At 36.6% G+C, this 144,179-nt stretch overlaps 3 long non-coding RNA genes across 5 annotated transcripts in view; 2 read left to right on the top strand and 1 right to left on the bottom strand.

The window, feature by feature from the left end:
* LOC140604559 (uncharacterized) overlaps window positions 1–4,035 on the top strand; it is a 40,336-nt gene extending 36,301 nt beyond the window's left edge. Inside the window, exons 2-3 of the long non-coding RNA XR_012007370.1 lie at window positions 3,389–3,482; window positions 3,892–4,035. This is a non-coding gene — a long non-coding RNA (uncharacterized lncRNA). The remainder of the gene's footprint in view (window positions 1–3,388; window positions 3,483–3,891) is intronic.
* Window positions 4,036–40,317: 36,282 nt separating this feature from the next.
* LOC140604558 (uncharacterized) lies at window positions 40,318–94,367 on the bottom strand. Its single transcript, XR_012007369.1, has 5 exons — window positions 94,067–94,367; window positions 59,382–59,567; window positions 57,938–58,836; window positions 41,837–41,979; window positions 40,318–41,073 (listed from the first exon to the last, which is right to left on the bottom strand). It is a non-coding gene; the product is annotated as an uncharacterized lncRNA (long non-coding RNA).
* On the top strand, window positions 94,330–143,009 carry LOC140604557 (uncharacterized). Of its 3 annotated transcripts, none has more exons than XR_012007368.1 (4): window positions 94,330–94,488; window positions 115,897–115,936; window positions 127,843–127,959; window positions 142,452–143,009. It is a non-coding gene; the product is annotated as an uncharacterized lncRNA (long non-coding RNA). The 3 variants fall into 3 exon arrangements; XR_012007366.1 differs by having other exon boundaries at window positions 94,484–94,695; window positions 142,452–143,008; XR_012007367.1 differs by lacking the exon at window positions 115,897–115,936 and having other exon boundaries at window positions 94,484–94,695; window positions 142,452–142,799.
* Window positions 143,010–144,179: the final 1,170 nt, after the last annotated feature.

The following is a 144,179-nucleotide window of genomic DNA, read 5'->3' as shown; positions in this document are numbered from 1 at the left end:
TTACCCTCATGTTTTACAGTTTCAATTCTTATATTCAAACTATTAATCCTTTTTGAATTTTTGTGTATAAACCAATATCATGGTCTAGTTTTATTCTTTTGTATGTGGCTATTCAGTTTTCCCAGCACCACTTATTGAAGAGATTATTTCCGCATTTATATTTTTGGCTCCTTTGTTGTAAGTTAATTGACTGCACATGTGTGAATTTATTTCTTGGCTCTCAATTCTGTTTCATTGATCTTTGTGTGTTTTCTTATGCCAACACCATACTGTTTTGATTACTATAGCTTTGTAATAGTGTCTGAAATCAGGGCATATAATGCCTCCAGCTTTGTTCTTTCTCAAGATTGTTTTGGCTGTTTGGGGTCGTTTGTTGTTTCATAGAGATTTTAGGATTTTTTTTTCTATTTATGTGGAAATTGCCTTTGGAATTCTGATAGCAATTATATAGACCTATATCTGTTGATTGTTAATTCCTCCAATTTGTAAGTAAGAAATATCTTTAAATTTATTTGTCTTCAATTTCTTTCATTAATATAGTAATCAATGTACAGGTCTTTCAGTCCCTTGATTAAATTTATTCTTAGATATTCTTTATGCAATTAAAAGTGGGATTGTTTTCTCAGTTTCTTTCTGATACTTCGTTATTAGTGCATATAAATGCAAGGGGGTGTTGTTTATTGATTTAGTATCCTGCAACTCAACTGAATTCGTTTATTAATTTAAGCAGTTAATTTTTTTAAGATTTATTATTTTTTTTCATGAGAGACACACACAGAGGCAGAAAAACAGGCAGAGGGAGAAGCAGGCTTCCTGCAGGGAGCCTGATGTGGGACTTGATCCCAGATCCCAGGATCCCAGCCTGAGCCAAAGGCAGGCGCCCAACCACTGAGCTGCACAGGTGTCCCTCAAACAGTTATTTGGTGGAGTACTTAGTTTTTTATTTATAATATGTCATCTGAAAATGTTAACTACTTTTTCCATTCTAATTTGAGTGTGATCTATCTATATATATTTTAGTTATTTATTTTATTTTATTTTATTTTATTTTATTTTATTTTATTTTTTTGCCTAATTGCTCTGGCTGTGACTTCTAGTACTATATTGAATAAAAATGACAAGAGATGGTCCTGATTTGTAACTGCTCTTGGGAAAGCTTTCTTCACCATCCAGTATAATGTTAGCCATGCACTTGTCATATATGGCTTTTCTATTATGTTGAAGTATGTTCCCTCTATACTCAGTTGGCTGAGAGTTTTTATTGTGAATGAGTGTTAAATTGTTCAAGTTTTTTTCTGCAGATATTAAGGTGATTATGATATTTTTATTGAAGTATGGCTGACATGAAACATTAATTTAAGGTGTACAACATGCTGGTTTGACATGTATGTACTTTATGAAGTGATCACAATGTCTGGTTCCCATCTGTCACACATCACTATTACAATCCTCTTGACTATATTCCCCATGCTGTACTGTACATCCCTGGGGCTTATTTTATAACTAAAAGTTTGTACCCCTCAATCCCCTTGAAAGATTTTGACCAAGCTCCTGTCACCACCCACTTTGGAAGCCACAAGTTTATTCTCTGTATTTATGAGTCTGTTTCTGTTTTTGTTTGATTCACTTGTTTTGTTGTCTTGATTCCACGTATGTGAAATCACAAGGTATTTCTCTGACTTACTTCAGATAGTAACATGTTATACCTTCTAGGTTCATCCCTATTGCTGCAAATAACAAGATTACAATATTTTTATGGCTGGGTAAAAATTCAATTGTGTGTATATAGACCACATCTTTATCCATTCATCTATTGGTGGATACTTAGTTTGCTTTCATATTGTGGTGATTGTAAAAAAAAAAAAAAAAAAGATTCAATGAACATAGGGTCCTGTACATCTTCAATTAGTGTTTTCATTTTCTTTAAATATATACCTGAAAGGTAGAACTTTTAGATAGTATAATATTTCTATTTTTAATTTTTTTGAGAAAGAGTGATTCCTCAATAGTGACTGCACCAATTTGCAATCCCACCAACAGTGCATGGCAGTTTTCTTTTCTCCATATCCTGGCCAACACTTGTTAATTCTTTTCACTTTGATACTAGCCATTCTGGCAGGTGTGAGGTGATATCTTACTGCGGTTTTGATCTATATTTCCTTGATGATTAGTGATGTTAAGCATCTTTTCCTGTGTCTCTTTGGAGAATTATCTATTCATGTTTTCTGCCCATTTTTAAATCGGATTGTTTGCTTTTTTAGTGTTGAGTTGTATGAATTCTTTGAATATTTTTCATATTAACCTTTTATCACATATATAATTTGCAAATACATTCTTCCATTCAGTAGATTGCCTTTTCATTTGGTTAATGGTTTCCTATCCACAAAAGCTTTTTCTTTGTTATAGGACAAATTGTGTGTTTTTTGTCTTTGTTGTCCTTGCCTCAAAAGATATAAAAAAATCGCTAAGACAGAAGTCCATGAATTTACTGCCTTTGTTTTCTTTTGGGAGTTTTATGGTTTCAAGTCTTATGTTTAGGTCTTCAATTCATTATGACTTCATTTTTGCATTTGATCTAAGAAAGTGGTCCAACTTTATTCTTTCACATGTAGCTGTCCAGTTGTCCCTGCACCATTTAATGAGGAGAATGAGGAGTCTGTCTTTCCCCATTGTATGTTATTATCTTCTTCATCGTAGACTGACTATACAAGTGTGGGGTATTGCTTAGTTCTCTATTCTGTTCAGTTAATTAAGGTTCCTGTTTTTGTGCCAGTATACACTATTTTGATTACTATAGTTTGTTAATATAGTTTGAAATCTGGACCACAATATCTCTAGCTTTGTTATTCTTAAGATTGCATTAGCTATATTCAGGGTCTCTTGTGGATCCATCCAAATTTTAGAATTGTTCCACTTTTGTAAAAAAAAAAATGCTGTTGGTATTTTGTAGAGATTGTGTTCAATCTGTAGATGGCTTTGGGTAACATGGACATTTTAGCATTAATTCTTCCAACCCATGAGCATTGTATATTTTCCATTTATTTGCATCATCTTTAGTTTCTTTCATCAATGCATAGTAGTTTTTGGAGTACAGGTCTTTTATTCCATTGATTAAATATATTTCTAGGTATTTTATTCTTATGCAATTGTAAATGGAATAGTGTTCATAGTTCTTCTTTCAGATACTTGGTCATTAGCATATAAAAATACAACTGATTTTTGTATATTAATTTTTATTCTGCAATTTTATTGAATTTATTCTAATAGTTGTCGGTGGAGTCTTTAGGGTGTCTAAATATAGTATCATATCAACTGCAAATAATTTTTACTTGTTCCTTACCAATTGTGATGTCTTTACTTCTTTTTCTTGTCTTATTGCTGCGGCTAGGATTTCTAGGACTATGCTGAATAAAAATGGAGAGAGTGGACTATATTACATTGTTCCTGATCTTAGAGGAAAATCTCTAGTTTCTCACCACTAGGTATGATGTTAATTGTGGTTATTTCAAATATGACCTTTACTATTGAGTTATGTTCCTTCTAACCCCACTTTGTTGAGGGCTTTTTTATCCTTAATGAAGGGCTTATTTTGTCAAATGCTTTTTCTGCATCTATTGAGATGAATATATGGTAATACAAATTTTCAGAAAGCAGGGGTACCCACAGTTATTTGCATGGTATTGACATTTTAGCAATATTAACTCTTACAGTTTGTGACCATGCACTGTTTCTATTTTTTGACTTTCCTAATATCTTTCATCAGTATCTTGTAGTGTTTGGTATACAGGTCTTTAAATTTCTTTGTTAAATTTATTTTTAGATATTCTTTTTGATGCATTTGTTAATGGGATTGTTCACTTCTCTTTTTGATGGTTTATTGTTGGTGTATAGAAACACAACAGATTAAAAATAAACCTGCCCTACGACCCAGCAATTGCACTGTTGGGGATTTACCCCAAAGATTCAGATGCAATGAAACGCTGGGACACCTGCACCCCGATGTTTATAGTAGCAATGTCCACAATAGCCAAACTGTGGAAGGAGCCTCGGTGTCCATCGAAAGATGATGGATAAAGAAGATGTGGTTTATGTATACAATGGAATATTACTCAGCCATTAGAAACAACAAATACCCACCATTTGCTTCAACGTGGATGGAACTGGAGGGTATTATGCTGAGGGAAGTAAGTCAGTCAGAGAAGGACAAACAGTGTATGTTCTCATTCATTTGGGGAATATAAATAATAGTGAAAGGGAATATAAGGGAAGGGAGAAGAAATGTGTGGGAAATATCAGGACGGGAGACAGAACATAAAGACTCCTAACCCTGGGAAACGAACTAGGGGTGGTGGAGGGGGAGGAGGGCGGGGGATGGGGGTGACTGGGTGACGGGCACTGAGGGGGGCACTTGACGGGATGAGCACTGGGTGTTATTCTGTGTTGGTAAATTGAACACCAATAAAAAATAAATTTATTAAAAAAAAAGAAACAACAGATTTCTGTATATTAATTCTGAATCCTGAAATTTACTTATTCTAAGATTTTTTTTTTGTGGAGTCTTTAGAGTTTCGTATATAGTTTCATGTCATCTGCAAATAGTGACCAATTTACTTCTTCCTTACCAATTTGGGTGCATTTATGTCTTACTCTTGCCTGACTGCTTTTGGTAGGACTCCTAGTACTGTGTTGAATAAAAAAGGCAAGAGTAGGCATTTTTGTATTGCTCTATGTCTTAAAGGAAAAGCTTTTAACTTTTTACTATGAAGTATCATGTTATAATACATGGCCTTATTATGTTGGGGTATATTCCCTTTATATAGGCTTTGTTGATTTTTATCATGAATGGATGTCAAATGCATTTTCTGCATTTATTGAAATAATACAATTTTATCTTTCATCTCGTTAATCTGTTGTATCATGCTGATTTGTGGGTATTGAACCATTTTTGTTTATTTTTTCTTCTTTAGCTAGGCCTGTATTGCTGTGTAGCTCACTCTTAAAACTGCTTTACTGTGTTCCAAAGATTTTAGAATAATATTTCCATTTTTATTTGTCTCAAGGTATTTTTTGATTTTTCTTTTTTTTTTTTTCTTTTCATTGGCATATTGGTTGTTCAGTAGCATGTTATGAAGTAATCTCTTTGTTCTTCCAGTTTTTCCCCCCAGGAATTAATTTCTAGTTTCATATCATTATGGTCAGTAAAGATGCTTGGTATCACTTAAATCTCTTTGATTTATTGAGACCTTTTGGGTTGCTTAACATGTGGTCTATCCTGGAGAACATTCTATGTGATGTATATATATTCTGCATTGTTTGGATGGAATGTTCTGTGTATACCTGTTAATTCCATATGGTCTAATGTGTTGTTTAAGGCCAATGCTTCCTTATTGAATTTTTTTTTTGTACCAACTGCCCATTAAAGTAAATGGAGTGTTAAAGTTCCCTCCTATTACTGAATTACTATAAATTTATTTAATATTTGCTTTACATATTTAGGTGCTTCTATGTTGGATATATAGATATTTACAATTGCTATATATTCCTGTGGTATTGATACCTTTGTTATGTAATGCCCTTGTTTGTCTCTTGCTACAGTCTTTGCTCTAAAATCTGCCCCCCCCCATAAGTATTGCTACCCCAGCTTTTAAAAATTTCATCTACTTGGAATCTTATTTTTCACTTCCAAACTAGATGTGTTTTTAGTTATTATGTGAATTCTTGTAGGCAGGATATGGATGGGACTTGTTTTTTAGCCATTTAGTCTCTTCTATCTTTTGATTGGAGCATTTAGTTGATTTACCTTTAAAGTAATCAGTCAGTAAAGCTGGCTGATAGGTATGTACTCCTTGCTATTTTGACCCTGTTTTCTGGTTGTTTTTGCAGTGATCTATTCCTTTATTGTCTTGCTCTTATTCTGTTATTTGATAAATTTAGTGTTAATATTCCTTTCACTTTATTTTTGAGTATTATAGGGTTTGGGCTTGTGGTTACCATGAGGATTATTTATAATACATGGTGTATATAGTGGTATATTTTAAGTTGATAACTGCTTAATGTCAAATATATTCTAAAAACACCATTTTTTTGCTACCTTCCTGTATATTTGATATTATAATATTTGTTATGGCCTTTTCTGCTAAAGAAGACTAGCATTTCTTATAAGACCAATTTAGTGGTGATGAACTCACTTAACTTTTGTTTGTCTGGAAAAATCTTTCTCTTTCAATTCTGAATGATAACCTTGCCAATTAGAGTATTCTTAGTTTTAGATGTTTTCCTTTTTAATTCTTTGAATATATTTTGCCATTCCATTCTGGCCTGAAGCTTTATGGGTGATACCATATATATAACTAGTTTTTTTCCTTTTGCTGCTTTTAAGACTCCCTATCTTTAATTTTTGAAATTTTAGTTACTATATTGTCTTAGTGTGGATTTCTTTGGGTTTATTTTGTTTGGGGATCTCTGTTTCCTGGACCTGAATATCTGTTTTCTTTTACAGGTTAGAGAAGTTTCAGAAATTAAGTTTTCTGCCCCTTTCTCTCTTTTGGCCTTCTGAAATTCCTATAATGCAATATTAGCATTATCTCAGAGGTCTTTTAAATTATTAATTTTTTTCTTTTTGCTGTTCAGCTAGGATGATTTCTATTACCATGTCTTTGAGATTGTGTTTTTCATTTCAGTTATTCAATACTGTTTCTTTTTTTATATTTTTGATCTCTTGGTCAAAACTCTCACTGTCATTCATCCATTTTTGGATTCAGTGAGCATCTTCTATGACCTTTACTTTGAACTCTTTATCAGGTTCATTGTTTATCTCCATTTCACTTAGTTCTTTTTCTGAGTTTCTGTCTTTCCATTGGAATAGATTTCTCTGCCACCTCATTTTGTCTATCTGTGTTTGTTTCTCTGTGTTAGGTAGATCACCTATTTTGTTGGGTCTTGAAAGTGTGGTCTTGTGTTAAGTGAATCTGGTGGCACCCAGGAGCGCAATCTTCCCGAGTTACCAGAACCAGGCACTCCACCGGTCTCCCCTGTGACTGCTCAGGCAAACTGGTGGGTGGGGCTGGCCCCTGGAGTGGCTAGCTGAGAGGAAGGTCTGCATCTGCCAGGGCATATGAGGCGTCAGGGATAGCCCCAAGTTTGGCTGGCTATTAGGCAAGTTGTGAATGTTTGCAGGCATGCAGAGAGGTGAGGGTTGCCCTGCCTATGGCAAGGGACCCTTTGGAGGGATGCAGTCTTCCTACTGGATGTGGCAGGACAGCAGCCACTTTGTGGGGTGATGGTCCCATCTGAGTCCATGCATCAGGTTTGGCAGAGGATCCAAAGGAGAAGGAAGAGGATGACAGCACTGGCTGTGGATTCATTGCTGGGTTTTCTATTTTGTTCTATTGATCTATGTGTCCATTTTTGTGCCAGTACCAACCCGTTTTGAACACTACAGCTTTGTAATGTAACTTGACGTCAGGAATTGTGATGCCTCCAGTTCAGCTTTTATTAAAGTTGCTTTGTCTATTCAGGGTCTTTTGTGGTTCTATACAAATTTTCAGGGTTGTTCTAGCTTTGTGAAAAATGCTGTTATTTTTATAGGGGGTTGCATTAAATGTGTAGATTGTTTTGAATAGCATAGACAAGTTAACAATATTTGTTTCTTCAATCCATGAGCAGAGGATGTTTTTCCATTTTTATTGTGTCATCTTCAATTTCTTCAGTGTTGTATTGTTTTCAGAGTACAGGTCTTTCACCTCTTTGGTTAGGTTTATTCCAAGGCATCTTATTGGTTTCGGTGCAATTTTAAATGGAATTGATTCCTTAATTTCTCTTTCTGCCACTTATTATTTGTCTTTAGAAATGCAACAGATTTAAGTATATTGGTTTTTGCATCCAAAATGAAATGAAATCGTTTATCAGTTCTAGCAGTTTCTTGTTGGAGTCTTTCTGGTTTTACTTAGAGTATCATGTCATCTCTGAATAGTGAAAATTTGATTTTTTCCTTACCAATGTGGTTGCCTTTTATTTCTTTTTGTTGACTTATTGATATGAAAAACCATATTCCAACAAATTGGACAACCTGGAAGAAATGGATAAATTCCTAGAAACATATGAACTACTAAAACAGGAAGAGATAGAAAACTTGAACAGACTGATATCCAGCAAAGACATTGAATTAGTAATCAAAAAACTCCCAACAAACAAAAGTCAAGGACCAGATGGCATCACAGGTGAATTATATGAAACATTTAAAGAAAAGTTAATACCTATTCTTTTCAAACTATTTCAAAAAATAGAAATGTGAGAAAACTTCCAAATTCATTCTCTGAGGCCAGCACCACCAAAACCAGATAAACTACACTATAAAGGAACTACAGGCCAATTTTCCTGATGCACATGGGTGTAAAAAATCTCAATAAAATATTAGCAAACGGAATCCAAGAATACATTTAAAAAAATCATTCGCTACAATCAAGGGATTTTATTCCTGAGTTGCAACAGTGTTTCAATATTTGCAAACCAATCAACATGATACACTACATTGATAGAAGAAAGGTTAGGAATCATATGATCATTTCAATAGATGCAAAAAAAAAAGGATTTGACAAAGTACAACATTCACTGATGATTTAAAAAAAGAATCCTCAATATAGTAGGTTTAGAGGGAACACAACTCAACCTAATAAAGACCATATATGAAAAACCTACAGATAATACCATTCTCAATGGGGGAAAAACAGAGCTTTTTCTCCATGGTCAGGAAAATGATAGAATGTTTACTCTCACCACTGTTATTTAACATAGTACAGGCAGCAGCTTTATTTATTTATTTATTTATTTATTTATTTATTTATTTATTTATTTATGCAGCAGCTTTTAAACTGTGAAAATGTATGCAGTTCTTTGGCAGTACGACTTTAAATCCTTGTGACCTCAGGAACAGGTGATCTAGAAGTATCCCCTGGTCAACAGTTGCAAAAATTGGGGCACTGGTTGAGTTACCAGAAATCTGCAGTGAGGGAGAGGGAAGGTGCAAAGATAGTATTCCTTGGTTCGTGCTTCCTTATAAGAACTGTAGACTCTAGATATATGGTAAACCTGAAGCCTGTCCCTTTAGCTGAAGCTCCAGAATAAGCAAAGAGGTCTCCTTCACAGAAAGTCTGGGAGCAGGGGGCAGGTTCTGTTACTCTCTGTGTGGTACTCTCTGGGGGCGATGGATGGCCCAAAATTGTCTGTCTGTTAGAATCATTAGAGACCTAGGAACACCACAAGCTCCCTTGGCCAACAGACCCAGGGAATCACGAGGCATCCCCTGGTTTGGCAGCCACAAAAGCAGAGCACCAGGCATTAAAAACTAGGGAACCAGATCTATAAAAGTGTTCTCTTTAGAGTGATACTTGTATGGCAGCAAAAGAATAAGAAAATAGTACCCACTGTCAGAGTTCTCTGGAAAGATCTACAGTGAGCACTTAGATTAAACACATGTTTAAGAATCCTGCCCCTCAGCCTTCTGCTTGATAAGCTAACAGGCTTCTTTCACAGAAAGATTGAGTTCCTGGGTTTGTTGCCTCTTGCCATGCTGAGTGTGGCAGACGTTTAAAAACTCTTTCTACATTGGTTATAGTCCTATGGGACCTGTGAGCATAAATGCTGCTGGAGCCTGGTGATTTAGAGGTACGCTCTGGCAGCAGCTGCAAAAGTTGAGGTACCAGACAAAGGTATAAACTCTTTTTGGGGGAGATATTTTCAAGCTGGAGGAAGGCAGAGGGAGATCACAAAGGTAGTGTATACCAGCCTCTATTTCCTGAGAGGGACTCTCTGGGCCCCTGTATGTGTTGCAGACCAGAAGCCTACCCTTCAGTCCACAGCTCCTGGACAAGCAACTCTAAGAAAGACAGAGGTGTGTTTCAGTCTGCTGTCTCTGCAGTGTCCCTGGTGTGCTAGGGACTGCCAAGAACCGTCTCTGATGCTTTTTCTTTTTTTTTTACAGTTCCTTGTGTCTCAGGAACACAAACTACACCCCAGCCCCCTGCATTGGGCTCCAGAGCCAGGTAATCAGTGGGTGTCTTCTGTGCTGCAGCTGCAAGAACAATGGCACTCAAAATAAGAGCTGTCACTTGATAAAATCACGCTGGCCGGCATTGTCGAGGCAGAGAGAGAACATAAATGTGGTGCTCATCAGTTGGAAGGTAAAGATGGCACCTGCCAAGAAAAAGAAAGTGATGCTGTAGCAGGAGAGAGGACAAAGAATAGTGCCTGCTAGCACCTTCATCCCTGGCAAGTATCCTAATAGGCCCCTGCTCCACTGGCTGATGCATTAAATTTAGGAATATAATCTCTTGCACATGTATTCTGGGGCTTTTCAAATGTCTGCTTTTGTGCTGAGTCCAGGAATAAGTGAGTCTGAGCACAAGCCCTGTAAATGCAGTTTCTCGGTTCATTAGAGACTTTAAGTTTCATAAATGCAAGACTCATTGATTGTTAAAGGCAGATGTTAGGGGGCTTCCCTCTTAGGGGCTGGTCTTAGAAACTGAAGTGTCTGATGTGGGGTAAAACACTTTCTCTCCTTAAGGAGGAGCTCTGGGTTTGTGAGTTTGCTCCTGATTGTGGATCGCCATGCCCGGGGTGGAGTTTATGGGGTTCATGGTGGGGTTTGAGATCTTGGCTTTTCCACTGCCATGAAATGGGCCTTCTTGTGGTTGCCAATGTGAAGGAGCTGCTCAGCTAGTTTTCAAGTGTTTTTTGGGTAGAATTATTCAATATATAGCTATAGATTTTATGTGATCATGGGAGGAGGAAGTGCAGGATATTCTTATGTCAGCATGTTGGACTGCCTCCAAGATAAACTTCTTTTGTAATTTTTTTTTCTCAAGACTTTAAAAATAAGTGCTTTCATTTTAGAATAATTCGGGATTTTTAAAATTGTGATATATATAATGCAAGTGATCCTTGAATACCCTTCACCAAGTTTTGTCTTTCATAATCTTTCATAATGGTATGTTTGCCAAAATTAATAGATTAACCCTAGTGAATTGCTATGAACTAAAATCTAGACTTAATTTGGATTTCACCCCCACTAATGTCCTTGTTCTGGTTCAGGATCCAATCCAGAGCACCACATTACATTTTGCTTGACATTTTGGGGGTTTTGTCATTAATTTAAATAATGTTTACCAATTCTCTTACCAGCTTTTGGTTATATGGTCTAATTGCTTTTGAATGCCCAGCTTTGAATAAAGTAGCTTCGTACATTTCTAGAGGAAGCTAGTTCTTTATACTTGATATAAAATATACTTTATATACTTGGATAACATACTAAGCTGACTTGCTCTATGTGATTAGTACCTAAAATCCGTTATAAGTTGGAAGTTGAATGGTACCTATTAAGAATGACAACTTTTTAGAATAATGGGTCTCTAGCTCTTCTTTCTAATGGTAGTTGGGTTGCAGAGCCAGTTATCTACTATAGAGTCTCCTAGTGTACGATAAAAGCTGTGTTATCTGCATGTGTGTGAAAATGCATCCTTCTATTTTTATAGTAGAAGGAAAAATACCCCACTTAGCCAAAATTTACCATAAGAGGAGCCAAGAAGGACTGTTGGAATCTTAAAGATGAGGGAATTGAGCCCCACAAATCCTGAGTCTGCTCAGATTAACTTGGCTAGGAAATGGCGATGCTGGGATCAAGCTACACAAGAGTCCAGGCCACTCTAAGTTACTTCCACTCTTAAACTCTGTCTGCATTTGGCCTTGTGTTCTTATGTACAGGATAAATCAATAATATTTTAAGTGCATATTTAAATTTGACTTCCCAAGCTTCTGTTTATCTTGACAGATAAACTGACTTTAAAGTGAGCATTCTGATTTCTTTCTCTGCACCTTAACTTCACTTTTATTATAACATACCCAATGGGGAAAAATTACATTTGAATATTTGATTACAAGTTACTAATTTGCAAAAAAAAAGTTCAGGCTTTAAGATTCCTCCAATTGGTCAGCTAGGTCACTAGAGATGGAAAAGTGTTTTTTCCCCCCCAACTTTCTTTGGGAGTAACTGGTAATATTTCATAGTTTATTATTGTTGTCACCGTGGTGCGTCTCCCTCTTTGCTTTGCCCACTTGGGACCTATTTTTCTTTATACCTATAACCCAGTAATGCTCAAATTTGCCAGAATTGGTGACAATATTGTTCAGTTTTTGTGGATTTTCATGTTTTAAAACTAATGTTGGAAAATTATTTTTCAGAAGTTTTTCCTTGTAAATCACTTTAAAAGTTCTGAAATAAGACTATTAAGATTCAAGCATGCCATTTCTCTAATCTCTACTCCAATAATTTGTCATTTAAACACATTGTTCTTTTTCTGTCAAATGATACACATTTTGGTAGTATTCCTTTTATTCCTGTAATGAGCACACTGTCACTGGAGACACAGCATTTGAATGAGATATGGCTATTTGTGACTGAGCATCAATCAGTCTTCTGTTCTGCTAGAGAATCCCCATGATAGTTCCCTTCATCATCTGCCAAGAGATGTCAACAGCCATTCTATATAATGCCATTCCTTCTGTACTGATGGCCCTAGATAAGTGTCACTTGCCTTGACCCGTGACCATTTTATTATCCTGCTTCTGAGTGTCTTTCTGATAGCTTCATTTGGACAAATACTGATCCCTTATGGAACAGTTAGAAAGGATAGTTCCCATTGTCTCTGGCTTTTAAGCCTTTCATTATGTATTGTTCAGAGAGAACAATAAGCTTCCTCTCTTCCTTCATTTTCTATACCACAGAGTATTACTATTTTTCTTATCAAAACTCAAGGCCTAGCTTGTTAAATGATTGTGGTTTTCCCCCCTCTTTTGGAAACCCATGCCAATTTCTATTGTTTTCTGGATACTATATTACTTTCAGACTTGTTCTGTCTGCCAAGAGCCTTATTACTGTATTTATTATTCAATATTACAATTGCAAAGTCCTTCCACTTTTATCTTCCAAAACCTGCCATTTTTGCAAAGATTCACCATTAATCTCTTTAGGCAGAAAATCCATCATTCTTACATCATCTCACATTTAAGTGCCCTATACATATTATAGGTTAAATTCTCATTTCTTAATCACATCAATATTTTCTTATTCATTCTTTGCCCAATATCGTACCACACTGGACAAATCACTACTAGCATCACACTGGAGAAGACAGACACACAATCCATGTTTTTATGAAGCTGACATTCCAGTAAGAGACAGACTAGACTTGACTTTTCATTCAATAAGCATTTGTTAGCATTTAACTGTCTCATGGATCACCGCTAACATTTCTGAAGAGAAAACAAGTTGCAACTAACTAAAGACTGAAAAGTTAACAGTAGACAAATGGGAGAGAATTTAAAACTTCAAACATGACGAGTACAAGTGAGTGAGTGTTCAGGAATGTTTTTCTTAATCTCCAGACTTTCACCTGAGGGTGGCCTGGCAACCTGTGGTTGCAGAAATACACAGTAGATGCAAAAGAGCAAAATCTCTATGAGAAACTCTGTTTTTTGGTTGGAGAAACAAGGTAAATTGCCCCTGTGAGCTAGAGTGTGGGGGGATTAGAAATCTGTTATTTTCTTAGATTAAGCACGTAGGCAAGTCACTTGCAGAAATACAGTCCTGTGGTGGTGATCTAGGCACCTGACATCCAAGAGGAATTATCTTTATGGTCAGAAGTGAGGGAGAAAAGGCCCTGGGGAGTCCAACAACTTCAGGGAAATCCAGGAAAAAAGACACTGGAAAAATGTATCTCCTAAATATGTGTGTGAATCTGCACAAGTCCCAAGTTCATTGAGATCTGTGAAAGTACACAAACAGACCTGAGAATAGAAAAGCCTCAGAAAACTGAATTCTGTGGTAGGAAACATGACACAGAAGACTGAAAGGAACTTTGAGTCTCAACGTAACCAGTCTGATTGCCTGCTGAAAGGAGCAACAAGAATTAGAATCCTAAAACACTTCAACAGTACCCAGAGCTTCATAACACAATTCTTAGTATGTTCGGAATATAATAATTACTTGAGACTAAAAGAACCAGGAAAATATGACCATTTCTCCAGGGAAGGAGAATCAACAAATGACAACAATGAGATGACTCAGATATTGGCATTAGCAGGCAAAATCTTTAAGGAGCTATTATAACCAGGCTTGAAATACACAAAAAAGAAATAAGTCTCAACAAAGAAATAGTTTCTATTTTAAAACTGAACAAAATATTTTGGGACTGAAAAATACAATGTAATACAAAAAATATTTAAGGACTAACTGGATGGGCTCAATAGCAGTATGGAGACAACAAGGACTACAGAAAATGATCAATAGAAATTATCCAATATGAATTATAGAAAGAACAAAGATTTAAAACAGAATTAACAGAACCTCAGGGACCTATGGGATGGTTACAAGTTCTAACACTTATGTCATCAGAGTTCTAGAAGAAGAGAAAGATTAGTTTTTCTGCACTATTTGAGGGGGGGGAAATGGCATGCTTAAAACTTACCAGTTGGGGGGAGGAACCTCAATAAAGCTTAATCAGGGTAAACTCAAAGAAAACCTTGCCAAGGCATATGAATTGCAAAAGGAATAAACAGGGAGGGACAGGGAGAGGAGAAGTGGATGGAGAGGGAAGGGGAAGAAAGGAAGATGGATAGAAACAGTTGGACTGAGAAAAAGAGAAAATAAGAGAAAAAGGCTATCTATGAGAGTACTAAATAAAAGCAACAATTACATATAGAAGAAAAACTTCAATTATTGAAGATTTCACATCTGAAACCATAATGGGCAGAAGACAGTGGAACATCTTTAAAGTACTGAAAGAAAAACAAGGCTATTAATACAGAATTCTATATGCATCAAAAATGTCCTTCGAAAATAAAGACAAAATATATTTTTAAATGAAAGAAAAGAGTTTGACACCAGCACACCTGCACTAAAAGATATCCTAAGAGAAACTTAGAACTTCAGGAATGAAAAGCAGGAGAAGTTAGAACTATCTGGATAAATATAAACTTTATTTCTCCTTTTAGCTGCTTAAAATACACATGATAGTTTAAAGCAAAAAATGTAGCATTATATAGTGAGGTAATCAATATGTATGTAGTTGTAATACATACGCTAATATAGCAATAAAGGGAACCATTCAGGAAACTGAATGATTGTAAAACTTCATGTTTTACTTAAAAGGAGAAATTAACTGTAACTGGACTATACAGGAAAATATAATGTAATACTTCAAGCTACCAGTAAAAAAATGCAATGAAAGACAATAAAAAAAATTAATAGGATAGTAATTAATATTCAAGTAAAACATTTTTAAAGGCAGGAAAGACAATAAAAATAAACAGGGCAAATAGACAAAATGCTTAGCTTAAAATCAACCATATCCATAGCATTAAATGTGAATGTCTAAGCATATCCAGCAAAAGATAAATTTTCAGACTGGATTTATTTTTAATTTTTCCCCATGTTTTTATTAGCTTCAGAGGTAGAACTTTGTGATTAATCAGTTGCATATAATACCCAGTGCTCATTACATCGGGTGTCCTCCTTAATCTCCACCACCCAATTATTCTTTCCTCCAAACCCCTCCCCTCCAGCAATTCTGTTGGTTTCCTAGAGTTGTGTCTCATGATGTGCCTCCCTCTCAATTCTCATTTTCCTTTTTCCTTCCCTTCCCCTGTGTTCATCTGTTTTGTGTCTTAGATTCCACATGAGTGAAATCATATGGTATTTGTCTTTCTCTGACTTATTTTGCTTAGCATAGTACCCTCTAGGTCCATCCACATCATTGCAAATGGCACGATTTCATTCTTTTTGATGTCTAAGTAATATTCTATTGTATAGTTCAGACTGGATTTAAAAACAAGGCTTTATTTTTTTTTAAGATTTTATTTATTTATTCATGAGAGACACATAGAGCGAGAGGCAGAGACACAGGCAGAGGGAGAAGCAGGCTCCATGCAGGAAGCCTGATGCGGGACTTGATCCCAGGACTCCAGGATCACACCCTGGGCTGAAGGTGGCGCTAAACCACTGAGCCACCCAGGGATCCCGCAAAACAAGGCTTTATTTCTGTCTACAAACAACCTACTTTAAGTAAATAAGTGACAGTGGTCAAGTTAAAAGTATGGGAAATGCAATATGCAGGCACTGATCAAAAAAAAATCTTGAGTGGGCTTATTAATCTATTAAAATAGTTCAGAAGGGGGAAAATTTACAACTAAAAATCAGCTATATATTGATAAATGGTCAATTCAAGAAGACCTAAAAGAGTATCAAAATATATGGAGCAAAATCTGATAGTTACACTAAAGAGTAGACAAAAAATTCTTAGAACTAATAAACCAAAGTAGCAGGATATGTCAACAACCTGTATAAAAAAGAAAAAGAAAAAGAAAAAGAATTGGTTGCATTTATATACATTAAAAATGAAAAGAAAATGGAAATTAAGAAAACAATTCCATTTATGATAAACTTAAAAAAATAAATGTAAGCAGTAAGGCAAAGGACTTGGACACTGAAACTTAAAAAAAAAGAAAAGAAAAAGACACAAATGTAAAGAGAGCACATGTTCATGGATAGGAAGACTGAACATGATGCTAAGATGACCATACTTCCCAAAGTGATTTATGTATTCCAATGCGACCTTTCTCAAAATCCAATGGCATCTAAAAACCAAACCAACTGAAACAAAACAAACCAGAAAAGCCCATCCTGAAATTCATGGGGAAATCTCAAAGACCCTGAATAGCCAAAACAATTTCGAAAAAGAACAAAGTTGGAATACTTACATCTCCTGATTTCAAAACTCTTAGTAACCAAAACAGTGTGGTACCGGCATAAGGACAGACCTTCAAATGAATGGAATACAATAGAAATCCCAGAAATAAGAGGTTGTGTATATATAGAGAACTCTTGATACTCTTTTGACAAGGGGGGCAAGACTAACAGGGAAAAGACAGTCTTTCCATTAAAAGTGCCAGTAAAACTGGATATCCTTATGCAAAAAAAAAAAAAAAAAAGGACCCTTCCTTTATACAAATATGAACTCAAAATAGGTCAGAGACCTAAATGTAAATTTTGTTCATTTATTTTGTTTAGATTCCACATGTAAATGAAATCATGCAGTATTGTTTTTTCATTTTAATTTTAGGCAGGTACAGTTTTACTTTTATATATTAATTGAATTTAAATAATATAAATGTATTATTGGTTTCAGAGGTTGAGGTCAGTGAGACATCAGTCTTCTATTACACCCAGTGCCCATTACATCACGTGCCCTCCTTAATGTTCACCACCGAGTTTCTCCATCCCCTCACCATCTTCCTCTCCAGTGACCCTCAGTGAAATAATTTCTTTCTCTGTCTTATTTCTCTTCTCATAATATATTCTAGAATCCTCCAGGTTGTCACAAGTGACAAAATCTTAGTTTTTTTTTTTTTTGTGGCTAATACACATATATAGGTATAAAACACTTTTATCTATCCATTGATCTATCAATAATTACTTGAATTACTTCCATATCATAGTCATTGTAAATAATGCTGCAGCAAACATAGGAGGGCATATAACTTTTCAAATTAGTGTTTTCATTTTGTGGGGGTAAATTCCTAGTAGTAGAATTACTGGATCATATGGTATTTCTATTTTTAATTTTCTGGGCAACCTCCATACTGTTTTCCACAATAGTCACACAAATTTGCATCTCTATCAACAGGGCACAAGGGTTCCTTGTTTTTCCCACCATCTCCAAAACATGCTATTATTTGGCTTTTTTTTTTTTTTTTTTTTTTGGTGTTGAGTTGTATATGTTCGTTACATATTTTAAGTGGATATTACATATTATATAAGTGAATATTAACCTCTTATCAGATATATCCTTTGCAAGTATCTTCTCTCATCCACTGGTTTGCCTTTTTGTTTTGCTGATGGTTAGCTTTGCCATGAAAAAGTTTATTTTGCTGTAGTACCAATCATTTATTTTTGCTTTTGTTTTCCTTGCCTGAGGAAACTGATTCACAAATAAGTTGCTAAGCATGATGCCCCCCAAAATTATTGCATATATTTTCTTATGGAAGGTTTATTGCTTCAGATCTCACATGTAGGTCTTTGATCCATTTTGAGTTTATTTTGTACATTGTAAGGAAGTGGTCCAGTTTCATTCTTTTGCACATAGCTGTCCAGTTTTGCTTTCACCAGGTACAGAAAGGACCCTTTTTCTCATTTTATATTCTTGTCTCCTTTGTTGTAGATTAATTTACCATGTAGGTGTGAGTTTCTAAGCTCTCTAGCCTGTTCAATTATCTATTTTTGTGCTGGTACCATACTGTTTTGATTACTGTAGCTCTGTAGTAAATCATGAAATCTGAGAATGTGATAATCCAGCTTTGTTCTTCTTTTCAAGATTGCTTTGGTTGTTCAGGGTCTTTTGTGGTGCCATACAAATTTAGATTTATTTATTCTATTCTGGGGAAAATGGCTTTGGGTAGTATGGACATTTCAATAATCTTCTAATCCATGAGAATGGTTTATCTTTTCATTTGTGTCATCTTTAAGTTCTTTTGTTAATGTTCTATGGCTTTTGGAGTATAGATCTTTCACTTCTTTGGTTCAATTTCTTCCTGTCTTTTTATTCTTTTTGGGTTTTTTTCTTTTATTTTTTTTGATTCAATTGTAAATGTGATTTCTTAATTTTTCTTTTTGCCACTTCATTATTAGTGTATAGAAATGCAGCACATTTCTGTATATTAATTTTTGTATCCTACTAATGAATTCATCCTATTAATGAATTCATTTATCAGTTGTCTTTAAAGTTTTCTATATATAGTTTCATGTATTGTGCAAATAGTGACAGTTTTACTATTTCCTTAACAATTTGGAGCATTTTATTTGGTTACTGCAGCTAGGACATCCAGTACTATGTTAAATAAAACTGGGGAGGGTGGATATCCTTGTCTTGTTCCTGATCTTAGAGGAAAAGATTTTAAGTTTTTCACTCCTAAGCAGGATGTTAACTGTGAGTCTTTCCACATATGGCCATTGTTATTTTGAGGTATGTTCCTTTGAACTCACTTTGTTGAGAGTTGTTATCACAAACAAGTGCTGAATTTTGTCAAATGCTTTTTCTGCATCTATCAATGATCAGATTTTTATCCTTCTTGTTAATGGGGGTGATTGTGAATATTGCACCACCTTTGTGACCTTAGATAAATTGCAGTAATTGTAGTGAATGATCCCCTTAATGTACTGTTGAATTTGGTTTGCTAATCTTTTGCAGAGGATTTTTTACATTTATGTTCATCAGGAATAGTGGCCTATCATCTTCCTGTTCTTGTAATATTTTTATCTGGTTTTATTATCCAAGAAAAGCTGGTCTTGTAAAATGAATCTGGAAGTTTTCCTCTATCTTTTCTTTCTCTTCTATGTTTTGAGATAGTTTGAGAATAGGTTAATAGGTATTAACTCTTCTTCAAATGTTTGGTAGAATTCACCTACCAAGTCATTTGGTCCTAGAGTTTTGTTCTTTGGGGAAATTTTTTATTACCGATTCAATTTCATTACTAGAAACCAGTCAAGATTCTCTATTTCTTCCTGACTCAATTTTGGAAGATTGTATGTTTGGAGAAATTTATTTCTTCTGTTTTCCAATTTGTGGGTGTATAATTTTTTATAGTATTCTTTTAAAATCATTTGTATTCAGTGGTATCGGTTGTTCCGTTTTTCATATCTGATTTCAAGTCCTTTTTTGGTGAAAAAAAAATTTTGTGAAAGGCTTATAAATTTTATCTTTTTAAAGAAACAACTCTTATTTTTATTGGTCTTTTCTTTTTGGTCTCTGTTTTTGCTCTGATCTTTATTTTCTTCTAACTTTGGCTATGTTCTTTTTCCAGTTCATTTAGGTATAAGGTTAGATTGTTTGAAGTTTTTCTTGTTTATTGAGGTAGGCCTGTATAACTATAAACTTCTATCTTAAAACTATTTTTGCTGTGTCCCAAAAATTTTGGAACATTGTGTTTCCATATTTACTTATTTCAATGTATTTTTCTTTCTTCCTCGTAAACAATTTTAATTAATTTTTTATCTCTCATTGCCCCCCTTTTATAAAATATAAAAGAGGAACCTAAGTTTTACTAATGTTACCAATTTTCATTGTTCTTATTTTGGTTTATTTTCCTCCCATTTAGAAGACTGGCTATTTTATTTTATTTTTTCCTGTCAAAAATAACCACCAGCAGAGGTTGCTAGAATGCAAGCATCTCTAGAGAGATGAGGGAATTCTGCACTGCTGTCTTTGCTCTGACTGTCACAGGCGTGTGCCATGGGAAAGCATTTAATGGTAGGGATTTTTCAGAGAATTTTGAATGTTTGTGTGTATTCTATAGGGTAATCTGTGAATTCTCTTGAAGACAGAAGATAAGTAGTCTGGACAACTGACCACTGAAGCAAATTCTTATCTCTTTTTCTGGATGTTAATGTGTGAGGAGAGTTGAAAGAAATGTATTTATTTCACTTAGTGGCCACCAGAGTTCCCAGTCTAGCAAAGTTCTCAAGAAAATTAGAACAAATCTCATTTATGTTAAATAACAACTGTTAAGTGACTTTTAGGTTTTGGCTTACTTTTAATTTTTAGAAGAAAACTTCAAGTAATGAAGAGAAGATAGATACTAAAAATGTTATTAAAAATTACATTTCTCAGAAATATCTATTTAATTTGTGAAGTCTTTTTCAGATTTTTCAGTATCTGAAGACTGTTTTGAGTGCTAATAGGTTCATTAGGAGTTTTGTTAAACTCCCTCAGTAAATTCTGAATTCGATTGTGCTTTATTCCCAGAGGTTATCCAAGAAAGGAAGTGGAGAATGTTCCTTTAGAAAGCATGAAGTGGGAAAATGTTTAAAACTATTTATAGTAGCACTTAGCAGTGGAAATCCCAGACTTTACCATCTATTTATAGTTATTCTTTGGGTTAAAAGGGTGAAACCAGAAATCTTGAAAATGCTGCATGCTTTTACCCAGCAGTTGAAACTAATAAGCTGTCTTTTGTGGTTATGATAACCAGATACTTATAAGAGTAATTCTGGAAATGGCAATAAATATATCTTGGCCAGGGGAAAAAAAAAACAATTAAGTCTGAAAGAGCAGTGTGTTTCCTCATTAAGTGAATCTTACTTGGTTTTCTTGGGTTTTCAGGTTAACTGCAAATTGGATTCTGTGTGTAGAATGTAAGCTATCTAATGAAAAGTGGGAAAGAGTAAGTTTACAAAAATTTGTGGTTGGGCTAACTGGTTGATGAATCTGAATAAAAAGAAAGCCAGGTAAAATTACCAAGCTTCTTAACAGCAGACTTTGAAACATCCCACTGAGAAATACCAATTTCTGAAAATTCCACCAGACTATAACAGAAATTTTCCTATGGCTTTTAACATGTAACACAGGACTTGCACTTACAACATATGGAATATATAATCTATCGACCCTTAGGAATTTGTGTTATCTTCTTACTATGCTTTTCTGGAGGAAAAAAAGACAAGTTATGAGGTTATTGCCATAGAAGTTCAGAGCTTAACAGGGTTTGGCTTGGGGCAGAGGCGCCAGGATCCGGAGGGAAGGGACATGGCTGAGTCTTAGCAGTACAATCAGTTGGCCTTTGTTGAGGTGGCAAAGTGTTAAGAATGAATCTTCCAACCAAAGGGAAAATTTTTCTATATGCATAATGTTATCTTTGGCTGTATATAAAAATGTAGAGATATTTAAGAATGAATGAATAGTGATGATATTCATCAAATATCATGTCACTGCCTCAACTTCCTTTGCATACGTCTCACACAAAATCCCACCTAACCGGAAGTTAATAATCATCACTAATGCAAACTCAACATGCTTTTGTATCAGCTTAGAAAAATCAGGCCTCCATATGCAATTATGTATACACAATGCACTGAAGCACACCATCCACCATTCCCATTTTTAAAGTCTCATTCCATTACCAGAGTAGCATATCTTAATATCACCCAACCGCATAACCTAATCTTCCTTCTGAACCTGACATGTTCATGCCTTTCAAGCCGTAGGATAAAACTTAACCAATAACTTCCTTTCTACCCACCTATGCCAGTGACGTCTTTTCAATTTCCAAAGCACTCGTTGCTGAGGGCGTGCATTTATCACAGTTACATGCAGCCTTACGCCACCTCTGACGCCACTGTCCTTTCTATTTGTTCCTGTCACGGCTCCAGTTGAGCACTTGTTTCCTGTGGCTTTTATGGTTTGTCTGCCTGCATCACTGGAACCTCTCCTCCACCCCCCTGATTTGCTCTTGTTGAGGACCTGGCCAATTTCCTTGGAAACCACATGTGCTGCATTCACCAGAGAAAGCTTGGTTTGATAGGTTGGAGCTCTGGAGCTCTTACCCTGTCTCTGCCATCAACATTTTGGGTAATTCTGGACAACCACCTCTGAAATGAAAGATTGGGTCAGATCATTTCTAAGGTCCTTATGGCTCTACATGGCTTCATTCCCTCCCCTTTGAACCCCTCACTGGACTGTACTATATTCCAAGGGCCTGTAGGTCACCCCACTTACAACCTGTCACCAGACTTGTGGGTAATATCTGCAGCTCTGCCCACCCCCACCATCAAAATCTAACAGTAGTGTGAGAGAGTCCAAACAGATTAATGAAAAGATGGCTACTCCCATTCCAAAGCTCCCTTGCGGGCCTGAGGGTACCGGAGACTTTATAGAAATAGCCACTCCCACAGTGGATGTGGCCTTGCTGAATATTGGAACTAAGTACTGCTTCCCATACTTGCATGAGTAAATGGACATAGAGTACTTAGCTTGAGGATGTCACAGGGCAGGCCCTCTGTAGCTGGAGCTGTGATGGTGACAATGAGGAATACAGCTCTACTTCTGAGCCTGGTCCTTGAATCTTGGATACTCATGTCTGCTTGACTTTGCCTAGTCCTGTCAGGATGCAAAATGCCCTCCTGCAGGGCTGCTGGTGGGATGTTCTCAGTAACGGTGGGGCTGAGTCCAGATTGTCAACTGGCAGGAATTGGAAGTGGAGTTGGGTTGGAGGCAGACTAGTGGCAATCATGGCAGTATCTGGGATGTCAGAGCTGAGATCCAAGACCTTCCCTTTCCTCCTGGGTCCCAGATGTGCTTACTGGCAATGGTCCAGGAATTGTAGCACCCAGTTACAGGGCTTGCCAGCCAAGGTCGTCACTGTCCATGACAGAGCTTTGAGGAAAGAGATGGACACTTGGTAACCAGAGAGAGTCCTCTTTGTTGCTGTTAATCCTTCCTGGCATTGTTGCACCCTCCCCTAACCTACTATGATGACTCTTTAATCCCTTAGCTCAGGGGTGGGGATTTGTACCTGCCCCCCACCTTCCTTTTTCCAGGCTGACTACGGTCTTTGAGCAGATCTGGTATTTTTTGGTTGGAGAGAGTGAGGACGGGCTAATGTGTGTTTAAGTCACATGAACTAAGGCTGATCCCAAATGCAGATTCAGAAACACTCAGGGAAATCTTGGGGAGTATGAGTGGTCTCTCAGAAACCTGCTGGTAGGTATTCTGAGCACATACCTTCTTGTACAGGCCTTATTTCACTCCCTCCAACTCTGGTATACTCTGGACATACATACTTTGGCTAAATGAATGCACATTGATGGTTATTTTCAGTTTCTTCTGATAGGTCATTAGTTTTTATGTATCATGAATAAAAGACACACCAGAGGAATGAATCATTTAAGTGCACATGGAGGGCTATGCTGAATCTATGGAATGAGGGCCCAGGCACAGTGCTTTTGTAGGGGGGAAATAATCCCCTCATGTGGCTCCAATCCACAGCTGGAGTTGAGATCCATTGCATTAGAATCATGAGAAAGAAAACAAATGACTCAACTCTCTACCTTCCATCTTTGGCCTCATTTGTATTCAATCTCCCAGCAAATCTCCTTTCATACTGGATTGATTTTTTTTTTTTTTAAGTGTGTTCTGCCCTGGTGGCTACTTTGGCAGAATCTTTGAAGGAATCACATTGCTTATTATAGCTCAGATCAAAATGATTTAACAGTACAAAGCAATCATGAAACTACCTCCCAATTTTATATGGGAAAATTAACTCTATACAGTGCTTAAATGTTTGTGATAAACTCTTGTGTGCTCTAAGGAAGTGGCTACTTTGCTTGAGTTAAAAACCAAACAGGACAGCTATGTGGTCATTGGTAGTGACAGCGGAAGCCTGGCATAGGGTTGGAATTGAACTCTTAGCTTATACAGTGGGTGATTTTCACGGCACACGGAATCTTCCTGCATCCCAGCATGTATCCTAGAAAGGAATATAGTTGAAGACTGTGCCGCTGGAGGCTTTGAAGAATTGCCCGAGGAACTGTGTGTGGTGAGCACATGGGAATAGAGGAGGACAGGAGAGGGGCATCCACTAAAAAGAATAAGATAACTTATCCACCATATTTTTCATTGAATCAGAAAGGACACCCTGTTGAAGAATAAACAGATTTGAACACCTACTGGGGAGGTCAGTGGGAACCTGCAATGGTAGTTGTTTTATGGGGTTCTCTCATGGCCAATTTAGAGGTTCAATAGAGTCCTGAGACAGTAGGAAAACCAAGGCCTGAATTATAAACCCAGCACAGCACATATCTTCAGACTTCTCATCAAGTGTGACAAGTGACTTATGTGGCCTTTCAGTGTTTATTCACAGACTATTATTTAAAATGTCAAATATTTATATTATTTAGTGTTAGTCATGAAGCTGTGTCGGTAAAATGCTCTTGCTGGGATTCAGTGATGTAGGGATCCATCCAACTGGCCCTTAAAGATTTTCATTTGGACATCCTACAAGCTGATCTAGATCTACCTAGTGTGTATTCCGATCTGTTTATTCTTCTAAGGCTCTTTATCCTTCTATTATCTCTATCTTATGGAAGTAACTGTCCCCCATCCACCTATAATCCCTACAAGCCAACGCAATCAACAGGTTCTACTAATTCTTCTTGAGAAAGACTCCCAAATCTCTGCTCTACTTTCCATATTCGCTGTCGCTGCCCCAGCCCAGATCCTCATTACCTTTCACTGTCTCCTGCAATCACCTCCTAGGTCTCCTTGCCTCCAGTCTTGCCCCACCAAGCCATTCACTACACTCCCATCAGGATGACCTTCCCCAAACACAAAATTCCATCATACCTCTCTCCTGCTTAAAAAACTTCTGGTGGCTTTCCAGAGCTTTCTAAATTATGGCAAACTGTGTTAGCACAAAACTCCCTGCTTTTTACTAACTTTCTCAAGGCTCCATTTCTGACATCATGGCTACCCTCTCCGCATCTCAAACCATATATTTTAGTCTATATAGATGGATAATTACCACTATATATCAGTGCCATAGAGTTACATCTATGTCTCTATCAGTACTGTTTCCTTCCTAAATAGCCTCTTCACCACCTTCCCTCTATTCAGAAATCCCATACACATTTTTCAAGGCTAATTCTAGTCCCATCTTCCTACCACCCCGCCGCCCTCCTCCTTCCCTCTGCATCCCTCCACCAGTTTAATTCTTATCTTCATGGTAAAGAAGTCTATTGCCTCTATGACAGCTTTTTCTTCATGCTAATCGATGAGCTTCCCAGATGCAAGGATTATTTCTATATTTTTTTTAAAACTCCATGTCAAACAGGTGCTTAGTGTATGTTTGATCAAACTGGGAAGCTGGAAGCGACTTTATTTACTGAGCTAGAATTCCCTGAAACTTCAAATAGATCCTTTGGCTTTACTTTGCACTCTTTCACTTAGAAGAGTTTATTTACAACTCCATGAATTCCTGTTTAGACACTTTAAAGAGCAAAAGACTATTTTCCAGGGTTGTTACAAATCCAGCCCAGTCTCTTAGACTTTCCACAAATCTAACGTGGTCAGTAATTCTGAGGTATTGGAATAAAGATTCTCTGCTGAGTACATTGTACTTACTAGGACAAGAAAACATACATTTTTGAGAGATTTTCAGAAAGAAAGATTGAACTCAAAAAGGTTTCTGGTTAACCATATTAACCAGGGAATTCAGAGTACCACCACATTCCTGTCTCTGAATATCATGGTTAGAGGACAGCTTATTAGATTTGAAAGCAGTAAATAATGTGACATATTTCTTAGCAGGCTGTAGAGTTCCATTTGTGAACCTAAAATTGTAATCCCCCCTTTCCTCACCAAATCCCCACAGCTTAGTTTTACTGTATTAACATAATTTAATTAGATGGCATATTTGATTCTTTACATCATTTTAACTTATCTATGACTTTTTTGTTATTGTCTGTACTCTTGACGTTGAGAATCTCATCCATTTCATGAGAAGTATGCTGCCATTGTACTGAACTCATTTGCTATTTTTGTCCCCAAGGGACAATTTATCTTGTTGGGAGGAGGTAACATTATATTATTAGTTAATTCTAAATAATCTCAAAATTAGCATTTTGGTTTGAGAACATTCACATGGTGTAACAACTGAATGTGTTGAATTGATTTAAAGCCTCCCCCTTTCCCCCTCTCCTTTAGAAGCTGTTGTTAGTTATTATGGCTTAATTGTTACCTGCTGGCAAGTAAGTATTCCAAAAAGGAAATAAAATACCATCCTTGCAGCAACCACTCAGGGCTGGCACATTTGTGATTTGTGACTGTGCTTGTCTTGTGCCAACCCATGTTCCCTCCTCCAGTAATGCCTCTGTTCTAGAGATTTCCCCAAGGATAAGGGAGTCCTATGTGGCTGCAATAAGAATCCCATGCATTTATTTCACTGGAAAGGAGTGGGGGAATAGGAGGCAAAGCACTATGAACACAGAGTAACTGATACATCGAGAGCCTTTCCATCTTTAAGGAAAGAGTTCTCTCACATTTTCAGTCCTTTGGAAATTTATTTGGAAAAAAGGTTTTGGAATTAGTTGGTTTGAATTTGAATCTCTCTCCTGCCACTTAGAAGTGGGTGACCTTGGCAAGTGACTTAACCCTCAACAGTAGCCATTTCTTCTATAACATTAGCCCTTTAATCTGTGTTAGCAATATCTTAAAGGCAGTTGACCTTTCAACCGTGCTCAGACTATTGTCCAGGAATGCAAGTTCTGAGTTGGGAATAGAAATCTGAGGGTTTCTTTATGGGCTGAGCTAAGTAAGGTGGCAGCTTTAGACCCCAGAGAGCTCTACAGGGCTGCCCAAGAATGGTGGCCAGAAAAGGATCACAAAGGGACATGAAAGTGGGACTGGAAAATAATGCTGGCTTTGCGGTTTTGACTGGGCATGTCCTTGCAGGTAGCATCACTGGGTAAAGCAAATGCTTCAGGCTGCCAGTAGGATGGGAGGACCAAAAAGCTCTATGCAGCCAATTTCCCCCTCTCCAGATTATTCTGATCTTCTTGATCCAAGTCTTACTTTTCTTCTAATAGAAGGAAAAAGATGAGAGGAGAGCCAAGTGTTTTCTCGCGGCTCCACCATCCCTACTCCCCTATTTTATCTGTACAGTGCATTTCAGTGCACCAGACAGACAATTTGCCTACTTCTCTGACACATGCTGGTGTAAAGCTAGGATGCAAGACTGAAAACATTGTATGAAAAACACGGATGTTCACACTGTGACTTTCTTTCATTAGCTTAAGCTTCAAAAGGAAAAAGGGTAAGGAATATAATTTCTGAGCTGACATGGAGCCTGTCCCCACTATCTTGGATTTCCTAAGCATTGGCGAATTGGGTGAAAATAACTAAACAAATATACTTTAATGTCTTGACTGCATGAACAAACACATGCAGAGAAAAGAGTAGAGGCCCAAATTAGATGTTCAGGCCTTAGTCCTGGAATCACAGAGTTAGGGGCGTATCTGACAGACCCATCACTACTTTTCAGGACTCACTGGAAGCAGAGGACTCATTTTCCTTCTTTGCTGCCCCCAATCACTTGGGGCTACCCCAGGAGTCCTGGAGTTCTTTTCTGAGGAAGCAAGTCTGTAGTCGACAGAACTGGGAGTTGGGGGGGGGGAGTCAAAGCTAAGTTAACTGGGGGGTTTGACATAGACCAACGATGGCCCAACAATGGGAGTTCTTAGAGGCTGTGGATCAATAGCCCTGACATTTCTCTTCCCAATGCCTGAGGTGCTAGGGTCCCTCTGTGAGCTTTCTGTTAGCCTCAGATGACCAGTAATGGAAGGAGGTGTCCTTGTCATCCCCCATCACAAGTCAGTTGGTGTGTGCACCTCACTTGATCTGTGGAGGCCATGGAGAGACTCTGAGGTACCTACAGTCTAGCCTGGAAAATACTGTGAAAGTGTCCTGAAATCTATAAAGTAAGCCTGGGATCCTGAGTCCCACACCTCTCCCCAGCCAACATCAACCTCCTTGTCCACAGCCTGCCCATGGTCACCCAAGCACCAGGGACACCCCAAGTATGAAATGCTTTCCTACTTATATGGCTGTAGGAGTTCTGATTCTTCCATGTGTGTTTTTCCCCTGTCCTCTCCTTTTCCCATACCCATCATGATCTGACTCAATTTCTTAATTCACCCCCCCCTTAAGTCTTAATCCCCTTAAGCCCTGTCACCTTGGTGGTGCCACAAAAAGGAGTCCCCCGACCTAGGAAGTGCTTAAGCTAAAACTGAATACAAAGAGTTTGAACCCTAGATAGGGAGGCAAGAGTGATTGGACTGGTTGAAATGTTTGGTTACTCCCAATCTTTAGATCCCTGGAGTTCTAGAAGTTGTCCTGTGGGAATTGACTTTGCTCCTTCCTGATTCAGGAAGTGAGGGCCCTGGCCCACTGCAGCTCCCTTTGTCTGCCCGCTGGCTGGCTGCCCAGCAGGCCAATGGGGCTCCCCTTGCCCTTGTCCTCCTCCTTTTCCCACCCACCCCATTTAAATGGTGGGGCACAGCTCCAGAGATAAGCTCCCCTTCCTTGGGTGGAGACCACAGGCCTCCTCCCCACTGCAGGCAGTGTCCGCCTCCTTTGGAGCAGGTCCTACCATTCCCACACCCTTCTCTTGGGCCAGTGGTCAGCTTAGGACAAAGTCCAAATGGGCTGGCAAGAAAAATGGAGGAGACTGAGACTAGGTTAGTAGTCTGGGGCAATGAGGACTATGTCTGTATTAAAGATGTTTGAGAAAAATAGTTAATCTATAGCATTATTTTCTATTTACTTCAAATGTATAATAACTCAGTAATAGTTACATGGATAATGGTTATATAAGGGTCAGACCCAGGAAACAAGTGCCAGCGAAGACAGTATTTCAGTGGAGTTCCAAACACCTTGCTAACAAACTGATCTGTACACTATAATTTGGGGATGGTTGATGTTAACCAATAAGATGCAGACACAAGTGATTTCTTTCTTTTACTCGTAGAAGGCACCTAGGGTACTATCGGCTGTAGCATCCCACTGGTGAGAAAGAGTCAACAATTTGTAATGTTTTATGGTGGTTCTCTAGAACTCAAGAAATAAGAACCCCCCCTTGGTAAAACCCACTGGTCCAGGAGTTAAAAACAAATTGTCTGCCAAAATTACAATGTAATGCTGAAGAAAACAATAGCTAATTTGGCTGAAGTAAAAAAATACAAAGGGATCAGCGTAACGGATTGGAAGAAAATAGTGCAAGTTTCCCATTGGAATAGCAGGTTGATGGTGACCACAGCGGCTAGGAACTGAAGAAAGGAAGGATTTTTCTGGCATCACCTTCGTCGAATTCCAGTCACGAAAGATCTTCCCTCGGTGTTACAAGGCCTAAGCAGTCTCCCTGCAGAATCTGGAGTGAATGCCCGAGCTGGGCCACGTGAGGAGAACCTGTTCCCCAGCATAGGGCAGTGTCCTCAGTAGCCACCAGGTCCTCGCAGTGGCTCTGCTCAGGTAGCAAAGGGGGCGGTGGGTATGGAGGAGGGACGTCCAGCTGCTCTTCTGGGAAGACTGCAGTAGAGGAAGATGTCGCCCTGTGAATGGAGCCCATTTTCCCGGCTGCAGCTACCCCTGGAGCTTTCACATTGGGTGCAGATTTTCAAATCAACTTAAAACCTTGCAATAAGTAGGGGATGTATCTAGCCAAGTAGAAAAGCATAAAGGATCCTTCCTTCATTTTCATCTTAGCCTTCCTCAAAAAGGTGGCCACCTTTTTTTTTTTTTCCCCCCTCTGGATTGTCTGATACTATCCTAAGCTCCCCTGGGGGAACTCAAGAGGCTTGTTGATTTACTAATTCTAACCTCTGTTTAAAGCGGTTTTCAGCTTTAGCTTTCCATTTGATTTTTGCTTTCCATTTATTCCTTTTTGCAGATTTAGTAGATATATGTATATTTCTCTTCTTTTAGTGGTTACCTTTGATCATTTATACATGTCATGATCTAAGGTTAGGGACCATTTACCATTCTCCTGGATAATACAAAGATGTTAGGATGCTTTTGACTCCACTGAGCCCTACTTCTAGCTTACAAACTACTGAGATGATGTATTTTGAATTTTTTTCATATTTCCATTTTTAACCTCACAAATTGTTACTGTTATTATTAACTTAATGTGTATTTAAGTTTATCCATATGTTTACCATTTAGTTTACTTACCCAATATTTCAAGCTTTTTGGAATTGTCTCATTCTTCCTGAAGCATAACCTGTAGAGGCATCTTTACTGAGATTTTTGGTAGTTAAATGGTCTTGATTTCTATCTACATAAAGTGTCTTTATTTCATCTCATTTTTGGAAGTTGATTTCACTGGATTTGTAATTCCAGATCTATACTTACTTTCTTGCACATTGCAGATATTCTAATTTCTTGCAACTTCCATTGTTGTATTAAGACTATAGTCAGTCTAAGTGATATTCTTTTGCAAATGTTTGCTTTTGTAATTGTCTTTGGTTTATAGCACAACTAATAGGTGTCTACAAATAAGTTTATATTTATTTGCTTTGTATATTATAGTATTTTCTCAGTTCTGGAAAATTCTTGGTCATTGTCTTTGAAGTACAGACCATCCCTGACTTACAATGGTTGACTTACAATTTTTTTACTTTACGATGGTATGAAAGTAATACGCAATGAGTAGAAACCATGCTTTGAATATAGATCTTCTCACAGACTCACAATATGCAGTATAGTATTCTTTCATGCTGCTGGGCAATGGGAGCAAGTCACAGCTTCCTTTTTTGTTTTTAAAGATTTTATTTATTCATGAGAGACACACACAGAGAGAGAGAGGCAGAGACAGAGACAGAGGGAGAAGCAGGCTCCATGCAGGGAGCCCGACTGGGACTCGATCCTGGGACCCCAGGATCACACCGTGGGCCCAAGGTGGTGCTAAACTGCTGAGCCACCTGGGGTGCCCAAGTCACAGCTTCCAACCAGCCATGTAATCACAATGATAAATAACTGACATTGACAACCATTCTGTATCTGTACAACCATTCTATTCTTCATTTTCAATGTAGAATTCAATAAATTACATGAGATATTTAACACTTTATTATAAAACAGGCTTTGTGTTAGATGACATCACCCAATTGAAGGCTAATATAAGTGTCCTGAGAATGCTTAAGCTGGGCTAAGCTAAGCTGTGATGTTTGGTAGGTTAAGTATATTAAATACATTTTCAACTAATGATATTAACTTAAGAGTTTATTGGGATATGACCCCACTGTAAGTCAAGGAAGGCCTGTAATCTTTTAAATATTCTTTAAATATTTTTGTCTCCCCGTTATTCTACAACTTTATTCTGAAATTTGAAATGGACATATATTGGACTACCTCATTTATTTCACTTTCCTATTTTCTACTTGTCCTTTTGTGATACGTTCTGATGACCAAAAGACACATGAAAAGATGTTCAACATCACTAATCATCAGGGAAGTGCAAATTAAAACCCCAATAAGATATCACTCCACACCAGTCAGAAGGGGGTAGTATCAGGAAGACAGGAAATAACAAGTATTCATGACGATGTTGGTGGAAATGTAAATTGGCGCAGCTGTTATGGAAAATGGTATGGAGTTTCCTCAAAAAATCAAAAAAAGAACTACCACTCGATCCAGCAATTCCACTTCTGGGTATTTATTCAAAGAAAACAAAAATCTTAATCTGAAGAGATATATGCAACCCCTAACTTCATTGTAGCACTATTTATACTAGACAGGGTATGGAAACAACCTCAGTGTCCATTGATAGCTGAGTGGATTTAAAAGTTATAATATATTCTGAGCAATTTCTTTGGATATATTTTCCAGTTTACTGATTCCCTCAGTTGTGTTTAATTTGTATATTTTCATTAAATATTTTCTTACCCTTGGGCATTTAATTGTTTTGGGATGTGCTTTTAAATCTCTTAAAAATCTGTGTTCCTAAAAAAAAAAAAAAAAAAAAAAAAAAAAAAAAAAATCTGTGTTCCTCCTCTACCCCTTCACTTCCTTACAATTTATTCTATTTATCTCTTGAAGCATATCCTGTAGAGATATCTTTGCTGAAATTTTACTGAAGAGCTTAACTTATTGGATATATACAGCTTCCTAACATGTAGATTTTGGTGATTGCATGCTCATGGTACAGTTCAGCATGTTCTTCTGTCCTCTGTATTTTCTGCTAATTGATGGCTGAAACCACCGATTGGATGACACTCTTAGTCAATGCCTTGTCAAGTCTACTGGAAGGATGTAATGCCAGGTTGTCTTTGTTACCTTAGGAGTCACTGATACTTAATGTCAACTTCCATTCATGGAAGGTTGCAAGGGACAGCCCCCTGTCATTTTTTCATTTACTGGTTGAAGTACTTTTATAAAGATACACTTGCCCTCATCTACTACTTGCTCATAAACTTACAGTTTATAAAGGAGAGGCAGGATGAATGCTTGATCGTTCCCTTTATTAGTATGTTTTCAAGGTAATGAACTGGTTTCTTTTTACTCCTGCCATTCTCCACGGCATTAAGAACTCCTCTTAGAGGGGTTTTAATCCATTGCAAATATTACTGCTAAAGCTCAAGTTTCTCCTTGTGGCCAGTAGGAGCCTCTTCTAGTTGGCTTCTAGGTCCTCTTGACCACCTTAATGGTCTTTGATGGCTTACTTGCTATTTGGTATGGCAAGAGGCCCCATAACCCTCTCATTCTTTTGTTTTTTTGCAGATGTAAAATCAGCCATTTCTCCAAAAAGCCTTGATTCCATTCAGTAAGAAAAGGCATCACAAGCTTATCATTAAGGGATGCTTAGTGGGCATGCAAATATATCTGAATATATGTAAATATAAATGTATATTAAAAGAAAAATGCCCCATGAATTCAATTCAAATTAGAGTCTGTAGAGCTTAACCTAGTCACAATTACATCTGCATCTTGTACCTTCCATACCCAAGGACCTAGTTCTTTTATTTTTTTATTTTTATTTATTTATTTATTTATTTAAGGACCTAGTTCTTAAAGACACAAGGAGACATTAGAATTTTAAGGGGAGGAGGGCGGGGGGTGGGAATGATTGGGTGACGGGCACTGGGGGTTATTCTGTATGTTGGTAAATTGAACACCAATAAAAAATAAATAAAAAAAAAATAAAAATAAATTAAAAAAGGAAAAAAAACTCATTGGTTTTATGCCATATGACATACACAGCAGTCTCACAGTAATAATACCAATACTACTACCCTTAGGATTCCTGAAAACATTACATTTGGGGGGATATTTTTTTCTCTCCTTCTCCCTTTAATTTTTTACCCCCCACCATTTAAAAAACGCTATACTATATCTAAATTGTCAGAGCGTATAGCCATTAAGTACTCATGTCTTCATGTTGTGTGTATTCTAGAGAGACCTCAACTGCAGGACGGATGTCCCCAGCTCTTTAGTCATCTTGGTTATCTGAAGCTCGATCTCTGGTAGAGTTCTCAGAATAGGCTCATGGGAATAATATTTTCTAAGTTCTAGCATGTTGATAACAGTGTGTGCCTTTTATACTTAAAAGTCAGTTCAAAAAAAAAAAAGTCAGTTCAGTTTTGCTGGACACAAAATTCTCATCTCATAAATTTCTTCCTTGAGTATCTTAAATATGCTACTTCATTATTTTTTCATAGTACATTGCTGTCAAGAACTCAGATAACTGTTTTTTTCCTTTCGAGAACTTAATTATTCTTTTCCCTTTACAGTCCTATGCTCTTTTTTCCTTTCTTTTTGGATGTCCAAAGGATTTTTTCCTTTTTTTTTTTTTTTTTTTAGTATTTTTATCATTCTGGGTTGATATTCTCAGGAATTTCTTCAGTATATAACGTCAATCTTTTTTACTGTTATGCAGAAAAAGTTCTTGAATGTAGTTTTTAGTATTTAGGGCTTTTTCTTCTTTGACTTGGTTTCTTTTTCAGGAATTCCTATTCCAATCTCCTTTACTACCTTTAATATTTGCCACTTTCTCTGACATTTTTTCAAGTCTTTTTTCATTTCTATTTTTAAAATCGTGCTCATTTTTACTTTCTGCATTGTTTAAGGATTACATGTTTATTGTTGTATTTCTTCTACTTTGGCCTTTTCTTTTTTCTTTCACTTCTAATTTTTGCCTGAATTATGTTGCCTATTGTTAAGATATGAAATAACAGGAATGCCAATTAGAAAAACTTATCTAATTTTCTTAAAGTCATCTAGCTTGTTTTTGAAATAGGTTGTGATCTGTTTTGCGGTCATGCTTTCAGTATTTGTACAATATTAGCCTACTCCTCACTCTTTTCTTACAATAAATTTGTTTGGGATTGACCTTGATAGTCTTCTGTTGTTTTAAGATTTATTTCTTTAATTGAGGGAGGGCAGAGGGAGAGAATCTTTTAAGCAGATCCTCATTTGAGCGTGGAGCCTGATACAGGGCTCCATCCTACAACCCATGAAATCACCACCTGAGCCAAGACCAACAGTTGGGTGTTTAACAGACTGAGCCATCCAGGTGCCCCTTTCTGTTGCTGTGTGTGTGTGTGTGTGTGTGTGTGTGTGTGTGTGAAATTTGTTTGCCTGAACTTTTAGGATAAAGCATGGTTGAAGGTGGCTATTCTAATGCCACAAAACTCCCTCTTCTGATCTTTTTTGATAATATTAAAAAATAAAGTATCTTACTTCCTGAGATTTTTTTTCTTTTAAATTTGAGATATAATTGCTGTAACATTGTGTAAGTTTAATGTGTACATGTGTTTGATACATTTATATATTTCAATATAGTTATCAGTCTAGTGTTTGCTAACACCTCTATCATGTCACATGTTTTATCACTTATTTTGTGTGTGTGTGGTAGAAAGAATTAAAATCTAGTCTGTTAGGAACTTTGCAGTTTATAATACAACATTGTTACCTATAATCATTATGTTGTACATTAAATTTCCAGACCGTATTTACTAGTTGCAAGTCTGTACTGGTAAACATTCGTTTTCTGCAGTTAAGATCTGGTTAAGAATTTGGGTTTTTTGGGGGGAGGAGAGGTGTCTCTTTTTTCTTAGTTTTTCTTAAATTCCACATATCAGTGAAATATTATGGCATTTTCCTTTCTCTGACTTATTTTGCTTACATTATACTTTCTAGATCCATCTATGTTGTTGCAAATGACAAGATTTCATTATTTTTAGGGCTGAATAATATTCCATTGTATACATATACCATTTCTTCTTTATTCATTCATCTATTGATGAACACTTTGGCTGCTTCTCTAATTTGGCTATTGTACATAGTGCTACAATAAATATAGGGGTGCATATATTTTATTGAATTAGCATTTCCATATTCTTTGAGTAAATAGCCAGTAGTGAAATTACTGGATCATATGGTAATTCAAGTTTTAATTTTTTGAGAAACCTCCATATTAGTTTCCACAGTGGCTGAACCTTCTCACCAACAGTGCACAGATGGGTTCCTCTTTTTTCACATCCTTGTCAACATTTGTCGTTTCTTTAGTTTTTTTTTTATTTTAGACATTCTGAACAGGTGTGAGGTGATATATCACCATAGTTTTGATGTCCATTTCCCTGATGATGAGTGATATGGAGCATCTTTTCATGTGTCTGTTGGGCATCTGGATGTTTTCTTTGGAGACATGTCTATTCATGTCTTCTCTCCAGTTTTTAACTGGATTATTATTTTCTTTTGGTATTCAGTTGTATAAGTTCTTTGTCTTTTGGATACCAACCCTTTATCACATGTGTCATTTGCAAATATTTTCTACTATTCTGTAGGTTGCCTTTTAGTTTTATTGATTATTTCCCTTTCTATGCAGAATCTTTTTATTTTGATAAAGTCACAAAAGTTTATTTTTGCTTTGTTTCCTTTCAGGAGATCTATCTAGTTCTTATGGCTGATGTCAGAGAAATTACAGCCCATGTTCTAAGATTTTTATGGTTTCAGGTCTCACATTTAGGTCTTTAATACATTTTGAGTTTATTTTTGTGTATGGTAAAAGTCATCCGGTTTCATTTTTTGCATGTAGCTGTCCCGTTTTGCCAGCACTATTTATTGAAGAGCCCATCTTTTCCCCACTATGTAATCTGAACTCCTTTGTCAAAGATTAATTGACCATATATAATTGTAGGCTTTTCTGGGCTTTCAATTCTGTTCCATTTATTTGTGTCTGCTTTTGTGCCAGTACCACACTGTTTTGATTCCTACAGTTTTGCAGTATAGCATGAAATCTGGGATTGTTATACCTCTAGCTTTGTTCAAGATGCTTTGGCTATTCAAGGTCTTTTGTGGTTCCATATAAATTTTAGGATTATTTCTGTGAAAAATGCTGTTGTATTTTGATAGGGATTGCATTCGTTCTTCCAATTCATGAGCATGGAATATCTTTCCATTTCATTGCATCATCTTTAAGTTCTTTCATCAATGTTTTATAATTTACAGAGTACAGGTCTTTCAGCTCCTTGGTTAAAATTATTATTTTTGATGCAATTTTAAATGGAATTGTTTTTCTTAATTTTTCTATTCTGCTTCATTATTGTATGGAAATGCAACAGGTTTTTGTGCTAATCATTGTATCCTGCCACCTTATTAAATTTATCAGGTCTAGTAGTTTCTTAGTAGAGACGTTAGGGTTTTCTATGTATAGTAGGTCATCTGCAAATACAAAAGTTTTACTTCTTCTCTACCAATTTGGATGCCTTTTATTACTTTCTCTTACCTGATTGTTATGGCTAGGACTTCCAGTTCTAAGAATCAAAGTGGTAAGTGTGGATATCCTTGTATTATTCCTGGCCATAGTGGAAAACCTCTGTTTTTCATCATTGACTATTAGGTTAACTGTGGGTTTTTCATATGTGGACTTTACTGTGTTGAGATATATTCTAAAACCACTTTGCTGAGGGCTTTTTTTTTTCCATAGAAGGATATGGAGGCAAGGACAGAAGGAGAGAGAAACATCTTTTTTGCTTGGAGAGAGAAAATCTTAAGCATGCTCTATGCCTGATGTAGAGCCTAACATGGGTCTTGATCTCATAACCCTGAGATCATGATCTGAGCCTAATCAAGAGTCAGATGCTTAACTGAGTGAGCCAACCAGGCACTCTAAGGGCTTTTTTTTTTAAAAAGTCATGAATGAGTGTTGTACTTTGTCAAACATTTTCTCTACTGAAATGATCATATGGTTTTTATTCTTTCTCTTATTGATGTGGTGTCTCCAACTGATTGACTTGCAAATATTGAAACCCCTTGCACCGCAAGAATAAATCACACCTGATCATGGTCAATGATTTTTTTTTATGTATTACTGGATACAGTTTACTACTGTTTTGTTGAGGATAATTTTTATCTGTAATCATCAGAGATCTTGGCCAATAGTTCTTCTTTTGTAGCATCTTTATCTGGTTTTGGTATGAATGTAATGCTGCCTCGTCAAATGAATTTGGAAGCTTTTCTCCTCTTCACATTCTTTTACACTACAATTTCCTTACCCATTCATCTTTTGATATACACTTAGGGTTGTTTTTTCCCCCTTATCTTGGCTATTGTGAATACTCCTGCAATAAACATGAGTGTAGCTATCCCTTTCAGATACTGATTCAATTCCTTCAGGTATATAACCAGAAGTAGGATTGCTGGATCATATGATAGTTCAATTTTTAATTTCATAAGCTACTGTTTTCCATAGTGACTGTATCATTTTACATTCCCACCAATAATGGACAATGGTTCCCTTTTCTCCACATCCTTGCTAACATTTGTTATCTCTCTTTGATAAAAGCCATCCTAAAGATGGGAGTTGATACCTCTTTGTGGTTCAATTTGTGTTTCCCTGATGACTAGTGATGTTCAGCATCTGAACTTTCTTGTTTTGTCTTCTTCCCTACTTTGATCCCAGGGCTTGGAAAACTAAATCCAGCTCACATGAGTTTTGGTATGTCTTTTAAGTTAAGAATGGTTCATACTTTCAAACAACAGCAGTGAAACAAAGAATATTATTTTGTGACACATGAAAATTATGTGAAGTTCTGTAAGTAAAGCCACATCCATTCATTTTCATACTGCCTAAGGCTGCTTTCATAGTTGCAGAGCTACATAGTTGCACCTGACTCTGGTCCTCAAAGACTAAAATACTATTTGATCCTTCACAAAAGAAATTGCGTCCACCTCTGACCTTAACCCTCTAAGCTTAACCTTCTCTTTCTTTTGTCTCTGTCATGTTCATCTTGATAAATTTTGATTCTATTCCTAGCAATTTCTCTTCACTGTAGGACCCTTGGCTAGAATAATACTCAAGGTATAGAAGTGGGCCAGTTTTGGAAAGTCATAGAGTGTCACACTACTGGATTAGGCAAAACTGTTCTCAGATTGGCCCCACTGTGCTTTCTACTAACAACCTAGCTAATTGGAGATTCTACTGTTCTTAGGTCATCACCACTGTCCCATAGCCTCCTGCATCTTCATCCTGTATAGACATTGACACTGCATGGATCTTATGGTTGACAGTGATTTGTCTCCACACGTCTGTATTTTGGAGCTCATCAGAATATCTTGGTTTCATTTTGCTATCCAGGATGTCTTTTTGTACATGGGGATTCGGAAACATTTAAATACTGTTAACATTTTTTAAAAATTATTTTCTTTAAGTTCTATTTGGTTCTTTTTCAATTTTACCATTTCAGGGCACTTCTTGCTCTTTTTTCTTGCCTTTTATGTCTTTTTATTTTAACATGTTGAACATTCTCAATTTATAATCTGTGTATGATTATTTAGTATCTGAACCTGACTTCTTTATATCCACTACACTCTATGCTCCTTTAATGGCTAAAGTACTCTGATACAATTTTCCTTTAGCTGATGGATCTGATTCTATGAAAATGGAGCATTTCTGAGGGTTCCAATACTGCGTGCCAGAATCCAGAGACTATGTTCTCTTAGCTCTGTCTTCTTGCTTATGGTGCATGGCTACTTGATCATCAACTTATATTAATTCCATTTCCTGAATAACCTTAAGCCAATCCCAACACTTCTTTTTGGAAAATTGCAGGTACCACTCCTACCTGCAATCTCCTACCTCTCCTAACTAGCTGATGCTCATAGGCAGCCTGGACTTGGTCACATTTCCTCTTACTGGCCCTTCCAACTCATATCTCCAGAGCTCCTGAAGCCCAGCGTGTTTTCTTACATCCCCATGGCCTCTTCTTTATTGTGCTGTCCACAGTGAACACTTCAGCTTCCTTTGAAATCTAGCTTGGCATCGCTTTCTCCTGGAAGCCTACCCTAAGCCCTTGTCCTTTTCCTGTTGCACTAACCACCTTTTCTTACAGTTGCCTGTTTCCCTGGTCTCTGTGAGCTTATTACACTGTATTATAAGCTGTTTTCCATCAATGGCCCCCTTCAACACTGTCAGCTTTGAGGGCAGCTGCCCTATCTTAGTCATTTCTGGTCCCTGGAGCCCCAGGTATAGATCTATACCTGATGTAGGATGGGTGCTCAATACACATCTTGTGAATTTGGGCTATTTATGTTTGGTGTGAATAAGCCTCAGATACGTACTAGAAGGTGAATATGAGTTGGAAAAAGGACCACAAACACTGAAGTCAAAGTGGGAAGAGCAGGTATAGACAGCTGATAAGAAGATGAAACTGATGTGATGCCTGGATGATGGAGTTGGTTAAGTGTCCAACTCTTGGTTTCAGCTCATGTTGTGATCTCAGGGTCATGAGATTGAGCCCAGAGTTGGGCTCTGCACTCAGAGAGGAGGGGACTCTCTTCCCCTTTCTCCTTCTGCCCCTCTTCCCACCCCGCTCACTGACTCTCCTTCTCTCTAAAATAAATAAATAGAATCTTTTTTTTAAAAAAAAAGATGAAGCTGCCATATTCTTGCCCTGAATGATGTATGGAAAAGATTCCCATGTCTTTAAAATATGATCCCTTGGCTGCTGGTGACAAGCTAACTTCACTTGAGTACATCACTATTAAGGATTAAAATGTCGTTTTATCCAATCTCTTTGTTCCTTTTGTGCAGGAAGTGAGCCCTTAACCTCTGGAGCATAGATACCTTAGGCTTTAAAATCTGATTCAGGATCAAAGGGTGTATCATAAGGTGGCCTGGAGTCCAATAAATCCTAAAGAGGAGTAGGGTGGGAATTGCTCAAGAAAAGCAAAATGCCAAAAAGTTCAAAATAACCAAATTCCTCTGTTAGTTCCTAACCGCGTGGGAGGGTTGTCTCTTCCGTCTTTGCTGGGCTCTGCTGCCACAAAAAGGAGGTGACATTCTTTCATCACCACTCTGAAATGAAGTCTAGCTTAAGCCTTCTACCTCCTACCGTGCTATGGGCCCTATCCCCACACAATGTCCCCATTTCTGTTTTTGGAACAAATCTTGCGGGATCATGAGTCATAGCCATCAGCAGCTCGGCACACTTAGGACAAAGAGTCTTTCTCTTTTCTCTGACCAATCCCCAATAACTTAATGATTGGGTTTCTTGCTGCTAGCTGAGCACATTAACTGGCTGACAGCTGGCTCTTCATGCCAAGCTTTGAGGTTTGGCGGCAACTTCTTTTCCCGCCTTCTCCTGCCCTCTCTGGTGGCCGCCACCTGATAGAACTGCTAACGTGCCTCCTTCCTGCATTCCTGTTGACAGATAGATGGAGGGACAGGCAGTTGGGTGATCGCCAGGTTGGGTTTCCCCCTGACAATTTCTCTCTCCTTAGGTTTAGCTAAGATTGCATCTGCCAACTTGCAGGAGGGAATACTAAATTAAACTTTTTCAGTATATCTCTGGATTATTACAGATAGAAAACTATTTTTCCCCCATAGATAAGCTGTGAATCCGAGCACTTAAAAAAATGAAGCCAGATTACCAAAGGTATTAGCAGGGCCACAGTTCTAGGTGGAGCTTAGAACTTGAAAGGCTACAAAGCTTTGGGAAAATATTAATGCCTGAATTGGGAATGCATGCTGAACAAAATACTAGGCTAGCCTAAACAATCTGCATGTTCTTTATTTAGCTCCAGTTCAATTATTTTGATTATCATTTTAGTTAACAGTGGAAATATTGTGAGGATAAAAGTAGATCTTATTTTGCCGGCACAGAGAATAGAATTTATAGGTTTAAGGGCTTGGTGAGTATTTTGAAACAGTTATATTTAATAAAAGAATCAGTCATGAACAATTAGAAACTAGCTTAAATATCTTCCAACAAAATCAATAAAATGTACATATACTAACTTAGGCTTTTAAAATGTATAAAATATTTTATGTGACAGTGTCGTACTTCAAAATAAAAGGAAGTAGAAAATTATCCTTGTTTAGACTTTAAGAGAAAGATGAAGTAAATTGAGAACAAGGAACATAACATTTGAATTACAATCATAGATCCCTTTAAAATACATACATTTTGGGCAGCTCAGGTGGCTCAGTGGTTCAGCGCTGCCTTCAGCCCAGGGCGTGATCCTGGAGTCTCAGAATCGAGTCCCACATCGGGCTCCCTGCATGGAGACTGCTTCTCCCTCTGCCTCTCTCTCTCTCTCTCTCTCTCTGTCTCATGAATAAATAAATAAATCTTTAAAAAATATATATATATATTTCCACTTCCCATTTTGATCATTAAATAATTGCTAAATGTGATAATTGTAAGTAAAATAGTTTTCTATATATTGTTATTTGAGTTATTTGGAGAAGATTCTTTGCTGAACCAAACCCAAGTCAGATTCCTGAATTTTCTTGTAGGCCCATCTGTGGACCTCCTTTAAAGTCCAATTTTAGCAAGAACCCTGCTAAGTCAGTTAATAAGAAACCTCCACTCTTGATATATGATCATCCTTTCTATCTCTTAGCATTTCTCATCCCCCACCATCCCTCAGGATGAGGTCCTACCACCTGGCCTGCAAGCATCTTTTTAGGTCAGTTTAGCTGGAAACTCTTACCTGATCTAGTGGCCCCACCCTGCTCCTTGGCTATGAATTCCCATTTCTCATGCTCTGTTTGTAGATGAGCCTCCTCTCTCCATCCTACTGCAGGATCTCATTGCGGTGGCTCCCACAACTATTATTACAACCCCCTTGAGTAAAGCCAGCCTTACTGTGCCTGTGCTTTAGCAAGGGTCATGAGTATGTGTGTATGTGTGTGTGTGTGTGTGTTTTTCTTTAATATTACCAATCAAAGAAACTACAGCTCTGGGGAGAAGACGAATGCCTTGTCTAAGGCCTCACAGCTGAATACTACTGAGGTAGGAGACTAGTAAATCTACTATAGGTCTCACACATGGAGAAAAGGGGCAGGGAGGTAGGTAGAAGAATGGCCTCCAGCTTGTGACTATATTGGCAAGGGGAAACTAAGGTTGCAGATAAGATAACAATCGGCTGGTGTTAAAGGGATTATCCTGAATCTTCTGGGTGAGTTCAAGGTGATCAACATCGCCAGGTCATGAATTAGGGAAGAGGAGGGCACTGTGATACTACCTCCACAGTGCTGCTGGTTTTGCAGATGGAGGAAGTGTCCACCAGCCAAGGAAGGCAGGTGCCTCTAAAAGCTGGAAAAGGCAAGACAAAGAGGTCGCCCCTGGAGCTTCCATGGAGGACTGCAGCCCTGCCCACACTGAATTTGAGGCTTATGAAACTCCTATCTGACCTCCAGAGAGGAAGGGAAAAACGAGGTAGAAGAGCAGGCAAAATAATTGAGTTGGATATAGAAGAGTAAAGAATGGGGGCACCCGGGTGCCTCAGTGGTTAAGCGTCTGCCTTTGGCTCAAGTCGTGACCCTGTGGTCATTGGATCAGGTCCTGCATCAGGCTCCCTGCAGGGAACCTGCTTCTCCCTCTGCCTGTGTCTCTGCCTCTCTGTGTCTCTCATGAATAAATAAATAAAACCTTAAAGAAAAGGATGAAGATGTGAAGAAGGTTAAGAATGATGAAGTTGGAGGGAAGGTGGCAGAGATAATAAGAGCTTGACTGTTTCTTCATCTTCAGTTTGCAAACAGCTTTATGATCTGAACAACTGGACTCCCTTATTCGGGTTTCTGAGTAGGTGTTAATACCCCCATTTTAAGATAAAGAAATTCAAGATTTGAGTGTTTGACTTGACCAAAGTAATTTGGACTAAGATGTAGGCAGAGAAACAGGAGGTAGCCAGAATTCAACACGCAAACTACCATGCGCATAAGGCTTTGAGTGCAATTGCTTTTAAATGGGTAGGTGCCTGATTCTTTTTCTTTTCAAAACGATTAGCAACATCACTAAACAAACATGGTGACACCAACAAAAATTAAATAAATTAATCATGGTCCAGCTAACCCACAAATTATGTCTCTTACCCTCCTATATTCTTGTGATACATACACAATTTTGCATGGTTCTGATTACAATATAAATACAATTTTGGTGTTTTTTACTTTGTATCATATTTCCTGTATTAGTCTTCATAATTGTAATTTATAATGGCTGTTTGACATTTCACCACACCGATGTTTAATAACAATAAATTTCCATATTGTTTGACATTTGGTTGTTTGTTTTCGATATAATGATGCAATGTACATCTTTAGGTACATGTCATTTTCCTTTTTATTTTTATTTTTTTCATTTTCCATTTTATTTTATTTTATTTTATTTTATTTATTTTATATTTTTTTCATTTTCCTTTTTAAAAAACTTTTTAGAGCAGCTCGGGTGGCTCAGTGGTTTAGCGCCGCCTTCAACCCAGGGCGTGATCCTGGAGACCCGGGATCGAGTCCCACGTTGGGCTCCCTGTGTGGAGCCTGCTTCTACCTCTGCCTGTCTTTCTCTCTCTCTCTCTCTCTCTCTCTCTCTCTCTAGGTCTCTCATGAACAAATAAATAAAATCTTAAAACTTTTTACTTAAATGCAAATTAGTTAACAGTGTAATATTAGTTTCAGGTGTAAAATATAGTGATTCAACACTTTCATACAACATCCTGTGCTAATCGCAAGTGTCCTCCGTAACCCCATCACCTACTTCACCCATTGCCCCCACTCACCTCCCATCTGGTAACCATTAGTTATCTCTAGGTAAGGGTCTGTCTCTTGATTTGCCCCCCCTTCTCTTTTCTATGCTCATTTGTTTTGTTTCTTAAATTCCACATATGAATGAAATCATAGAGTATTTGTCTTTCTCTGACTTACTTTGCTTAGCATAATACTCTCTAACTCTATCCATGTCATTGCAAATGCCAAGATTTCATTCTTTTTGTGGCTAATATCCCTTGCTATCTATATACACAATGTCTTCTTTATCCGTTCATCAGTTGATGGACACTTGGGCTATTTCCATAATTTGGCTGTTGTATATAATGGTGCTATAAACATTGGGGTACATGTATCCACTTGAATTAGTATTTCTGTGTTCTTTGGGTAGATGTCTAGTAGTGCAATTGCTGGATCATAGGGTAGTATCCAAAATATACAAAGAACTTACGAAACTCAACACCCAAAAAACAAATTATCCACTAAAAAAATGTATAGAAGGCACAGATGTTTCTCCAGAGAAGACTTACAAATGGCCAACAGGCATATAAAGAAATGCTCAATATCATTCAGCATTGGGGAAATGCAAATCAAAACTACAGTGAGATCCACCTCACACCAGTCAGAATAATTAAAATCAACAACAGAAGAAACTAGGTGTTGGTGAAGATGTGGATAAAGGGGAACCCTCTTGCACTGTTGGTGGGAATGCAAACTGGTGCAACTGCTCTGGAAAACAGTATAGAGTTTCCTCAAAAAGTTAAAAATAGAAACACCTTACAATCATTTTCCTTTTTTAAAAAAAAGGAAATTTCAGATAAATACTAGGATTGTGCATATGGATGTTCTCATTATTCCATATTTATTGACCAATCACCTTCAAAACTGTTGTACCAATTTATACTGTATGAAGGTACAAGTTTACCAAGTCTCAGCAATTACACTTTCTTCCCTACTAATTTTGAAAGCCATTGTTAAAGGGTCTCAGATTAGCTAGTATCCTCTACTGACGAGCAAAAGGGTAGGAGATCACTGTCTACGTGCTTTTATGTTGATTTACTGCATAAGTAACTTGCCTTTATTTGCATTTCAGAATTTCAAAGGGGTATTAAGGAAAAAGCTAAATCCACCAAAATCAAGTTAGCCTTAGAAATAAATGACAGAGTGAAAGCAGGTACCAATGACCTACTTTATTCCAGTTTAATAAACTCTAACTGTGGAGAATGCCTATAAGTGAAATCACTTAGGAGGGTGATGGGAGAACTAGGAGGCACACTGCTCTCTTGGCCGTAGTCATTGGAAGGCCCAGGTGTGCCTGGTGGCAATATTTAGAAACCATGACTAAAACTCCAAGAACAGCCTCATAGTAAACAAGTTGTGTGGTTTAGGACCATGTAAAATTGTTCCCGGGCTGCTCTAGAAATGCTGAGGTGCTTGTCGTTTGTGTTTTGGATAAAGCACTTTGTATGAATTATAATTGATATACCAATATTTTAGGTGTAAAACTTATCGATTCAATATTTCTATACATTATGAAATGATCAACAGGTCTAGTTACCATCTGTCACCACACAGTTATAACAGGATTGTTAACTATATTCCTTTAGCGTATGTGACATTCCCAATTATTTATTTTACAGTTGGATGTTTGTACATCTTATTCACCTTCACCTATTTCCTCCACTACCTCCTCACTCCCTTCCCCTCTGCCAACCACCAGTTTTTTTTTTTCCATATCTATGAGTCTGTTCTTGTTTTCTCGGATACCGTATTATTTGACTTATATGTGGAATTTGTCTTCTGTGACTTGCTTCACTTAGCACAATATCCTCTAGGTCCACCCACGTTGTAAATATCAAGACATAATTTTTTATGGCTAAGTGATATTTCATTCTGTGTTTGTGTGTGTCTTTATATGTATATACGTATCACATCTTCTTATCCATTCATCTGTCAATGGACACACACATTTAGGTCTTTCAGCCATATTGAGTTTATTCTTGTGTGTGATGGAAGAAAGTGATCTAGTCTCTTGCTTTTGCAAGTATATTTCCAGTTTTCCCAACACCATTTACTAAAGAGACTGTCTTTTCCCCATTGTTTGTTCTTTTTTTTTTTTTTTTTTTAAGATTTATTTGCCTATCTGAGAGAGTGACCCAGAGCACACAAAGGGAGAGAGAAGCAGACTCCTACGGGGCTCCATCCCAGGACCCCAGGATCATGACCTGAGCCCAAGAGAGACCCTTCACTGACTGAGCCACCCAGGTGCACCTCCCCATTGTATGTTCTTGACTCCTTTATCATAAGTTAACGGACCAGATAAGGATGGGTTTACTAGTGTTTGATTTATGTGTCTGTATTTGCACCAGCATCATACTGCTTTAATTCCTGTAGATTTTTAGTATAGTTTGGAGGTATCACCTGCCCTGATTCCAGCTTTGTTCTTTCTCTAGAGAGCTTTGGCTATTCAGGGTCTTTTGACCCATACACATTTCATGTTTATTCTAGTTCTGTAAAAAAAAAAAAATGGCTTTAGTATTTTGATAGATTGCATTGAATCTATACATTGCTTTGCATAGTATGGTCATTTTAATTGTATTCATCCAATCCCTGAACATACAATATTTTACTATTTGTGTTTTTTTCAATTTCTTTAATTAATGTCTTAGAATTATCAATGTACAGGTCTTCTACCTATTTGGTTAAATTTATTCCCAGGTATTTTATTCTTTTTGATGCATTTGTAAATGAGGTATTTTCTTATTTCTCTTTCTGATAGTTACTAATGTATAGAAACAACTGATTTCCATATATTCTGAATCCTACAATTTTGTTGAATTCATTTACACTAAAAGCTTTTTAGTGGAGTCCTTCAGGGTGTCTATAGCATCATGTCAACAGCCCATGGTGACAGTTTTACTTTTTCCTTCCAATTGGATGCATCTTATTTCTTACCTCATTGTGGGGCTAGGACTCCCAGTACTATGTTGACTAGAAGTGGTGAGAGGGCGCATTCTTGTCTTCTTCCTGGAATTACCAGAAAAGCTTTCAGCTTCTGACTATTGCGTGTACTGTTAGCAATGGGCTTGTTATATATGGCTTTTATTAGTTGAGATCTATTCCTCTATACTCAGTCTGTTGAGAGCTTTATCATATTTGGTTTTGGTATCAGGAAATGTTAACCTCCTGTGATGAGTTTGGAAATATTCTTATCTCTTTAATTATTTGGAATAATTCAAAGAGGGTAAGTATGAACTGTTCTTGAAATGTTAAGTAGAATTTGCTTGTAAAGCTAATTATCGATTTTCTTACAGGAAATTTTTTTTATTACTGACTCAATTTCATTACTAGTAATTATTCTATTCTGATTTTCGATTTCTTCATGAGTTAGAAACATAAGATTATATTTATAGAGACTTATCTCTTTCTTCTAGGTTTTCTAATTTGCTGGCTTATAATGTATGTAGTATTTTCTTATTGTATTTCTGTGTACAGATTCTAATTTCTAAATTTATTTGTGCTTTTTTTTTTTTTCCTTTGTGAATCTGGCTAAAGGTTTGTGGCTTTTGTTTACCTTTACAAAAAAACAAGTTCTTAATTTTTACATATTCAGTGTTTCTTCCATTTATTTCTGCCTCTGATCTCTATTATTTTCTTTTTTTTCCTACTAACTTAGGAATTTATTATTATTTTTTTAATTTCCTTTATGGTAGAGTTAGAATTTTTTTTTTAAGTGTTTTTCTTGTTCCATGAAGTATGTTGCATTGCTATGAAATTCCCTCCTAAAACTGCTTTTAGCTTCTTAAAGATTCTGGAACATTGTGTTTCCATTTTCATTGTCTCAAGGTAGTTTTTTATATCCTCTTTGGTTTTTTCATGTGCACATTGACTGTTAGGTAACATGTTAAATCTCCACATCTTTTTCCATTTTCTTCTTGTAATTAATTTCTAACTTTACCCCACTGTGGTCAGAAAAAAAATTGATATTATTTCAGTCTTCTTAAATTTATTGATACTTGCTTTGTGACCTAATACATGATCTATTCTGGAGAATATTTCATGTGCACTTGAAAAGAATATTTATTGTGTAGTTTTTGGATGGAATCTTCTGTATAAAGTTCAGCTGGTCTAATGTGTGGTTTTTGTTTTTTTGTTTTTTTTCATTAGAAATTGAAATTTTTTCCATGCTGGGAGATTTTTATTGACTTAAATTGACATTTTTAATTTTGTTTACCAGGGCCTTAGTGAATATACCTTTATTTGATACAAACCTACAGGTTCTTATTGGTACCACAGGCTCATGGAGACTCACAGTTGTCAGTGTTTTGTAGTGATTAAAACAATACTCAAGAAGTTACTTCACTGAAATACTTAAAAGCGTATTCTGGAGAGTATTTGAAAGTAATTTATAATTACTTTCATTTATAAATAGTAATTACAAATTTAGATGGGTATCTGGTGTTGAAGATAAACACTTAATAAAACATTGTTTTAATACCTTTCTCTATGGAGATTAGTTATAGCTATGATATATTCATAACAGTAAGGGATAAAGCTTTATCTTCATATTTATTTTATTCATAGGACTCTTACCAATGAAGAATGTTGTATCCAACAATAAACTGGCATATTGCAAGGGGCATTCTGCAGAAATAAAAATTATTTTTGTTTTTGCTCCCCTTGCTTCAGGAGACCTATCTAGAAAAATGTTACTGTGACCTATGTCAGAAAAATTACTGCCTGGGCTCTCTTCTAGGAGTTTTATGGTTTCAGGTCTCACATTAGGATCTTTCATCCATTTTGAGTTTGTTTTTGTGTGTGATGTGAGAAAGTGGTCCGGTTCCATTCTTTTGCATGTAGTTGTCTATTTTTCCCAACACCGTTTGTTAAGAGACTTTTTCCCATTGCATATTCTTTCCTCTTTTGTCAACGATTAATTGACCATATATAATTGTGGGTTTATTTCTGGGCTCTGTATTCTGTTCCATGGATCCATATGTCTGTTTTTGTGCCAGTGCTATAGTGTTTTGATTACTACAGCTATGCAGTATATCTTGAAATCTGGAATTGTGAAACCTCCAGATGTGTTCTTTTTCAAGATTGCTTTGGCTGTTCAAGGTCTTTTGTGGTTCCACACGCATTTTAGGATTATTTGTTCTAAGTCTGTGAAAAGCGCTGTTGGTATTTTGATAGGGATTTCATGAAATGTGTAGACTGTTTTGTGTAGTATGGACATTTTAACAATATTCTTCTAATCAATGAGCATAGAATGCCTTTCCATTTCTTTGTGTCATCTTCAATTTTTTTTCGCCAGTGTTTTATAGCTTTCAGGGTACAGGTCTTTTGCCTCTTTGGTTATATTTATTCCTAGACATTTTATTCTCTTTGGTGCTACTGCAAAAGAGATTATTTTCTCAATTTCACTTTATGCTGCTTCATTATTAGTGTACAGAAATGCAACAGATTTCTGTATATCGATTTTGTATCCTGTAACCTTACGAATTCATTTATCAAGTCTAATAGTTTTTTTTTTTTTGCTGGAGTCTTTAGGATTTTCTATATATAATATTGCATCATCTGCAAATAATGAACAAGTTTTACTTCTTCCTTATTGGGATGCTTTAATTTCTTTTTGTTGTCTGATTGCTGAGCTAGGACTTCCAGTACTATGTTGAATAAAAGCAGTGAGAATGGACATGCTCCTAAGGTTCTTGATCTTTGGGAAATTGCTGAGTTTTTGACCATTCAGGATGATCTTAGTTGTGGGTTTTTTTCACATATGCTCTTATGTTAAGTATGTTCCCTCTAAATCTACTTTTGTTGAGGGTTTTTTTTTTTTTAATCATGAGTGGATGTTGTACTTTAAGTGCTTTTTTTGCATCTATTTAAAATAATCATATTCCTTACCTTGTTGTATCATATTGATTGACTTGGAGATAGTGAACTATCCTAGCATCCCAGGAATAAATCCTATCTGATTAGAGTGAATGTTTTTTGTTTTGTTTTGTTTTGTTTTGTTTTTAATGTATTGTTGGAAATGGTTTGGTACTGTTTTGTTGAGGATTTTTGTGTCTATGTTCATCAGAGATACTGACCTGTGGTTCTCGTTTTTTGTATTGTCTTTTTCTGGTTGTAGTATGAGGTAATGCTGGTCTCATAGGATGAATTGAAAGCTTTCCTTCCTCTTCTAGTTATTGCAATAGTCCGCAAAAAAAGTATTAAATCTTCTTTAAATATTTGATAGAATTCTTTTGTGAAGCTGTCTGGTCCTGTACTTTAGTCTGTTGGGAGTTATTTTTTTGTTGTCGTTGTTGTTGGTTTTTGTTTTTTTGTTGTTTTGATTACTAATTCAATTTCATTGCTGGCAATCAGTCTGTTCAAATTTTCTATTTCTTCCTGATTCAGTTTTGAGAGATTATATTTCTAAGAATTTATCCATTTCTTCTATGTTGTCAAATTTCATAACATTCTTTTCATAATCTATATCTGTGGTATTGATCTTTTCATTTCTGATTTGTGTGTGTGTGTGTCCTCATTTTTGCTTACTTGCTTTTTTTCTTATGAGTCAGGCTAAAGTTTTAAAGTATTGTTGATCTTTTCAAAGAACTAGCTCCTGGTGTAATTGATCTGCTTTGTTTGGATGGCTGTTTTTTCTTTTTAGTTTCTCTTTGATTTATTGCTGATCTGATCTTTATTATTTCCTTCCTTTTGTTGTTTTGGGGTTTTGTTCTTTTTTCAAACTCCTTTAGGTGCAAGGTTAAGTTGTTTACTTGAGATTTTTCTTGCCTTTAATGTAGGTCTATATTGCTATAATCTTTCATATTACACCACTTTTGCTGCATCTAAAAGATTTTTGACCTTTGTGTTTTCATTTTCAATTGTCTGTGTATTTTTGGATTTCCTCTGATTTCTTGATTGACCCATTCATTGTTTAGCACCATGTTATTTAAACTTTATGTATTTGTGTTCTTTCCAGGTTGATTTCTAGTTTCAGTGTTGTTGTCAGAAAAGATACATGATATGACTTAATTCTTTCTAAATTTATTGTGACTGTTTTATGGCTGATTAAGTGATCTCTTCTAAAGAATATTCTTCTAAAGAATATCTCTTCTAAAGAATAATGTGCACTTGAAAATAATGTGTGTTCTGCTTTAGGATGGGATATTATAAACAAGTCTGTTTATAATGTGTCATCCCAAGCCACTGTTTCTTCTTTTTCTTTTTGGATTATCTACCCATTGATGCAAGTGGGGTTCTAAATCCCCTACTATCAGTGTATTACTCTTGAATATTTTTATATTTATTTTGAGCTGCTGTATGTATTTGGATGCTTCCGTGTTGGATGCATAAGTATTTACAATTTCTATATCTTCTTGTTGGCTTATCCTTTTTTTTGATTATGTAGTGTCCTTGTCTCTTATTACAGTCTTTGTTTTAAAGTCTATTTTATCCCATATAAGTATTGCTACCCTGACTTACTTTTAACTTCCATTTGCATGATAAATACTTTTCCATCCCTTCACTCTGAATCTGCATGTGTCTTCAGGTCTGAAATAAGTTTCTTGTAGACAGCATAAATGAGTCTTTTTTATCCATTCACCACCCTATGTTTTTGGATTGGAGCATTTAGTCCATTTACAGTCAAAGTAATTATTGATATGTAGTTACTGCCACTTTACTTGTTTCAAGGTTTTTTGTTTTGTTTTAGTTCTTCTCTGTTACTTTCTTCCCTTGCTCTCTTTCATGATTTGCTGGCTTTCTTTAATGGTGTACTTGGGTTCCTTTCTCTTTACTTTTTGCATATCTACTACCAGTTTTTGATTTGTGGTTACCATTAGGTTTGTAAGTAATATCTTATGCATATAGCAGTCTATATTGAATTGATGGTGGCTTAAGTTTGAACCCCTTCTTTACTCCCTTCCCCACAATGTTTAGGTATCTTGTTTCATATTTTACATCCTTTTATTTTGTGAATCCCTTGACGGATTTTTATAGATATACTCAATCTTACTTTTTCTGTGCTTCCTACTTTTCTTATTCCTGCTAATGATCTTTCCTTTCTGCTCAAAGGGTACCCTTTAACATATATCATAGTGCTGTCTTAGTGGTCATGAAATCCTTTAACTTTTGTTACCTGGGAAACTATCTCTCTTTCTATTCTGCATGATAGCCTTGCTGGATAGAATATTCTTTGCTGCAGGTTTTTTTTATCTTTCAGCACTTTCAATATAATTGAAATAATTTCAAGATATCTTCTCTTGCCTGCAGTTTCTGTTGAGAAATCAGCTGATCATCTTATGGGGTTTCCCTTGTATGTAACTGCTTTCCTTTGCTGTTTTAAAATTTTTCTTTGTCACTACTTTTTGCTATTTTAATGACTGTGTCTTGGTGTGAACTTTCTGGGAATGAGTTTGGGGCTTTCTGTGCCCCCTGGATATGGATTTCTGTTTCCTTCTCCAGATTTGGGAAGTATTCAGCTATTATTTCTTAAAATAAACTTTTATGCTCCCTTTTCCCTCTTCTCTTTCTAGGATACCTATTATGCATATTCTACTATACTCGGTGGTGTTGCTGAGTTTCCTCTATTTTAATTATTTGTTTTATTTTATTTATTTTTTAAAGATTTTATTTATTTATGAGAGACAGAGAAAGAGGGGGGAGGGCAGAGACACAAGCAGAGGGAGAAGCAGGCTCCATGCAGGGAGCCCGACGTGGGACTTGATCCCAGATCTCCAGGATCAGGACCTGGGCTGAAGGTGGCACTAAACCGCTGAACCACCCGGGCTGCCCTATTTTAATTTTTTAACGTATTTTTTTTCTTTCTACTATTCAGATTGATTGCTTTCTATTACTCTGTCTTCCAGGTCCCTGATCCTTTCTATAGTCTACTATTAATTCCATGTAGTGTGTTTTCAATTTCAGTTATTTATCTCTGGTTCTTTTTTATGTTCTCTCTTTGCTGAAGATCTCACTGGGGCCCTCCATTCTTTTCTCAAGTCCAGTGAGTATATTTATGACCATTATTTCAAATTCTCTATCATGTATTTTACTTATCTCTGTTTTGTTTAGCCCTCTTTCTGTAAATTTCTGTTCCTTCATTTGGGAAATATTCCTTGGTCTCCTCACTTTGTATAACTCTGTGTCTGTTTCTATGTGTTAGGAAAATCACCTATGTCTCCTTCTCTTGAAGGTAGTGGTTTTATGAAGAAGTCCTATAGTGTCCTGTAATGCAGTGTCCCCTGTTCACCACAACCTGGTGCTTCAGAGGTGTTCTTATGGGGTTTGCACTTGCCCTACTGTTATGGTTGGGCCACTTTTCCCTTCATCCCAGTTTTCTGCAGTGGCTCTCTTTGTGTTTGGTGGACAGGGTTTGGTGCCTATATTGTGTTAGTGGGTCAGTCTAGGGCCACCATGGGCTTGAGTTGAGTCAGACCAGGCATTTGACAGAGATGGAATAGCACCAAACTGCAGGGTACTTTACCTGTGTTGTCCCCTGAGAAGCTTTCATTGGTTAGTGAAGAATATAATTAGACCAACTCTCTCCCCTTGCCTGCTGCTGTGTGGGTGGTATGTATATGTGATTATCTTCCCTTATCCTTGGGACAGGAGTCCCTTTGGAGTGGCACAAGTCTCTGTCAGGGCTGCTTGCACAGTGCTAGTCTTGTGACACCTCTTTGGAAGGGCTCCAGACAAGGACATATTAGAGGGGCATGTTTGCAGAACACCAGAGTGGGGTACAGGGTGGTAGAAATGTTTGCATGGGTCTGCTGTGGGAGGGGACCTGGAGCTAGAGGCCTGGCCAGAGTAGTTGTGTCCACAGAAGAATGCAGGGCAAAGTGAACCATTAGCAGTTAGTCAGTGTTGGCACTGTGCTGGTCCCTGCAGGTTTCCCATGTCTCTGCTGGGTGACAGGAGAGGGAAATGGTGCTGTCCACTCGTTTATCCCAGGAGGTCTCCCAGTGATCCCTGCCCTTCAGCACATGTTCTGAGATTAGTCAACAAATCTTCCCATATACTGTAGGCATTTTTCAACCACTGCTTTTATGCAGGTAACTTCATGGAGCTCTTTGTTGTGTTGTCTCTTTAGGGGCAGGGACTTGGTTTCCTATTGATTCCCATTGGGCCTTCTGATTTTTAAAGTTCCAGGTGGTAAGCCCTGTGGACTTGAAGAGCTCAAAGAATCATGTCCCTTTGGTTTTCAGGAAGGCTAATATCTGGGGTGCTTGGTGTGAGGGCCTGGTCCTCTCATTTTCATGTGCCCATGGCATTTCTCCTTCCTGTAAACTGTCCCATGGGTCCATTTAGCTTCCAACCATGTCCCTGCCCTTCCTAGCCTCTTCAATGTGGTCCCTTCTTTACATTTAGCTGTGGAGATTCTGTTCTTCAGTCTGCAGGTAATTTTCTCGGTTATTTACAGCCAGAATGTGGATGTTATATAGTTGTATCCATGGGATGAAGTGAACTTAGTTGTTTCCTATTCATTTATCTCTCCTAGAAGTCTCCCAGACCTTTATGTCTTTATCTTTCCCCAGATTACGGAAGTTTTCCACCATCATTACTTAAAATTTTCTGGCCCTTTCTCTCTTTCCTTCTGGGACCCCTATAATGTGAATATTATTCCACTGAACATTGTCCTGGATGTCCCTAAGGTATTGTCACTTTTCCAATTCTTTTTCATTCTGCCATTCTATCTGGATTTCTTCTATTGCTTTGTCTTCCAGCTCACTGACTCATGCTTCTATTTTATCTATGCAGCTATTGAACTGCTCTAGTCTTCTCAATTTAGGTATATATTCTGTTTGGTACTTCTCACATTTCCTGTCTCTTGGAAGTTTGTGTTCATTCATTTTTCTCCTGAGTTTGGTGAACATCTTTATGACCATTACTATGAACTCTTTTCGGATATGTTGCTTATATCCTTTTAAGGTCTTTTTCTGGGGATTTGCCTTATTATTTGGATTGGAAAACATTCCTCCGTCTCTACATTTTGCCTGGATCTCTGAACTTCTCCATGTGTATTGGAAGAAATTGCTATCACCCTCAATTTTGAGGGGGCTATCTTGTGCAGGAGCTGTTCTGAGCAGCCCAGAAATGCAATCTTCCCTTCCTATAAGAGCCAGCCACTCTATGGGCATCCATCCGTGGGCTTGTATGCCTGCTGCCTAGGGATTTCAGGGCTCCTGCCACTTGTCTGACCCCGTTGCTATTCATCCATTATGCATGCAGGCTGTGGCTTGGGGCACTCAACTGACTCTTGTGGTCCTGCATAGGGTGGTTAGGGCATGGGGTAGTTCTACCAACTTGCTTGTGCTAGCAGGCTAGAGAGAGACATAAAAAATGGTCTCTGTCAGCTCCATCACCAGCCAATGAGCATGAGATTGCTTCTGCCCCTGGATAAAATCCCTGTAGATTCCTGCATCTCATGCAGCTACTTGAAAATTAATAGGTTTCCCTCACTTATGGTCTAGGCATGTTTCAATTTGTTGCTTTTTGTACTGGATCTCAGGCCAAGTACATTTGCGTATAAGCCTTTTTCGAGCAGGGTGTCCATTCCTTATGATTCTATGAGTCTTCTGGTCTTAAATCCCCATTAATTTCCAAAACCAGATATATTAGGGGCTTGTATTTTTGGTACTGGCCACCAGGATGGGGGTGCCCGATAATGGGGCACAATCCCTTGAAATAGTGTTCCATATGTGGGGCATTCCTACTGATTGTGGTGGGGTCACTATGTCTGGGCTGGGGGTTGGTATAAGGCTGTATTTTATTTTTTAAGATTTTACTTATTTATTCATGAGAGAGAGAGAGAGAGAGAGAGGCAGAGACACAGGCAGAGGGAGAAGCAGGCTCCATGCAGGGAGCCCGATGTGGGACTCGATCCTGGAGCCCCAGGATCAGGCCCTGGGCTGAAGGCAGGACTAAACCGCTGAGCCACCCAGGCTGCCCAAGGCTGTATCTTTGATTCTCCTACTCTCCTTGATGCATCTTTGTCTTTAGTTGTAGAGGCATTTTTCATCCAGTTATTAGATCCTTTTTAAAGGAAAAATACTCCATATGTAGCTGTAAGTTTGTTGTGGCCCTGAAAGGAGTTCAGAGACTTTACATGCCACCAACATGAATTACTCCTGTGAGATGCTCAGCTTTTTTTACACGGTTCTTCTAGTTAAAATGTATTCATGCCCCTATTTTGCCAGAGAAGCTTGGGGAAAGTTGGCAATGAAATGTCCTTCACTCTTGCTTTTACAATATTGCTATCATTTTTATTGAGATATAATTGACATATATTATTAGTTTCAGGTGTAAAACATAATGATTATATATTCATATATATTGTGAAAAGACCACAATAATAATTAACATTTGGCACCACACGTTTCAAAATTTCTTCTTGTGATAAGTTATAGAATCTACTCCTTCAGGGGCTTTCAATTATACGAAAACAGTACTGTAAGCTGCAATCACTATGCTATACATTATATCCCTATGGCTTATTTACTTTATACTGGAAGTTTGTAACTTTTGATCTCCTTCACCAATTTCACCACTCCCCAACTCATGCTTATGGCAACCACTAATTTGTTTTCTACATCTAAGAGTTGAGTGTTTTTGTTTTTGCTTTTTACATTCCACATATAAGTAAGGTTATATGATATTTGTCTTTCCCTGTCTTACTGACTTCATTTAGTACGATGCCCTTGTAACAAAGCCCAAGTTCATTTGCTGGACATAGATTAAAGCTAATCAATGAAACTTAAGACTATGCAGCAACAAAAGGGTTTATTTTAGAGGCAGCTAAATGAAAAGATAGGAGAGTAGGTCTATAATCCCTCTTTTGAAGGAGGGGAGTCAGAGAAATTTAATCAAAAAGGGGTTTGGGTGGAAAGTTGTAGTTGTTCTTATCAGCCCCATTAATGCTTTGATTTACCAGTTTCAATCCTTTCTATCTTTGATCATTCCTCATTCTTGAGGGACCTGGGACAATGATGGCTCTAATTTCTTGCTGAAATGGGGTAAAGATTGAGTTTAGAGGAATATACCCATTTAGAAATATTCTTTAGTTCTAGGTTGAGACCCAACATTCTGTATTACCAACATTTTTGTTATTTGGTTAATAGTTCTTCTACAACATTCTATATTTTATGACTAATAGCAAGAGAGAATTAAGAATATGGACATTTCACATTTGAATACTAAAACCTAATTCCTTAAGGTATCCTGAAAACTAGTTCTAGATCTGAATCTAGGGCCTTAGGGTAGATTTGTTGTAACTAAATAGCTTGTAGTACGACGAATTAGCTACTGCACAAACAACTCCTTGTTCTGCCAAACTATAATCTAAAATAATTCTATTATCTCAAACTACTTGGCCAAAGAGTCTAAATCTTTTTATCATGCTCCAGCTGTTTAAATATTTATATTACCAAGGGAAATATTTAAACCCACAAACAAAAATATAACCTGGGATTGCACATAGCACTCCTGTTAATTCACAAGGATCAATACTTTTGAGACTTACTGATTTCTTCCGACCAGCTCTCCTAAATAGTAGTTTCAGGTATGTCAGAGGCTAGTTGGTCCAAGCAGGGTTTCCTTCCATGTTCTCCTTGCAAGCAGTGTGTATGGGACCTGTGGATTCTCATAGAACCATTTTAATTAGAGTGTGTTAAATCCACAGCTCAATTCCCTTTAGTTTCACTGAAGAATGTGTGGTCAGTAACACCTCATAAGGTTCTGTCCAAGGAGGTTGGAGTTGGACCTCTGGGTGCTTGCTCTTCCAGGTCTTTGATAACATCAAGTCTCTAGGATTCAGGCAGTATGAGGGCACATCTGTGGGGTGCATCAACTTGCTTTTTTGGAATCATGATAAAATCTACCTACCAGTCTTTTCCAGATTTGGTGTCTCTAAGTTGTATACCTTTGAGAACTGATGGAAGCCCCCCATTTTAGGATTATTTTTTAGCACAAATGTCATATTTTGGACTATCTTTACAACAGTCTCTGAAGATTGGGATCCACGATCTATTTCTGAATCCTTTGAAATGTGGCATCTTAATTTTAATAGGTGCTTTGATAAATATGGCTACTTATTTTTTCCAGAAGATGTTCTGGAATAAGGATTACCTTTTGTGAATTATATTTTAAGCTGGCTTTAGTGCCAGCATGGTATCTCATTCCCCATTCTTTAGTTCTTGTTAGTGTCTGGTACTAAAGCCATTATACTGGGTTTTGAAGACTGTATGGGCTGCCAGCTTGGTGGCTTGAGCTGCCTTATTATTCTCTTGGGCTCACTCTGTTCATTTTATGGTGTCCTTGGCAGTAGACAATAGCTGATAGGTCACCACTGTATCCAGCTCTTCATTGACCTTAATCCATACAACTGCTCTGGTCTGCAAACATCTCAAGGTCTGGATTTTCCTGGAAAAAAAAATGTGTTCTGGTGATGATTCTGAGTGGCCCATATGGTAACAGGCAAACATGGGCTGCTGTGGCAATTTTTTGTGATGTTTTCCTCAAGTTGTCTAGCTTCAGGAAAACAAGTGCAATTTTAGTTCTGTTTGAGGAAATCAGAAGACTTTTAGGATCCAGTCCAGTATTCTAGGTAAACAACAAACACTCAAAGTTAATCAGAATTAGAACCTAACATCCACAAAGGTGTGCTACTGAAACATAATTTCTCTCCAAAATCACCTTCATTTCCAAAGATAGGCAAATTAAGACTAATTTGTTAGTAAAATAAGTGATTTTCAACAAATTTGACCTAATCTTTTTTAATCTGTATTGCTAGAACTTTTTATAAAGAATTTCAGATAGAACTTTCAAAGCCTAAGAAGCCAAGCCAAATACTTGCCATCAGACTTCACCTCCACTACCTACAGATGGGTGAATTCCTCTCTTGTCAAGGTTTCCAAAATTCTCGAAGTTTCCTGAACCTGACAAGAAGTGGCCTTTTTTTTACTCACCTGGTAAGGTTGCTGGGAACATTGAAACAAGGTACTAGGCTTATTTTTCCAAGGGCTTGCATTGTCTCCATGAAGTCAACCCTATTTCCTTAAGGGGGTGTGGTCATCTCTGATTCTACGCATGTCTCTCAAATATGGCATTTCAGTCGAAGCCTTGGTAATATAATCAATATTTCCAATTGTGTCCTGTCATAAAAAGAACAGAATCTTACTCAACTTATGCAAATAAATACATTGCCTTGAAAAGAAAAGAAAATAATCACTTTGAGTTAGAATTCTGGAGTGATTAGGTAGGGAGAAAAAGATAAATCTGTTTTGTTGGGGGTTTTTTGCCAAATTTTTTAAGTTAGAGATAGCTTAAGAGAAATTTTCCTTAAAACGGGAAGAGCAGATATTAGAGAATCAGCCACATTTCAAATAGGAGTCATAAAAAATATAATTCTCTTCAACTTTATTCAACCCCCTATAATATTGTTCTGTTTGAATGTAGTTTTTTTTTATTAGTTCTAGAAATTCTTAGTTCATTTTTGTGGTCTTAAAGTTACCAGAAACCTGTATTTATCATTATAATGTACTTGTCAAGAAAACTCTGTGGCATACAACCCTTCAATAATTAGAATTACAATTGATGACTTTATACCAGGACATATCAAAACCTCAGGAATTTTATATAATTTTGGGGAGAGAGCATTCATCCATACAATATTACTTAAGGTTTATTATCCCTTACTTGACTACGCTTCCCATGTAATTTTATGTACCAAATAAACAACTTTCTCAAATAATCAAAGATCTAATAAAGACAAAACATGGATAAATTATCTAAGAAGAATCTCATTTTAACAGAAAAATAAATTCCAATCCTCTACTGGTGCACTTCTGCTTTAAAAGTAATTTAATGCAACAGGATGATTTTTTTAAAAATTTTATGCAGTCTCTCTCTTCCTCCATTGTCTCCCATGTCAATATATATATTGCTCAGTGCAGACAGCTGCCTTACCAAGGTCACTCCCTCTTCTCAGGTGGTCACATCCAATGACTGTTCAATATGAGAGTATAAAGTGCAGCCCCTTTGCCCCAATTTAGATGATTCTGGAGGGTAATCCAACTTTTGTAATTCCTTTGAGAATCAGCTAAGGCATCTGTTGATGTATCATTGCTCAACTTCTGTGTGATCTTGTTCTCTCACTTTTCTTCTTTTGCCAAATGTTGATCACTTTTTTTTTTTTTTTATGATAGTCACAGAGAGAGAGAGAGAGAGGCAGAGACACAGGCAGAGGGAGAAGCAGGCTCCATGCACCGGGAGCCCGACGTGGGATTCGATCCCGGGTCTCCAGGATCGCGCCCTGGGCCAAAGGCAGGCGCCAAACCGCTGCGCCACCCAGGGATCCCCTGTTGATCACTTTCTAATAAACTTTTTCACATACTCATCTCAAAAATCTTATTCTTATCTATGCATAAAATTTCTTTCCAGAGATTCCCTTTCACAAACCTTTTACTATTTTCTTCTTTATATACAGATTTTGTCTGAAGTTTTCCACCTTTGAATAACCAGTCTGTTTCCTTGCATACAGACTTGTCTCTATTAGTCTTAATTACATTTATTAAAATTCTAATGTTTTCCTCTAAAAACAAGTGAACAAACAAAATAGAATCAAATATAAAGAAAAAACTGGTGATAGAAGGACATACTATGTGCTTTCTCTTTCCTGACAAATTTTGCAACAGAGATAATGTAAACGTACCTCTCAGAACGCAGGTAACTTTAAAGACATGTCCATTTTAATAAATCCAACAACTTTAAATTAGCTTTCATATCAAATATTTTTCCAGATCAAATGACCTTGAAAAATGTTTGGGTTAGTTTTTGAGTTTCAGGAGGGCCATTTCTCACAAGCATTTGCCTTTAAACCAGCCAGAGTTCTTTCACCAATTTTAGGAATACCATGCAAAGACCAAGAAAACATCTCACATTTAAAACATACATGGACATCAATCGATCAACCTATGTGTACAGATACACAAACAAGATACAAACAATCTTAAAATGGTATTATATAACTTATGGATCCATTAGTCATTTTTCTCTCAAGCCTAATGACTACTATGGCCAAGCAGAGTCAGAAAATTTTTTTCCTTTTCATAAATTCATAACTATTCAATTTTGGAGAATATAGATCAAAGGGCTGCATTTAGGGACTAAATTATCATTTCCCATTTTCCAGTCAGAGCACAACCAGCTTTATCCAAAGATACCAAAAACTGAAGCAATAAACAAACCCAGTGAAGCCCAGAGTACCTCTGTGAGCATTAGTTCTTCTCCAAAAGTCAGGACTTCACTGTGACTGTATCAAATAGATTCCTTGGTCACTCCTTTTCCAATCAGATGAAAAAGAAAGCCAAGAGATCCAAACCAGACAAAGAGGAGGAAAAACAAAAAACAAAAAACAAAAAAACAAAAAAACAAAAAAAACCACCTCACATGCTCTCACACACAAAGTGCTCACTAAGAGACATCTGTTCAAAACAAAACCAAAAACCATTTTCTCGCTGCAAGAGTTATATTACGTTCTGAAGATCCCCAGCGCTCAGTCGGTGTCGGGCCTGAGAGACGGTCCCGAGAACAAAGAGCCAGGACCATTGTTTAGACCCATCATGGGACTGTTACTGGGTCTAACAAACCACAAGCAAAGATGTCTTGCCCAGCTTTCCAAATTTGTAGGCAAAACCCGGCTCCTCTGCCTGACAGGCAACAAGGCCAATCACCGAGGCATGGAGTATGCATCAAGGAAAGAGTTTGAGAGGCGGCTAAATGAGAAGGGAGAGCAAGCCTCAAATCTGCCTCCCCCAATAGGAGAGTTAGGGAAATTTAAAGGCAAACTAAAAAGTCCGGGTAAAAAGTTGCAGCTGGACTTCTTAATGCCATTAACCCTTTGGTTACTGTTTTCACCTTCAAGTTAAACTCACACTCTCACAAAGGCAGGATTTCCTTCTTTTATGGCTGAACACCATCCCATCGTGTGCACGCACACCACATCTTTATCTCATTGGTTGAGGTTCGTTGAAACCTTGAGGTCAGTGAGGTTGCTGCCACACGTTGGCTCTTGTAAACAATGCTGCCATGGACATGGAGGTGCGTACATCCTTCCAAGGTAGAGGTTTCGTACTCTTGACAGAAACACCCAGAAGTGAAATCACTGGATTGTTTGGTAGTTCTATTTTTAATTTTTTTGAGGAAACTTCATACTATTTTCCGTAGTGACTGTACCAAATTACATTCCTACCGACAGCATGAAAGTGTTCTTTTGCTCCACCTCCTTAACAACACTTGTTGCGTCTGGTCTTTTTTGTAGCAGCCATTCTAACAGGGTGTGTGTGCATGTGCGTGTGCATGTGAGTGCTTCAATATGATTGGCACGCAATGTTTCATTAGTTTTAGGCCTACACCATGGTGATTCCGCGCCTGTACACCATCCCATGTCCTAGGTTATGCTGTGCTCCCCACAGGTGTATATATCATCTAAAATTAGTATTTTTGGGAGCACTTGGGTAGTACTGTTGGTTAAGCATTTGCCTTGGGCTCAGGTCATGATTTTGGGCTCCTAGGATTGAGCCCTGGGTCAGGCTCCTGTTTAGTGGGGAGTCTGCTTCTCCCTCCCCCTCCGTACCTCCCTCTTGCTTATGTTTGCTCATGTGCTCTCTCTCTAATAAATAAAATCTTTAAAAAATTTTTTAAAAATAGTGTTTTCTTCTCCTTTGGGTAAATACCTAGTAAAAACCTGGTAGTAGAATGATTAAATTATATGATATTCTTATTTTTAGTTTTTAAGGAACTTCCATACTCTTTTCCACAGTGGCTGCACCAGTTTGTATTCCCACCCACAGTGCATGACGTTTCCTTTTTCTCCGTACCCTTGCCAACACTAGTTACTTCTTCTCTTTTTTATTTTAGCTATTTGACAAGCGTACCGTGATACATCACTGTGGTTTTGATTTTCATTTCCATTTTGATTAGTAATGTTGAGCATCTTTTCATGTATCTGTTGGCCATTGGTGTGTTTTCTTTGGAAAAATGTCTGTTGAGGGCCTCTGCCCGTTCGTTAATTGGATATTTACTTTTTGTTGCTGTACAGTTCTTTGTATATTTTAGATATTCTTTATCAGGTGGATCATTTGCAAATATCTTCTCTCATTCAGTGGGTTGCCTTTTCATTTTATTGGTTTCCTTTTCTGTGCAGATGCATTTTATTTCAACGCAGTCTCATTTGTTTTTGTTGTATTTGCTTTTGGTGTCAAATCCAAAAAAAAGTTATTCCCAAGATTGATGTCAAAGAGCATATCCACTACATTGTCTTTGAAGAGTTTTACTTTAAGATCAAATCTTTAATCCATTTTGAGTTAATTTTTGCACGTGTATGTGTAAAATCCTGGTCCAGTTTCATTCTTTTGTGTGTGGCTGTCCAGGTTTCTCACTGCTATTTATTGGAAAAGAAAAACTGTCCTTTCCCCTTGTATATTTTTGGCTCCTTTGTCATAAATCAATTGGCCATATGTGTGTGTGGGTTTATTTATGGGCTCTGTATTCTGCTCTATGGATTTTTGTCTGTTTTTATGCCAAAAGCATATTTTTTATTAGTACAGATTTATTGTAGCTTGATATCAGGGAACATAATGCCTCTGGCTTTGCTCTTCCCAAGATTGCTTTGGCTATTGGAAGTCTTTTGTGATTCCATATAAGTTTTAAGATTTTTTTCTTTTTCTGGAGAAAAAAAATGCCATTTTGGGGGGACTGCATTGAATCTGTAGATTGCTTTGGGTCATATGAACATTTTAACAATATTTTTCCAGTCCATGAGCACAGATTATCTTCCCATTTATTTGTGACTTCAAGTGTTTTCATTATTGTCATAGTTTTGAGTATAGGTCTTTAACCTCCTTCAGATTATTCGTGGGTATCTTCTTCTTTTCAATGCAATCATAAATGGGACTTTAAAAAATTTCTCTTTCTGATAGTTTGTTATTAGTGTGTAAAAATGCAACAGATTTGTATATATTGATTTTGTGTCCGGTAACTTCACTGAGGAGTTCTAACAGCTTTTCCTAGAGGAATTCTAACATTTTTTTCCTGGTGAAGTCTTTAGTTTTTTATGATACTAGGCCATCTGCAAATAGTGAGAGTTTTACTTATTTTCCGAGTGGATGTCTTTTACCTGTTTTTCTTGCCTCATCACTGTGGCTAGGATTTCTATTACTATATTGAATAAAATGAGTACAAATGGGCATCATTGTCTTTTTCTTTATCTTAAAGGAAGATTTTCAAATTTTTAGTGAGTATGATGATAGCTGTAGGCTCATTACATATGATCATCATTACATTGAAATACCTTCTCTCTTTACTCACTTCGGTGAGATTTTTTTATTATAAATTTTGAATTTTGTCAACTGCTTCTGTGTCATTTCTAGGGAAATTATTATAATTTTATCCTTCATTTTGTTCATGTGTATCACATATTGATTTGCAGATGTTGAACCATTCTTTCTTCCTTTGAAAAAATCCCACTTGATCATGGTGTATGATCATTTTAACATATTTTTTGTATTTAGTTTGGTAATATTTTGTTGAGAGTTTTTGAATCTATGTTCATCAGGGCTATTGGCCTGCAATTTATTTTCTTGTGGTGTCCTTGTCTAGTTTTGGTATTGGTGCAATGCTGGCCTTTTAAATGAGTTTAGGAGTATTCCCTCCTTTTCTATTTTTTGAAGAGTTTGAGAAATATTTATATTAATTTTTCTTTAAATGTGTCACAGAATTTGCTAGTGAAACCATTTGGTCCAGTGCTTTTCTTTGTTAGGCAGTTTATTGATTCAGTGTCCTTATAATAGGTCTGTTCAGGTTTTCTATTTCTTCATAGGTCAGTTTTGGTGGGTTGCATGTTTTTAGAAACCAATTTGTTGGAGTATGGTTGTTCATGATAGTCTCTTAGGATCTTTTGTGTTTGAATGAATCCTGTTTTACTTCTTATTTTTGAGTCCTATTTTTCTAGGCAAGCTTAATAAATTTGACAGCTTTTTTTTTTTTTTCAAAGAACCAGCTCTTAGTTTTATTGACCTTTTCTGTTGTCCTTCTAGTATTTTCTCATTTATGTCCATTCTGATCTTAATTTACTTCTGTCTAATAACTTTGGGCTTAGTTCACTCTTCTTTTTCTAGTTCCTTGTGGTACAACCTTAAGTTGTTTATTTGAAATCTTATTTTTAAGATTTATTTATTTGTGAGAGAGCAAACAAGTCGGGGGAGTGGAGGGGCAGACAGAACAGGAAAGAGAATCTCCAGCAGACTCTGCTGAGCATTAAGCCCAACCCAGGGCTCCATCCCACAAACCTGAGATCATGACTTGAGCCAAAGGCAGACATTCAACCAACTGAGCCACCCAGGTGCCCCAAGTTTCAATGCATTCTAGAGCTCTATATTTTTACTCCCTCTTCCCACATTTTGTTCTTACTTCACAGCTTACATCTGAATATATCATGTATCCATTAATAGATTTGTATAGTTACAATTATTTTTACTTTAGTCTCTTTCGACTTCATACTAGCTTTTATAAGTGATTACCTTATTACCCTTACAACATGAAATTATTCTGAATTTTACTATATGTTTACCTTTCACAGCATGATTTACATTTTCATGTTTTCCTGTAAATAATTAGTATCTTTATATTCCAGCTTAGAGAAATCCCTCAAACAGTTCCTATAAAGTTGGTTTAGTGCTAATGACCTCTTTTAGTGTTTCATTAAAAAAAAAATTAGTATTTTAGAGAAACACAGAGTTGTAAGCAGGGGGAGAGAGAGGGAGAGGAAAAATGAGAAAAGCAAACCCCCTGCTGTCCATGGAGCCCAATGCAGTGTTTGATTCCAGGACCCTGAGATATGACCTGAGCCAAAATCAAGAATCAGACACTTAGCTGACTGAGTCACCAACGGCCCCCTCTTTTAGTGTTTTCTTCTCTAGAAAAATCTTATTTCTCTTTACAGTCTGAAGAACAACTTTTCTGGGTAGATACTGTTCTTTGGCATTTTTTTTCTTTCAGCACTTTCAATATAATGCTCCCATCCCTTCTAGCCTATAATGTTTCTGCTAAAAAATCTGCTTATTGTCTTATAGGATTACCTAGAGCATAACAGTTGTTTTTCTCTTGTTGCTTTTAAGATTCTCTCCTCTTTAATTTTGATACTTGAATTAGAATGAGTCCTGTTTTAGGCCTCTTTGGTTCATCTTGATTTTTTAAAATTGTTTTTATCTTATTAATTTAAGGTATACAATATAGTGATTCAAAAATTCCATGCATCATCTAATAGTAGTTATGATAAATGCCCTCCTTAATATCTGTCACCTATTTCACTCATCCCCCAACCCACCACCCCTTTGGTAACCATCAGAAAATTATATTTAAGTTTGTTTCTTGGTTTGCCTTTCCCTTTTCTTTCCCTCTACTCTTTTGTTTCATAAATCCCACATATAAGTGAAATCATATGGTATTTGTCTTTCTCTGCATGTTTCAGCATCACACCATTTAATTCCAACCATATCATTGCAAATGGCAAAATTTCATTCTTTTTTATGGATGAGTAATATTCCATTGTATGTATATACTTACCTCTTCCTCATCCATTCATCAGTCAATGGGCACTTGGGCTGCTTCTGTAATTTGCTATTTTAGACAATGTTGCTACAAACATAGGGATGAATCTGTCCCTTTGAATTTGTGGGTTTTTTTTTTTTTTTTTTTGTATTTGGGGGATATATACTCAGTAGTGCAATTACTGGATCATACGGTAGTTCCATTTTTAGCTATTTGAGTAAACTGCATGTGGTTTTCCAGAGTAAATACACCAGTTTGCATGCCCACCAACAGAGCAAGAGGACTCTTTTCTCTCTAAATCCTGGCAGCACTTGTTTCTCATGTTATTAATTTTAGCTAGCCTGATAGATGTGAGATGATACCTCATTGTAGCTTTGATTTACATTTCCCTGATGGTGAACGATTTAGGGCATTTTTTTTCCTGTGTGTGGTAGGCATCTGGATGTCTTCATTGGAGATATGTCTTTTCGTGTCTGCTGCCCAATTTTAAAATTAATTTTTTGGATGTTGAGTTGTAGAAGTTATTTACATATTTTGGAAACCAATACTTTATCAAATATGTCATTTGCAAATATCTTCTATCAGTATGTTGCCTTGTAGTTTCATTATTTCCTTTGCTGTGTAATATCTTTTTGTTTTGCTGTAGTCCCAGTGGTTTATTTTTGCATTTATTTCCTTTGCCTTAAGAGGCATACCTAGAAAAAATCGTTTTAGTTTTGAACTCCTTCAGCTTCCTGGATTTAGATGTCCCTTTTCGTTCCAAGGTAGGAAAGTTTCAGCCATTATTTCTTCAAATAATTTTTCTTGCCTTTTTTGTCTTCCTCTGTGACCCAAAAAATGTGGAAGTAAGTATGTTTGATATTGTCACATAAGTCCCTTAATTTTTCTTTACTCTTTTTTATAAATTTTTCTTTTTGCTTCTCTGATTGGAAGAGTTCCACCACTTTGTCATCAGGTTCACTGACTGTTTCTTTCACTTCTTCTAATCTGCTGATGAACCCTCTGTTTTCCAGTTCAGTTATTGTGTTCTTAGATCAATGACTTCTATATGGAACTTTATTACATCTTCTATCTCTACATTGACATTCTTTCTTGGTGCATGAGCTCGAGGAGCATTTTTTTCTAGGCTTATTAAGATAGAACTGACATACATCACTGTACATGCTTAAGGTGTACAGCAAAATGGCTTGACATATATTGTAAAACAAAATTATTGCTAAGAGTTTAGTTAGTATCCATCATCTCATAAACATATAATAAAAAAAAATTAAATCTTACCCTGTGATGAGAGCTCTTAGGAGTTACTCTTTTAACAATATTTATACATATAATACAGCATCTATAATAATTATAGTTATATTCTGTATAGTACATCCCTAGTACTTATATATGTTGTAACTGGAAGTTTAAACATTTCGATCACCTTTCTCCTATTCTCCTTCTCCCCAAATCCTGTCTTTGGTTACCACAAATATAATTCCTTTTGCTTTGAGTTTTGTGTTGTTCCACTCTGCATTTGATTCCACATATATGTGAGATCTTATAGTACTCTTTTTCTGTCTGACTTTGCATAATGTCCTAAAATTCCATCCATACTGTTGCAAAAGGCAAGATATTCTCATTTCATGTGGCTGAATATTTCATTATATATTCAGTATACACACACACACGCACACCAGTATGCACACACATATGCAGCAACAACAAATTCTTGGGGATCCCTGGGTGGCTCAGCAGTTTAGCGCCTGCCTTTGGCCCAGGGCGTGATCCTGGAGTCCCAGGATTGAGTCCCGCATCGAGTTCCCGGCATGGAGCCTGCCTCTCTCTCTCTCTCTCTGTCTATCATAAATAAATAAATAAAATCTTAAAAGAAAAAAAAAACAAATTCTTTATATGTTCATCCATTGATTGATGGGCAATAGGTTGTTTCCATGTCTTGGATATTAAAAATAATGCTGCAGTGAACATGAGGGTGCAGTTACCCCTCCAGGTTAGTGTTTTCATATCCTGTGGATATATTCTCAGAAGTGGAATTGCTAGATCATATGATAGTTTGATTTTTAATTTTTAAAGTAACTTCCATGTGTTTTCCATAGTGGCTATACCCATTTACAATCCTAGCAATAGTATGAGATTTCCCTTTGTCCACATCCTCTCCTGTGTATGTTATCTCTTCTAGATATTAGCCATTTTAATAGGCATGAAGTGTGATATCTCATGGTTTTGATTTCAATTTCTCTAGTGGCTACTTATATTGAACATTTTTTTCATGTAGTTGTTGGGCATCTATAGGTCGTCTTTGGATAAATCACCAGGGCTCTTCCCCTTTATTAATTAGATTATTGGGGGTTTTGTTATTGAGTTGCATAATTTAGACATTAAACTCTTATTTCATAAATTGTGCAGAAATATTTTTTCCTATTTTATAAGCTCTTTTTTTCACTTTGTTGACTGTTTCTTTTGATGTGAAGGAGCTTTATCCAACATAGCCCCAATTGTTTTTGTCTGATTTTGTCACTGGTGCTTTGGTTTTTCTACCCAAAAAAATCATTGCCAAGATCCAAGTCAAGGTTTTCTTGTATGATGGTTTCAGGTATTATATTTAAGTCTTTAATCCATTTAGAGTTAGTTATTGTGAGACTGTAAGATAGGGGTTTAGTTTCATTCTTTTACATTTGAATACACAATTTTCCCAGAACCACACTTTGAGAGATTATCTCTTCTCTATTGAGTATTCTTGGATCTCTTGTCAAATACTAATAAAAAAAAGTCTGGGTTTATTCCTGGGCTTTTAGGTCCAATTTCATTGATCTATTTATCTGTTTTTATACCAGAACCATACTATTTTGATTACTATAGCTGTGTGGTGTAGCTTGAAACCACAAAGTGTAATACTTTTTAAAAAATTCTTTCTTAGGATTGCTTTGTTTACTCTGGTTGTTTTGTGGTTTCATAGATATTTTAGAATTGCTTTTATACCACTGTTTAAAAAAAAGTCCTTGGAACCTTGGTAGAAATTGCATTGAAGCTATGATGGCTTTTGATAGTATTGACATTTTAATAATTTTAATTTTCCAATCCACAAATATGGGGTACTTTTCCATTTTATTTGCATCTTTTTTTCATAAATGTCTTGTAGTTTTTGTTTTTTTTATGTTTTTTTTTCTGCTGGTCATTCTAATTTTATTGGAGTTCAATTTGCCAACATATAACATAACACCCAATGCTCATCCCACCAAGTGCCCCCCTCAGTGCCCATCACCTAGTCACCCCAACCCCCTGCCCACCTCCCTTTCCACTACCCCTTGTCATTTCCCAGAGTTAGGTGTCTCTCATGTTTTGTCACCCTCACTGATATTTTCACACATTTTCTCTCCTTTCCCCTTTATTCCCTTTCACTAATTTTTATATTCCCCAAATGTGTCTTGTAGTTTTTTTAAAGATCTTTAACATCCTTGGTTAAGGTTATTTCTAAGTATTTTATTGTTTTTCTTTCTGTTATAAATGGAATATTTTATACCTTTATTCAGGTAATTTTTCCTACTATATAAAGCATGACTGAGTTTTGTATGTTAATTTTTTGTCCTGTAATTTTACTAAATTTTTTGATGACCTACAACAGTTTTTTTATAGAATTTTTGGGATTTTTCTGTATATACAATCAGGCCATCTGCAAATAGAGACAATTTTTACTTCTTCCTTTCCAATTCTGGTGCCTTATTTATTTCTTTCCTAATGATTCTGACAAGGACTTCCAGCACTCTGTTGAATGGCAAGAGTGGGCACCTTTTGTCTTGTACCTACTCTTAGAGGAACATCTTTCAACCTTTCACCATATAGTATGTTACTAGTTGTGGGATTATTATATATGTCTTTTTTATTTTATTTTATTTTATTTTATTTTTTGGTTTTTGGTTTTTTTAATGCCCTTGGTTTTTGAGGTACATTTTTCTGTACCTAATTAAGAGTTTTGATCATTAAGCAGATGTTGAATTTTGTCAAATGCTTTTCTTGCATCTATTGAAATGATTATATATTTTTCTCTTATTCTTTTAATGTGATGGGATGTATCACACTGATTGATTTTTGTATGTTGAACCATCCTTACATCCTACATAGAAATCCCAGTTGATCATAGTGAGTAATCCTTTTAAAATACTGCTAAATTCAGTTTGTTGTATTTTATTGAGGATATTTGTATCTGTGTTCATCGTGATTATGGGTCAGTTGTTTTATTTTCTGATAGTTCTTTTCTAGCTTTAAGATGATATTGGCCTCCTAAAAATCAGTTTGGCAGAGTTATTTCCCCTTTCATTTTTTTGGAAGAGTGTAAGAAGTTTTGGCCTTACACTTCTTTAAATGGTTGTAAAACTCACCAGTGAATACATCTGGTCCTAGACTATTCTGTGTTGGGACGTTTTTCATTACTGATTAAATCTCCTTCCCAGTGGTTGGTCCTTCCAGACTTTCTGTTTCTTCCTCATTCAGTCTTGGTAATTGGTATGTTTCTAAAATTTTTTCTTTTATTTCTAGGGTTGAAATTGGAAATGAATGAGAGCCAACCTTAAGTTCTCTGACCATACCAAATCACTTTTGTTGTATAAACAAAATTTAATTTAGCTCATTTTGCAAAGCTAATTTGACTTGGAGCATTTCTTGCTTGTGCCTCTGGAAATGATAAGTAAAACTTAAACGATTTCCAAAGGTTGATATAAAGTGACCACTGAAAACTGAAATATTGTTACCAATCACTATGATTGGTAAAAGTCACTGATTTCCCTTGATATAAACTGCCTAATACGAGCATATCAATGAGCCTCATTCCGTGTTTTGGTTTGAGTGCTACCACTTTGCAAACTGTCTTTCTCATATATGCACAATAAGTTTTTACTGATTACTACATCAATGATTTGGTTTTATTTTGGCTATTTTGACATCTGTATGATGTCCAGAATAGCTTTTTTAGGTTTCTCTTTTCTTTTCTCTTCTTTTCTCTTTTTTTCTTTCTCCCGCTCCTCCTCCTCTTCTTCTTTTTGTGTTTCTCTTCTGCTCTAATCTTTATTATTTCCTTTCTTCTGCTCTCTTTGACCTCAGTTCTCCTTTTTTTCTAGTTCCTTAAAGTGTAGAGTTAGACTGTTTGGGATTTTTCTTAATGTTAAGTGTTTATCGCTATGAACCTCTCTCTTAAAACTGCTTGGTGTATCCTGTTAAGTTTTGGTATGCTATGTTTCCATTTTTGTTTGCCTCAATATACTTTTTAATTTGCCATCAATTTATTCTTTGCTATATTGCTCAGAAAAACATTGTTTAATTTTCATGTGTTCATCAACAGTTTTCTGTTCATAATTGATATCTAGTTTCTTACCCTCATGGTCAGAAAAGATAATTAGTACAATTTCAATCTTTTTTAGTAAAAGATTTTTATAAACTAAGCCTTGTTTTGGGGCTTAACATATGGTCTGTTCTATAAAATGTTCCATGTATAGTTGAGAAGAACATGTATTCTGTTGTCAGAACATTTGTTGCATGTCTCTTAGGTCATTTTGTCTATAGCATTGTTCAAATCCACTTTTTCCTTATTGCATATTTGTCTAGATCATCTATCCATTGTTGAGAATGGAATATTAAAGTCTTCAAATATTATTATATTGCTATTTCTCTTTTTACCTCTATTAGATTTTACTTTATGTATTTAGGTGCCTTATTGATGGGCACATACATATTTATGGTTGCTATATATCCTTGATTGCCACCTTTATCATTATATAATGACCTTGTCTCTTTTTATCATGTTTTTGTTCAAAGTCTATTTTGTACGAAATTCGTATAACTACCCCTTCTCTTTTTATGGTTACCATTTGCTGGAAATACCTTTCACATCCCTTCACTGTAGGTCTTTTGTGTGTCTTTAAGGTTAAAGTGGATCTCTGTCAGGGAAAATATCCCTTGGTCTTTTAGTCTAGTCAGCTATTCTTTGTCTTTTAATTGGAGAATTTTATCTGTTTGTGTTGAAAATAATTATGATAAACAAGAGCTTACTTTTGCTATTTATTGTGTTAGTTGTCTTTTGGTTGTTTTATAGATCCATTGTTTGTTTTTTTCTTTAATTCTGCTTTTTGTGTGTATATTAGTGTCTTGTGATACCAGCATATTTTTACTTCTTTATATTCTTTCGTGTCACTAGAATAGGGTTTTCCCTTGTGATTACATGAGGGCTACACAAAATGTCTTAAAATTATAACACTATTTTATTTTTTTAAGACTTTTTTATTCATTTATGATAGAGAGAGAGAGAGAAAGAGAGAGAGAGGCAGAGACACAGGGAGAGGGAGAAGCAGGCTCCCTGCCGGGAGCCCAACGTGGGACTCGATCCCGGGACTCCAGGATCGCCCCTGGGCCAAAGGCAGGCCCTAAACCGCTGAGCCGCTGAGCCACCCAGGGATCCCCCTATAACACTATTTTAAACTAATAACAAATGAATTTCAAAAGGATTCGTCTTCACATTTCTCCTCACCCTCACATTTTGAGTTTTATCATTGTTGCAGTTTACATATTTTCATATTGTGTAACTAATGCCATTTGTTTTTTTAACTTTAGAGATGTAAGTAAATTTTGCACTATCATTGCCATGTACAAAATTCAACTTTGACTATATAATTTCCACTACTGGCAAGTTTTAGACTGTCTTCTTATGTCATTATAATGTTAATTAGTGTTCTTTTATTTACTCTCAGAGAACTCCCTTTATATTTCTGGTAAGGCATGTCTGATGATGAATTCCTTTAATTTCATTTGGTCAGGCAAGTCTTTATCCCTTCTTCCTGTCTGAAATACCACTTCAATGGGTATAATATTCTTGTAAACATTTTTTCTTTCAATATTTTGAATATATTACTACATTCTCTCCTGGCCAGAAAAGTTTCTGTTGAGAAAATCTGCTAGTAGTCATATAAAGGTTCTTTCCTATGTAACTTTTCCCTTACTGCTTTTAAATGCTATCTTGGGCAGTCCGGTGGCTCAACGGTACAGTGCTGCCTTCAGCCCAGGGTCTGATCTTGGAGACCCCGGATCGAGTCCTGTGTCGGGTTCCCTGCATGCAGCCTGCTTCTCCCTCGGCCTGTGTCTCTGCCTCTCTCTGTATCTCTCATGAATAAATAAATAAAATCTTTTTTAAAAATGCTATCTTTATCTCTAAACTTTGACGATTTAATTGTAATATGTCTCAGTGTTGCCCTATTTGTTTTCAACCTATTTGGAATATTTCGGGGCTCTTAGATTGAATGACTTTCCCCAGGTTTGAGAAGTTTTCAGACATTATTGTTTTAAATATATTTTCTGTTTCTTCCTCTTTCTCTTCTCCTGGAGGTGCCATAATGTGAATATTGTTTCTTATGCCCCATAATTCCCTTAGACTTTCTCCATTCCTTCATTCTTGTTTTTCTTGCTCTTTTTACTAAATAATTTGAAATATCTTATTTTCCAGGTCATGATGTTTCTTCTATGTGGCTATATATCCTATGGAAGCTATTTATTGAATTCTTAAGTTCAGCTATTGTATTTTTGGTTCTAAAATTTTTTTTTTAATAATTTCTATTGCCTCATCAACCTTGTTGTTTTGTTCGTGTATTATTTTCCTAGTTGTCCATGTAGCTGCCCATTTCTATGTTCTTGTAGTTCATTAAACTTCTCCAAGACGATTATTCTGAATACTTCATCAATTCAGATTTCCACTTCTTCAGGATCAGTTGTTAGAGCTTTATTAGTTAACTTGTATGAGCATCTTTATGGCTGTTATTGAGTAAATTACTTATCTCCAATGTGTTAGGGCCTTTTTCTGATATTGTACTTTTGGGGTCATATTCCTGTTAATTCATTTTCCTTGACTCCCTGTGTTGGTTTCCATGCATAAGATAAATAGTCAAGACTTTCAGCCTTGAAGGAATGGCCTCATGTAGGAGATGAACCTTATTGTTAAATCCTCCCTAGTTACGTGTTATCTCTCAAAACGTTTTGTTCAAGCTTACTTCTTTATCCTTAGTGTTCCCAATAGTTGAAGCATGCCAAGATCTGTGTCCTGAAAAGGGAGTATTTCAGTCAGCACCTGATTCCATGTGATTGGAAGCTATATCCTCAGGCAGCAGTTTTTGAGGTATACAAATATACCTCTTAGAGTGAAGACTGGAAGAAGGGCTTCTTCTGTCTTCTCCCTCTGTACTGATGGCTAGTTAAGACTTCTATTTGATACCATCCCAATCAACCCAGGAATAGCAGCCTCACTGGCTACCATAATCTAGCAATCAGGGACTGTGTCTTCTGGGTAGCAGGCACAAAAAAGCTAGGGCATCAGACATGTGCAAAAGCTTCTTTTAGGAAGACACTGGTGCTTTGTGATAGGGCAGAGAGGGAATGTGAATATGATCCCTGCCAACTTCAGTCTCTGGAAAAAAATCATAGTTAGTCCCTAGATGTGTGTTTAATTAGTACACCCTCTTTCAGGCCATCACTCTGATGATAAGTTGTCCTCCTTCACAAAAATACCAGGGGTGTGTTTCAGTCTGCTCCCTCTCCATTGTGCCCTGGGTAGTAGTGGTTGATAAACAACTATTTAACTGCTACAGGCTTGTAGAAGCTTCAAACATAAGTCCTAATAACCACCAGAGCTGGGTAATCAAGGGGCATCCTGTGGGCAGCAGCCATGAAAACAAAACAAAACAAAAAACAAAACAAAACAAAAAAAAAACAGGGCGCCAGATATATGCTGCAAATCTATCACAGAGAAATTGGCAATTTGGAGCATGGCAGAAGGAGAGAGCAAAAATGCTACTGGCTGGCTTCCATCTTGGAGAGGATTTTGGTTGGTCCCAGATGTGTGTTGAATTAGATGCCTGCCCTCAGCCCAAGGCTTTAAGATAAGTAAATAGGCTCTTTCACAGAAATGTGAGATGCTTTACAGGAAACTTTTTCTCAGATCACCAGAATCTTGAGGGTCTCATGGATACAAGTCCTGTTTGCTTTCAAAGCTCGATGTTTGGGGGGCTCATCTCTCACCTGCAGGTCTTAAAAGTTGGCATGCAAGCTTGGGATTAAAACTTTTTCTTTCTCAGGGAAAGGCTTTGGGTTGTGAGTTTCCTCCTGATTGTGGTTCACTATACTGGGTATGGGGTTTATGGTGAGATTGTGTCTCAACTTCTCTTAACTATATTGATTTGAGAGATTTCTTATTCACCTGATATATAGAAACCAGCTAGTTTTGGGGTGTCTTTTGGAGGAAATTATTTGGTAGATAGCTATAGATTTGGAGTGTCCATTGGAAGGGGTGAGTTCAGGATCCTCCCACGGTAACATCTTGAATTGGAAATCTCTGAGGCTATTGATAACCACACTTTGTATCCTGAACAAGACTCTATAAACAAGGGCTGGTATGAGAGTGGCCACGCACAGCTGGGCCTGTGGAAAATGCTGCTGCTGAGTTTTGGTATCCTTGCTCTTGTAGACTCCACAGGCATGCCTCATCAGGGCTGACTGCTCCCATGCAATCGATGTAGCTCTTAATTCTCAATTCCAGAACTGCTTATAGAGTGCTATTTCATGGAGTTGGTTTCCAGACTTTGAAGTTCCTCATAAAACACAGTATTTTGGTGACAATAAAAGTGGGATCAAGGGAGCCAATCTATTATAAGTCATTTGGTGGAAAGAGTTCTTTTACCATGTCCATTCGTGTAATAAGTTCATTGAGAAAAGACCTCCTGCCTTAGAGTCACACGTGCTTGAAGGCTTATAGAATAAAAAACTCTGGGGATATTTGTATGAAATTGGAGCAAAATCAGGGTAACATGACAATCTGGCTCTCACACCCCCTTACTAGGGAGGGAAGAGAAGAAAACTAGCTTTGCTGGCATCTAATTTGGGCTAGGTTGGTACTTCGTATACATTACCTTACCTTCATGACCATCCTTTGTGTTCCCAGCCGGCATTGACTATTTTCTCCCACCCCTGAGTGAAGTCAGGGTGTGATGGAAATCCTCTGCAATGATCCATGGAATGTAGGGAATGAAACCATCATGAAAACCATCATGCCCTGCTGGCATGGGATATGCAAAGTTCAGTGTCAGGGAGAAGAAGCTTCTCAACCATTCCCAATACATAGGGAGAGAGTGGAGGCTGTGGATGAGAAGTGAGACACACTGAACCGTGTTCTTTCCTTGAGCCCTACTGGATGCAAACATGGAGAAGTAGCCAAGGCATCTCAGACTGTTGTCCTCTGGGCTCATGTATTACTCTCAAGCTTGTCCCCCAGGGAACCGCATCTATGGTTTCAGATCTCAATCTCGCTTCACCTGTTTCTGGGCTCTCCCTTTCTCCAGTACTCCTGCACTGGGGTGTCACTACTCTCACCCCAATGGCCTCATTTTCCTTCTGGTCCCTTTGAACCTCTACAGCCCATCATTATGTCCCTGCTGCACATCTTCTCAACTCCTGCACCCTTCTGTCCCTCTGCACCATTCAACCTGGCAATACCCAGCCATCTGCCTTCTCTATACCTGCAGAAAAACGTTTAACTTCTTCACTGGAGGAAGTGGGTTATGCTTCCATCATAACACTTATTCGTCTGTTCCTTTTATGTCCACACATACCCTCAATTGCAGACTTCTCACATTTTTTAAGAAAACTAAGGGGAATGGAATCCATGTGCCACCATTCCTCAAGGCCCCATACTTTCATCCTTTTGTTTTCTGCAAGTAGATGCAGAGATTCCGTCAGATGCTCTTCCTTCTGCTTCCTGCTACTGCATACATGGCCACTCTCTCTCCCTTTCAGGAATTATTACTATCCATATACAAACAAAGTATAGTATCTTGCATCTAAAAGACAACATCCCCCCCAAGAAAAAATTTGAATTTAAATATTTAAATAAAAATATTTATTTTTTTACTAAATAAAAATGAAATATTGAAATTGGAAGGAAATAGTAAAAGCAGTGCTTAGTGGGAAGATTATAGCATTGATTACTATATTAGAAAAGAAGAAATGTTTCAAATTGGTATGATTTTTAGATTTATATATTTAAAATTCTAAAGGACCAAGGAGGTACACAGCCTCTAAATTTATACTCCTGGTTCCCTCCCTAGGTGTAACGAATAGAATTGATTTCTTGAACATTTTTCTAGAGGTATTTTATGTCTATATGACCAACTCTGTATGTAACAACCATTCACATTTTCTATCTTTGTTTCTATTTGAGATATAATTAGCATATAGCACTGTAGGGGAAAGGTGTACAGCATAAAGACAAATATATTGTGAAATGACTAGCATATTATGTTTAGATAATATCCATCATGTAAAGCACAAAAACAAAAGAAAAAATGTTTTATTCTTTGTGATAAGAGTTTTTAAGATCTTCTTTTAGAAACTTTCAAATCTACTGTACAGAAGTGTTAACTGTAGCCATCATGTTGTACATACACTCCCAGTATTTATTTAACCTGTAACTGAAAAATTCTACCTTTTGACGACCATCATCCAATTCCTTCACCCCCTAACACCCACTTTTGGCAACCACCAGTTAGATTATTTTTCTTTTTTTTTAATGAAAATATTTACATTAAATATTCATTATTTGAGATTTGTACAGTTAAGATGGCATGGTATATTTTTTACATTTCTAAAATTTATTGAAGTATATAAATGAAGTTGTTATATAACTTTCTGGTGTACAACATAGTGATTCCACAACTCTATCATTACTTAATGCTCATTGCTGTAAGTGTAGTTGCCATCTGTCACCATACATTATTACAAGGTTATGAAATATTTTCCACATTAACATGCATAGTATTTCTCCACAGTATGAATGTTTTTGTGCTGAGTAAAGTTAAGTCATTTTCAAAAACTTATTTACAGTATAATGTACAGTGTTACATTAGTTTCAGATGTACAATATCCTGATTCAATAATTTTATACATTACTCAGTGCTCATCATAAGTATACTCTTAATCCCCTCCATCTAATTCACCCATTTCCCCAACCACCTTTCCTTTGGTAATCTCCAGTTTCTTCTCTATATTTAAGAGTCTAGGGGTTTTTTGGGGTTTCTTTTTTTAAAATTTAAATTCAATTTGCCAACATATAGTACATCATTAGTTTTAGATGTAGGTGTCAGTAATTCATCAGTTGTATATAACATTCAGTGCTCATTATGTCATGTGTCCTACTTAATGTCTGTCACCCAGTTACCTCATCCCCCACCCACCTCCCCTTCAGCGACCCTCAGTTTGTTTCCAAGAGTTTCCAAGAGTTAAGAGTGTCTCATGATTTGTTTTCCTCTCTGATTTTTCCTGTTTGTTTTTGCTTTGTTCATTTGTTCTGTTTCTTAAATTCCACATGAGTGAAATCATGCTATTTCTCCATTGCTGATTGACTTATTTCACTTAGGATTATACTTTCTAGATCCACCCAGTTGTTGCAAATGACAACAAATAATTCTTTTATATGAATATATATAAATATATATAGCATATTATGCATATTATATATATTTATATATCTATCCATTCATCTAACCATGTATACTTGACTTGCCAATATATTTTGGCTATTCTAACAAATGATGCAACAAAATGGAGTTCATATATCTTTTTGAATGAATGTGTTTTCTTTGGCTAAATATCCAGTATTGAATTACTGGATTATATGATTCTATTTTTTATTTTTTGAGGCACCTCCATATTATTTTCCATAGTCGCTACACCAGTTTCTATTCCCAACAACAGTGTAAGAGGGGTCCTTTCTCTCCACATCCTTAACACTTACTGTTTCAAGCAGTTTTGATTTTAGCCATTCTGACAGGTGTGAGGTGATAGCTCATTGTGGGTTTTGTTTGTATTTCCATGATAACGATGTTGACCATCTTTTAATGTATCTTCTGGTCATCTGTGTGTCATCTTAGAAGAAATATCTGTTCATGTCTTCTACCAATTTTTTAATTGAATGGGTTTTTTTTTTTTGGTGCTGAGTTGTAGAAGTTCCTATACACACACACACCCATATATACACACAAAAATATATATATTTTAAAGATTTTATTACTCATGAGAGAGGGGGGAGAGCACAGGCAGACTCCATGCAGGGAGCCTGACGCGGGACTCAATCCCTGGACTCCAGGATCATGCCCTGAGCCGAAGGCAGACACCCAACAGCTGAGCCACCTGAGTGCCCCTATATATCTTGAATGCTAACCCCTTATCACATATATCCCCTTATATATCTGATCCCAGTCAGTATATTGTCCTTTAGTTTGTTGATTTGATTCCTTTGTTGTGCAGAAGCTTTTTATTTTGATGTAGTTGCAATTATTTATTTATGCTTTGGATCCCCTTGACTTAGAAGATGTATTAGAAAAATGGTACTGCCAATGTCAGAGAAATTACTGACTGTACTGTCTCCTAGGACTTTTTTTTTAAATTTTTTTAATTTTTATTTATTTATGATAGTCACAGAGAGAGAAAGAGAGAGAGGCAGAGACACAGGCAGAGGGAGAAGCAGGCTCCATGCACTGGGAGCCCGATGTGGGATTCGATCCCGGGTCTTCAGGATCGCGCCCTGGGCCAAAGGCAGGCGCCAAACCGCTGCGCCACCCAGGGATCCATCCTAGGATTTTTATATTGTCAGGTCTCACATTTAGGTCTTTAACCCGTTTTTAGTCCATTTTTGTATATCATGTAAAAAAGTGGTCCAGTTTCATTCTTTTGCATGCAGCTGTCCAGTTTTCCCCAACACCATTGTTGAAGAGACTATTGTTTTCCTACTGCATATTCTTGCCCACTTTGTTGAAGATTATTGCCTGTAACATCATGGGTTTATTTCTGGGTTCTCTATTAGAATAGATCCATTGATCTATGTGTCTGTTTTTGTGCTAGCACCATACTATTTTGATTACTACAACTTTGTAATACAACTTGGAATCTGATATTGTGATATCCCCAGTTTTTCTTATAATATTTTTTTGGCTATCTGGGGTCTTTGTGGTTCCATACAAATTTTATAGATATTTTTTCTAGTTCTGTGAAAAATACTATTGGATTTTGATAGGGAATGTATTAAATCTGTAAATTGCCTTGGATAGTATGGAAATTTTAACAATGCTTGTTCTTCCCATCCATAAACATGGACTGTCTTTCCATTTGTTCATATAGTCTTCAATTTCTTTCATCAGTGTTTTATAATTTCAGAGTACAGGTCTTTCACTTTTGTTAGGTTTATTCCAAGGTATCTTATTGGTTTTGGTCCAATTATAAATGAGACTATTTCCTTAATTTCTCTTTCGGCTGCTTCATTATTGGCATAGAAAAATGCAACAGATTTCTGTTTGTTGATTTCATATCCTGCAACTTTACTGAATTTGTTTGAATTCATATGAGTATGATTTATTCAAAGTGCTGAATGGAAGAAGTCTGCAACCAAGAATGTTCTATGCATCGAGACTATCATTCAGAATGGAAGAAGAGATAATGTTTCCCAGACAAACAAAAACTAAACAAGTTTGTGACCACTGAGCATCCCTGTAAGACACATTAAAGGGGAGTCTTTGAGTGGAAAGGAGAGAACAAAACTGACCCAAAAAGAAAGGATCTCAGAAAAGCTTCATTAGCAAATACCACAAAACAAGTAATGAAATGTCACTAAATAAATATTTATCAATAATTTCTTTGGATGTAAATGGATGGACTAAACACTCCAATTAAGGACATAGAATGTCAGAATGGATTAAAATAAAAACAAAACAAGACCCATCTATATGCTGCTTACAAGATACTGGTTTTAAACCTAAAGACACCTGCAGATTGAATGTGAGGGAGTGGAGAAACATGTGCCATGCAAATTGATGTCAAAAGAAAGCCGGAGTAGCAAACTAGATCTTAAATACTGTAACAAAAGACATAAGTGAAAACACCATATAATAATAAAAGGGACAGTCGAACAAAAAGATTTAGCAATTATAAATATTGATGGACCCAACACAGGAGTTCCCGAATACATAGGACCATTTTTTTATAATAAATTTATTTTTTATTGGTGTTCAATTTACCAACATACAGAATAACACCCAGTGCTCATCCCATCAAGTGCCCCCCTCAGTGCCCATCACCCAGTCACCCCCACCCCCCGCCCTCCTCCCCCTCCATCACCCCTGGTTCGTTTCCCAGAGTTAGGAGTCTTTATGTTCTGTCTCCCTTTCTGATATTTCCCACACATTTCTTCTCCCTTCCCTTATATACATAGGACCATTAATAACAAAAAAAGAATGAATTGAAAACAATACAAAAATAGTATTTTAACATTCCACTTACATCAATGGATAGATCATCTACACAGAAAATCAACAAGTAAAACAATGACTTTGAATGACATGGTGGACCAGATAGACTTAACAAATATATTCAGAAAATTTCATCCTAAAATATAGGAATACACATTCTTTTCAACTGCACATGGAATATTCTCCAGAATAGGTCATTTATTGGGTCATAAATACAAAAAGATTGAAACAAACAAATACAAAAAGATTGAAATCATACCATGCGTATTTTCTGATTACAACACTATGAAACTAAAAGTCAACCACAAGAAAAAATTCAGGAAGAACTCCTAGAGGTTACACATAATTTTCTACAAAACAATGAATAGGTCAATCAAGAAATCAAAGAGGAAATTTTTTAAAATACATGGAGAGAAGTGAAAATGAAAATATCACAGTCTAAAATCTTTGGGATGCAGCAAAAGCATTTCTAAGAGGGAAGGTTATAGCAATACAGTCCTACATCAAGAAGGAAGAAAAATCTCCAAAAAAAACAACCTAACCTTACAACTTAAGGAGTTAGAAAAATCAGAGAAAGGAAAACCCAAAATGAGTAGAAGAAAAATAAGGATTAGAAGAAGAATAAACAAAATGGAAACAAACAAAAAATCCAAACAAGAAAAGATCAATAAAGCTAGGAGTTCATTTTTTGAAAAGATCAACACAATTAATGAATTCTTAGCCAGATTCAATTTTTAAAAGGTAAAAAATGAGAGGACTCAAACAAAATAAAAAATAGACAACACAACAGTAATGCAAAGGACTATAAGAGAATATTATTACAAATTATATGGCATCAAATTGGACATATAAAAACTGAATCAGGAAGAAATAGCTGGAACAGATTATTACAAATGAAATTGAATAAGTAATCAAAAACAACAACAAACAAGGTCCAGCACCAGATAGTTTTACAAACAAGTTTTTACCAAACATTTAAAGAGGATTTAATAGAACTATGTGATTCTCTCAATAGATTCAGACAAAGCATTTGACATCAAAATACAACATCTTGGGGCTCAGTAGTTGAGTTCTGCCTTTGGCTCAGGGTGTGATTCCAGGGTCCTGGGATGGAGTCTCACATTGGGCTCCCCACAGGGAGCCTGCTTCTCCCTCTGCCTGTGTCTCTGCCTCTCATGTCTCTCACAAATAAATAAATATTTTTGTAAATCTTTACAAAATAGCATCATTTCTTGATTAAAAAAAACAACCCTCCAGAGAGTAGGAATAGAAGGAAAATGCCTCAACATCATCAAGGCGATATACAAAAGACCCACAGCTAATATCCTCAATGAAGAAAAACAGCTTTTCCCCTAAGGTCAGGAACATGGCAGGGATGTCCACTATCAGCATTGTTGTTCAACATAGTAAAGTCCTAGCCTCACTAATCAGACAGCAGAAATAAATAAAAGGCCTCCAAATCAGCAAGGAAGGTGTCAAACTGCCACTTTTTGCAGAAAACATGATAGTTTATGTAGAAAACTCAAGACTCCACCAAAATATTGCTATAACTAAGACAGGAATTCAGTAAAGTAAAAAGATATAAAATCAATGTACAGAACTCTATTGCATTTCTATGTACCAATAACGAAGTAGCAGAAAAAGAAATCAAGGAATCAAGCCCATTTATAATTGCACCAAAAAATTTGATACCTAGGAATAAACCTAACCAAAGAGGTAAAAGATCTGTAGGCTGAAGCCTATGGAAGGAACACTTATGAAAGAAATTGAAGAAGACAGAAAGAAATGGGAAGATATTCCATACTCATCGATTGGGAGAACAAATATTAAAATGTCTATACTACTCAAAGCAATCTACATATTCAATGCAATACCTATCAAAATTAACACCAGTATTTTTTATGGAACTAGAACAAACTATTCTAAAATTTATATAGAACCAGAAAAGATCCCAAATACCCAAAGTAATGTTAAAAAAGAAAACCAAAGCTGGAGGCACCATAATTCCAGGCTTCAAGCTGTATTACAAAGCTGTAATCGTCAAGACAGTGTGGTACTGGCACAAAAATAGACATATTGATCAATGGAACAGAATAGAGAACCCGGAAATGGATCCACAACTATATGGTCAAATAATCTTCAACAAAGCAGGAAAGAATATTCAGTGGGATAAAGACGGTTACTTCAACAAATGGTGTTGGGAAAATTGGACATCCACATGCAGAAGAATGAAACTGGACCACTTTCTTACACGATGCTCAAAAATAAATTCAAAATGGATAAAGGGCTTAAATGTGAGATAGGAATCCTTCACAATCCTAGAGGAGAACACAGGCAATAACTTCTTCAACATTGGCTGTAGCAACTTCTTTCTAGATAGGTCTCCTGAAGGAAGGGAAACAAAAGCAAAAATAAGAGACTACATCAAAATAAAAAGCATCCGCACAGCAAAGAAAAGAGTCAACAAAACTAAAAGGCAAGCTACAGAACGTGAGAAGATATTTTCAAATGACATATCTGATAAGGAGTTAATATTCAACATATATAAGGAATTTATAAAACTCAACACCCCCCAAATTAATAATCCAACTAAAAAATTAGAAGACATGAGTAGACATTTTTCCAAAGAAGACCTACAGATGGCCAATAGACACATGAAAAGATGTTCAAATCACTGATCATCAAGGAAATGCAAATTGAAAGTACAATAACATCACCTCCCACTTGTCAAAATGGCTAAAATCAACAGCACAAAAAACAACAGGTGTTGGCAAGGATGTGGAGAAAGGGGAACCCTCCTGCATGTTGGTGGGAATGTGGACTGGTGCAGCCACTCTGGAGAACAGTATGGAGATTTCTCAACAAGTTAAAAGTAGAACTACCTTATGACCCAGCAATTGCAGTACTAGGTATTTATTCAAAGGGTACAAAAATACTGATTGAAAGGGATGCATGCACCTTGACGTTTATAGCAACATTATCAACAATAGGCAAATCATGGAAACAGCCCAAATATTCATTCACTGATTATGGATAAGGAAGATAAGGTGTGTGTGTGTGTGTGTGTGTGTGTGTCTGTAATGGAATAGTCTCTGCCATCAAAAAGAATGAAATCTTGCCATTTGCAGTAACATGGATGGAGCTAGAGTGTATCATGCTAAGTGAAATAAGTCTGAGAAACACAAATACCATATTTTACTCATATTTGGAATTTAAGAAAGAAAACGAGTGAGCCAAGGGAAAAAGAGAGGCAAACCACTAAACAGACTTAACTATAAAGAAATTGGCAGTTATAAGAAGGGAGGTGGGGGGCGGGGATGAGTGAAATAGGTGATGGAGGTTAAGGAGGGCACTTGTGATGAACCCTCGGTGTTGTATGGAAGTGTCGAATCACTATATTGTACACCTGGAACTAATATTATGTTAACTGGAATTTAAAAACTTTAAAAATAAAAGCATTAGATTATTATTCCTCTGCCAAACACTTGAAGTATATGTTGTCATGTTTTGCATTCTTTTATTCTACTAATCCTTTAAATGATTCTTACAGATACACTTAATTTTACTGCTCTTGTAATTCCAGGTTTTCTTGATCCTGTTTATAGTCATTTATTTCCACTCGGAATCCCCTTTAATGTTTCTTGTAAGGCTACTTTAGTGACCATGAATGCCTTTAACTTTTGTTTGTCTGGGAAACTCTTTATCTCTTTCTATTCTGAATGATACTTTGCTGATAAGGTATTCTTGGTTACAGGTATTTTTCGTTTCAGTACTTCGAATATATGATGCCACTCTTTTCTGGCCTGCAACGTTTCTGCTGAAAAATCAGCTGACAGCCTTATGGGGTTTTCCTGGTATATACCTGTTTGTTCTCTTGTGGCATTATTTTAAAAAGACTATTTATTTGATAGAGAGCATGAGCAGGGGGAGGGGCAGAGGCAGAGGGACCCCCACTGAGTACAGAGTGGGACCTAGACCTCAATCCCGAGACATTGAGATCATGACCTGAGCCAAAGGCAGATGCTTAATGAAGTGAACCACCCAGGTGCCCCTTCTCTTGCCATTTTGAGAATTATCTTTTATCACCACTTCTTTGCCATTTTAATTATATTGTGTCTTGGTGTGGACCTCCTTTGGTTGACTTTGTTGGAGGCTCTCTCTGCACCCTGAATGTAGATTTCTATTTCCTTCCCCACATTAGGGAAGTTTTCAGGTATTATTTTTCCAAATAAATTTCCTGCTCCTTTATCTCCCTCTTCTCCTTATGGAATCCCTATAATATGAATGTTGTTATGCTTGATGGTGTCATTGAGTTCCCATCAACTATTGCCATTTTTTATTGTTATGTTTAATTTCTCCTATTGTGCTTGGTTGCTTTCCATTACTCTATCTCCAGCTTCCTGATCCACTCTTTGGCTCCCCATATTATAGTATTTATTCCCCCGTAGTGTATTTTTATTTTTACTTAGTGAGGTCTTCATCTTGGATTGGTCCTTTTTCAGGTCTCTGTTTGGGATCGCATTGAGATCCTCCACTTTTTTCCCTCAAGTTTACTGAGTATCTTTATGACCATTACTTTAAATTCTCTTCAGGCCTGTTACTTGCCTTTGTTTCACTTAGCTCTCTTGCTGTGATTTGTCCTGTTCTTTCATTTGGGACATATGCCTGTTTCCTCATTCTGTCTAACTCTCTGTGTCTATTTCTATGTGTTGGAAAAGTCAGCTATGTTTCATGCTCTTGAAAGTGGTGGCCTAATGAAGAGATCCTATAGTGCCCTGCAGTTCAATGTCTCCTGTTCACCACGAGACACTTCAGGGGTGTCAACCTACTGTTGTGGCTGAGCCACTCTGCCTTCAGTCCCACCATCTTCTATTCGTCTCATTAACGTTTATGCACAGTGATTGGTCGCTGGGTTGTTAATAGGCCAATCTGGGGCCATCTTGGCTTGAGTTGGGTCTGACCAGGTATTTGTCAGAGCAGTATGGGCACCAAACCGCAGGGCACATTCCCTGTGTTGTTCCCTGAGAGGGTTTCATTGGTGGGTGGGCCCTGCCATCAGGCCAGATCTCTGCCCCCAGGTCACTGGTGTTAGTTGCCACAGTTGAGCTGCTGTGTATGGTTATCTTCCTCTGTCCCCAGGGCAGGAGTCACTTTGGAGTTCTTTGGAATGTGTGCATACTTCCAGGCCTGTGGCACTGCTTTGGATGTAATCCTACTGAGGGTGCATATGTTTGGACAGGTCTGCAGGAGAACATGGGGGCTTTGTGCACAGGGTTAACAGGGTGTGTGCTGGTCTGCTATCTGGAGCAGCTTCAGGGAACTCCTGCTGAATGTGGGTTAGAGGGGGTGGGCCCATATGAGCACACAGGGGCAGGGCATGCTCTTAGCCAGCTAGGTGGAATGTGTTCACACTGATTTCCACACGGGTCTGTGTATCTAGGCTGGGGAGCAGGGAGGAAAATAGTGCCTGCTGGCACTTTTGTTCTTAGAGAAATCTCCTGGAGATCCTTGTTCCTCCACACATGTTCTACATTAGTCAATGACTTTCGTCCCATACACCCCAGGCACTTTTCAAACTGCTGCTTCTACATCGTGTCTCAACAGGGTTGTTTGTTACACTAAGGATGGGGACTCAGTTTCCTATCATCTCTGTCAGCTGATTTTTAAAATTTCTGGTGTTAAAGCCCCACAGATTGTAGGAACTCACAAGGTTCGGTCCTTCTGGTTTTCAAAGGCAACTATTACAGGGATCTGTCTTCCCAGTACAGGCCCCCTTTGCCTGGGGTGACTAGTTTGTGGTCTTCTTCTCCCTTCTCTGTGCTTGCAGTATCCCTCCCTCCTGCACACAGTCTCATGGGTCAGTTTGGTTCCTGACCCTTTTTCTCCCTTCCTACCATTTTGTGATGTGGCCTCTTTACCTTTAGCCATGAAGCCTCTGCTCTGGCAGGCCTTGGGTCATTTTCTGTGTCATTTACACCGATGTGGGTGTTTTCTAGGTGTATTTGTGGGATGAAGTGAACTTAGAATCCTACTCTGCCATCTTCTCTGGAAGTCAGATCTGTTTTTCTAGGAGTTTTAGTTTATTTATTTATTTATTTTTTAGATTCCACATAGAAGTGAAAATATAAGATATTTGCTTTTCTCTGTCCTACTTATTTAACTTATCATAATACCTTCAAACTAGGTTCATCCATGTTGTCACAATTGGGAGGATTTCAGTCCTTTTCATGACCAAATAGTATTCAGTATTCTACTGTGTGTGTGTACGTGTACACAGTACAACTTCTTCTTTATCCATTCATCTGTTGATGAACACTTAGATTATTTCCATGTTTTGACTGCCATAAATAATGCTGCAATGAAAATGAGGGTACAAATATCTCTTTACCATAGTGATTTTTTCCTTAAGCTATATCCCCAGAATATACACTGGATCTTACGGTAATTTTATTTTTTATGTTTTTAGTAGCCTCCATTTATAATCCCACCAACACTGCACAGAGGCTCCCTTTTGTCCATAGTCTTGCCAGCATTTGTTATTTGTTGCCTTTTTTAATAATAGTCATGTTGACAGGCATGAGACTGATATCTCATTGTGGTTTTGATTTGCATTTCTCTTGTGATTAGTGATATTGAACCTATTTATATACCTATTGGCCATTTGAATATTTTCTTTGGAAAAATGTCTATTTGGGTCCTTTGCCCACATTTTACTACTATTATTTTTCTGATGTTGAAATGTATGTATGCTTTCTTTATGCATTTTATATTTTAACACCTTATCAGATATAAAGCTTGCAATTTTCCCCCCATTCTGTAGATTGTCTTCATCGTGTTATTTCTTCCACTCTTCAGAAGCTCTTTAGTTTGATGTAGTCATGCTTGTGTGTTCTTTTTTTTTTTTTTTTTTTATTGCTTTAGGTATCCTATCCTAAAAAACATTGCCAAGACTATGTCAAGGAACTTTTTTCCTATGTTGTCTTCTAAGAAATTTACAGTTTCAGTCTTTAATTCATTTTGAGTTTACTTTAGTGGTGTCAGAAAATGGGTATCGAATCATTCTTTTACATGTGAATATCCAATTTTCTCAGCACCATTTAACAAAATGACTGTCTTTTCCACATTAAGAATTTTTGAAATCCTTGTCAAATATTAGTTGACTTATATTCACAAGTTTACTTCTGGGCCCTCAATTCTGTTGCATTGATATGTCTGTTTTAATGCCAATAACATTGTTTTAATTACCAAAGCTTTAAAACTATAGTTTGAAATTAGTGTTATACCACCTGCTGTATTTTTCTTTCTTAGTATTGCTTTGTCTATCTGACGTCTTTTGTGGTTTTGTACAAATTTTAGGATTTTTTTTTCCTATTTCTGTAAGAAAGATCATTGGACTCCTAATAGAGATTGCATTTTATCTATAGATGACTTTGGATAATATGGACATTTTAACAGTATTCTTCAACCCTAAATACTGGATACCTTTCTACTTGTTTTCATCTTTGATTTCTTACATCAATGTCATAATATTCAAAGTAAGACTTTGAGTTCTTTAGTTAAATTTATTTCTAAGTATTTATTGCTATTATAAATTGGGTCTTTTTAAAGATTATTCTTCATTAATGTATAGAAACATTCGTGATTTTTGTATGTTAATTTTGTATCCTGCAACTTTACCTAATTTGTTGATTATATCTCATTTTTAATTAGAATTTAGAATAACCTGTATATAAACCATGTCAATAGCAAATAGAAACAATTTTACTTATTCTCTGTTAATTCTGATGACTGATTTCTTTTTTCTTGCCGGATTGCTCTAGCAAGAACTTTCTGTAATATGTCAAATAGAAATGGCAAGAATGAGCACCCTTGACTTGTTCCTGAACTTAGAGAAAAAGTTTTCAGCCTTTCAGCTTTGGGTATAATGTTAATTGCGGCCTTGCCCATGCACAGCCTTTATTATATTAAGCTACATTCCACCTCTAACCAATCTTTTGAAATTTGTTTAATGTGAATGGATGTTGAATGTTGTTATATGCTTTTTCTGTGTCTATTCAGATGACCTTGTGATTTTTTTCTTTTCATTAATTTAATATAGCGCATTGATCTATATATGTTAAGCCATCCTTGCAGCCAAGAGATATTTGCCAATTGGTTATGATAAATGATTCTTTTAAAGCTACTGAATTTGGTTTGCCAGTATTGTATTGAAAATATTTGCATCTATATTCATCAGTGATATTGGCCTGTAGTTTTTTATTTTCTGACAGTGTCCTTTTCTGGCATTTTGGTATCTGAGTAATGCTGACCTCATAAAATGAGTCTGAGACTATTTCCTCTTCTTCAATTTTTTAGGAAAAGTTGAGGAAAGATTGGTGTTAATTCTTCTTTAAATATTTGGTAAAATTCACCTATGAAGCTATCCGGTCCTAGGCTTTCTTCACTGGAAAAATTTTTATTACTGATTCAAATAATTCCATTTATTCACTCTTAGACTATGTGTTTCTTTAAGGTTAGTGCCTTATGGACAGAATATCTTTGGATCTTTTTAAAATCCTTTCATCTATTTAATGGCTTTGGATTAAACCTCACCTATATTCCAAAATTTCATCAGTATCATTATGCTTCGACTTCTTTATCATATTCTTTTGTATTATTACTACAAGTTTTCCCCTTGTAGTTGACTATATATTGACCACTAACAGTGAGATTTATACCACCTTTATATATTTTAATGAGGATAATTAATATCCTTTTGGTTCCATTCAAATAACTCATTTAGCATTATGTGGAAGACAGATATATTGGTAATGAATTCCATCAACTTCTCTTTGGGAAAGTCCTTATTTCTATTTATTTCTGAAAGACAGCTTTGCCAGGTTTGCTATTCTCAGTTGTTTTTTTTTTTTTTTTCTTGTTTTCAGTATTTTGAATAGATTATCCCATATGCTCTTGACCTTAAAAGTTTCTTTGGAGAAATCCATGTGTGTTCTTAAAGGGTTTCCCTTATTATGTGAGTGTCACTTTTCTTTTGCTGATTTCGAAATTGTCTTTTTGAATTTGCCTTTTTGCAATTTAGTTATATTGTGTCCCTTGTGTAGCCCTACTTAGGTTCAATTTACTAAGAGCTTTTGGACTTCATGGAACTGCATGCTCATTCTCTCTTCAGGATTAGAGAATTATCAGCCATTATGGCTTTTTTTTTTCATTATGGCTTTAAATATAATTTCTGTCCCTTTTTTTTTCTCTTCTCCTGTGGGATATTCATAATGCATATATTATATCCTTTTTGTCTCAAAAGTTCTATAGGCTTCCTTCACCTTTAAAAGTTTTTTTCTTTTTGTTCTTCTGACTGGGAAATTTTATTTTATTTTATTTTATTATTTTTTTGACTGGGAAATTTTAAATGTCCTATCTTCTGGATTGCTAAATCTTTTGCATGGTCAGATTTGCTGTTGATATTCTCTATTGTATTCCTCAATTGACTTGTATTCCTAAGCGCTAGGATTTCTGGTGTATGTGTCTGAGTGTGTATGTATTGATTTTTATTTCCCTGTTGAATTTCTCATTTTGTTTATGCTGTGTTGTGCTATTTTCATTTAGTTGTCTGTGTGTTCTTGTAGTTCACTAAACTTAGTTCATAAGTTTCCATTTCTTTACAGTCAATCATTGGAGCTTTACTAGATTCCTTTGGGAGTATAATGTTGACCCATTTTCCATGATCTTTGATAACTTACTTTGTGCCTGCACCTTCAGTAAGTAGTCTCTGAGAATTTATGGGTTCACTTTGGCAGACATTTCACTAGTCTACTAAGCTTTGGTTTCTGGATTTTTATGCTGGGAACATCTGTGGGCATTTGGGCTTATGTTAGGTCCATTTTGGGGTGAGGCCACTGCCTGAGCTCTTAGGTTTGGGAGTGATGCCACTGAATGACAAGAGTTGTACAGTCCTGATGGCTTTATTCCCTGCCCAAGGACAACTATTGAAGTATTGTGTAGTTGCCTGCATTCTCTGATCAAGCTTCCTAGACATTTGGGACTAAGTCAATAATTAGTAGGAGGTAGGACTATAAATTAGTTTTTCTGCTGTGGGAGAGAAGCAAAATGGACCCCAATGCCTGCACAGCTGAGTATTTGGGGACCCAAATCAGGCAAGACTTTTCATTGAATTCTATGGCCAGATGGGGCTACTGGTTTTGCTTTGCAGACAGAGAAAGTCACAGACTGTGCTCTCAATCTTTAAGTGCCACTCTAACCAGGGCACGATGGGCTACCCAGTTCCTGTATGCCCTGGTTAGGTTCCATGGTTGGGTGGGCTGAAGTGTAAAATTAATTTTCCTTTCTGGTAGGGCCCTTGTTCAGTCCTTAAGGCTGGCAAGGCTCTTATTTTGGAATAAAATTAGGAAGGACTATACACCAAGTTGGACTGATGGGCAACTGTGCTAGCTCTGCAGAGGGGCAGTGACACTTGCTGGGCTCCCTGCTCATTTACTGCTATAATCAAAGTTGTAGGATGAGTTACACAGATCTCCAGGAGCTCTGGTTAGCTTCTCTGGGTCTGGTCAGGCTAGAAACTATATTCAGCCTTGGCCAGAGCTGTAAACTAGCTTTCCTGCTAAGTTGGGACTACAGAAAATGCTCCAGGGCTGACAAGGCTTATTGTTTGGTAAGCAAATCAGACAGATAGACAGGACTACTACCATGGCTCTGAGTGCAGAGAGCTGCTGGCTAGGTTCTCCACTCAAGTCCCACTTTAGTCGAAGCTGTAAGGTGGGCTATTGAGAATCCTGGGAACACTGTGCTTTGTGATTAATAGAAATGGTGGCTGTATTCAACAGTGGGCAAGGAAACAGATTAGCTTCTAAGCTTTGGGTGGAGAAAGTCATAGGTCTTGCAGCAGACCCCAAGGCTTATAAGCTAATCAGGCACACCTACACACCAAACTTTCAGTCTAGACTGTGTCACCAGGTGGGTTCTGCAGATGGCAGTACCCCTAGGCAAGTACTTTATTCAAATACTGCTGGGAAAAGTTTTCTAGGTGCTCAGGCCAGGGTTTTTGGCAGGCAGGGCCAGGAGCCAGCCATCCTTGCAAGGGTAAGGGATATGAATTATTTCCTCAGCCTGGGCAGGGTGGCAAAAACTGCTGTTTGTTGGGGTCTTTACTCAAGCAGAACTGCGCCTCAGATTTCCTGACAAGACAGAGCCACCTGCTTTGCTCTGCTAATTTGCACTGAAGCTTGTCAGACTCTCCACTCAAGTGTTGCTAAACTAAGCAGCTTCCCAGATGTTCTGGTCAAACAGGGCTGGGAGCTACCCTCAGCTGTGGGTGGTACCGTAAATGAGTTCCCCTTTTCTGGCAGAATGTGACAGCTAGGTCCAAGTTTTCCAGAATTTATAGCAAGGCTTTCTAGTTGGGGGAGCCAAGAGCTACACTCAGCTGGAGATGGGCTATAAATGGGGAGTATCCTGGGAATTGACCTTAAAAAAAGATGGTGATGTAGGTTGTTCCTAATTTGATTTTCCCCTCATATGAACAACTCACAACTCTTCAAGGACAGGGCACCATGGACTAAGAAAGTCCAAGAACCTGGGAGTAAGACTGAAGGCCCGCCCCCTTTCATCACAGAGAATGAAACCACATTAGAAGGATGAAAGGAGAGGCTACATGCTGACCACAGTGCCCCTCCCTCAGGTCAGTGCAGCAATAAACCAGGAGTACGCACCTGAGCCTATGGTTCCAGCAGTAAGAGAGCCCTTGGCGGACATCCAGCTCCCCAGCATCATGGGCCACGTCTTGAGAGTGGGTCACTCCAGTTTTGCCCCTCAGGGATTGTGGGAAAATCTGGGGGGTCTGACCCCTTGGGAAGCAGACAGAGAAGGGAGGGGTTTGCAGCAACCAGCTCTCAGGTTTTGGCAAACCAAATTCCTATATGAAGCCCACAAGCAGCAGCTCCAACCAGCAATTTTTCTCATCTGCAGAGTTTGATGAGGGAACTCCACAGGTCTGCCTGATTTGAGACCTCAAACAGCCTTACTATGGATCCTGGTCCCGCACTTGCGCCTAAGCAGAGCTAAGTCATAATCCTGCCCATTGTTGACTGTAGTCATCAGGCCCGCCCACCAGAAAGCTTTGCCAGAACACCAGGTGAAGCTGACTAATCCTCACTCTTTGGCACAAACCGTAGGCTCTATGCGTTCTTGTGTACCTTGAGTTTGTGTTTAATAATCTCTTTCGAGGCCTATTTGATTTTAGTGTATCCAGAGCTTCCAAAATTTTAAGATCACTGCATAGTTGTCCATTGTGTGAAGATACCATAATTTATTTAAACAGTCTTTACTGGTGGACATTTAGGTAATTTATAATCTTTCATTCCTGCAAACTAAAATGACGTTCATTATTTGTACATATGTGAAGACGGAAACATATGCTCCATGTATGAAGCTTAAACTTCATAGTCCCCACTTCCATGGGTTCTGAATATTCACTTTTGTAACAAATTTTTTGTTTTTATATCTATTTTTTTCATTTTCTAGCATTAAGATATAATTGCTTTATACCACTGTTTTTAATGTGGACAGCATAACAGTTTAACTTCCACACATCATAAATGGTTACCACTATCAGTTTAGATAGCATTTGTCATCTCATATACAATAAAAAGAAAAAGAAAAAAATCCACATGTAATGAGAATTTTTAGGATATACTCTTTTAACAATTTGCATACATATATCATAGCAGTATTAACTATAATCTCATGTTGTATTTAGTTCTTATAACTGGAAGTTTATGACTTTTCATCAGCTTCCAACACTTCTTTCCTGCAACCTCTGGATGCAGGAACCTCCTCCAACCTTTTTCTGCAACCACAAATCTTTTTCTATGATTTTTGTTTGTTTAGATTACAAATATAAGCAAGATCATACAGTATTTTTCTCTGACTCATGTCTCTTAGTACAGTGCCCTCAAACTTCAGCGGTATTGTCACAAATGACAAAATTTCCTCTTTTTTTTATGGATGAGTATTTCCACATATATTCATAGCTTCTTTGTCCATTTCTTCATGGATGAACATTTAGGTTTTTTCCCTGTGTTGGCTATAAAAATGAATAGTTCAGGTATCTTTTCAAGTTACTGTCTTTGTTTCCTATGGATATGCTCCCCAAAGTGGAATTTCTGGATCACATGTAGTTCTAGGTTTAGTTTTTTGAGGGTCATCTACACTTCTTTCCAGAGTGGCAGTACCAGTTTACAATCCCACCAACAGTGTACATACCTTTTCTCCACATCTTCTCCAGCATTTATCTCTTGTCTTTTGGATGATGGCTTTTCTAACAAGCATGAGATGAAATCTGATTGTGGTTTTGATTTGCATTTCCATAATGACTAGTGATGATGAGCATCATGTCATTTTGGAGAAATGTCTATTCAGATCTTTTGAACACTTTTTAAAACCGGATTGGGTTTTTTTGCTATTGAGTTGTAGGAGTTCTTTATGTATTCATGATACTAACCCTCTATCATATAGATGGTTTGCAATTTTTTTTTCCGATTCAATAAGTTGTCTTTTCCCTTTTGTTGATTGTTTTTCTTTTTCTGGGAAGCTTTTTAGTTTGATGTATTCCCACTTGTTTTGTTTTGTTTTGTTTTTGTATATTTTTTATTGGAGTTGAATTTGCCAACATATAACACCCAGTGCTCATCCCATCAAGTGCCCCCTCTCAGTGCCCATTACCCAGTCATCCCATCCCCCTACCCACCTCCCCTTCTACTACCCCCTGTTCCTTTCCCAGAGTTAGGAGTGTCTCATGCTTTGTCACCCTCTCTGATTTTCCCCACTCATTTTTTTCTCCTTTGCTGCAAAATCCCTTTCACTATTTTTTTATATTCCCCCACATGATGATTGTCCTGTTTTGTTTATTTTTTTTCTTGGGCTTTCGCTGCCATATCCAAAAGAACATTGCTAAGACTTATATCAAAATTTTTTCCTATGTTTTCAGATAGTAAGTTCAAGGTTTTAGGTCTTAAGTTTAAGTTTTAATCCACTTAGAGTTAATTTTTGTGTGTGTAATACAGAGGTCAAATTTCACACTTTTATATGTGAATATACAATTTTCCCAGCATAGTTTATTGAAAAGACTCTTTCCTTCACTGAGTTTTATTGGCTCCCATGTCAAATATTAGTTAACCATAAATGTTTGGGTCCATTTCTGAGCTACCAATACTGTTTCATTGGTGTATTTGTCTGTTTTGAATTCCAGTTACAAAAAAAAAAAAAAAAAGAATTCCAGTTACCATACTGTTTGATTACTATAGCTTCATAGCATAGCTTCAAGTAAGCAAGTGTTACACTTCCCATTTTGTTCTTCTTTCTCAGGAATGCTTTGGATATTTGGGATCTTTTGTGATTCCATATATACTTTAGGATTTTTTTTCTACCTCTATAAAAAATGTCACTGAAATTTTAATAGGCAGTTCACTGAATCTACAGATGCCCTTTGATAGTACTGACATTTTAACAATACTGATTTATCCAATGCCTGCACATAAGATGCCTTTCCATATATTTGTGTCTTTGATTTCTTTTATTAATTTCTAGTAGTTTTCAGAGTAGAGATCTTTCATTTCCTTGGTTAAGTTTATTCCTATTTTATTATTTGTGCTATTGTAAATGGGATAATCTTTATTTTTCAAATAATTTAATGTTATTATAGAAATGCTATTGATTTTTGTATAGCAAATTTGTACTTTATACTTTTACTGACATAATTGATTAGATCTAACAGTTTTCTGGGGGGGTCTATAAATTTACTATATATAAAATTATGTCATCTGCAAATAGAGACAATTTTACTTCTTCCTTTCTAAAGCTGATGCCTTTTATTCATTTTTCTTTTCTGATTGCTCTGGTAAGGACTTTCCAGTACTGTTTTGAATGATGATAGTGGGCACTCTTGCCTCCTTCCTGATCTCAGAGGAAAAGCTTTCAATCTTTCACCATTGTATATCTTATCAAATAAGTAGGCTTATCTAATATGGCCTTTATTATATTAAGGTATGTTAATTCCTTCCATATCTAATTTGTTGAGAGGTTTTATTAGGAATGGCATTTTCACTGAAAAAATTGGACATGTAACACTGTACAAATTGAAGGTGTACAATGTGTTACTTTGATACATTTATATATTGTAATATGGGTGCTATTGTAGCAATATTTATTGCTACATAATTATAGCATGTTATTGTCTATAATCATTTGACTGGGTATTTGACCTTTATGGCTTATTTACTACTCACTATATATTCATACTCTTAAACACCATCAGTCTTATCCACCACCTCTCATTCTCTGGTAACTGTATTATTTTTGTTTTTTCATTTTTACGGGTCTGACTTTTTTAGATTCCATGTTTAAATGAAATCATACAGTGCTTGTCTTTCTCTGACTTACCTCACCCAGTGTTATATGCTAAAGGTCCACCCATGTTGTCACAAATGGCACAATATCCTCCTTCCTCATACCTAATAATATTCCATTTTGTATGCATACCACAAATTTTTAATTCACTTGTCAGCATTTGGGTTGTTTCCATATCTTGGCTACAGTGAATAATGACACAATAAACATGGGAGGGCATATTATCTAAAAAAAAAAAAAAAAAAAAATCCAGTTTCCATTTCCTTTGGATATATATCCGTAGTGGATTTGCTGGGGTTTTTGGCAGATCTATTTTTCATTTTCTGAGGAACCTCCATGATCTTTTCCATAGTGGTTGAACCAATTAATATTCCCACAATGTGTGAGGGTTCCCTATTCACCCCATCCTCACCAGTACCTGTTGTCTCTTATCCTCTTGACAGTAGCAATTGTAACAGATGTGAAGTAATATCTACTTGGAGGTTTTATTTTTTAATTTTTAATTGAAATATAGTTGGCCTGTATCAGTTTCAGGTATACAACATAATTTCTCTTTATTTTTGTGTCAATTGTAGGTTTTTGGTTGCTATAAAGTTTATGTATAACATACTATGTATGTAGTAGCTATATTAAGTCAATGGTTGCTTGTTTGAACATAATCTGAAATTATTATCTCCAGGTTTTATGTTTATGATGTCATCTTTTATATTTTGATTTTGTGTATCTCTTAATTATTGTAGATATAATTAATTTTACTACTTTTGTCTTTTAACCATTGTACTTATAAGTTGTTGATCTGCTTACCTTTACTGTATATTTCCTTTTACAAGTAAACTTATTTCCTTTTGTAGTTTTCTTGCCTCTAGTTATGTTTTCTTTCTTCTTAAAGAAGTTCCTTTAACATTTCTTTTAAGGCCAGATTGAAGAGGTGGTGAACTCCTTTAAATTTTGTTCTTCTGGGAAACACTTTCTCCAATTTTAAATGTTGACCTTAACAGGTATTCTTGGTTGTAGATTTTTTTTTTCTTTTCTTTGAACACTTTGTATATATATTGTGCCACTCCTTCTAGGCTTGCAGTTTCTGTAGAAAAATTAGTCGTTAGCCTTAAGGATTTCTCTTTACCTAACTGCTTTTCTCTTGCTGCTTTTAAGTCTCTATCTTTAATATTTGCCGTGTTAATCATTATGTATCTTGGTATGGATTTTCTTGGTTTCATTTGTTTGTGGAGTTCTCTGTGCTTCCTGGACCTGGATGTTTGTTTCTTATGCCAGGATAGGGAAGTTTGTAGCCATTTTATCTTTTCTTTAAGAGTTTATTTTATTTATTCATGAGAGACAGAGAGGCAGAAACAGAGGCAGAGGGAGAAGCAGGCTCCCTGCACGGAGCTTGATGCGAGACTCAATCCCAGAATCCCAGGATCATGACCTGAGCCAGAGGCAAATGTTCAACCACTGATCCACCCAGGTGCCCTGCTATTATTTCTTTAAGTTTTCTGCCTTTTTCTCTCTCCTCCTCCTCCTAGGGTCCCTATAATAGGAATGCTATCATGCTTGGTGTTGTCATGGAGGTCCCTTAACTAATCCTCATTTAAAAATTTGTTGTTGCTGTTATTATTATTGTTCCCCTTGGCTGCCTTTCACTACCCTGCGTTCCAATTACTGATACATTCTTCTGCATCTTCTAATCTTCTGTTGATTCCCTCTAGTTTATTTTTCATTTAAGTTACTGTATTCTTCAACTCTGACTGGTTCTTGTTCTCAAATCCAGTGAGTATCTTTATGACCATGACTTTGAATTCTTTATCATGTAGATTCTTATCTCCATTTCATTTAGCATTTTTTTCTAAGGTTTCATCTTTTTCTTTTGTTGGGACATATTCCTCTGTCTCCTCATTTGGTCTATCAGTGTTTATTTGTATGTATTCGGTCTGTCAGTTGTCTCCTCATCTTGAAAGTAGTAGACTTATGTAGAAGGCATCCTTTGGGGCCCAGTAACAAAATTCCTCGTGGTCACCAGAATTAAATGTTCCTAGGTTGTCCCCTGTGTGGGCTGCATGTGCTCTTCTATCGTTGCTGGGCTACAACTACTTATTCTACACTGGTGGGTGGTGCTGGCCCTTAGTCCAGCTATCTGCAGTGACCAGCCACAACTACTGTGGGTGCAGTAGTGGTCAGGGTTTTCATTCCAAGGAGTTAGCTTAGAGGCACAGCTTTAGACACTGTGTGTGTGTGTGTGTGCGGTGATGGGAAGGGCTAGCTTTCCCTCCCCTTAGGGCAAGAATAACTTTGAGGGGAACATCTGTCCCAGCCAGGGCCCACTGGGTGTGGCAGTGCAATAGTTGGTCTGTGGGGATATCTGTCTATACTGGGGCTGCCTGCCAGGTGTGGAAGTGTGGAAGGCACATCAAAGGATCTCCTGCCAGTGTGGGCTGGTTGAGTAATCTCCAGGGGAGCATGGGTACAGGGTGAGTGATGCTAGTAAGGCAGAAGGAAGGTACCAGTACTGGTTTCTGCAAGCATCTGGCCAACCAGGCTAAAGGAGGGTGGGAATACTGCCAGTACTTCTGTTCCTGGGAAAAGCTCCTGCAGATCCCTGATCCTCTGGCACAAGTCCTAAAATTAGTCAATAAATCTTCATGGATAGCCTTGGCACTTCTCAAACTGCTGTTTCTGTGCTCGTCTTGAACTGATTGATATAACATGCTGACCGTTAAAGACCAGAGACAGTTGTCTAAAAACCCTCTAGCTCTCCAAGAGTTATCTGGGAGAAAAATCAGAGTCCTACTGATTTTCAGAGTCAGACCTTATAAGGATTCATCTTCCTAGTACAAGTCCTGAAGGCGGGGGTGCCTGTTGTGGGGCTTAATCCCCTCACCACTCCATACCTATGATCTTTCTCTCCCTCAACTGCATGTTACCACATGGGGGTTTGGTTCCAACCATATCTCTACCCCTTGTACCCTTTTCAGTGTAGCCATCTCTTTAAGTCTTTAGCTATGAAAGATCTGCTCTGAAATCTTCAGGTCATTTTCAGAGTGACTTAATATGCAGTTGATGCCCTTGTGTGTCAGTAGTTAGGGGGTAAGCTCAGGATCCCCCTCCTCGGCCGTGTTCCCTCACTCTTCATTGTGATATTAATTGGCATATCCCAGATGATTAGTGACGTAGAGCATTTTTTCATTTGCTCCTTGGCCACTTTTATATTTTCTTCGGAAAAAAAATGTCTATTTAGTGTTTCTCTCCAATTTATTGTTTAGTATTTATTGTATATATTCTGCATCTATTAACTCCTCATCTGATATAGGGTTTGCAAAAATGTTCTCCCATTCTGTACATTGTCTGCCATTTGTTAATTCTTCCTTCTGCCATACAGAAACTCTTAAGTTGGTCTATGGCCATACCACCCTGAATGTGCCCTATCTTGTGAGAAGGTTTCCAGTTGATATAATTCCATTTGTTAATTTTTGCTTCTGTTTTTGGTGTTTTTAGCATCATGTCCAAAAAAAAAAAAAAATCATTACCAAGACCAACATCAGCAAACTTCTTCCCTATATTTCCTTCTAGAAATTTTATGGCATCAGGTTTTGTGTTTAAGTCTTCGATCCTTTTCAGATTAATTTTTGTGAGTGGTGTGAGGTAGAGGTGCAGTTTCACTGTTCTGCATGTGTTTCTCATTTCCCCAGAAGCATTTGTTGAAGAGTCCATCCTTTCTTAAATACATGTTCTACTTTGATTATTGGTTGACCCTATATGACAGGATTCAATTCTGATCTCTTTAATCTGTTTCATTCATTGATGTGTCTCTTTCTGTGTCAGTGCCACATATTCACTGCTGTGGCTTTGCAGTATATTTTGAAATACGGAAGTGTCATGCCTTTCTTTTTTTTCCCTCAGGAATGCTTAGGCTATAAAGGGTCCGTTGTAGGTTCACACAAGCTTTAGGAGTCTTTCTTTTGTTTATGTAAAGAATGCTTTTGTATTTTGATAGAGAGTGTATTGAATCTGAAGATTACTTTTGGTATTTTGGCCATTTTAACAGTTAATTCCAAACCATGAATACAGGATGTCTTTTATTTGTTTGTGTCTTTAGCTATGTTCAACAATGTCTTGTAGTTTATATTGCACATATCTTTAACTTCCTTGCCTAACTTAATCCTAAGTGTTTTGTTATTTTTAATGCTATTAAGAATGGAACAGTTGCCTTGTTATTTAGTTTTTCGATTGAAATAAAATTGACATACAATATCCTATTAGTTTCAGGTGTACCTCCTAGTTATTTGATATTTTTCTATATCACAAAATGGTGATCACGGTAAGTCTGGTTACTATCTTTCACTATACAATGTTATGTCAATATTATTTTCTGTCTTACCTATGCTGTACCTTACCTCCTTATGATTGACTTCTTTTATAACTGAAAGTTTTTACCTCTTAATCCTCTTTATCTGTTTTTTTTTTTTCAATCTCCCGCCACTTCTCCCACTGGTAACCAAGAGTTTCCTGTATCTGTGATTCTCTTTCTGTTTTGTTCCTTTTGCTGGTTTTGTATTTTAGGTACCACATATAAGTGAAATTTTATGGCATGTGTTTTTCTCTGATTGACTTATGTATTTGTGTAATACTTTCTAGGTCCATCCATGTGGTTAAAAATGGCAATATTTTATTCTTTTTCATGGCTGAGTCATATGTGTGTGTATCGCATTTTTATGCATTCACTGATTGATGGACGCAGGTTGCTTACATATCTTGGCTATTGTAAATAATACTGCTGTGAACATAGAGGTACGTATATCTTTTTGAATTCATATTTTTGTTTTCTTCAGATAAATACCCAGAAATAGGTTAGATGGATGATATTTCTATTTCTATTTCTATTTCTATTTTTTGAGGGACCTTATTACCACTTTCCATAGTACTGGCTGCACCAACAGTGCATAAGAGTCTCCTTTTCTCCAAACCCTTCCCAACACTTGTTATTTCTTTTTTAAATACTAGCCATTCTGACAGGTTTGAGGTCATATCTCATTGTAGTTTTGATTTGCATTGTCCTGACAATTAGTGATCTTGAGCATCTTTTCATGTGTCTGTTGACCATTATGTGTCCTCTTTTGAAAAATGTATTTTCAAATTCTCTGTTCAGTTTTTAATCAAATTTTTTGGGGTTTTTGGTGTTGATTTGTATGAGTTCTTCATTTATTTGGATATTAATCCCTTATCAGATATGTTATTTGCAGATATCTCCTCCCATTCAGTAGATTGTCTTTTAATTTTGTTGATTGTTTCCTTTGCTGTGCAAAAGCATTTTACTTTGATGTAGTCACAGTTGTTTATTTTTGTTTTGATTGCATTGGCTGAGAATACAGTTCCAAAAGGCTATTTCTAAAACAGATGTCCAAGAGATTACTGCCTATATTTTTTAAGGAGTTTTATGGTTTCAGGTCTTACATTCATGTCTTTGGTTTATTTTCATATATCATGTAGGAGAGTGGTCCACTTACATTCTTTTACATTAGCTGTTCAGTTTGTCTAGCACCATTTATTGAAGGGATTGTCTTTTCTCCACTATACATGCTTGTTTCCTTTGTTGTAGATCAACTCATCATATAAGTAAGGTTTTTATTTCTAGGCTCCCTATTCTGTTTCATTAATACATATCTTTTTTTGTGACAGTACCATACTGTTTTGGTAACTATGGTTTTGTATTCTACTCTGATAACAATCATAGATCATCTCTGTAAGCTGAGTGGTTGACCAGACATCCAGGACCCAGCCAGAAGTTCAGTGCAGCATCCAAGCTTCTCACTAACTCCAATAGAGTAAGCAGGTTGTCCTCACAGAGGGGCTTTCACATCGCAGATGATGAATTGGCTCATATTGTCCATGAACTCCATGCACACCTGTGTGCACTGTCCCGTCAGGCCCAGCACCTTGGTGACCCTGCCCAGCTTAATGGGCTTGGGCTGCACTTGGCTCACTTAGTAGTATACTTCTGAGATTGTAATGCTTCCCATTTTCTTATTTCTCAAGGCTGCTTTGGTTAGTTAGGATCCTTTATGATCTTATACAAATTTTAGAATTATTTGTTCTAGTTCTGTGAAAAATAGTATTGGTATTTTGATAGGGATTATGTTAAATCTGTGGATTGCTTCAGGTGGAATGAGAAGTTTAACAATATTCTTCTAATCCATAGGTATGGTATACATTTACATAGATTTGTTTTTTCTTTGAATACTTTCATCAATATCTTATATTTTTTTCATCAATTATCTTATATTGCTTTTTATGCAATGGTGAATGAGATTTTTTTCATTTATTTTTCTCATATTTTATTATTAGTATATAGAAATGCAACAGAATTTTGACCATTAATTTTGTATCCTGCAACTTTCCTGAATTTCTTTATTAGTTCTAATAGTTATTTGGTAGAAGTCTTTATAGTTTTCATTATTTATATCATGTCATCTACAAGTAGTGATATTTTTACTTCTTCCTTGCCATTTTGTTTGCTTGCTTATTAATTTTTTGTATGTATATATGTATGTATGTTTGAGTGCCATGTCTATTACTTTCAGTACTATGCTTAATAAAAATGATAAATGTAGGTTTCCTTGTCTTATTTCTGAATCAACATTGAGCATGATTTTCTTATACTTTGTTAAGGAGTTTAGCATCTATGTCTGTCATGGATATTGGCCTATAATTTTCTTTCCTTGTAGTGTTTTTGTCTGGTTTTGGTTTCAGGGTAATGTTGGCTTCATAGAGTGAATTTGGAAATATTTCTGTTCAATTTTTTTGAATCGTTTGAAAATGATAAGCATTCACTCTTTTATAACTGGTAGAATTCACTTCTGAAGCTGTCTGGTTTTGGACTTCTGTTTGATAGAAATTTTTTGATTACTGATTCAATTTAATTAATAGTTATCCATCTGTTCAGATTTTCTATTTCTTCATGGTGCAGTCTTGGGAAGTTGTGTTTCTAGGAATTTATCCATTTATTTTAGGTTGTCCAATTTTTTGGCATATAATTGTTTGTAATAGTATCTTATAATCCCTGGTATTACTGTGGTTTAGTCTTAATGTTCTTTTATTTCTTACTTTATATAGGTGAATCTTGTTTCTTGATTATGTGGCTAAAGGTTTATTAATTTGTTTATATTTTCAAAGAACCAGCTCTTAGTGTTTTTTTTAACCTCTATTTCCTTTATTTCTGCTCTAATCATTATTATTTCCTTCCTTCTACTAAATTTGGACTTTGTTCTTCCTTTTCTAGTGGCTTTAGGTATAAAGTATTTGAGATTTTTCTTTTTTCTTGAGGTAGGCATGTATTGCTATAAACTTACCTCTTAGAAGTGTTTTTGCAATGTCCCATTGGTTTTTTTTTTTTTTTTTAAAGATTTTATTTATTTATTTATTCATGAAAGACTGAGAGACAGAGAGAGCCAGAAACAAAGGCAGAGGGAGAAGCAGGCTCCATGCACCGGGAGCCCGATGTGGGATTCGATCCTGGGTCTCCAGGATCGCGCCCTGGGCCGAAGGCAGGCACCAAACCGCTGCGCCACCCAGGGATCCCGTGTCCCATTGGTTTTTAAATGTGCTTATATTCACTTGTAATTTTCTTTCATTTTTTTGTTGAGCTGTTGACTATTTAGAAGAATGTTGTTCGGTCCCCATATATTGGTGGCTTTTTCCTGTTGTTGTTGTTTTTTTTTTCCTTGTAATTTCTAATTTCATTCCTGTTTGGTTGGGAAATATGCTTAATGTGATTTCAATCTTAAATTTATTGAGATTTTTCTTATGGCCTAACCTAACAGGGGATCTATCCTAGAGAATGTTCTATGTGCACTAGAAAATAATTTATATTCTGTTTGGGATAGAATGTTCTGTACGCATCTGTTAATTCCTTGTAGTCATGTGCGTCCTCCAAAGCCACTGTTTTCTTCTTGATTTTCTGCTTGGATAATCTCTCCATTGGTGTAAGCAGGGTGCTAGAGTCCTCTACTATTATTGTATTACTGTCAACTTATTTTACATCTGTTAATATTTGTTTTATACATTTTAGGGCTCCAGTGTTGGATGCATAGATAGTTACAATTGTTATATTCTCTTGTTGCATAGATACCTTTATTATTATGTAATGTCCTTCTCTGTCTCTTGTTACAGTCTTTATTTTAAAGTCCTTTTTTTTTTCCTGAAAAAAGTATTGCTAATTTTAGGTTTAGTTTTGTTTCCATTTCCATGAGATGTATTTTGTCATCCTGGTACATGGTCTTGAGTATTGGGCAGACCAGCCAAGGGGAGAGCCAAGCTGTTCTGGGTCCCATTTGTGCAGCCTGCAAAGGAATATGGTCCAGTGACAAGGCAAACATTTGTATCATAATGTCTTGGATTGATTCGTAACATCACTAGAAGGTTTGAAGATGCATTTGTGGAATCAACCATGGTGTTTGATTATAGTATTTTTTTGGCATATTACCTAGGAAGGATTCAATGACATTTTTATTTTCAATACAAAGGGAGATTTTTCCTTCCACTAGCCTTTCCTGAGTAGAGAATAGATCTTGAGCTTCAATGGATGTTTCCTACTGTCAAATTACCATAGGAGGAAGTAGAGTGATTTTGTCCTCTTTGTGGTGGATGGATACCACTCCCTTTTTTACACCCATTGTCCAGGATGGGTCCACCAGGTACTTACACTGGCAGGAACAAAAACTCCTTCAGGTTCTTTTGCATTACCTAGATGTTGACATAACCAGCAGTCTGATAGATTAGTTAAAGTGGCCAGGGTTTGGAAGACTGGTGTGAGTAGGTGTTTGGTTGTGCTAGAATTGTTGGAAAAGCAGTAAGAGTGAGTTAAAATGAGACACAGTTTGAAAGGGAGCCCATAATGGAGGAACAGGGGAAGAATAGGGTAAGACAAGCAATCTCCCACCAATCTTCATGTAAATGGAGAAGAAAGGGTTTTATTTAAAATTCTGGGTCAGAGAATTTACCAAGTTAGGGAGAGGGGAAGTTTTAAGAGAAGATAAATGGAGACAAAATTCTCGATTCAAGATCTTTGACAAAGTTGTCTACTCCATAATTTCATTCACTCTAGAAGCCTGAGTAAGCTCTGAAAATCCTCAATTTAAGGTCACTCATAGAGATGGCCTTCTGTTTGTCATAGGGGTGATGATTTGGATCTAGCTTAGTGTGTCTCATGTTAATGCAGGAAGATTGATTTTTTATTTTGATGATGATTCTAGATGGTTAATGATACTTCCTAACGCCTCTCCCACTGTGACAATGAACGATTTCTTGTAAAAACTTTGATGCATGCTTCATTCATGTGCTTAGAACTCAGGCAGCTCTAAGCCCCATAGGCAATGGGGACAACTCTCTCCAGGCCCAAGGCTGATCCCGGGTGGGCTCTTGCCATGTCAGATGCGCTAGTTCCAAACCCACCACAGAGTAGCTTGTGCTGATCCCTGGGAAGGAAAGTGCAAAGTTGTTACCACGAATGGGTGAGACCCTTCTGGTAGTTGCATGTGGCATTTGTGCCTTATGTAGCCAAGTGATGGGCTTAGCTGCATGTGCACTCCTGGCCTTGGAGTACTATTCTTGCCTTTCCATTCCTACTGCCAGGAGTAATGAGCTCTGGGCAGGCAAAACTTGAGGGGACGTGAGGCAAGCATAGTTGGCCAAGTCCCCTCTCTGCTGCAAGGGCTTGAGACCTGAGCCACACTCTAGGTTTTTGTTTGTTTTTTTGTTTTTTTGTTTTACTTTCCTTCTTAGTTGAAGTTCTCACTATGTTCACTCTTTTTTCAAGTTTGGTGAGCATTTTATGACCATTAGTTTAAACTCATTATCAGGTATCTTGCTTATCTCTAAATTCTGAAATTTTTTTTTTGACAATTCATAGATCTCCATTCTTTGGGTCAATTATTAGAACTTAATTAGCTTCCTTTGGTGGCATCATTTTTTCATGATCATTATTCTTTATATTGGCCTCTATACATGAATAGGTGATGTTGTCTTCCAGACTTTGCAGGTTCACTTTAGCACAGACAGTTCCCCAGTCAGCTCATTCTGTGTTTCTGGACATGTGTACTGGTAACATCCTTGGGTCATTAGGATTTCCTTTGTAGTGAGGCAACTGTTTGATTTCTGAGGTGAGGGGTGAGAGGATATGCCACTGGCTGAGAATAGCTGGATAGGACTATTTGCTTCATTCCCTGTCCATGTGAGGCTGTGATAGGCTTCTTTGTGTGTGTTTATACTTTTTGCATCCTTTTTCTTAAAGATGGCAGTGAGAAGTATATAGACGTCATGTCCCCACAAAACTTGAATCTATCCCTGTTGAGTCTATCTATAGGATGATTTAACAGAAGTACAATTTGCTGGACCAAAGGTAGATGTATTTATGATTTTAAGGATATTATCAAATTGTCTTCCACTAAAGTTGGAAAATACACATTCCCAGTAGTAAAATATGAAAATATCTGTTTTCTACATTTTCACTGACATATTATCAAGTGTTATCATTTTTCCATCTTCACCAACATGATAAGAAAATATAGGAACTCCTATTTCTCTTTGCATTTTTGTATTGTGATGGAAATTGATCCATTTCCATAAGTTTAAGAGCCCCTGAATTTTCCTTTCTAGTGCATTGTCTCTTCAAATATCTTGATTATTCTCTCCTGTTGATTTATAGAAGCTTTAGCTATATTAAAGTCAATATGACTCTGCTGATATGTTTTCTATTCCCCAGCTTCTTTTCTCCATTTTCGTGTTTTATTTATTTATTTATTTTCTGCAGATTTTTTTTTAAATGACTATCTTTTTATAGTTGATTTTGTGGAACAATTAGAAAGATGTTTCCCATCTCTGAAAAAAAAATCATACGTATCTGTATATATGCTATTGGTTCTGTTCCTCAGGAGAGCCCTAACACACATGGTACGTAAAGATTGTTTTCAATCATTCATCTTCCCTTCATGAAAGAGAATAAAATATCCCCACCCTTTGCCAATTTACCTGCATAGTTACGTATATAAGTAGGCGTAAGCTTGACATGTGTAGTACAATAAAACATTTATATGGTCTGTGTCCACAGCTTTCTGGAGAAAACTTAAAAACTCCTGGAAGCAATAGGAATATCTGTTTTATGTTAGTGAGACCCCCAGATAACTTCTAGATGGGGGTTCTAGACCAACTATGTGATTAGACAACTGGGACTCTAAGAGAATTAAATCTTCAGGGAGGATTTTGAGTTCAACATGTGGTCAATAATTTCACCAATCATGCCTACCTAATGACACCCTAATAAATACTATGCATACTGAGGAATGGGTGAGCTTCCTGGTTGCTAAAGATATTAATGTGCTGGAGTTGGGGGGTGGGGGAGGAGGACAGGATGGTCTTTGTGCCATACCAGACCTCATTCTTATTCATCTGGATTGTCCTGAGTTATAGTCTTTATAAAAGAGCTGTAATTATTACTAAACACCTTTTTAATGTCTGTGGACCAGTTTAGCAGATTATCAAATATAAGGAAATTTTTGGAACCACCCAAATTTGTAGCCAGTTGATTGGAAGAACAGGTGACCTCAGGCCCCCCCTCAAGTCTGAAGTAGGGGTAGAATTGTGTTGTACTGAGCCCATAAATCTCTGGAGCCGAGGTTAACTCTGAGGACGTAGTGTCAGAAGCGGATGGCAGGCCACTCCACTGGAATTGAAATCCTACCATGAAACTTACTTTGATGAGTGAAACAAAAACACAAGAAGTGGCCGAGCAGAGGCTGTGAGAGCTTGCGCATTTCTAGCTTTTAGTTCTACGTCTCTGCCCAGCTGAGAACCCTGCCTTTAGCCTAGGTCCTAAAGCAAAAAAACACAGAGCAGAGCTGAGCTGGCATATACCTTTGGACATATACTGTGGGAAGGGGAAACAAAGTTAAAATACACCATTATAGTAAAATGCTGTAAGCCATTGCTGAGATTTGGGAGTCATTTGTTGCAACAAGATAGCCTAACAAAAACCAACTTATCCCTCTGAATTGCTTCCTTTACCTCTCTATCCGCAAAGCCGTCAAATGGCATTATCATCCACTTAGTTACCCTTTACCCGTTATCATCCAGTCAACCAGAATCTAGGAGTCAAACTCTTGAACCTTCTATTTCCTTTACTCTACACACTGAACCTATCTTTTAGCAAATTCTATCATTTCTGTCTCCAAAGTGTACCACAGATACACTCTCAAAATCTTTACTGAAATGGTTCTCTCTTGCCTACATTGCCCAGATTTCATCCCCGGCTTCTTTTCTTGTCCCCTTCCAATTCATTCTCTGAAGAGCTGCAAGAGTTCATCCTAAAAGATCAATTCGATGGTATAATTTTTTTCTGCTTAAAATCCTCACCGGTTTTCCATTAGCGTCAGCATGAAATCCAACTCTTACCTTGATCTACCAGTCATGCTTCATCTGTGCCTTGTTTCTAACCCCATCACATGCCAGTTACTTCCTTATTTGTCTTATTCCAGATACAGTAGTCTTCTTTTTGTTCTTCAGACCCATTCAGCTTTTTCCTACCTCGGGATCTCTGAATGCGTTATTTCTTCAACCTAGAAAGCTTTTCTTCTCAGTCTTTGAATGCCTAGTTCTTTTTCTTTATTTCTGAGTTTAAATGTCCTCTCCTTACAAGGCTTTGCTGACCACCCTTATCTAAAGTAATTCCTCTCTTTGCAGTTTGTCTCCACTCTTCTCCCTGTTATTATTTAAGTTTATGTTTTAACTTGCTTTCCCTGTAAAACATGTTTACTTTATGAGGGCAGAAAGGTGGCTGTCTTGTTCCCTGTGCTTTTCTCCAGGGCCTCGCACACAATAGATGCTTAGGACACATTTGTTAAGTAAATGAATCATTTGATGGAGAGCAGTTGGGATATAGGGTGGGTCACACAAAGGATTCGCCTGGCTGTTGAACAGGCCTGTAACTAATCCTAATCTCCAGGATCTCCTTTGTTGGTTGCTTGTCTTGGCTGCTTTTAGGTAAAGGGAAACACTCAGTGTTCCATACTGTAAGGTTTTCCTTTGCCTAGGACACTGCTTGCTTTCCACACAGATAACCCCCATCCACCCTGCCCTAACCACTAATGCTACCAAATTCCAAAACCTTCCCTCTGCTTCTCATTAACAGGTTGGCCAGATGGCTGACAAGCTATTTCCCTGTGGTAAATAGATTGTGTGTGTGTGTGTGTGTGTGTGTGTGTGTGTGTGTGTGTGTTGAAAAGAAAAGGCACGGAAGATTGTTCAATTTTTAGGCAGGTTTGGACAGGTGTGTTGCTCTGCTATTCACTCTTCTCCTGTAGGACTTCCCATTTAGTCATCCGGGCCCTTTATCTCTGCATTCCTCTCCAGTCTTTTCCTAGATACCTCACATCCCAATCTCTTCCACTAACATCACTCTTCCCAAACTCAGGGGTGTGGTAGGTAAAAACAAAAACAAAATAAAACCAAAGCCTCTCTCTTCCAGTCTCTTCTCTCACATTTTCTCTCAGGCTCATGGCAAGAGGGGCATTTAGTTAGGAATATGTTGGTGATTAGGACTGAGCTGAAATGCATCAGTGGAGTTTGCTACCTGGCAAAGAATGACACTAACTTGCAGCCAGACAGTTAAATCCGTATTTAGACAAGACAAATTGTTTCACATCTCCACTGTTTGGGTATCTGCAAATTAAAATTTTCTGTCCTTATGTTTGAAATTTTTCTCCATTAAAGATATATGGCTTCTTATTAGATTTTGAATCATTAAAAAGTATTTTGCTACACCTCAAGTCTCTGTGATTAACAAATGGGGAAAACTTTGAGGTTTTGTGGGGAAAGGATAGAAAATAGATTTCGTTCTCTAATGTGAATGATTTAATATTAAGATTTGAACTATAGGAAATACCTTCCAATATTTATATATAATCCAAGTGGGATTTTTTCTTCATTATAAATTCTCTAATGTTTAATATGCAAACATTAGAGAAAGATCTGACGTTCTATGTGTTTATAAGGTGTTTTGCCTGTGTGGTGGGCATTTTGTTTTTGGGACTATTCTTTAGAGGTTGTAAATTTTAATATTTGTTGAAATTTAATACAATTTGTTTCATTTTTTTGCTTTATGGATTATGTCATCAGGTTTAATAACTACTTCCCCATTTATAAAGATGATCTATTTATTCTTAAAGTGTTATACTTTTTAGCTATCAATCCACCTGGCTTTCATTTCTTTATGTACTGTGAGAGGTAGTGAAATTTTTTTTCAATATGGATAATTTTCTGTGATGTCCCTACCAACTTGTAGAGCCATATTATGTACTAAATTTCTATACATACGTGGGTTCTCTGTTCTGCTCTGTTGATGTGTGTTTCTAACCTTGTGTCAATACCATATCATCTTTCTTACTGTTGTTGCTTATGAATCTTATTTGGCAGAACAAGCCTCTTCCCTTGTTTTTCAATGACAGGAGAGTTTTAAATATCTGGGGGAGCTTAAAGATGCAGACTGTGACTACATACACATGCATATAAACAATGGAATTGACTTTATGAATTATTTGGGGGGAAATTGATATCCATCCAGCATTGTCTTCCAATTTATGCACATGGTATCCTTTATTTATTGAGTCTGTTTCATATTGTTATTTATTTAGATTTTATTCCAATAAAGCTTCACAATTTTCTCAAATATTTTATGCAAAATTTCTAAGATTTGTTTTTAAAGTATCTCATACTTTTTGGTGTGCTATTTTATATAATATCTTTTTTAAAAGTCATTTGTGTATAGGAATACATTTTTTAAATCATTGGTTTTGTATCCAAATCTTTTCTGAGTTCTTTTATTCACTCTAATAATTTATTTGAAAATATGCCTGACTTTTCTATTTTGATAATTCTATATCTTGCATGTTAGGACAGCTTTAATATTTTGAACAGTTTGAGGATTGGTATATCTTAAATTTTTGGTCGAATTCACAAGTGAGGTCATGTGGTCCTTGACTTCTAGTTCTCTGGAATTTTATTTTTAAAGGGGAGGGGCATAGGGAGAAGGAGAGAGAGGATCTTAAGCAGACTCTATGCCCAGTGCAGATCCCAACATGGGGCTTAAGCTCACAACCCTGAGATCATGACCTAGACAAAATTAGAGTCAGATGTTTAACCAACTGAGCCTCCCAGGCGCCCCTCTTTGGAGGTTTTTAAGAGTGACTGAATTGCCTAGCTAGTAGTTGATATGTTCAGATGTTCTATTTCTTCCTGGTTCAGTCTTGGTATGTTATATGTTTCTAGGAATTGTCCATTTTTAGCCTATATTTTCAAACTTAAGAAAATATAAGAATAATTTCTTATAGTAGTCTCTTGAGATCCTTTGTATTTCTGTGTTATCAGTTGTAATGTATCCTCTTCCATGTCTGATTTGTTTCTAATTCTCTTTTACCTTGGTGAATCTGGTTCAAGGTTTGTCAACTTTATCTTTTGAAGAAATCAGTTCTAAGCAAAATAAGCCTGTCATAGAAGGACAAACACCATATGATTTCACTTCTATGTGGAATTTAAGAAAACAGAAGAACATTTGGGAAGGGGGAAAAATAGAGAGGGAAGCAAACCATAAGAGACTCTTATCAATAGAGAAGAAACTGAGGGTTGATGGAAGGAGGTGAGTGGGGGATGGGCTAAATGGGTGATGGGTATTAAGGGCACTTGATGTGATGAGCATGGAGTGTCACATGTAAGTGACGAATCACTAAATTCTGCACTAGAAACCAATTTTACCATATATGTTAACTAACTAGAATTTAAACAAAAACTTGAGAAGAAAAAAATGGAATGTCACTAAAGAAAGGAAAGAAAAAGCGATCTCCTTTTATTATTTTCATTGATCTTTGATACTGTCTTTTTAGTCCCTCTTTGGATTATTTTTACTCTGAAGTTTCTTTCTTTCCTCTACTGACTTTAGGCTTTATATATTTTTCTTTTTCTAGTTACTTGAGTTATAAAGTTAGGTTGTTTTCCTGTGTACTCTTTGTTTCTTAATGTAGGCATTTATCACGATGAACTTCCCTCCTAGAACTACAATTGGTATATTCCATTAGTTTTAATATGATTTATTTTTCTTTTAATTCAAGGTATATTTTAATTTCTCTTTTGTTTCTTCATTGACCCATTGCCATTCATATGATGTGCAATCTCTACATTTTTGTGAATTTCCAGTTTGCCTTCTATAATTAATGTCTAGTTTAAGATCACTGTGGTCATGAAAGATGCTTGATATGATTTCCATCGTCTTAAATTTATTAAGATTTGTATTATGGCCTGACATACAATCTGTCCTAGAAAATGTTCCATGCGCACTTGAGAAGAAGGTGTGCTGTTGATTTTGTCTGGGATGTTCTGTATATAGGTGGCAAGTCATCTGGTCTAGTGTTTCATTTAAGGCCAATGTTTTCTTGTTGATTTTTTAGTCTGGATGATCTATCCATTAGTGTACATGGGTTATTAACATCCCCAACTAGCATCATATAGCTCTCTGTTATTCCTTTAGATCTATTAATATTTGTATATTTGTTGTCCTGTTATGTGCATATATATTTATCAATATTATGTCGTCTTTTATATTGTACCTTTTATCAGTATGTAACGATGTGATTTGTCTCCTATTACAGTCTTTGGTTTAATAAAGTTTATTATATACACATAGAGCTACCTCAGCATTCTTTCAGTTTCTATTTGCATGGAGCATCTTTTAATATAGGGGCTCATAAGACATTATGTAACATATCATGACACATAGAATTAAAATACAATGTTGGCAAGTACAATGATAAACATACATAGTTTACCAATAAAGACATTTAATCCAGCACCTGTTGGCTGTGGTCAGGAGAGGAGCCCTGGAAGACCTAATAATATCTGATTAGAGTCTGAGGTCTGGGTTGGTCAGGCTGTGGGGTTTGAGGCTTCTATTTCATGAATGGGTTGCAGGACCCTGCCATCCCTCACTTTCACTTTGGTCACTGCCCAGGGCCCAGGCCTTGCATTCCAGTGGGATGACCCAACCATGATTCTGTTTCCTCTTATGTTCCTGGCACAAGATCTCTCTGGTTCATGTGGCCCTAGAGCAGAAGCCGAGACTCCAGAGTGTCTAGCATGCATGGAATATCTTTTGTCATCCCCTCACTTCAGTCTTTGTGTTTTAAGTCTTAAGTGAGTCTCTTGAGGCAGCACACAGATGAATCTTGATTTTGTTGTTGTTTTTGTTGTTTTGCCATTCACCAACTCTATATCTTTTAATTGGAGAATTTACTCCATTTACATTTAAAGTAATTATTGGGGGCAGCCCAGGTGGTTCAGTGGTTTAGCGCCACTTTCAGCCCAGGGTATGATCCTGGAGACCCAGGATCAAGTCCTGTGTCGGGCTCCCTGCATGAAGCCTGTTTCTCCCTCTACCTGTGTCTCTGCCTCTCTCTCTCTCTGTGTGTCTCATGAATAAATGAATAAAATCTTAAAAAAATAATTATTGGTACATACATACTGCTATTTTAACTGTTTTCTATTTTATAATTCCTCATTTTTTTCTCTTACTCTCATCCCTTGTGGATTGAATGCTTTCTTTAGTAGTATGCATAATTTCCTAATTACTATTTGTATATTTACTATAGGTTTTTGAGAATTACATATAACAACTTGTATTTATAAAAGTTAAAGTTGATAACAGCATAAGGTTGAATGTATTGAAAAGCTCTACATTTGTACTCCCCACACACTGTTTTTGACATTATATTTCATATTGTGTGTATCCATTGATATATTATTGTACTTTTATGTGCTTTCCTACTTTTAACCTTTTTACTAGCTTTGTAAGTGATAAAGCCACTACCTATTTATATATTTACTTTCCAGTGAAGCTTATATATATTCATATATTTTCTTGTCACTAATTTTCACTCTTTGTTTGCAGCTTAAAGAAATTCCTTTAACATTTCCTAAAAAGCCAGACTACTGCTATTGAACTCTTGTAACTTTGCCAGAAAACTTTGTCTCTTTCAATTTTTTGAATATATATTCTTAGTTGGATTTTTTCCTTTTAGCACTTCAAATATCTTGTTTTGCTCTCTTTCAGCCTCCAGTGTTTCTGCTGAAAAATCTGGTTATAGTCTTATGTGAGTATCCTGTATGTAGCAAGTTATTTCTCTCTTGCTGCTTTTCTTATTCTCTTCTTGGGTTTAACTTTTGATATTTTAACTATAATGTGTCTTTGCATGAGTTTCCTTGGGTTCCTCTTATTTGAACTCTCTGGGCTTCCTGGATCTGGATGTGTATTTTTTTTCTCAGGTTAGGCAATTTATAGCCATAATTTCTTCCAAATAAGATTTTTTGTCCCCTTTTTTCACGTCTCTGGCACAACTGTAATGTGATTTTTAGTACACTTGATGTCTCATATCTTCACTTTTTTTTTTCATTCTTTTCCTTTATGTTGCTCTGACTACACTGCTTTATCTTGAGTGGATTCATCTTCTGCTTCATCTAGTCTATCATTGAACTCCTCTAATGGATTTTTTCAGTGCAGCTATTATATTCTTTTGTGATGTCTATTTGTTACATTCTTATGTGTTTTATCTCTTTGTTGAATTTCTCATTCTGTTCATCTATTCTTTTCCTGAGTTCATTGAGCATCTTTATGATCATTACTTTGAACTCTTTATCAGGTAAATGCCTTATATTTGTTTCCTTAAGTTTTTTTTTTTCTGAGGTTTTATTTTTCTTTAGTTTGGAAGAGATCCCTTTGTTTCTTTATTATACTTGACTCTGTATTGGTTTCTGTGAATTAGATGAAACGTCTACCTCTCTCAGTCTTTATCTCCTCATGTAGGAGATAAATCTTGTTGTTCAACCCTGCCCTATTCCTTGGTTGTCTCTCAAACATTTTCATTTCAGATTTGCTTTTTTAAAAAAACATCTTGTTTTATTCAAATATAATAGAATGTTATTAGTTTCAGATGTACCGTATAACAATTCAACAATTCTGTAGATTTCTCAGTGCTAATCAAGATAAGTGGACTCAATCCCCTTTATTTTACCCGTCTTCTTCCATCTACCCTTTAGCAACTGCATTTGTTCTCAGTATTTAAGAATGTTTGGTTTGACTCTTTTTCCTTTATCCATTTGTTTTATTTCTTAAATTTTACATATGAGTAAAATCATATGGTGTTTATTTTCCTCTGACTGACCTATTTCACTTAGCATGATACCTATAAGTCCATCTATGTTATTGTAAATGGCAATATTTTATTTTTTTATGGATAAGCTATATACCACTTCTTTTTTTTTCATTCATCTATCAATGCAGAGTTGCGCTGTTGTAAATAATGCTGCAGAAACATAGAAGTGCATATATCATTACATTTTTATGTTCTTTGGGTAAGTGGCCAGTAGTAGAATTACTGGATTATATGGTAATTCTGTTTTTAATTTTTTTTAGGAACTTTGATACTGCTTTCCATAGTGTCTGCACAAATTTACATTCCCACCAACAGTGCATGAGCTATATGCAAAAGAATGAAACCAGACCACTTTCTTACACCATACACAAAAATAAATTCAAAGTGGATTAAAGATCTAAATATGATACCAGAAACCATAAAATTCCTAGAAGAAAACATAGGCAGTAATTTCTTTGACATTGGCTGTAGAAACATTTTTCTAGATATATCTCCTCAGGCAAGGGAAATAAAAGCAAATTTAAACTATTAGGACTACACCAAAGTAAAACTCTTGCATAGTGAAGGAAATCATCAACAAAACAAAAGACAACCTGCTGAATGGGAGAAGATATTTGCAATTGATATGTCCAATAAGGGGTTAATATCTAAAACCTATAAAGAACTTATACAAACAATATCAAAACCCCAAATAATCCAATTAAAAAATAGAGAACCTGAATAGACATTTTTCCAAAGAAGACAAAAAGATGGCCAAGAGACACATGAAAAGATGCTCAACATCACTCATCATCAGGGGAATACAAAATTAAAACCACAATGAGTTATCACTTTACACTTGTCAGAATGACTAAAATGAAAAACACAAGAAATAAGTCTCTCAGGCAGTTTTGATTGTTGAAGCAACCTATTTATTTTTAATAGCTCCCACTTGTTGAAGTTGTACCAAGATCTCTGTATCCCAAAGGGGAGGATCTCAGTCAGCACCTAAATTCAGGATGACTGAAAACCAGACTCTCAGGCAGCAGTTTTAAATTATGCAAATATATACAGTCTTGTTTGGACCATAAGTATTAGCCTCGCTGGCTTACGCCTGAGGGTGAAGCTCCAGGATAAGCAAATAGGCCTCTTTCCCAAAAAGACTGGGTATGTACTCAGTCTGCTGTCTGTGCAGGGCCCTGGGGGTGGTGCAGAGCCTGCCAAGAACTGTCTCTCCAGTTGTCACAGTCCTGTGAGAGCCAGGAGCAAGCCCCTCTGGCCACCAGAGCCAGGTGATCAAGGGGCACCCCAGCTGCAGAAACTGGGACATCAGACGTGTTAAAGAGCCCCCCTCTAATAGATACAGATGTACTAAAAGCACAGCAGAGGAAAAGTGAGAGGATAGTGACCATCCTCTGAGATCTCATGAAAGGATTTTTGTTAGCCCTTAGATATGTGTTTAAATAGAAGACTTCCCCTCGAGTGTCAGCTTGATGGTAAATTATTAGACCTCTTTCACAGAAAGATTGAGCTCTTGAGTCTGATGCCTTTTCTGTCTCCCAAGTGTGGTAGCTGGGCAAGTACTTTTTATCTGTTGGTTATACTGTGGGATCTGAGGATGTAATATTCCTGGCCATCAGGAGACACATGTCTCCTGGTAGGCAGCTGGAAAAATTGTGGTGCCACACAAAGATATAAGCTCTTTTCTGGGAGACAGAAAGCTGGGGTGAGGCAGGAGAGTGCAGATTGCACCTACCAGCTTCTGTTCCCTTAGAGCAACTCCATGGGCTCATGGCTGCCAAGCCAGGTGTCTATCCCTCAGTCCAACACTCTTGGCCTCTTCCTCAAAAAGACTGGGTGTGTTTTTCAGTGTATCTGTGCAGCGCACCGGGGGTGGTAGCTTGCCAAGAGCCATCTCTTCAATTGTTAAAGTCTCATGGGATCCAGGAACATGAGCTCCCATTGGCCTCCAGAGCCAGGCAATCCAGGGGTGTCCCCCAGGTGGCAACCACAAAATCTGGGGCATCGGACACAACTGTCGGTTCCTCTCTAGGACATATTTGCTCTCTGGAGGGCTGCACGGGGAGAGTGAGCCGGTGGCACCTGATGCTTCCATGAGGTAGATGGGGAGCTTAAAGGTGACAGCTGCTGTAGGGGGGATTGACTTATTTCACTCCGCACAATACCATCCAGTTCCATCCACATCGAAGCAAATGGTGGGTATTCGTCATTTCTGATGGTTGAGTAACATATTCCGTTGCATATGTACCACGTCTTTATCCATCATCTGTCGAAGGACATCTCAGCTCCTTCCACAGTTTGGCTATTGTGGACATTGCAGCTATGAAGACTGGGGTGCAGGTGCCCCTTTGAATCACTATGTTTGCATCCTTTGGGTAAATCCGCAGCAGTGCAATTGCTGGGTCATAGGGTAGCTCTATTTTTAACTTCTTGAGGAACCTCCACACTGTTTTCCAGAGACCACACCAGCATCTTGAACTGGGAATGGTTTCCTTGGATATTGGATGATGCTATTCAGGTCTTTATCTGAAAGTGATGCTTCAACGTCACCAACATGAGAAAGAAGATGCAGATTTGGGTGTTTCTTCCAACATCAGATGAAGCATTTTTTTTTATTAGACTTGAAACGTGTAGACCATCAAATACCTATTAGCTGCTTTGGAGCTTTCTAACATTTTTATTGGCACCAGATTATAGGAGAAGTTTCACCTTTACCAGCAAAGTGCATTTCTGTTGCATTTTTAAGAATTTTTTTCTCCAATACTTGGCTTCATGTTGGCTCACCATTTTAGTGCTGAGCAGGTCCCTAAGATTCTTTTGCCATATCTGAAAGAATGCTGCCCACGTGGGGGGAGTAGCCTGGTCTCTGATATTTTGAACTTCCTGTATCTCATAGCTGGGCTAGATTACTAATTTAACACAAAAGATAGAAATAAGTAACAACCACATGGAACAGATGCCTTGGGGCAGGGGTATGTGGCATGCACACTGTCTCCAGACATGTCAACCTCAAAACTTGAACATGTTCACCAACCAGGAGACGCATGTTAATTTTTTTTTAGCATTCTGGAAAAATGTTTTATTGAATTATACACACAAAACAGTGCACATATTGTGAATATACAGCTTAATATGTTTCCACAAACTAACCAAGTCCATGTAATCAATACTTGGATAAGAAAACAGAATTACCAGCACGCTACCCCTTTCATTCACTGCCCACCCCATCCCCACCAGTTGCAACTCTCCTAACTTCTAAGTATGAATTACCTTGTTATAAATTATTTTTTCAATGTATTTAAGAAACAAGTTTACACATTTCTCTCACCCCCTGCCTCTGGCAAGCACCATTCTGTCCTGTGTATCTACACACTTGGCTTTGTTGTTGTTAACATTTCACATAGAGATGAGGTACTTGTCATTTCTCTCTGATTTATTTCACTTAGCATAATGCCCTTGAGATCCATCCAGGTTGCTGCAGTGGCATAATCTTATTTTCCATTGCTTAATATTTCATTATTTTGCATGCTCTCCATTCATACGTTGATGGACACTTAGGTCATTTCCCTATCTGGGCTATTGTAAAAAATGCTGCGGTAATCACGGCAGTGCATGTGTACGTTACCACCAACACGCACCAAGGGTTCACTTTTCTCTACATTTGCCACTTGCTATCTCTTGCCTTCTTAATAATGCCCATTCTAACACAAGAGGTGATATTTCAGTTTGCATTTCTCTGATGATGATGTTGAGCATCTTTTCATGTATCTATTGGCCGCCTCTTAGGTCATCTTTGAAAAAACGTTTATTCAAATATTCCTCCCATTTGTGAAGTAGAATTGTTTGGTTTTTCTGCTATTTAATTATATTTATATATTTGGATATTAGTCCTTATCAGACATATGATTGGCAAATATGTCCTCTCACCAATAGGTTGCCTTTTTCCTTTGTTGATGATTTCCTTTGCTGTGCAGAAGGTTTTTAGTTTGATATAGTCCTACTTACTTTTGCTTTTGTTCCATTGATTTTGTATCAGATCCTAAAAATCAGTGCCAAAGCTAATGTCCAGAAGTATACCCCTTATGTTTCCCCACAGAGTTTTATACTTTTAAATCCTTAAAAAAAAGATTTTATTTGTTATTTATTAGAGACACAGAAAGGCAGAGACATAAGCAGAGAGAGAAGCAGGCTTCCTGCAAGGAGCCCAATGTGGGACTTGATCCCAGGACCCTGGGATCACGATGTGAGCTAAAGGCAGACGTTCAACCATTGAGCCACCCAGGTGCCCCTGTACTTTAAAATCTTTAGACCATGTTGATTTTATACCTTGCAATTTTACTGAATTCATTTATTAGTTTTAAGAGTTTTTTGATGGAGTCTTTGGCCTTCTCTCTATATAATATTACATCTTCTGCAAATAGTAACAGTTTTATTTCTTCCTTTCTGATTTGGATGCTTTTTATTTCTTTTTCTTGCCTAATTGCTCTAGCTATGATTTCCAATACTGTGTTGACTAAAAATTGCAAGAGTGGGCGGCATCTTGTTCCTTAAAGAAAAAACTTGCAGTTTTTCACTATTGAGTATGCCGCTCACTGTGCCACATGTCATAGTTAGCCTTTATTAATTATTCCAAAGTATGTTTCCTCTATACCCATTTATTGAGAGTTTTTATCATAATGAATGTTGGATTTTCATCAAATGCTTTTTTTTTTTTGCTTCTACTGAGATGATTATACAATTTTTATTCTTTATTTTGTTAATGTATTTCACAGTGACTGATTTGTAGATGGTGAACCTTTCTTCCAGTCCCAAAACAAAACATCACTTGTATGATCCTTATATAATATTGTATCATTGATTTTAAAAAATATTTTTTTAAAGATTTTATTTATTTATTCATGAGAGACACAGAGAGAGAGAGAGGCAGAGACATAGGCAGAGGGAGAAGGAGGCTCCATGCACCGGGAGCCCGACGTGGGACTCGATCCCGGGTCTCCAGGATCGCGCCCTGGGCCAAAGGCAGTCGCCAAACCGCTGCGCCACCCAGGGATCCCCTAAAAAATATTTTATTGAGAATTTTGCATCTATTTTTCTCTGGTATATTAGCCTATAATTTTCTTGGATTCTTATCATGTTTTGGCATCAGAATAATGGCCTCAAAATGAGTATGTGATGACTCCCTTTTCTATTTTTGGAAGAGTTTGAAAAGAATGGGTGCCAGTTCTTTGAATGTTTGATAAAAATTTACCCATGAAGTGGTTTGGTCCTGGACTTTTGTTTTGAGGGAAGGTTTTGCCCTATTAAATCAGTCTTGTTATTAGTAAAAGGTCAGTTCTGAGTTTCCATTTTATCATGACTCAATCTTGGTAGGTATTGTGTTTCAGGAATTTATCCCTTCTGTTGCTGAATTTGTTGGTATATGACTTTTAATAGTAGTCTCTCATAATCCTTTTTATTTCTGTGGTATTAGTTGTAACATTTATTTCTGATTTTATTTGTTTTGTCCTTTTTTCTTGGTGAATTTCACTAAAGAACTAGCTTTTAGTTTATTGGTATTTTTCTACAGTTTTAAAATGATTTTATTTGTTTGAGAGAGAGAGAGCGAGCGAGCAGGGAAGGGAGCAGAGGAAGAGGGAGAGAAGCAGACTCCCCTCTGAGCATGCAGCCTGACCTGGGGCTTGATCCCAGGACCCTGAGATCATGACTCAAGCCAAAGTCAGATGCTTAACTGAATGAGCCACCCAGGTGCCCCTCTATAGATTTTTTTTTTAATTTAAATTTTAGTGAGTATGTGGGCATTATTGGCTTCTGGACCAAATTCAGTGATTCATCACTTATGTACAACACCCAGTGCTCATCACAACAAGTGCCTTATTTAGTACTCATCCGCCATCTAGCCCAGCCCCCCTTTCCTTCTCCATCAACCCTCAGTTTGTTCTCTGTTGTTAAGAGTCTCTGATTGTTTGTGTCTTTTTCTCCTTTTTATCTTTTCACTTTACCCACAGGTTCATATGTTTTCTTTTTTTTTTCATCTGTTTTCTTTCATAAATTCCACCTATGACTGAGATCATATTTGTCTTTCACTAACTTATCTCACTTAGCATAATACACTCTAGCTCCATCCATGTCATTGCAAATGGCAAGATTTCATATTTTGATGGATGAGTAATATTCCATTGTGTACACACACACACACACACAGACTTCTTTATCCATTCATCAACTGATGAACATTTGGGCTCTCTCCATAATTTGGCTATTGTTGATAATGCTGCCATAAACATCAGGGTACATGTGCCCCTTTGAATCTGTATTTGAAAGATCTAAATATGAGACAGGAGACAGGAAATCATCAGACTTCTAGAGGAGAACATAGGCACCAACCTCTTTGACCTTGACCACAACGAATTCTTGCTAGACATGTCTCCAAAGGCAAGGGAAACCAGAGAAAAAAGGAACTATTGGGACTTCATTAAGATAAAAAGCTTCTACACAGCAAAGGATACAATCAACAAAACTTAAAAGACCACCTACAGAATGGGAGAAGATATTTGCAAATGACCTATCTGATAAAGAATTAGTATCCAGAATTCATAAAAAACTTACCAAACTCAACACCCCAAAAATAAATAATACAGTTAAGAAATGGGCAGAAGACATGAAAAACACTTTTCCAAAGAAGACATCCAGATGGCCAACAGACACATGAAAAGATGCTCCCCATCACTCATCATCAGGGAAATACAAATCAAAACCACAATAAGACACCACCTCACACCTGTCAGAATGACTAAGATGAACAACACAAGAAGCAACAGGTGTTGGCGAGGATGTGGAGGAAGGGGAACCCTCTTGCATGCTGGTGGGAATGCAAGCTGGTGCAGCCACTCTGGAGAACAGTATGAGGTTCCTCAAAAAGTTAAAAATAAAACTACCCTACAATCCAGCAACTGCACTGCTAGACATTTTCTATAGCTTTTTCAAGCATGTTCTATTTCATTTATTTCTGCTCTGTGTTACTTCCTCCCTAATACTGGCTTTGGGCTTTGTTCTTTTTCTAGTTCCTCGAGGTGTGAAGCTAGGTTGTTATTTGAGACTTCTCTTGTTTCTTCAGGTTGGCATTTATTGTCATGAACTTGACGCCACTGCTTCTTCTGTTTCCCAGAAATTCTGGCATATTTAGGCTTTCATGTTGTTTGTCTCAGGTATTATATTTCCCTTCTGATTTCTTTGACCTACAACCTGCTTGGATCAGTAGCATGTTTAATTAATCTCCATGTATTCTGAAATTTCTAGTTTTCATCCTGTAACTGAATTCTAAGTTTCAAACCATTATGGTTGGAAAAGATACTTGGTATGGTTTCAGCATCCTTAAGTTTATTAAGATTTGTTTTGTAACCTAGCATATGATCTTTCTTGGTGAATGTTCTATGTGCGCTTGAGAAGAATGTGAAATCTGTTGCCTTTGGATAGAATGTTCTGTATATATCTGTTACTCTATCTGGTCTAATATGTCATTTAAGACTAATGTTTGTTAATCTTCTGTCTGGGTGACCTATCCATTGATAGAAGTGGGATATTACATTTCCCTCCTATTGTACTGCTGTCTATTTCTCCCATTGGGTCTCTTAATATTTGATTTATATATTTAGGTGCTGTATGTGGGCTGCATAAATATCTAAAAATGTCATAATCTAGAGCTGGATTGATTTTATCATTATGTAATTCTCTTTGTATATTTATACAGTCTTTGTTTCAAGGACTGTTTTATCAGATAAAAATAAAGCTATTCCAGTTTTTTTATGGTTTCCATTTGCTCAAAGTAACTTTTTCCATCCTATCATTTGTAGTCTGTTTCCTTATGTCCTAGTGAGTCTCTTAACAGGCAGCATATAGATGAGTCTTGTTTTTTATTTAGTCAGCCACTTATGTCTTTGGATGGATAATCTAGTCCAATTGTATTTAAAGTACTTATTGATAGGTGTGTGCTCTTCTCCTTTTTTATTAATTGCATTCTGGCTGTTTGGATGTTTCTCTCTGTTCCTTTTGTCTTTTGCCCTCTGTGATTTGGTGACTTTGTTTAATAATATGCTTACATTCGTTTCTCTTTTGTGTATTTTACCATAGGTTTTTATGTAGTTACTATAAGGCTTACAACATATCTATAGCAGTCTATGTCAAGTTGATAACAACTTAAGTTTGGTCCCATTCTAACATTCAGGATTTTTACTATTTCTCCATTTTGTTTTTGGGTTTTTTTTTTTTAATATCAAGTTTTACATCTTTTGATCTTTGTATTCCTAAACTAATTATTGTAATTTTAGTTTTTATTGCTTATGTATTATAACATTTATGCTAGCTTTAAAAGTGAAATAATTTACTTTTATTATATATTTAACTTTCAGACCAGATTTATTTTTTCTTACGTGTTCTTAACTAATTATTGCTTTTCTTTTCAACTTAAAGAAGTCTCCTTAACATTTTTGAAAGGTTGGTTTAGTGGTGGTGAACTCCTTTAGCTTTTGCTTATGTGAAATATTCCATTCTTCAATTCTGAATGATAACCTTGCATAGTAGAGTGTTCTTGGTCATTTTTTTTTTCTTTCAGCACTTTATTATTTCATGTCGCTCCCTTCCAGCCTGCAATGCTTCTGCTGAAGGATTTGCTAATAGTCTGATTGGGGGGGGGGGAGCGTGTGTTCCTAGCACATAACATACTGTTTTTCTCTTGATGCTTTTAAGTTTCTCTTCTTTAATTTTTGATATTTCAGTTATAATGTACCTTGAGGATGTCTGTGGGTTTATCTTCCTTGGAACTTTATAGGCTTCCTAGATCTGGTTGTCTGTTTCCTTTCCCAGGTTAGGGAAATTTTTATTATTTCATGAAATAAGATTTATGCCCCTTTCTCTCTTTTTATCATGGCTTGGAATCTCATTTATTTTTAGTACTGAATGACAATTCATTGTCTGGATATACCATCATCTACTTAGCTATTCACTTACTGAAGGACATTGGATTTTTTCTATATTTTGGTAATTATGAATAAAGCTGCTATTAAAATCTGTGTGCAGATTTTTTGTGTGAACATAAATTTTCAGCTCCTTTGGGTAAATACTAAAGGAGTGTGATTGATGGATCATGTGGTAAGATTGTGCTTAGTCCTATAAGGGATCACCAAATCATCTCATACCATTTTGCATTCTCAGCAGCAGTGAAAGAGAGTTTGTTACTCCACAACCTCATCATTATTGGGTGTTGTCAGTGTCTCAGTTTTTGTCATTTTAGTAAGTGTGTAATGGTATCTCACTGTTATGGGGATTGATTGATTGATTGATTGATTGATTTGACAGAGAGCACAAGCAGGGGGAGAAGGAGGGAGAGGGAGAAGCAGGCTCCCCGGTGAGCAGGGACTCTGATGTGGGGCTCAGTCCCAGGACCCTGGGATCATGACCTGAGCCGAGGGCAGACACTTAACCAACTGAGCCACCCAGGCATCCCTACTGTTGTTTTAATTTGTATTTCCCTGATGACATATGATAGGATACATCTTTTCATGCTTATCTGCCATCTGCATATCCTTTTCGAGGAATTGTCTTTTAATGTTTTGTCCCATTTATAAACCATGTTTGTGTTCGTATTGTTGAGTTTTCACAATCCTTTGTATATTTCAGATACCATCCTTCACAAATATATCTTTTGAAAATATTTTCTCCTAGTAAGTGGCTTTTGTCTCGTTATCTTAATATTGTCCTCCACAGTTCTGAATTGAATGAAGTCCAGTTTATCATTTCTTCTTTCATGAATCATGGCTTTGGTGTTGAACCCAAAAGGCCAATTCTACATCCTACACCATCTATGTTTTCTCCTGTGTTATTTTCTAGGAGTCAGGTAGTGTCAATATTCCAACTTATTTCTTCTCAATAAATAGTGTGGGTCCTGAATCCTTTGCCTCTCCCTATTAATTTAGAATTCATTTGTTGATATCCACAGAATAATTCCACTGAATCTATAGACCATTTTGGGAAGAACTGACATGTTGGCAACATTGTGTTGTCATCTTCATGAACATGGAGTATCTCTCCATCTACTTAGTTCTTTGATTTCATTCATCTGGGTTTTGCAGTTTTCCTCATTTACTCTTAAACATATTTTGTCCAGCTTATATCTAAGTACTTAATTTTAGAAGGTGCTAATGTAAATAATATACTTTTAATTTTAAGTTCTACTTGTTCATTGTCAGTACATAGGAAAACGATTGACTTGTATATTAACCTTACATCCAGAAATCTTGATATAATTGCTTACTAGGTCCAGGAGTGGTTTTTTGGTCATATATTTCACATTTTCTATATAGAAGATCATGTTATGTGCAAACAAAGGCATCTTTATATCTTCCTTCTCAATATGCATAATTTTAAATTTCATCTTCTTATTGCATTAGCTAGAACTTCATCATGCTGTTGAAAAGGGGTAATAAGAGGGAATGTATTGCCTTGTTCCTGATCTTAGTGGAGAAGCTTCAAGTTTTTTTTTTCCAATAAGTATAATGTTCGTTTTCACTTTCTTTGTAGATAGTCTTTAAAAAGTTGAGGAAGATCCCCTCTATTCCTAGTTTAGTGAATAGGTATAGTTTTACTATCAAGTTCATAAAGTCATTGAAAAAAAATTACTCAGTGAAAATTATTTTCTAGAATACTCTATGTAAGACAATCTCTTCCTTGAATATTTAGTACAATTTGCCTGGGGGTTGTGTGTGTGTGTGTGTGTTCATATTCAGATATTCGCTTCTTATTGATCAGTTTCATTAGGTTATTTTTGATACTTTTTGCTCTGTTCCCTCTCTAAGGTGTTCTAAATGACTAAAGTCAAAGACCAGTGACTGGTGGAGCAATCAAGCTAGCTAAAGAGTGTTGAGAACACTGATCCCAAGCAGGACCTGAAGGACTCCTTTTCCTGCAACATGGTATTTTTTATTTATTTATTTTTTTAGTATAGTAGACAAGATAATGTGGAATTCACATGTCCACCAGGAAAAAGATAAGCCTAGAGCACTGTAAACCTCTCACAGACATCTGCTTGGTTTTACATTTTTGAACAAAACTACAAAGTCTCATTTCATGCCCTTATTTTGACTGTACTCAGGTTTCACCCAGGAATCTCTTTGGAAGTCTGCATGACTTCACAGGTGGTCCTTGAGCGCTGCCCACTTGGATGCTCAAATCACTGCTCTTCAGTCCACTTGAGATGTTAGCATATTATTTTATGGGGAGATATTTGGTGATCGGCACCATCCAATTGAGCTCCTTACCATGGCAGTCTTTCCTTGGTGAAAAGAAAGATATTTCCCCAAGCTGTAAAGAAACTGAAGTGTTCTTCCGGTGTTAAAATTGTATGAATTAACCAACTGGATATCTTTTATTTTACTGGACAAATAATGGCTTACATTGAACCTGCTTGTATTCTAATCTCTAGTTATTATACTTGGTTGTATTATTGTACTTCTGATTTTTAAACCCATTTTTTTCTGAATTATATCTACTTATTCTAATATTATACCAGATCAACTTTTACATTTTCTTTTCCATCAGGTGCCTTTCTTAATTTCATATAAGTTACCAAAAGTATCTCAAAATTAAAAACTTAGATATAAAAATGTGTATGTGTGTAAAATGTATGTAAAAATGTAAAAACATTTCCTTTTTCAAGTCTACTGTTTTTTTTTACTTTCTTTTCCCCCTCGTCTTTAAGCTTTCAGAAATTTACCTATTTTATCAGTGTTCTCAAAAATCGTCTTTTGATTAGTGAAATTTTTTTTCATTTCCGTATGTTTATTTTCCCAGTTGGCATATATCACTGTTATAAATTTAAGGTGTACAGTATAATGGTTTGAAATACATATATAGTGAGATAATGATGCAGTAAGTGTAGTTAGTATTCATCTCATATGGATATATATATCTCCATATATATATATATGAGTATTTAAATATATTTATATATTTAAAATTTAGTACTATCTACACCTAATGTGGGACTTGAACCAATGACCCTGAGATAGAGAATTGCATGTTTTTTGACTGAGCCAGCCAGGCACCCCAAAAAGAAAAATTTTCATTTTGATAGGAACTCTTACAAGTTACTCTCTCAACAACTTCCCTGCAGCAGTGTTAGCTATAGTCTTCACATTAACATGTTGAACATTATACTCCTGATACTTACTTATAACTGGACATTTTACTTTTTGACCATTTTCCTGAAACTCTCTTCACTCCAACCCTTACCTCAAATAACTAAAAATCTGATCTTTTTTTCTGTGACTTTGGTGTTTCTTTTTTAGTTTCTACATATAAATGAGATTATATGGTATTTGCCTTTCTCTGTCTGACATCTTTCACTTAGCATATTCTCTCAAGGTCCATCTCTGATGTCACAAATGGTATATTTCCTCATTTTTTTACAGTTAAATAGTATTCCATTATACATATAAATTTATATTTATGAACCATATATATCATGTATATGAGAATTGGATATTCATATGTAAAAGATTAAAACTAGACCCTTATATTACCACAACTTCTTTATTCATTCATCAACTGATGGACACTTAACTTGGTTCCATGTTTTGGCTATTGTAAATAATGCTTCAGGGAACATGGGGATTCAGGTGTCTTTTCAAGTTGAGGTTTTCATTTCCTTTGGGTATATGCCCAGAAGTGGAATTGCTGGATCATATGATATTTCTATTTGCTTTGGAGGGTATTTTTGTGTTCTTAAAATTTCAGTATAACTAACATTCAGTGTTCTATTAGTTTTAGGTGTAAGTATATATTCAGTATTCTATTAGTTTTAGGTGTAAATATAGTGATTCAACAGTTCCATACATTTTTCAGTTCTCATCATGGTAAGCATACTTTCTCAATCCCCTTCACCTATTTCAACCATACCCACCTTCCCTTGATGACCACTAGTTATTTATCTATATTTAAGAGTCTGGGTTTTATCCCCTTTGCCCCTTGTTCCTTTGTTTTGTTTCTTAAACTCCACATATATGTGAAATTATATAGTATTTGTCTTTTTCTCTCTGAATTATTTCACTTAGCACTATACCCTCGAATCCATCAATGCTCTTACAAAGGGCAAGATTTCATTTTTTGTGGTTGAGTATTATTCCATTGTGTGTTTGTGTGAGTGTATATATATATACATATATATACATATACAAATGTATATATATGTATATATACACAAATATATATATATTTTGTCTTTATCCACTCATCTATTGATAAACACTTGGGTTGCTTCCCTAATATGACTATTTTAAATAGTGCTGCAGTAAACATAGGAGTGCATATATCTTTTTGAATTAATGTTTTTGCATTCTTTGGGTAAATACCCAGCAGTGGAATTACTGGATCATATGGTAATTCTGTTTTTAGTTTTTTGAGGAACCTCCGTACTGATTTCCACAGTGGTTGCCTCAGTTGGCATTCCCACCAACAGTGCATGAGAGTTTCCATTTCTCCACATCCTTGCTAAATGTGATTTTAGCCTTTCTGACAGATGTGAGGCAATACTTTGAACTGTGATTTTTTGGGTATTAACCTCTTATTGAACATATCATTGCAAGTATCTTCTCCTATTCTGTAGGTTGTCTTTTAGTTTTGTTGATTGTTTCCTTTGCTGTGAAGAGGAGTGTTATTTTAATATAGTCCTAGTAGTTTATTTTTGCTTTTGTCACTCTTGCCTCAGGAGACATAACTAGAAAGAAATTATTATGGGTGATATCAAAGATGCTACTGCTTGTGTTCTCTTCTAGGATTCTTATGGTTTCCTATCTCAAATTTAGGTCTTTCATCCATTTGGAGTTTATTTTTGTGTGTGTTGTGAGAAAGTGGTCCAGTTTCAGTCTTTTGCATGTAGCTGTCTAGTATCCCCAACACCATTTGTTGAAAAGAGTTTTTCCTATTACCTACTGCCTTCTTTATTGAAGACTAATTGACCATATAATTGTGGGTTTATTTCTGGGCTCTATCTTCTATACCATTGAACTATGTGCCTATTTTCATGCCAATACTACACTGTTTTGATTATTACAGCTTTGTAGTATGTCTTGAAATCTAGGATTGTGATACCTTCAGTTTTGTTCTTTTTCATGATTGCTTTGGCTTTTGGGGGCATTTTGTGTCTCTACAAATTGTACCATTACTACTTATGTGAAAAATGTCGTTGGTATGTTAAAAATTATTTATCTATAGATTTTATTTACTTTATATAAATACTTATTTATTTAATATAGATTTTATTTATTTATTTGAGAGAGAGCATGCACAAGCAGGAGGAGGAGCAGAAGACGAAGGAGCAAACTCACTACTGAGGAGGAAGGCCAGTGGGGGTTCTATCCCACGACCCTGAGATCAAGATCTGAACATAAGGGAGACACTTAACCGACTGAGCCGTCCAAGCTCCCCTGTCATTGGTATTTTGATTGAGATTGCATTAAATGTGTAGATTGCTTTGAGAAGTGTGGAAACTTTAACATTTGTTCTCCCAATCCATGAGTATGAGATGTCTTTCCATTTGTTTCTGTCGCCTTCAATTTCTTTTATCAATTTTTATAGTTTTCAGAATACAGGTTTTTCACCTCCTTGGTAAGTTTACTCCTAGGTATTTTGTTATTTTTGTGCAATTGTAAATGAGATTGTTTTCTTAATTTCTATTTCTGCTACTACATTACAGAAATACAACAGACTTCTATATGTTGATTTTTGTATCCTGTGATAACTGAATTTATTTATCAGTTCTAGTAGTTCTCTCATGTAGTATTTAGAGTTTTCTGTATATATTATCACACCATCTGCAAATAGTTTTACTTCTTACTTATCAGTTTGGATGCTTTTTATTTTTTTTCATGATCCAATTGCTGTGGGTAGGACTTCCAGTTCTATGTTGAATTAAACTGGTGAGTGGACATCCTTGTCTTTTTCCTGACCTTAGGGAAAAAGCTCTGAAATTTTCACCATTGAATATGATGTTAGCTGTGGGCTTTTCATGTATGGCCTTTATTATGTTGAGGTATGTTCCCTCTAAACCTACTTGGTTGAGGCTTTTTTTTTTTATCATGAATGGATATTGCACTTTGTCAAATGCTTTTTCTGCTTCTATTGAAATGATTATATGATTTTAAATCCTCTCTTGTTAATGTGATATATCAATCAATGCAATTTACAAATGAACCACACTCATATCCCTGGAATAAACCCCACTTGATCATGGTGAATTATATTTTAAGGCATTATTGGATTAAGTTTGCTCATATTTTAAGAATTTTTTCTATGTCCATCAGAGATACTGGCCTATAGATCTCTTCCTAATGTCTTTACCTAGTTTTGGTATCAGGGTAATGCTGGCCTCAGGAAGCTTTACTTCCTCTTCTGGTTTTTTTCTTTTCTTTTCTTTTCTTTTCTTTTTTTTTTTTTTTGAATGGCTTAAAAAAATAGGTATTAACTTTTTTTTTTTTAAGATTTTATTTATTTATTCATGAGAGACATGGAGAGAGAGAGGCAGAGACATATAGGCAGAGGGAGAAGCAGGCTCCCTGCAGAGAGTCCAATGCCAAATTTGACTCAGGACCCCAGGATCACGACCTGAGCTGAAGGCAGACTCTCAATCACTGAGTCACTCAGATTTTTGGTAGATTTCACCTGTGAAGCCATCTGGCCCTGGACTTTTGTTTGCTGGGAGTTTTGTTTTATTACTAATTCAATTTTATTGATGGCAATCAGCCTGCTCAGCTTTCCTATTCCTAATTCAGTTTGGGGAGGTTATATGTTTCTATGAAATTATCTGTTTCTTTTAGATGGTCTCATTTGTTGGCATATCTTTCCTAATATTGTCTTATAATCCTTTGTATTTCTGTGGTGTTATTTTTCTTCCATTTCTGTGTTTGAGTTCTGTCTCTCTTTCTCTTTGATGTGTCTGGCTACAGGCTTATCAAATTTTTTTTTTATCTTTTCAAAGAATCAGCTCCTGGTTTCAATGATCTGTTCTATAGATTTTTTGTTTCAATTTAATTTATTTCCACTCTAATCTTTATTATTTCCTTCCTTCTGCTGGTTTTGGGGCCTTGTTTGTTGTTTTTCTAATTCCTTTAGGTATAACATTAGCTTGTTCATTTGAGATTTTTCTTCCTGAGATAGGCCTGTATTGCTATAAATTTCCCTTTTGGAACAGTCTTTGTGGCAGCCCAAAGATTTTGGACTATTGTAGTTTTTTTATTTTCTCTTTGATTTCTTGGTTGATCCATTCATTGTTTAATAGTATGTTATTTAACCTCCATGTGTTTTTGTTCTTTTTAAATTTTTTTCTTGTGGTTGATTTCTAGCTTCATAATGTTGTGGTCTGAAAAGATAGATGATTCGATTTCATTCTTTTTGAATTCATTGAGACTTGTTTTGTGGTCTAACATGTGGTCTGTTCTGGAGAAAGTTCATGTGTACTTAAAAGAATGTGTATTCCACTATTATAGGATGGAATGTTCTGAATGTATGTTAGATCCGTCTGGTCCAATGTATCATTCAAAGCCACTGTTTCCTCTGTGATTTTCTGTTTGGTTGATCTAGCCATTGATGTAAGTGGGGTGTTAAAGTCTCCTACTAGTACTAGATACTATTGATTGCTTCTTATATGTTTGTTAATAGCTGTTCTCTGTATTTGGGGTGCTGCTATATTGGATGCACAAATATTTAGAATTGTTCTATCTTCTTGTTAAATTATTCCCTTTATGATTAAACAGTGTCCTTCTCTATTTTTTGTTATAGTCTTTGTTTTAAGCTGCTTTGTCTAAGTATTGCTACCTTGGCTTTCTTTTCACTTCCATTTGCATAAGAGATGGTTTTTTCACCCCTTCACCCTGAATCTGCTTGTGTTTAGATCTAAAATGACTTTCTTATAGGTAGTCTGTACAAGAGTCTTGCTTTTTTTATGCATTCAGCAATGCTTTGTCTTTTGAGGCAGTTAATCCATTTTCATTTAAAGTTATTATTAAGTATGTAATTACTGCCATTTTGTTACTTTTTTTTTTTGTTGTTGTTGTTGTTACTTGTTTTAATGTTGGTTTTGTAGCACTTCTATGTTCCTTTGTTGCTCCCTGGTCTCATGATTTGCTGGCTCTCTTTAACAATAGATTTGGATTGACTTTATTTCTTTGCAAGTCTATTAAAGTTCTTTTATTTATGGCTAACATTAGGTCCACATATAATATATAATGCGTTAAAGTAGTCTACATTAAGTTGTTGGTCACTTAAGTTTGAACCAATTCTGAAAGTATTAAATTTTAACTTCTTTTCCCTCATACTTCAGGTATATGTTGTCATATTTTACATTCTCTTATTTTGTGAATCCCTTGAGTGATTTTTTAAAAAAGATTTTATTTGTTTATTCATGAGAGACAGAGAGAGAGTCAGAGACACAGGCAGAGGAAGAAGCAGGCTCCCTACAGGGAGTCTGATGCTGGACTCTATCCCAGGACCCCGGGATCATGACCTGAGCCAAAGGCAGATGCTCAACCACTGAGCCATTCAGGTGTCCCACTTGAGTGATTTCTTATAGATATACTTGATTTTACTGTATTTGTGCCTCCTTCTATTCTTACTCCTGCTTGTGGTCTTTTCTTTCCACTCAAAGAATTCCCTCAACATTTCTTCTAAAGCTGGTTTAGTGGTGATGAATTCTTTTAACTTTTGTTTGTCTGGGAATCTCTTTATCTCTCTTATTCTGAATGATAGCCTTGCTAGCTAGGGTATTTTTGGTTGCTGGTTTTATTTTTCCTTTCAGCACTTTGCATATATCATGCCACTCTCCTTTGGACTGCAAAGTTTCTGCTGAAAAATCCACTGATCACATTGTGAGTCTTCCCTTATATGTAACTGCTTTCTTTTCTCTTTCTGCGTTTAGAGTTCTCTGTAACTACTTTTTGCCACTTGAATTATTCTATGTATTGGTATGGACCTCTTTGGGTTGATTTTGTTGGGGCCTTTCTGTGCCTCCGGATCTGGTGTTTCCTTCCTCAGATTTTAGAAGTTTTCAGCTATTATTTCTTCAAATAAAATTTTCTGCCTCCTTTTCTCTCTTTTCCTCCTGGGATCCCTATAATGCAAATGCTATCATGCTTGTTATTATCACTGAGTTTCCTTCACCTATTCTCATTCTTTATTACTCTTTTTTTTCTTTCTCTCATTCATCTTAATTGCTTTTCATTTCTGTTTTCTAGGTCACTGATCCGTTCTGCCTTTTCTAATCTACTCTTCATTCCCATAGTGTATTTTTAATTTCAGCTCTTGAGTTCTTCATCTCTGATTTGTTCTTTTTTGTATTTTCTTTTTGTTGAGGTCTCACTAAGATCCTCCACTCTTTTCTCAAGTCCAGTGAGTATGTTTATAACCATTATTTTAAACTCTCTGTCAGTGGGTGCCTGGGTGGCTCAGTCAGCTAAGCATCTGACTCTTGATTCCAGTTCAGGTCATGATCTCAGGGTTGTGAGATCAAGCCCCATGTCAGGCTCTGCATTCAGCATGGAGTAAAGATTCTCTCCCTCTGCCCCTCCCCAACCTCTGCTTGAATGTGCTCTCTCTCTCTCTCTCTCTCTAAAATAAAATAAATAAATTCTCTGTCAGGCACATTGCTTATGTCCATTTTGTGTAGCTCTCTTGCTGTGAATGTGTTCTGTTTTTTCATTTGGGACATAATTATCTGTATCCTCATTTTGTATAGCTTTCTGTATTTGTTTCTATATGTTATGAAATCAGCTATGTCTCCTGCTCTTGAAAGTAGTGGCCTTATGAAAAGGTCCTGTTCTTGTCCACCAGAATCTGGCACTTCAGGAGAATGTCTCCTTTGCACTTTGTGTGCACCTACTGTTGTTGGCTGAGCCACATTTGCCTTCATTCCAGTCATCTGCAATAACTATATTTGCCTATTGTGGGCAGTGTTTGGTCCCTGTGTTGTTAATGGGCTAGTCTGAGACTGCTTTGCACTTGAGTTGACAGACCAGGCATTTGCCATAGATGCAGTCCCACTGACCTGCAGGTTTCTCTGCCTGTGTTGTTCCCTGAGAGGCTCTCATTGGTGGGCAGGACCTGAAGTCATACCAGATGTCTGCCACCAGACCACTCCTGGGGCCACAGTAAAACTGGTGTGTGTGGTTATCTTCCCCTCTTCCCAGGATAGGAGTCACTTTGGAGTGATACTGTCCAGCTTTATAGTGACACCACTATAAATGGACTCTTGCTGAAGGTGGGTTGGATGGGCTGGATCTGCATGAGAATGTGAGAGGTGGGGAGCAGGCACTGTTAGCAAGCTTGGTGGAAAATATTCATTTTGGTTCTCACATGTGTGGGGTTATCTAGGCCAGGGAGTGGGGTGAGAAATGGTGCTTGCCAGCTCTTTTGTTCTTAGAGAAGTCCCTAGAGACCCCTGTCCCTCTAGCACACATTCTGAGTTTAGTAAATAAGTCTTTTCTCACATACCCCAGGTGTTCTTCAAACTGCTATCTCTATGCTATATCTCAGTGGGGCTATGTGTTATGCTCTGACTCTTTAAGGATAAGAACTCATTTTCCTACTGCTTTCTGGCTGTCCCAGAGCTGAGCCTGCTGATTTTTAAAGTTGCCATGTTGAGCCCCACTGATTGTAAAAACTTGTGAAGTTAGACCCCTGTGGTTTTCAAAGCCAAATGTAGGGATTTGTCCCAGTGCTGGTCCCCTGTGCCTGAGGTGCCTGGTGTGGGGTCTGATCCTCCCTCTTCTTTGTGTTTGCTGTGTCCTTTCCTCCTGCAGACAGTCTTGTGAGTCAGCTTGTTTCCCAGCCATGTCTCTGCTCTTCCTACCATTTTCAGTGTGAACTCTTCTCTACAATTAGCTGTGGAGAGTCTTTTCTGCCTGTCTTTGTGTCTTTCTTGAGTTATTTACACTGTTATGGGTGTTATATAAGTATATCTGTGAGTCAGAGTGAGCTTAGGATCCTCCTTCTCTGCCATTTTCTCCAGAACTGATATTTCTATGTTTAATTTCCTGAAGAACCTCCATACTGTTTTCCATAGCAGCTTTGCAAGTTTATAATCCCCCCAGCAGTGCTCAAATGTTTCCTTTTCTCTACATTCTTCCCAGCATTGGTTATCTTTTGTCCTTTTGATGGCCTTCCTAACAAGTGTGAGATGATATTTCATTGTAGTTTTGATTTGCATTTCTCTGATAACTGTGGTCATCACCTTTATTAGCACCTGTTGGTCATTCATTTATCTTCTTTGGAAAAATTTCTCTTCAGGTCATTTATCCATTTTAATTGGATTATTTTTTATTTGTTGCTGTTGAGCTGTGGAAGTTCTTTATTTTGGATATTAAATGTTTATCTGATGCATGTTTTGCAAATATTTCCTCCCATTCCGTAAGTCATCTTTTCACTTTGTTGATTGCTTCTTTTGCTGTGTAGAAGCTTTGAAGTTTGAAGTAAGTTCCACTTCTTATTTTATTGCCTTTACTTTAGGTGTCCTATCCAAAAATCATTTCCAAGATCCACATCACAGAACTTTTTAAGTCTTTAATCCATTTTCATGAGTATATAAGATAGGAATCTATTTTCATTCTTTTACATGTGAATGTCCCATTTTCCTGGCAGCACTAAATGAAGAGACTGATTTCTCTTCATTGAATATTTCAGGCTTCTTTGTAAAATATTAATTGATTGTATATTCTTGGGTTTATTTCTGGGCTTTCAGTTCTGTTTCATTGATCTATTGGTCTGCTTTTATGCCAGTACTATGTAGTATTCATTATCATAGCTTTATACTACAGCTTGAAATCAGAAAGTGTGATGCCTCCTGCTTTATTCTTCTTTCACAGGGTTGCTTTAGCTGTTTGGAGTTTTGGCAGTTTGTATAAATATTAAACTGTTTTTTCTGCTCTGTAAAAATGAAAATACCATTGGAATCTTGATACATATTCAAAGGGACCCAGATATCCTGATGTTATTATAGTAGCATTATCAAAAATAGTCAAATTATGAGAAAGCCCAAATGCCCGTCAACTGATGAGTAGATGAAGAAGCTATGGTGTGTGTGTGTGTGTGTGTGTGTGTGTGTGTGTATTCAGCTATCAGAAAGAATGCACTCTTACCATTTGCAATGATGTGGATGGAGCTAGAGTGCATGATGCTAAGTGAAATAAGTCAGTCAGAGAAAGGAAAATACCATGACTTTACTTATATGTGGAATTTAAGAAACAAAGCAGATGAACATGGTGGGGAGAGAGAGGCAAACTATAAAACAGACTCTAACTATAGAGAATAAACTATGGGTTGCTGGAGGGGAGGTGGGCAGGAGGCATGAGTTAAATGCGTGGTGGGTATTAAGGAGACCACTTGTGATTAGCAGTGGATGTTATCTGTAAGTGATGAATCACTAAATTCTGCTGCAATTAATGTTACAATATATGTTAATTAGAATTTAAATAAAAGCTTTAAAAATGTATCAATTCTTTAAATTCTTTTAGGTAATTTGTCATCAATGTATAGAAAAATTACTAATTCTGTATGTTAATTTTGTGTCCCATGGCTTTACTGATCTCATTGATCTGTGTGTGCATTCTTTAGTATTTTTCTATATAAAATCATGTTATCTTCAAATAGAGATATTTTTCCCCAATTATGATGCATTTTATGTCCTTTTCTTGCTTAACTATTCTGGCATGGATTTCCACAATGTAGAATAAGAACAGTACAAGTGGGCACTCTTGTCTTATTTTTGATTTTACAGGAAAAGCTTTCAACATTTCATTATTAAGTATAATGTTAGCTGTAAGCTTATCCTATATGGCCTTCATTATGTTGAAATATGTATCTTTTATATCTAATTTGTTAAGATTTTTTACCATGAATGTATATTGAATTGTATAATGTGCTTTTTCTGTGTCTATTGATATGAACATGATTTTTTTTCTTTTATCCAATTAATGTGCTGCATTACATTGATTGTTTTGCATATGTTCAAACATCCTTGCATTCAAGGATGGTTGGTTATGTAAATCATATTTTGATATGCTATTGAATTCAGGTTGCTAGTATTTTGTTGAGAATTTTGGCATCTATATTCATCAGAGATACTGGTCTCTGGACATTTTTGGACAGTGTCCTATTCTGGCTTTGTTATAAAAGTAATGCTGGCCTCATGAAATGTGTTGAGGTGTTCCCTGCTTCACAATATTGTGAAAAAATTTGAGAAGAACTGCCATTAATTCTTAAGTGTTTGGTAAAATTCACCAAGGAAACATCTGGACTGGGCTTTTCTGTATTGGGAGAATTTTGATTACTGCTTCAGTCTCCTTACCAGTAATTAGTCTATTCAGATTTTTTATTCTTCCTGACTCAGTTTTGGTGAGTTGTAAGTTTCTCAGAATTTTTCCATTTTTTTCTAGGTTGTTCAATTTGTTGGCATACCATTGTTCATAACAGCCTCTGATGGCTCTTTATATTTCAGTGGTATCACTGGTTTTAATATCTCCTTTTTTATTCATCATTTTATTGATTTGGGTCCTCTTTTTTTCTTTGGTTAGTCTAGGTAAAAGTTTGTCCATTTTGTTTCTCTTTTTAAAAAAATATTTAATTTGGTTAATCATTTCTATTGTTTTCCTGTTCTCTATTTGTTTCTGCTCTATATTATTTCTTCTAAATTTGGTCTCTGTTCTTCCTTCTACTTCATTAAGAGATAGAGATAGGTTGGGTGTTTTTTTGTTTGTTTTGCTTTTTGGTGTGTGGGGGGAGTATCTTTCTTCCTAATGTAGGCATTTATTGCTATGAACTTCTCTCCTAAAAACCACTGTTGCTGCATTTCATAAATTTTGGTATATTGTGTTTCCATTTTCTTGATTTCCCCTTTAAATTCTCTGATCCATTGGTTGTTCAGGAAAGTGTTGTTGAATTTCTGTGTATTGATAAATTATTCAATTTTTTTTGTTGTTACTGATTTCCAGCTTCACATCATTGTGGTCAGAGAAAATAAATGGTGTGATTTCAGTCTTCTTTAATTTTCTAGGACTTGTTTTGTGATCAAAACCATGCTCTCTTGTAGAAAATGTTCTATCTGCACTTGAGAAAAATGTATATTTTGATGTTGTTGAATAGAATGTTCTGTATTTCTCTGTTCTCTCTGGTTTAAAGTGCTGTTTAAATCTGCTTTCTTATTGACTCTGTCTGGATGATCTATCCATTATTGAGGGTTGGGTATTAAAGTCCTTAACTGCTATCTTATTGCTGTTTATTGCTCCTTTTATTTCTATTAGTTTTTGCCTTATGTATTTAGGTGCTCAGCTCTTGGTCACATAAGTGTTTATAATTGTCATATCTTCTTGGTGGATTTGACCCTGTTAAGATTAAGCGACCTTCTTTGTCTCTTCATACCATTTTTGTTTTGAAGTCTGTTTTGTCTGATAGAAGTATCAAAGTATCTGCTTTGTTTTTCTAGTGACCATTTGCTTGAAATTTCTACTTGCATCCTTTACTCAGTGTATGTGTATCTTTAAGGCTAAATGTAGGCAGCATATTGGTGATTTTTAAAATCCTTTTAGTTATTCCATATATTTTGTTGGAGAATTTAATCCACTTACACTTAAAGTAATTATTGATAAGTAAAGAATTTATTATTACCATTTATTAACTGTTTTCTGGTTGTTTTGTAGATCCATTGTTCTTTGCTTCTTATCCTGCTATCCTTTTTGTGTGTGTTTTGATATCTTGTGGTATCAGCATACTTTGAATCCCTTATCATGTTCTTTTGGGTAGTTACTATAGTTTTTTCCTTGTGGTTACCATGAGACTTGCTAAAATATCTTAAATTCCTGACACCCTATTTTAAACTATCCAATAGAATTTCTATGCTTTATACTTTCTCTTCTGCCATGCATTTTAGGTTATTGGTGTTAAGATTTATATATTTTTATATTGTAAATTTTACAAGTACAGATATTATAGTTATGGTTTTACTACATTTGTTTTTTAACTTTTAAACTAGAGTTAAATGAATTATGCACCATTCACATACTACAGAATCTCACTTTGACTATATATTTAACATTATCAGTGTGTTTTGTTACACTTTTATGCCTTAGATGGAAATTAGCTTGATTAAGCTTTCAGAAATTTACCTATTTTCAGTTTCTTCAAAGAATCAATTGATTAGTATTTGTTATTAATTTCTAGTATCAACTTTATTATTTTATTCACTTCCTTGAATACACTGAATAGATTTTCCCTAATTGCCATTGATGGATATTCAGCTAATTTGTAGTTATTTTTATTACTAATAAAAAGCTATTAGAACTATATATTTCCCTCAAAATATTACTTTATCTGTAGCCTAGGAGATTTTTCTTCAGTTCTAAATATTATCTCATTTCCATTGTGGTTTCTTTTGATGTATCCATTATTTATAAGTATGTTTCAAACCTACAAATACAGTTAATGGACTGCTTTATGCTATTGATTTTCTAAATTGTTTTTTAGTTCAGAAATATAACTTGTATGAAAGCAATAATTTTTCTTTCCATGATTGAAACTCTGAGCCAGATAGTGTAGTTTCTTGGTCAAACGGTGAATTTTTTCCTTCTTCACCAAGTATGTACCTGTCCCAAATTTTGGTTTTATTTGGAAGGTCTCATCTCCAATACTACTCACTTTATATAGGCCCACAGCTTCATTTTCTAACCCCATTTGCCATTTAAACCCAAGTTCCTAGTTCCCAAGGGTCCACTCTCCTCATTCCCGAGTAAAAGCATTTGGCCTTAAGGCTCTAGATAGTTCTTGGTTTCTGGCTCCCTCTTGACTTTTCACACACTGCAGATTTCCTTTCTTATAGGAGTTCTGTGATACATCTAAAAATAAATTTGTAATTTTTTTTCTTCAGAATCTCTTGTATGTTATAGCAGTAGTGTTTTCAGGTTATTAAGCCTACTTTATTTCTTAATATTTTTGGAAGTCAAAAACTTGAAGGTTATCTATATTCTTTACATTCTTTCTAAATAAAATCTATTCTCCTCAATTTCCCCTAAGGGAAAGGTCATGTAAAAAAGTAAAGAAGAACCCCCAAATCAGCATTTTTTTTTCTGCTGCATCTGCAATTAAGTCACCACTTGTTACATGAAATAAAATACCAAACTGTTAATGACTGTAAGCATAAACAGAGATGGAGAAATAAACTTACTATTTACTTTTAGCTGTAGTTACTAACCTAGAGTGATATCCTACACATTGTAGAGAATGGCGCTCTAGAGTAATAGAGTAATACAGTAAGAAAGAGATGTTCTATGGCATGGCAGATTTTTATACATATTTCTTTATTTTCACGATTTGGATCTCATTACTTTAAGGCTGTGCAATAAACACCTTTGTTTTCCTTTCCTTCTCAAAGATTAATGCAGAATGTTGACTTCACACTTCACTGGCCCAGTTGTGATCAAACCCAGGATCCCTGGATGTTACAGTACTTCCTACAAGGAGCAGAGACAAAAGTTTTCAAACTTTGGATGTAAATGAGCCACTCCTTCAAAAGGATCCTGGTTTGGGCAGCCTGGGTGGCTCAGCAGTTCAATGCCACCTTCAGCCCAGGGTGTGATCCTGGAGACCCAGGATTGAGTACTGTGTCGGGCTCCCTGCAGGGAGCCTGCTTGTTCCTTTGCCTGTGTCTCTGCCTCTCTCCCTCCTTCTCTCTCTCTCTCTCTCTCTCTCTCTGTCTCAAACAAATAAAATCTTAAAAAAAAAAAAAAATGTCCGGGCTTACAAAAAAGATATGGACATGGCCAACAAGCACATGAGAAAATGCTCCGCATCACTGGCCATCAGGGAAATACAAATCAAAACCACCATGAGATCCCACCTCACACCAGTGAGAATGGGGAACATTAACAAGACAGGAAACCACAAATGTTGGAGAGGATGCGAAGAAAGGGGAACCCTCTTGCACTGTTGTTGCTGGGAATGTGAACTGGCACAGCCTCTCTGGAAAACTGTGTGGAGGTTCCTTAAAGAGTTAAAAATAGACCTGCCCTACAACCCAGCAATTGCACTGTTGGGGATTTACCCCAAAGATACAGATGCAGGGAAACGCCAGGACACCTGCACCCCAATGTTTCTAGCAGCAATGTCCACGATAGCCACACTGTGGAAGGAGCCTCGATGTCTATGGAAAGATGATGGATAAAGAAGCTGTGGTCTATGTATACAATGGAATATTCCTCAGCCATTAGAAACGACAAATACCCACCATTTGCTTCGATGTGGATGGAACTGGAGGGTATTATGCTGAGTGAAGTAAGTCAGTCGGAGAAGGACAAACATTATATGGTTTCACTCCTACAGGGAATATAAAAAATAGTGAAAGGGATTAAAGGGGAAAGGACAGAAAATGAGTGGGAAATATCACATGAGAGACTCCTAACTCTGGGAAACGAACAAGGGGGAGTGGATACAGAAGTGGGCGGGGGTTTGGGGTGACTCGGTGACAGGCACTGATGGGCGGGCACTTGACGGGATGAGCACTGGGTGTTATACTATATGTTGGCAAATCGAACTCCAATGAAAAAATATACAAAAAAAAAAATGAAAAAAAATTAAAAAGGTCCTGGTTTGGTAGGTAGGTTCAGGAATCAGCACTGTCAGTGATTCTGGGCCAGGAGGTTTCAGACTGTGTTCTGAGAAACTCTGCCAGTATTTCATTCTCAAGTATCACATCAATCTGTCCTGATTTTTTGTTTCCTGATGATTAGCACAAACCAGTTTGTGTGTTGCTAGAACAGGAATAAGGAAAATCATAGTTTATGTTGTTCTAGTGCCTGATGATTTATAAAGACCTTTCATATTTTGTATTCCTAATCTTTGTTAATAATCCTTTTATTTTTATGAGATGTACCACATAGCAACTATCCCATTTTTACACTTACAAATCCTGAGAGTCCAAGAAGTTAAGTCAATGTAACTGGTTCTACTAAATGGTAGGTAAAGACTAGAACCAAGTTCTAACAACAAGTTCCTCAATACTTAATACTCCATGACTTCTCTCTGGTCCAATGAACTCTGTGCCTGATGGCTTAATCCAGGTTAGGGCTTGAGTCCTAGTGTTCATACTCATGGGGAGTCCTCC

This window comes from Canis lupus, chromosome 15 (genome assembly GCF_048164855.1).
Source record: "Canis lupus baileyi chromosome 15, mCanLup2.hap1, whole genome shotgun sequence".
Lineage (NCBI taxonomy): Eukaryota > Metazoa > Chordata > Mammalia > Carnivora > Canidae > Canis > Canis lupus.
This window is presented reverse-complemented; position numbering and strand designations above follow the sequence as displayed.